At 33.5% G+C, this 116,064-nt stretch overlaps 11 protein-coding genes and 2 pseudogenes across 19 annotated transcripts; 8 read left to right on the top strand and 5 right to left on the bottom strand.

The window, feature by feature from the left end:
• Window positions 1-10,830: 10,830 nt before the first annotated feature.
• Window positions 10,831-20,539, bottom strand: LOC124836665 (T-complex protein 1 subunit theta-like). The gene is made up of 13 exons (XM_088098642.1): window positions 19,954-20,539; window positions 19,342-19,604; window positions 19,093-19,239; window positions 18,845-19,006; window positions 16,361-16,438; window positions 15,411-15,544; window positions 15,218-15,290; window positions 15,063-15,140; window positions 14,733-14,855; window positions 14,231-14,325; window positions 13,034-13,240; window positions 12,635-12,692; window positions 10,831-11,177 (listed from the first exon to the last, which is right to left on the bottom strand). The coding sequence occupies exons 1-13, from the start codon at window positions 20,099-20,101 to the stop codon at window positions 11,109-11,111; spliced, it is 1,635 nt and encodes a 544-aa protein (XP_087954768.1). The 5' UTR covers window positions 20,102-20,539; the 3' UTR covers window positions 10,831-11,108.
• A 584-nt stretch (window positions 20,540-21,123) lies between these two features.
• On the top strand, window positions 21,124-23,811 carry LOC148192628 (protein HEADING DATE REPRESSOR 1-like). Of its 4 annotated transcripts, none has more exons than XM_088098529.1 (4): window positions 21,124-21,226; window positions 21,339-21,448; window positions 22,869-23,242; window positions 23,355-23,811. In XM_088098529.1, exons 2-4 carry the CDS (start codon window positions 21,355-21,357, stop codon window positions 23,556-23,558), a joined length of 672 nt encoding a protein of 223 aa, XP_087954655.1. In that variant the 5' UTR covers window positions 21,124-21,226; window positions 21,339-21,354; the 3' UTR covers window positions 23,559-23,811. The 4 variants fall into 4 exon arrangements, with proteins under 4 accessions (XP_087954655.1, XP_087954657.1, XP_087954654.1 ...); XM_088098531.1 differs by having other exon boundaries at window positions 21,127-21,226; window positions 22,905-23,242; XM_088098528.1 differs by lacking the exon at window positions 21,124-21,226 and having other exon boundaries at window positions 21,236-21,448.
• Window positions 23,812-23,959: 148 nt separating this feature from the next.
• On the bottom strand, window positions 23,960-26,986 carry LOC124847454 (uncharacterized). Of its 2 annotated transcripts, XM_047324949.2 has the most exons (7): window positions 26,694-26,986; window positions 26,317-26,562; window positions 26,042-26,215; window positions 25,827-25,933; window positions 25,414-25,736; window positions 24,869-24,990; window positions 23,960-24,676 (listed from the first exon to the last, which is right to left on the bottom strand). In XM_047324949.2, the coding sequence occupies exons 1-7, from the start codon at window positions 26,814-26,816 to the stop codon at window positions 24,182-24,184; spliced, it is 1,590 nt and encodes a 529-aa protein (XP_047180905.2). In that variant the 5' UTR covers window positions 26,817-26,986; the 3' UTR covers window positions 23,960-24,181. The 2 variants fall into 2 exon arrangements, with proteins under 2 accessions (XP_047180905.2, XP_047180903.2); XM_047324947.2 differs by having other exon boundaries at window positions 23,960-24,990; window positions 26,694-26,985.
• A 5,274-nt stretch (window positions 26,987-32,260) lies between these two features.
• On the top strand, window positions 32,261-34,545 carry LOC124847459 (aspartyl protease family protein At5g10770-like). Its single transcript, XM_047324953.2, has 2 exons — window positions 32,261-32,598; window positions 32,927-34,545. The coding sequence occupies exons 1-2, from the start codon at window positions 32,433-32,435 to the stop codon at window positions 34,192-34,194; spliced, it is 1,434 nt and encodes a 477-aa protein (XP_047180909.1). The 5' UTR covers window positions 32,261-32,432; the 3' UTR covers window positions 34,195-34,545.
• A 1,646-nt stretch (window positions 34,546-36,191) lies between these two features.
• LOC124847456 (cell division control protein 2 homolog C) lies at window positions 36,192-39,740 on the bottom strand. The gene is made up of 5 exons (XM_047324951.2): window positions 39,551-39,740; window positions 38,797-39,451; window positions 37,635-37,704; window positions 37,362-37,500; window positions 36,192-36,646 (listed from the first exon to the last, which is right to left on the bottom strand). Exons 2-5 carry the CDS (start codon window positions 39,437-39,439, stop codon window positions 36,554-36,556), a joined length of 945 nt encoding a protein of 314 aa, XP_047180907.1. The 5' UTR covers window positions 39,440-39,451; window positions 39,551-39,740; the 3' UTR covers window positions 36,192-36,553.
• Window positions 39,741-52,703: 12,963 nt separating this feature from the next.
• Window positions 52,704-56,426, top strand: LOC124847453 (AP2-like ethylene-responsive transcription factor At1g16060). The gene is made up of 8 exons (XM_088098932.1): window positions 52,704-52,882; window positions 53,052-53,134; window positions 53,260-53,268; window positions 53,360-53,448; window positions 53,545-53,618; window positions 53,748-53,798; window positions 54,590-54,666; window positions 55,780-56,426. The coding sequence occupies exons 1-8, from the start codon at window positions 52,755-52,757 to the stop codon at window positions 56,178-56,180; spliced, it is 912 nt and encodes a 303-aa protein (XP_087955058.1). The 5' UTR covers window positions 52,704-52,754; the 3' UTR covers window positions 56,181-56,426.
• A 15,938-nt stretch (window positions 56,427-72,364) lies between these two features.
• On the bottom strand, window positions 72,365-76,154 carry LOC148192627 (uncharacterized; annotated as a pseudogene).
• Window positions 76,155-90,231: 14,077 nt separating this feature from the next.
• On the top strand, window positions 90,232-92,794 carry LOC148192626 (uncharacterized). 2 transcript variants are annotated; one of them, XM_088098040.1, is made up of 5 exons: window positions 90,232-90,681; window positions 90,753-90,970; window positions 91,298-91,426; window positions 92,288-92,425; window positions 92,517-92,794. In XM_088098040.1, the coding sequence occupies exons 1-5, from the start codon at window positions 90,381-90,383 to the stop codon at window positions 92,628-92,630; spliced, it is 900 nt and encodes a 299-aa protein (XP_087954166.1). In that variant the 5' UTR covers window positions 90,232-90,380; the 3' UTR covers window positions 92,631-92,794. The 2 variants fall into 2 exon arrangements, with proteins under 2 accessions (XP_087954166.1, XP_087954167.1); XM_088098041.1 differs by having other exon boundaries at window positions 90,241-90,681; window positions 92,294-92,425.
• A 1,682-nt stretch (window positions 92,795-94,476) lies between these two features.
• On the top strand, window positions 94,477-99,983 carry LOC148192625 (protein SHOU4-like). 4 transcript variants are annotated; one of them, XM_088098753.1, is made up of 6 exons: window positions 94,477-94,662; window positions 96,130-96,831; window positions 96,985-97,106; window positions 97,912-98,067; window positions 98,768-98,979; window positions 99,524-99,983. In XM_088098753.1, exons 2-6 carry the CDS (start codon window positions 96,216-96,218, stop codon window positions 99,714-99,716), a joined length of 1,299 nt encoding a protein of 432 aa, XP_087954879.1. In that variant the 5' UTR covers window positions 94,477-94,662; window positions 96,130-96,215; the 3' UTR covers window positions 99,717-99,983. The 4 variants fall into 4 exon arrangements, with proteins under 4 accessions (XP_087954879.1, XP_087954876.1, XP_087954877.1 ...); XM_088098750.1 differs by having other exon boundaries at window positions 96,130-97,106; XM_088098751.1 differs by lacking the exon at window positions 94,477-94,662 and adding an exon at window positions 94,776-95,031 and having other exon boundaries at window positions 96,130-97,106.
• Window positions 99,984-103,413: 3,430 nt separating this feature from the next.
• Window positions 103,414-106,051, top strand: LOC148192624 (peroxisomal and mitochondrial division factor 2-like; annotated as a pseudogene).
• Window positions 106,052-107,202: 1,151 nt separating this feature from the next.
• Window positions 107,203-108,287, top strand: LOC124820484 (GRF1-interacting factor 3-like). The gene is made up of 4 exons (XM_088099247.1): window positions 107,203-107,277; window positions 107,446-107,522; window positions 107,758-107,845; window positions 107,937-108,287. The coding sequence occupies exons 1-4, from the start codon at window positions 107,203-107,205 to the stop codon at window positions 108,285-108,287; spliced, it is 591 nt and encodes a 196-aa protein (XP_087955373.1).
• A 494-nt stretch (window positions 108,288-108,781) lies between these two features.
• LOC148192623 (kelch repeat-containing protein At3g27220-like) lies at window positions 108,782-113,351 on the top strand. The gene is made up of 6 exons (XM_088097978.1): window positions 108,782-109,212; window positions 109,304-109,533; window positions 110,654-110,824; window positions 111,474-111,579; window positions 111,809-112,015; window positions 112,907-113,351. Exons 1-6 carry the CDS (start codon window positions 108,880-108,882, stop codon window positions 113,075-113,077), a joined length of 1,218 nt encoding a protein of 405 aa, XP_087954104.1. The 5' UTR covers window positions 108,782-108,879; the 3' UTR covers window positions 113,078-113,351.
• Window positions 113,352-114,324: 973 nt separating this feature from the next.
• Window positions 114,325-115,615, bottom strand: LOC124845053 (F-box/kelch-repeat protein At1g51550-like). The gene has a single exon (XM_088098392.1). It carries the CDS (start codon window positions 115,470-115,472, stop codon window positions 114,606-114,608), a length of 867 nt encoding a protein of 288 aa, XP_087954518.1. The 5' UTR covers window positions 115,473-115,615; the 3' UTR covers window positions 114,325-114,605.
• Between the last annotated feature and the right edge of the window lie 449 nt (window positions 115,616-116,064).

Genomic DNA, 116,064 nt, shown 5'->3' with positions numbered 1-116,064 from the left:
TCACTACGCGAATCACCTTCGGTTTGTGTTCTGCGTCTGAGTTGTTACGGTAAGAGCCTGAGCTCCCATCTGCATCAGCATATAGGCCATTTCAATTTGAAGTGAACTATAGTATCCAAAAGATTTGAATCAGATGCCAATATGCTTATACTATACTCACTGTGTGGATGAATAGAAGAAGAATGAATATTATTAGCTCAAATTTCCAAGAAAAAAAAAGCACTACGCGAAAAAGATTTCTTTGACCTCAACCTGATGATGATGCCTCATTTTGGGTGGTTTTCTACACAGGCGAGTCTCCATCAACTACCAATACCCCACCAACATCATCATTAATTATCATTAGTAATTTCACATGCACTTTAGAAAATCCTAAATATTAACCTAATAATTAATAATTAATCGATAATCAAGATTACCCATCAGAGTGTTGCTTCCTCCATGTGGATTCAACTCCACCCTCATTTGCTTCAGAAGTTTAACGTCTGGAAGTAACAGAGTGCACCAGGTCAGACTGACCCCTAGAATGTTATAGTTATATATTGAACAAATTTAAAATGATTTTTTGAAACTTTTTGTCTTTTGACATATGATGTTTTTTATAATTATCGTTATGCTCCAAAAATGTAGAGAGAATACTACTTATTTTGTATCACTTTATCCAAAGGCGCAAAGGAGAAATGACTAACAAAAACCCGCGTTGCACAGAAAAGCAGAAGAGAGAGAGAAAAAATTTCACGTTGTTTGTGTGTATCCGGGACTTCGTTGAGGCAAATTTTACCAAGTGGGCACGCAATTGACACTTTTTTTAAAGAATGAACCAACTTGACATACTTGAGCAAAACTGGGGACAAAACAAGTTATTAAGCCATCTTTTTATTAGCTAAGTGATGGTAAGGTGACCTAAATGATAACATATAATTCTATAATTTTACAATTTTATAATTTTATAAATTTATAATTTTATAATTTATAATTTTATAAAATTATGAATTATGATATTAAAATATTATTAATTTATAAGATTACAAAGTTATAAAACTATAAATTATAAAATTATAAAATTTCAAAATTAGAAAAATATAAAATATAAAATTCAAAAAATTATACAATTATAAAATATTAAAAAATTATGCAATTATAAAATTATAAAGTTATAAAGAGTTAATTAACTTTTAAATACATGATAAATTGAGAAACTTTTACTTAAGTTTTAATTAAAATTTAACACTCGTCTCTATTAAATTTTTCGTGTTTATTGGCATTCTTGCTCCACTTCAATTCACATCATATTGGATAAAGTTCTATCAACCTTGTTCAATTTAAAAGAAAAAGTAATAATCAAAATCGTGTTTACGTAACAATTATTGCATTACATAAAGTCTTAGGCTTAAATTTATGGTAGTTTTTTTAAAATACTTTTTGAGTAACAATAGTTAAAAAAAACCTTAATATATAGTTAATATACATTGTTGTGAACAACTTGTTCCCTTTATTTGTGATGGCAAATCCCCTAGCCATAGTCAAACACTTTCAAGAGAGTGGAAGTCATCTATGAAAATGACATCAACTCTACCTTGTGGGCCACCCTTGGAGTCATCATGGAGCATGGATTGAAGACTAATGTAGGTTTATTTAGGCCTTGTATTTGGTCATGTAGTGTAGGTTTGCTTAAGGCTTGTATTAAGGCCTAAGTAGCATAGGATTTTCCTTAAAGTTAGAAATCCAAACAAAGTGAAAAGTGTGTGCCATGTGTCATGCTTCCATTGGAGATTATTTACTTTTTAAAAGGTAGCCACAAGGCACCTTAGGAGTGGAGAGTTTTTGCTTTTAGTAGTGGACACATGACACTCTAGGAATGGAGAAGATTGTGTTTTGTGAGTGGCCACATGTCCTACCATCATTGGAGAGGATTTGTGGACACTTGTCCACTCCTTAGAAGACCTCATTTTTTGCCAATGAGAAAAAAGGTGGGAGATCGTGCTTTTAGGATTAGAAGGAAACAACCTTTGCCTATAAATAGAGGTGTCTCCACCCTTGTATTTCATCTTGAAATTAAGTAATGTTATGCTGTCAAAATATGGTCATACTCTTCCTTGATCAAGACTAGAACAACCCTAGAGGCCCTTCTAGTCACCTTCCTCCTTGAGTTGGCCTAACCTCTCTTAGAGCCACCAAACACTACACCACCACCATATCTCCTAGAGGCTTGGAGCTTCTCCCCATCCATACTTTAGCTCATCATCCTTGGACAATTTATAACCACATTTTCGCACCATTCATCCAAGGAAACACCCCTCCATGAACATCTCCTAGCTTTGGCCCAACCTAGCCAAGGAGGTTGTCATCATTTGGTATCAAGAGCTTTGGTTCTTCAAGAGCTAAGTCTTTTGGTCTTTATCTATCCTTTATTCTTTCACGTTGTTGATGTTATTTCCCTATTTGTCTTGTTGTGTTTTTTTTTCATCTATCATTATTCTAGCAGCAAACTATGACGATTTTCAAACTTAAACTGCATCTAGCTCAGTTGTCCAACAAATACGTAAAAATATTCAAATGAAAGTTCTTTGAGTTTAGTATAAAAAAAAATCATTTCATTTAGAGTTCTGTGGAGAAAGTTATGAGTAAAACATTCAACAAAGGTCAAAACTGCAAGGATGTTGTCATTAGCGTTTTTCAAGTTCGTTTTTGGTAGTTTTGGCTACTTTTTTTGTGCCCTTTCTTTTTTTTGAGTCATTCCTTACTGTTTTTTTGGTCAATATATGTTTGTTTGAGTTATTTTAAGTTTCAAATCATTTCATGTTGTCTAGAGTTATGTTTAGTCCTTTTGATGTCTCTATTTTCTAGTTGAAACTTTGAAAATCATAAAAAATATATGTTGAGGTCATCTCATAAATCTGATTTGTATTTGTGCTTTTATTTTATATATTTGATTTCATACATGTTGGTAGATCATGAACAAGTTCATAGAGTTAGGTTTCCATTATGTCACTTTTTGTGTTTCATGTTATACTTGATTCTAGTAGGTTGTCTTTATTTTGGTGCTATAGATTTGTATGATCATCAAACTTGATGAAAAATTTCAGATTTGAGGTCTGATTTGGTTGTGTTTGTGCTAAAAATTAAAAAAAGGAGAGACAAAATGTACAAAAGAAAAGTAGACAAAAGGTACAAAAAGCAAAAGCAAAAAGGAAAAGTAAAAGCACATGCATGTACCATATGTAACCAACTTTTGTGCGAGCACTTTAATGTTGATTTGGAGCTAATTTTTATGTCCCCAAGCTAGTGTTCCAACAACCATGATGATCTAAAAAAGGTTGCCTTAGTGCACCATTTGATCTAGCTTGCCAAAGGACAAAAGCACCTTATGATTTTCTAGTAGTTTTTGGTTTTTGTGATCTATTCTAATGTCCTTCTTTAGGTAACTCCTTTTGTTATGCTAACCTATCTTTCTTACCATTTAATTGCTTGATTGTCTTCTAAACATTCATGGTTTTGTCAAAGTAAAACTCCTTTTAAAGAGCTTTTGTTCATTTTAGACATTTTCTTGCTTTTTTCTTGGACTCCTTTTGGCTTTAGTGGTGTTAACTTGTGGTGTAGGTCTTTGGATGGTTAGAAAACGTGAGGATCATGGGGATAACGGCCCAAAACAGTGAGCAACATCAAAAGGTGAAGGAGGTCTTAAAGGGAAGCTTGAAGTCTTGGTCTAAAACACAAAACAAGAGAGTATACACTTGGCGAGAAAGAGATATTTGTGTGAATTTTATTTGAATTATAAAATTGTAGTTGTTTTCCTTTTTGGACTTGTATTATTTGGCCTTGTTAGGATGTGTCATAACAAGAACATTGGACTTTGATTAATATTTCGTTTGTATGGTAAGTGTGAGGGAACCAAAGTTCCTTCTAACTTCACCATTAGGCCGCATAGATTAGCTTTAATTGCTTTCTTTAATTGTGATAGTCTAGTGTGCGTCAACTTTTATTTCAAGTTCAAATCCCTTTGAGAATTTTGGTACAAGATAACTTGAGGTAAGTTTTGGCTAGGAAAGACTTGGTTTCTAAGCAATCCATAGTGATTCACCTATCTTTCTTGGAAGTGAACTTAAGTTTGTCTTGTCTCCTTAAGTCTCTTAAGGAATTTTATTTGAAATGCTAAGTTTGTTTGCATAAGTCATTTTGAAAATCTTAAAAATGTCTAAGATTATTTGTGAAAATTGTTTTTCAAAATTCTTTTAAAACAAATGAGTTTTTATAGTAGCTTGCATTAAAGTCATGGTAAGGTTGAGCTACATTCTAAAGTTAAGTGTGACCTTCCATTCTTTGGTCAAAGTACTAGTGCATTATCATAGTTAGGCATGATAAATATCATATACTTAGTTTATGCATCTCTAGGCTTGTAGGACATGCAAGTGAATGGTGGAATCAAAGACAATCTAAGGTTCAGAAAGGTAGAAAATCTCCAATTAAATATTGGTGTGACTTGAGAGCATGCTTAAGAAGAAAATTTGTTCCTTTTTCCCTTGTAATAAACCAAGAGAAAATATGTGAGATGAGAGAACTCATTAAAAGAGGAAAATTTTTTCTAAAAAGTGTAGAAGGGTTCTTTAAAAGAGAATATGAGTTTGAAGAAAAAGTTAGAAAGCTCTTGAGTGACAAGAGAAAAAGAGAGATTCAAAGAAGAAGAGATGAACAAATAAAAGAGATAGAAAAGAAAGAAAGAGTTGAAAGAAAACAATATCTTGCTACCTTAGAAGAATAGCTTAGAATTCTAAATGAAAAAGAAGAAAAAGTCCAAAAGTATTTAAGGAAGATTAAGAGAAGAAGAGAGGAAGACAAAAGAAGGAAGAAAGAACAAAGAGAGAATGAGGAGCATGGGAAAAGAGAGAAAGAACAAAGAGAGGATGAGGAGCAAGTAAGAAGAGAGAAAAAGGAGGAGGAAAGAAGAAGAGAGTATGAAGAGAAAGAGGTAAAAGAAAGGAATGAGAAAGAAAAGATAGTAAAAGAAGAGATTGAGATAAGAGAAGAAGGGAAGAGTTACTAAAGCACCCTACCACTCCCACAGTTAAGATTGAGACTAAGATGATGAAGGGAATTTTCCAATCCTTGAACTTTTCTTAATACATCCAACCATCTTTCATAACTCCAACTTTTAGTTTTGAAAAAATTTCAACTTCTTTTTCACCTCCCACTATTTTTAACTCCTCAAAATTTTTCAAATCAAACTTTGAGTTGATGTTACCTTCTAGGATACAATTAACTCAAAGTAAACACAAACAATTTTGTGGAATCGACCTTCAAAGTTTTTAAGTAAATTCTTTTAAAATTAGCATAAGATCTTATTTAAATCTTTCATCTAGATACATGTTGTTTGTGGTTCATAAGATTATTGGTTTTGAGTTTGATGACACTTGCATATGGATCTTTGATCCTGGTGGAAAGATACACAAATTAACCAATAATAAGAAAAAGGGTTTTGTCATAAAAGTACAAGAAGATTTGAGAACAAATCATTTTCAAAAGGGAGAGTATGATGGCATAACCCTAACAAATTAACTCGTGTTGGAATGGATAGTCTTTCAAACATATACAACCAACACAAGACAAATAAAAGCTTCAAAGATGCTCCTACTCTCCAAGACCTTGATCATCATTTGATTTAAGGTGTATCATTGTTGGGAGCTATATTCTTCATTTACTCACTATTATAACATTTGTTCTAACTTATGTTATAAAATAAGTATTTGACCTTGGTGGAGAAGCACACAAAACTCCAAAAAAGATAAGGAAGTTTGCCTTGTTCCATGTTGAAGATTTGAGGGCAAATCCTTTTTAAGAGGGAGGGAATGATGACAAATCCCCTAGCCATGGTCAAGCACTTTCAAGTGGAAGTCATCCATGAAGATGACATATCAACTCTACCTTGTGGGCCACCTTTGGAGCCATCATGGAGCATGGATTGAATAGTAATGTAGGTTTATTTAGGCCTTGTATTTGGCCATGTAGTGTAGGTTTGATTAAGGCTTGTATTAAGACCTAAGTAGCATACAATTTTCCTTAAAGTTAGACATCTAAACCAAGTGAAAAGTGTGTGCCATGTGTCATGCTTCCATTGGAGAGGATTTACTTTTTAAAAGGTAGTCACAAGGCACCTTGGGAGTGGAGAGTTTTTGCTTTTAGTAGTGGCCACATGGCACTTTAGAAATGGAGATGATTGTGTTTTGTGAGTGGGCACATGTCTTCCCATCATTGGAGAGGATTTATGGACACTTGTCCACTCCTTAGAAGACCTCATTTTTGGCCAATGAGAACAAAGGTGGGAGATCGTGCTTTTAGGGTTAGAAGGAAACACCTTTTGCCTATAAATAGAGGTGTCTCCACCCTTGTATTTCATCTTGAAATTAAGTAATGTTATGGTATCAAAATATGGTCATACATGTTACACGAATAACTTGTACAACATTTAAAAAAACTGACATTCATGTGTAATCATTTTAAAAGCTAAGGATTATCTTTGTAAAACATAAAAGATATATATATGTAACAGTGTTAATTATCAAAGGTACATCATACATGTAAAATTAAATGCAAAATTAATGAAAATCAATTTAAATAAGTAATCCACAATAAATAAAAAGGATTTAATAAAGATTCAACTGAAAATGTACTTGAAACTTAATTAAACTTATAATTTATACTATCTTATTAACAGTAATAACTAAAAATAGAAATTAAGAGGTTACCTATTATTATGTACATTTAATTTTATATTTTAAAAAGTAACAACCTTTTAATAAGGTACATATACTCCTTGCTGTAAAAAAAAAGGTATATGTTCCCTTTTTACTTTCACAATTTCAAAAGTTGAAGTGCAGATCTAATCTTTATGGCAAAGTTTTGGAAGACAGTGAAAAAAGATGCACAATGTCATTTAGTGTTAGCAAGAATATGGAATAAAGTAATGTTGTTCTCCAACATTATTCTCCATCATGTTAATTCATTTCAACAGAATATAGCTAAGCCAGGAAGTGTTAATGTACATAAACTTTTCATTCAGCTTCTAGAATTCATCATAATAGAATATTAATCAGCAATGAACATTGATGAATTCAGTAAACAGTTTGTAATTCCAAAATGAAAAAGTGAAATGAATTCCATTATTTATTCCCACTTATCAGCAAAAAGCTGAGATTTTCAACCTTATCATATCGGCATCAACTTAATTATTTGTGCATGGATTACATCCATCAGACATAGTGGAAGAAGAACAATATGACAGAAGCCAAATTTACAGAAAGAATAAACGCTGAGACACAAAAATGAGGTTGTGATGTTGCAGAACTTGGACGTGGCCTGCGAGTAACATCTGAACTGCCTCCATTTCCTGGTCTTCCGCTACTTCCTGAACTTCCTCCACCTTGTGTTTTTCTTGTTGTATCAATTGCTTCTTCTTTCCTATCTTCAACTTGGTATTTCACACTAATTGACTCTTTTATGCTTCCATGCAACGTTTCTGTATATCACTTGTTAACTTAAATGTAATAGAATCAAAAGTGTAGCATATTTGTTTAAGAATTTTGTCGAAGGATAAACAGTTTAATGCAGTGATTATCAGACAATAATAAGTAATAATAGTGTCTTAATGGACGAGTTCATAACTTTGAAGATTTAAACATAATATGTAAGTCTATAAATTATAAGTGTCTAATTGATACACAATATAACAATTAAGAAGCAAATTCCGATAATTCTAAGTGTGTGTCATTTTGTTAACAGTAATCAGTAACATTAACATTAGTTTGAAGGAAAAAAATGGCTGAATCACATCAGTTTATGGTTGTTTGAAAGAGAGAAGAATAATACCAAGAAGTTGTTGTGCTTCTCCATTGCTCTGGACGAGGCCCTTATCTTCTGAAGTGTTGAAGTCTGAGGTTGATATGGCTTGAATACCTGAAATGAGTAAGAACAAAGCAAAAAATCTCACCTTCATCTTGGGATTTTTGTTGAACAATGTTCAAAGCCTATAGCACTATAGGTTTTTAGTTATGTTGCTTTGAGATGGTTAAGGTATTTATAGAAAGAGCTAGAACATCACAGATTGAGGTTTAAATTTGAATTTCTAAAGGTTGTTAATATTTAATGTCTGGTAATGTTTTGAACAAGATTCTCTTAGAGAATAATTTTGGAAAAGAGATTGAGAAGTGAGATGTAAGAAAAGAACTATTTCTGCAGACAAGAATAAGAAAAAGTCTCAATTTGAATTAAAGTGTGCATACAGATAAGGTTACTCAGTGGCTAGGATTCTCTGCAGTTGGAAAAGAATTGCAGGGTGCAGTTATAAAATTTTTATTTTTGTTTACCTTTTATTTATAAAGGAAAAAATTTAAGGTTGCAGTAGAAAATATAAGTGCTGATGATTCAAACCTAGTGCACCAGACTCATTTATATATGTTTTAGTATGAACAGGTTTCTTTTGTTTTAATGGTGAAATTAAGATGTATCTGTGGTGGGGTTTGGACAATTTATTCATAGATTTCTTAAGTTCTTGATTAGGCAAAATGCTTTACAGTAAAGTGGAAACAAGGATTTGACAAGAGAATAATAGGTACAACAAGTGTGTGATGTAGAAAATTTTTAAAAATGGTTTATTTTAAAAGTCAATTATGATTATAATTGTTTATTTTTATTAGAAATAATTATAATTATAATTAATTTTTTGCTTAAATGAATTTTAAGATTATTTTTATTTAAAAAAAAAATCATGAGAAAAAGAGTTTGATGAAGTCAAAAGAAAAAAGTGTTGAAATATAACCATAAGATATGAATTTTCAGATTTTGTTTTTGTAAAAGTTCATAGTGCAGTTAGAAATTGCAGGTGCAGGAAGAAAACAAAAGGCCCAGTACGTGATATAATGAAAGTCCCAGGCTCGTTTATAAAAAACATTGTTATATATGACAAAATTTGAAATAATGTTTCTAAGAATATTAAAAAAGAATAAAGTGGGTAGAGATGGTTAAATCATAATTAATATAATATTGTGTTAGGGAGAGGCTCTTTTACGTTTTTAAACTATCCATATAATCTAGAAAAATGTATAATATATAGTAATAAGAAAATATGTCCCTATGTAGAAAGTTCATATAAATATTTATTTTTCAGAGTTCTTGATAGGAGTTTCTCTTACGCATTTTATAGGAAGTTAGAGGATGAAACACTTAATACAAGAATAACTACTAATACTTTAAACATTAATGATCAGACGAATTATGAAATGACCAATATGTTATAAAAAAAAGGACTACGATATTAAATTAATTGAGAAAAGAAATTAAATAACTCGAATAGGAGATTTTTAGTCACTAGATACATGAGTATAAAATCATACTCCTAATAATACTAATAACAATGGTAATGTTAATTGAGAAAAGACTTAATAGGAGAGGATAAAATGGTACTTGAGTGCTATAAAATAGAATTAACACAAATGTATAATGATAAAAGAAATAATAATTGTATCTAACGTTGCTTCTAATCCTCTTAGAATCAAAATCGATGATTTTGACATATAATATGTTTTGTGATGAGTAAAAAATAAAGAATAAGATAATTATATGTATACAAACTTTTAACATTTAGACTCATAAAAAAGATTAAAAACAAAATAAACTATTTTATTTTATTATCACTTTTGTTATTTTATTTTATATTTTTTATGTTAAAATTAAAGTGTGAAAATTTTTAAAAAAATTATTTCGTCATTTATCTTTCGTACCATTAATTGAAAATATATTTTTTTCTATTTTTATATTTTTTATTTTTTAAATAAATTTATTTAACAGAACAAAACGGGTGTTGACAAAAGTTAAATTTTCGTAGAATTTTACAGCTTTAAACAAGATTACCATGTTAACTGCTATACTTTCGGTTCATTAAAATTGAAAGTACAGACATTGCCAGTACAAGAACTGATAATCAGTATTTATTTTACACTTAAATAACATAAAATATTTATTTTTCACGATAATTATTTCTTTATTTCTTGTAATTAGTTAAAAAGTATCTCTTGTAATTCGTACTCAGCATCTATGCAGAATATTCTCAGCATTCCTAGGTGGCATCGATATAAACAGAAATTATTGATGTAGTTATTTATTTTCTCTTTGATTTCTTATTTAATTCCATTTTGTTTATTTTTCACGTGTTACTTTTTCTCTCTTCGTACCTTTCTCTTAGCATACACACCTACCCAGCGTGAGCGACACGTTCAACGTAGGTATTAACATACCATATTTTTAATCAACATCAAACTTTGGATCTTCCGAAAGCTTATGCCACGCGCCACCGTCACCGTCACGTGGAATTAAAATATAAATCTTTTATTTATTTTCCATGAGTAACTTGCTTATAAAATATTCATGTTTTATAATATCACGGTTCCTCCAAGGGTTAGGGCTGGACACAGTGTCGAAGGCTTTGCCACACTCTGCCATTGCCGAACTGTTGAAGGCCCTTTCATCATCACTTCTCGCTGCCTTGGCATAGTAGCAGTGAAAGAACGAAGGAGAAGAGGGGGAGCAAAACAACGTCATTAAGGCGGGAGCTAGTCATATAATTTTGCTAATAATCTCACAATGAAGAAATAACGTACCACCATGAGATGGCAGTAATTACACACAGAAGGCCACAACAACCTTAGAGGAAGAACATAAATTTAGGCGCTGTTTGCTTTCAGTTCTACGCAATTATAGCAGGTTTCACTATGAAAAACCCAATAAGTTTTCTTTCTCAATAATGGATAAATTTCAAGTGTAACAGCTTTGATACTAAAGAACTGATACCCGAAAAACCTTACATACATGAGATCTCAAACAAAGGCCAGGGCGATAATGATCAGTAAATTAATATCGCCACTCACACAACAGGGCTACAAATACGTATATTTACATAACAAAACTCTTTGTATTTCATGGCAAAAACAAAATTCAAAATTTGGTGAAGAACACCACTACTAAAGTCTAAATAAAATAAAACATTGCCTAAGTCAAATTCGAGCCATCATGTTGAGATACAAACATGACCAAGATGATAATCAATTCGCATTTTTTTAGACTTAATCTTCATCCGCGCCTGCAGGTTGCTCTCCTCTCCTTGGACCACCAGCTGGTTTTGCCATGATAATCTGAAGAAAAAAAAATTCATAACTCCCCAACTTTACACTGAGTTAAACAATGATATATGGAAACATCCATATTAAAAACACCTATTTGAAACCTCTAATTTCTCTCTATCTTGTTACATCATATCACTTCTCATATCTACATTTCAAAATTCTAACTTCTTTTCAAGAAAAAATAGACGAAAATATTACATTGAACTTCACATAAGCTGCATATGCATGTGTCAATAATCTTCATGGCATAGGCCTTATAGGCTCATCATCATTGCCATTTATTCCTTAATTGTTTCACTTTGTAAACCTCAAGTTGTCATTACATTACATTCTTTATACTACTTAAACACAAGATACTGCCAGCCTAAAATCCTTAGTACTGCTGTTAAAACTTAACTGTGGAATTAAAAATCAATCCTTTGAATAAACGAGAGTAAATACTAGCACTCTATTTTGTTGAAATGATACCATACCCTATGGACAACTGTAAATAGCAAAGTATCGGATGCTCGTGATGTATAAATAAGCTTTTGCACTGAAAATTAATAATATTATGTTGAGCTGGATAAAGTTTTCCACAAACACATACTAAGAAAATAAGATGAATCAAAGTAAAAAGAATCAAACTTCTCCCCAAGTTAAAATCAACATCTTAGAAAGTAAAAGTCTAATTCAACCTAGTAAAATGAAGTTTGCATCCACTATAATTTGGAAAAAATGACAATCAATCTTCGTATACAGTACCTCACTTTCACTCTGGTTAAGGAAATAGGGTACCAAGGGAAAACCATGAATGTGACAGTAAAGTGTTGCATGCAGTGGGCCTAATAACTGATGAAACAATACTAAGCATTCCTGTCTTAAACGAGACACTGCTCGTTAAATGAAAATGGCGCTTGCTACGGTCATGATTGATCTGGAAGATTATGAGCTGGGTGAGAATCAGATAGTTTGATTCTGGAAATTATAGGTCAGAGACGATGGAAGAGACGGGAACTTCTAAATTAATGTGAAAAGCACAATCACCATCACAGCAGTACAAGAACAATCACAAAGAATTGAGGAAATTGTGCCGATTATATCAGTACAAGAGGGTCATGCCAGAGGATGAAATGGATGAAGATTGCAATTGTTCAAGTCAATTCTCTAATCATACAACTCCAACTGCTGAACTATTATAACTAACTATCCCTGTGTTAAAGCTTGTGCACTTATGTAAGTACCAAACCAACATTGTTTCAATCTTCATTATTAGATCCCAGGTCAGAATATGGCATCATGGTACCCTATTCTTCATTTTAGTTGCTAGTATACAAAAGCTGCATACTATTAGCACTAGTTATATTTATTAACCATAAAAAACCTGTGTTTCAAAGCTTGTTTCCGTAATTAAAATATGCTTCTGAGGTACATGTGACAGGGGAATCTGGAAATGACCGGCAAAGACATTATCATTAGTTGATTACCTGGTCCACTCGTAGTACAGTGCATGCAGCATCTACAGCATATTTAAGAGCAAAGAGCCTGAACAGAAAAAACAATAAGATGAAACTGGTCTTTCAGGTGATATGAAGATAATTTCTCATATTTAAGAGCAAAGAGCCTGAACAGAAAAAACAATAAGATGAAACTGGTCTTTCAGGTGATATGAAGATAATTTCTAATTTCATATAATTGTTTCAATCTTAGAAGTTGAAAGAATGCATAAACTCCATCAACGATAGGAGCCCTTAATGTCTACAATTTTTTATTAGACAAAGCTTATCAAGGGAATCTACAAAACAATAGTGAAGAGACAGTTCATTATTCGCTCAAATTTTGGGGTTGCCACCGTATAAAACATGCTGTGTTAGAATATAGCTTACTTAGTCACATGGAGATCCCAAATGCTCAAGGTTGAAACATCCTTACAGCCACCTTCCAAATCAATGCCAACTTTGGCATTTCCAGATGCATGTTCTGCATATAGCGAAGATATGATCTCCATTGCATTTAACCCAGCAGTCTCAGCCAAAGTTCTAGGAATCATTTCAAAACTTTCTGCAAATTTTGCTATGGCATACTGATCCAACCTACAGAGCCATTGCAAATGTTTAGTCAATTCCATTAAAATGTCAAATATCAAATAAGCAATGAACAAAATACTTGAGAAAGGAGAAAAAAAAATGTCTGAGAGATTAACTATCTTTTAGCTTATTCATTCACTTATATGGATTCTTCTATCGGTAAATTACAAAAAGATACAATGATCTCTACACATAGTGCCAGATAGGCAAATACAAAAGATGAGTTCACCTATTCAAACAAGTTAACCCCTTCACAAATGTTAAACAATACTCCTGAAGCATAAAGACATAGCAACTATACCCAGACATTGTAACTCTTTCCAAATAATACACAGTAATTGCAGTATTACAAACATTTGGGCTCAAGATAGATTTTAGAACATATTTAATTTATGTTAACCTCAATATTTCCTAATACCTCCAGTTAGAAAAGATATTGAAAAAATTGCATCATACAATATTGAAATAGAGCAAGATATATCCAAGATAACACATTAGTGGTGAATGATCCCAAAGGGCTAGTAGCCAATGAAATGCAAATATATAACAATGAACGTATGTTAAAGCATGTGGTATCTAGACGTAGACAATTTACTAAACAATTTGTCATGGATGTCGCACAAATTCTTTATAACCAGTTGCTCATGGAACTTAACATAATAAAACCTTACATTTATTTAAAACAAAAATTAGAAAAATAATAATAGTTTACAGTTCTTTTACCCACTCGTGCATCTCTTCAATATAGAACTTGTTTAGAGGTGCCTTAAAAGATACAAAGAATTCAGCAAATGATATAAAATCTTTAGAAAATAATAATAGGATATTTATAGCCCTATACGAGATAATTAATAGCATTACCAAAAGCCAAAGTCACACAAATAAATTCATCAGGTAATTAGTATGAATGGAAGAAGGATGTGTGAACAACCCACATAAATGTATCCCCAAGAATTATAATCATCGTTTGAAAGTGAAAAGGAAAATAAAAAGTACCCTGTCTCCCCGAAGGAAAAATCTTTCACCCGTTTAGCTAACTCAATTTCTGTGGCTGCAGCGCCAGGTACAATTCTGCTATCCCTGCACATGGCCTAATACATAATTGCGTGGAAAAGGATTAATCCATATTCCAATAAGCTAAAGCATTCAACTGTTTTTAAAAAAGTGCCTCCAAACAATTAATCCATATTTCAATTAGCTCAAACATTAAATTGTTTTTAAAAGAAATGCCTCCAATAAGATGTAATAAGCAATATTAATCCTGAGATTTGCAGGCATGCAGACCTGAGTTTACAAGATTGATAGAAGGTCTTAAAAAAGTGTAATTTAAGTCCAACTCAACCTCAAAAAATTAGCTTATAAGGTGACATTTGCACCCACTTGTATTGTATGCTATAATTTGGTCTTAGATCCACTTGATATGGGATTTCCATAATAGGGAAATAACAGAAAATTACTTCTTCAAGATCATGCAAAATTTCAGAACATTAGAAATTACCTTGTAAGTGTTCACTCCATCATCCACTGCTCTTTCAAGATCATCTAGTATACTTTCAGTACTTCCTCGTAGAACAACAGTGGCCACAGAATTTCCACCCTCTTCATTTTTGACAACAGTCACCTGCATATCAATATAAGAGGAAGTTGCCTGTCATACTTAGACATGGGAAGAACAAAAGAATCAAGCCAATCAATTAAGTGCACACCATAGTTGGAATAAACCAGTGTATTTTCCATTGTCAGTGCATAGCATATTTTCTCATAAACTAATATAAACAAGAAACGTGGAACAAAGAAGACATCAGAGCTCATTCAGGTTTGAACATACCCTGACACCACCAATTTCTTGAACTGAAACAGAATCCACATATCCAAGTACATCTGGATTCGGTTGGCTGAGTTTCAACTATAACAGGAAAATAAAATTGATTAGACAGAAAGTATAAAACATATTTACATAACCAAATAAGCAAAAACACAAACCATAGCAACAGAACCAGTTGTTCTGCAAAATCGTCGTAGTTCAAACTTTGAGCTGATTTTCAGAACCATAAGCCTATATGCAATAATATTTAAGTTAGAAAACAATCTAGACTTGAATACTTATAATGTTCATATTAATTCTATAGCGAGAAACAACTAAAACAATCCAAAAGGGATAAAAGACTTCACACACTTGTAACGCTCACAGAAATGCAAAGCCATCTCTCCAACTGCTCCTCCACTGACAATCACTTTGGCACCAGAATCTGCTACTGCTTTGATGAGCTCCTCTATTTTAGCCTCTTCAGTTTTTGAATAATTTTCCAGCTATATAAATAAAAAAGAGAGAAAATCCATTTATCAAAGCATCAAATAATATAGGAAAACAAAACATTAGAAAAATCAGGGTCTATAAAATCCCAAGGATCCTTTAGCTGTACAGCCTCAGGTATAATAAATAAAACCATTTCCTATTACAGAAGAAGTTGAGAATAAAAAAAAACAGATTATCTTAAAAGTTACTGCCAAATTGTCTTACAGATTTAAATTTAAAAATTAAATTGTTTCCAATAAAAACATCTAGCCACAAATCACTTCAAAACATATCAGCATGAGAAAAATGGATGAAGGAACAATTTGAGAAACTCAATGCTTTGTATGCATTAAGTAATAACAATTTGAATCAGGCATTGACCAAGTACAACAGACCTTTTAGGATTTTTATATGTTTTAAGTTATAACAATTAGGAAAATATGTAAAACCAATAAAGCATAACCAAACCCAAAAAATCATGATAAATGAACATAGAAAACTCAGCAGCAATGTGACCAAACAAAATCTACAAGACAATAATGACATGGCCCAAAATAATACCTTGTTAGAGCCTTCCAAATTATCAGCGGAGAAAACTTATACTTGGTAAAAAGAAACAATAACACAAGTTTACGGTTGTTATTACTGCATTAAGATTTAGCTATAGTACCCAACCAATATCCACTTCCAACCTTCTCATTTTGGACACAGTTAGATCTCCAGCTTATAACATTAGACACATTATATGCAAACAATTAAAAGAACATATCTACATAAAACAGTAAGTAGAAGACAGTGATCAAATCCAAATTCTAGACATTTTGACATACCTGCTCCGCTGAATGTATGAGGACAGTTCCTTTAGTCTCAGTTGCTGATGTATCAACACCACCGGCAAACACAGCAACCTTAAACAATACAGATAAAAGAACTCAGCACAAGACAGTTTGAAAATTTGCCAATATTTTTTCATTGGGAGAAAAGGATTGATATGTTGTGTATATCAAATATACTCAATGTAGAAGATTATAGAAAAAGATCTTGCTACATGATGACAGGAAAATATGCATCTCAACAAAAAGTGAGAGAACAAATAACTTCATTGAAATTAGTAGAGCTTCCATGTTGAAGCATATAATTGCAACAGGCTGACACAACCAATCATATTAGTAGGTAATACTCAGTTAAATAATCTCAAAATGAGCCACTCCATACTTACTTTAAATCACTTTTTAGAAAAGGTAAGTATGTGAAGCCTTTCAAAATTACAAACCCATATACAGTTTAAATTTTAAAGCCCGACATGATCCCAAAAGGGATATGACTATATACTATGTAGTCATAGGAGTTTGTTCAATATGCCCTAGAACACTACTAAAGAAAGTGCTTTCATAAATTCACATTAAAGACCTGCCAAAACGTTTGGACAAAGTAAAAAACCATTGGAAGCTAAAAATAGCATTGAAAACTCCACACACAAATTTTAAACAATGCAGAATATAAAAAAATATAAATCTAATTCTAAGACTTTTATAAATGCAGTAACAACTCAATAATTTAACCTCAAGTTATAGCAGTTCTTCCATCTTCTCAACTTGGCTTACTATGATGGTTTCTATTGTTGTTTCCTTTTTTAATTATTTTTAACATGTTAATAATGCTCAAGTCCTCTCACCGTATTTGTTTTCTCTTGGCCCTCTAACATTTAAACACCCAAACACTTAGTCCTTTTCATTAACAAATGCATCCAAATCCAATTCCACTAATAACTTTGTCAACACTGTCAATGACTCTGCCTTCTTGTCACTAATCTTATGGCATACAGACTTGATGTTCATAAAAATCAGGCTAATCTCAGGCAAGAGTATGCCTTGTGCTGGAATGGAGAACCGTTTTGTTTGGAGATATTGGAATGGAGTATCATTAGTAGAGGAGATTCAAAACTGATATAAACATGAAGTTGGGGTGTGATAAACAGTGGCCTTCTAAACATTGAAGTAAGTCAAGTAGAGATGAGGTTTGGAGAAGTATGGATTCATTCATAGGAGATATGGATGAAGGAGGCTTCAGGTAGACCTCAATAGTAACATAATTGCATCTAAGACAAAAATATTTTGTTAGAATGAAAGGTAGTTGGGTTAATTAGGTCCTTGTTTCTTACCATAGAAGAAGAAAAACTCGTGCAATTTGCTACTTAGCACATACAACTTCAAATGCAGTATCTGTTTTCTGCTATCAAGTTCAAATCAAATTCAATAATGCCCTCTTGTAGTGAAAATTATAAAAGAAATGTAGCGACAGCGAATGAAAACAACAAAGATGAGTAAAATAAAAAAATGGAAAGGAAGGAAAACCATGTGGAGGCATCGTAATTAGACTTTGTTTCAAGATGTCAACAATGGCCTCTTTCAAAGATAGATTAGATCATTACACTTTAGTAAAAGAGTGATTAAAATATTGTTTCAGTTGATTATTGAATTCCACCAAAATACGACAGTCACACATAACCGTATCACTGTGCAAATCTATAACTTCTATGAAAAGATTTTCTAATGGAGATTGTGTTTTGAATTGCTGCAAAGGGCTTGATTGTGTAGTTCACAGCAGTGTTGGAATGGGTTGTTTATATCTACTATATGCGAGAAATTAGTTTTTCTGGTTCAATGAAATACCAATATTTCAATGGGTTTTCTGGTTTAACCCTCGAGTGTAGCACACCCCTGTTTCAAATTCTTTTGTCGTAGAATGGACAAATTGTTGAACATTCTAAACAGGGAGATCAACATGAAACCATGTTAAGCTAAATTAGAAGACAACTTAACCTCATTAACAGAGCTATTAATTACGGGTGTTAGAATGTTGCCTGGACCTAACAGAATTAACTTGTTAAACATTTTAAACTTTAAAGCAAGGACAAAAATTAAACAAAAAACCGTTGGAGAACAAAACCAAAACAAAAAATCGAGTCAGACAATTAAGGTACTAATTTCACCTTTTTTTTCTTGCAGTCATGCATAATTATGTGAGAGAATATGTTGAAGATGATAAAAATAGACTAAAGCTAAAATGAAGTCCTCACATATTACTCAGGTCAGGCTAAAAGTATAGGCTTCCAACTAATCAAAATATCAAATTAAGGAACCAATGAAGAGCACACGCACAAGCAAACCTGAAAGCTTGGCTTAAAATCATCTAGCATAGAGTATGGAAAAATGGCAATGATAAGATAGTTTTGAAGGATCTAATTCACAACAAATGAATTTATAGGAGACTCACCGATAAAACTAAAAAAATTCAACACAGAGAAAGCTCACCTTTGCCTTCTCTGCTTGCTTTACAGTCCCAACAGCATCACTCTTCAACACCATTCCTCGAACTACTGTGCTGTTATGCAAGCCCCCTCCCAAGAGCTTTGCAACGCGAATGTTGTCCACATTAAAGTTTGCTGGGTTTTTCGGACATACTTGGATGCATGCCTATTTTCCAAACGAAGGTCAGACTGTAAACAGTATTATCCTACCAAAGCAATTTATCATAGTAAAATGGATTCGGATGCACTCACATCAGCAACAAGTGAGCATATGGTATTTTCTAGACCAAACTGCTTGCTAGCAACCGCTGCTTTCATTCGAGAAACAATTTGCTCCTTATCACGAACATCCATAGTCTCCGAACCTTCCTCAACCAGATCATCCAATATTTGAACAGTCTGAAACATGACAAGGAATTAGAGCGAGAGAAAGCAGCAAGCAGCAACATCAATACAATATTTAAAGAAGAATCACTATAGCTCCCATCAAAACCAAAAAACCTTGTTGATTGCTTTAGTGTATCCACTGATTATCTCGCTCGGATGCAAACCCATCCTGATAAGTTCCTCAGCACCCTGCAGGAGCTCCCCAGCAAATGAAATAGTTAAGTTAGCTCCATCCCCAATCTCCTCTTGTTGAGCCTTCCCAGCCAAAACCAAAATCTTGGCAGCAGGATGCTGAACTTCAAGTTCGTTCACAATTGTCGCAGCGTCATTCGTGACAAAAAGCTTGTCCAAATGATTTATAAGCATCTTATTCATACCTGAAGCAGATCAAACAAAATATTACAAATAATATAAATCTATCCAGTCAAACCCTTCCTTCAGTTAACAACAACCAGCAACAGGTTCATACACGAACAAACAAAAAACTTTCCCAGAATCCAAAATGAAAATCTCCTTAGTAAACGAAAAACAGAAACTTCTCTTTCTCAAGCCACCTCGTTACATTTACTCTTAGCACGGCATCCGTATAAACGCTAGATCCGCAACCATGAAAACGTACACATACCCACATTATAAAAATCCAAACTTTTGGAACGTGAAGGTGCAACAACCACTCGGGGTCAGTTAAAAAACGTAAAAACGAAAAAGGGTAAGCGCGATCGTTACCATTGGGACCAAGGGAAGTTCGAGTTATAGTGGATAGTTGTTTGCAGGCGTCGATGTTCTTGAGAACCGCCTCATCTAGACCAGAAAGGTGTTTGTGGCCTTCCTTGAGCATGGATTGAATCCCATAGGGTTGAATGTTAAAACCCATGTTCTTGCAATTTGAGAATACCCTAACCCTAAAACCCTAGAAATTAGGGGTGGGCAAACTGCACCTGCACTGTATTATAACCAATGATAGTTAATTATATAATAATTCAAGGAAAAACTCAGGTGCGTCCTCCTCCGGCTCCCGCCTCAATGACGTCGTTTTGCTCCCCCTCTTCTCCTTCGTTCTTCCACTGCTACTATGCCAAGGTTTTTCAATCTCTTTTGAAAGGGAAAGGGAAAAACGTTCCTCTGGGTTGCAGATTTGTTTCTCTTTTCAGCGAGAAGTGTTCTCATAACCTTCTACTAGGGTGGAAGAGCCTTCAAGTTCGGCAATGGCAGAGTGTGGCAAAGCCTTCGACAGTGAACAAAGTCTTTGACAACAGTGGCGGCAGCCTTCCACGGAGATGTGCAGCCCTAACCCTTCGAGGAGCCGTGATATTATAAGACATGAATATTTTATAAGCAAGTTACTCATGGAAAATAAATAAAGGATTTATATTTTAATTCCACGTGACGGTGACGGTGGCGCGTGGCATAAGCTTTCGGAAGATCCAAAGTTTGATGTTGATTAAAAATATGCTATGTTAATACCTACGATGAACGTGTCGCTCACGCTGGGTAGGTGTGTATGCTAAGAGAAAGGTACGAAGAGAGAAAAAATAACACGTGAAAAATAAACAAAATGGAATTAAATAAGAAATCAAAGAGAAAATAAATAACTACATCAATAATTTCTGTTTATATCGATGCCACCTAGGAATGCTGAGAATATTCTGCATAGATGCTGACTACAAATTACAAGAGATACTTTTTAACTAATTACAAGAAATAAAGAAATAATTATCGTGAAAAATAAATATTTTATGTTATTCGAAGACAACCAATTTTCCTTTAAAAAAAACAAATAAATAATAAAGACAATGAAGTGAAGAAATACACACCATAAATAAATAAAATAAATGATATAAAGGTCAAGTCTTGGACATAAAAATTTCCACCAAAACAAGAAATCTGAGCCGTTGAAAAAGCCGAATCTCATCGTGATGGTCCCATACAATTATCAGCATCTCGGTGTAAGTTGTTTGGGACAAGGAAAACGAGACTTTTAGATGGTGGGAAGATTAAGGTAAAAACCAAACAGCCCCTCTAACAAACAACACAACAACATAAAATCTTTCTCTCTATCTCTTTCTTTGCTTCTCTTTCTCTTACTATGTGTTGAAATTCTGAATTTGAAGCATATCTTGTTCTTGAATGGAAAACATGAAGATGGCCATAGATGATGCTTTGAACGCCTTCTCTCCTGTATCCACAACTACCATTTACTGGAAGTCCCGAAGAAGATCAGGTATATCTATATATTTATCTATACATACACATATATTTATTTATATAAAAACTCTTTCTTTCTCAATTAACTTCACCCATCCCTAATTTACCTTGTCTGTTACTTAGTGTTGTTCCAAACAATTTGGTAATTGCTGCACTTTACTTTCTCTTCTGTGCCATTTTCGTCTCATGTTGCTCAGATTTGGAAATAGAATTCAATGGTTTTGTTGATTTTTGCATGGGTTTTTCGATATTTAGATGCCCCTGTCAATTCTTATCTTTTTTTTCACAGAAAAGAAAATAAAGTAGGAAAATTTGTGTATTTACATGATTTGGAACTGATGGTAGTTCCTTATTTGATCATGGTTTCTGTGATTTCTGCAAAATTGGCCACTGTTTCAGATAGAGGAAGCGTAAAATGGGTTTTAACGGTTGGTATGACTTTTATGTTACGTTGTTGTTTTTTAGGGTAAAGTTCAACTTTGGTCCCCTATTGTGCTCCCTAGTTTTGCTCATCCCATTTTTAAATATCATGATAGTAATAATAATAACAATTAGTTCCTTACTTCTAAAAATAATGTTTTTTTATTAAATAAAATAATAATTTTTTATACTTAATTTATTAAATAAAAAGAACTGATTTTTGACCCCAAAAACTAAATGAGCTTGTTTGAGAATGGAATATTAAAATTATGGATTCAACAAGATGAAAGGATCAAAACTGTTATGCAACTTGTCAGGTGATTAGTACCTCATAATTGAGAACTAACTCTATAAATTTCACCTAAGTTTATGCATCTTGGTAAAAGGCTTTATCTGTGATGATATAAATACTGATGATTTATTGCATTCTGTGAAGGGTAGGGAAAAAGGGGAAATAGAAAATGTATGTGGCTGTTGAGATTATGTAGTCATCATCGTATCATTGGTTTCTCTGTATGACAGCTCACCCTCCAACCAACCCTCTACACAATAACAAAATAGCCTTAATTATGGTTTCCTATCCTTGCATATCTGAATTTCAAGTTGATGCTCCTCTTGTTACTGATGGGACGTTTAAGCTTGTCAATATTACCTTTTTGTAATTTTTCTTTTGTTCTCAATGTGTTTGTGTTAGCATTTAAGTAGGCATCTTCCTTTTGGTATACCTACTCAACTATATCAAAGCCAATCCAAAAATCTGCAGAGAAAAAAGGACTCTGTTCTTTATGCAGAAAATAGATTCATACTGTTAGTTCAATCACAAATCATTATATTATATATAGAGAGTGATAAGTTTATTATCTTCTGTAACAACTACCTAATAATTTCTTGGATAACATTCATGTAGTAATTAGTCTCGTATCATTAGATGTGTTTGTTGAGTGCAATGAACATGAGTACTTTGGCAAACGAGATTTTCCATACGTTTGACTTTGTCGTGCATTGTAAATGATGAGCTGCCAAAAACAAAAATGGTAACTTGTTGCCCACAGCTAGCGGGAGGAATTTAGAGGTATCAGAAGATACTGCTAATACACCACCCAGCAAGCAGGAAGATACTCCTACTCCTCCTCCTCCTTCTTCTTCTTCTAGTGAGGAGGTGCAGAACACAACTCCAATTTCTGAGCGTCGAAAGGCCATGTTTGAACCATTAGAACCTATAAAGAATGTTAATGGCCGACGACCCTCGGCTGAGTCTTTACTTCCTCCCCCTGACTTTGAATCTGCAAACTATCCTAAGGGCTGGTTGATTGGAAAGAAACGAAAGCTTGTCAATGTAGATGTTGTTGAAAGCATGCGAAGGATTGCCATCCAAGAAATGAACAGAAAGGTTCAAAGTTTCTTCAGCTCCCTTAATTTCCAAGCCAAGACACAATTATTAACTTATAGGCCTAAAATTCAAGCCACTTGCTCACTTTCTGCCATTGTTGTTGTTGTCACAGGACAGGGAAATTGATGGACTAAATGAACAACTGGAGGAGGACTCACGTTGCTTGGAGCACTTGCAACTTCAGCTTGTGGATGAACGAAGCAAACGTGCTCGAGTTGAAAGAGAGAATGCAATGCTTCAAGAACAAGTGAACATGCTCATGAACATGTTACAAGAGGCAGAACAAATGGGAGAGGAAGGCCCGGATGAACCTTGAAGTTTACCATAGTACATTATGTGTGCTTGTGTGTGTCAAATTCTTTTTGTAGGTTTTGTTCGTCATAATGTCTATGCAGTTATTAGAGTGCATATAGTAATGTTTGGGGGCAGATGGATCAAATCGCAATGAGCAAACTATTCGTTTATCTCAAAAAAGAAAAAAATTGTAAATCTTTGTAGTGACTGTGTGGTTGTTAATTTATAACTTGTTACTCTTTTAAACTATAAAAAAGCATTGTAATTTATTGTAATTTATTGTAATTTATATACTTGCCTAGTTCATAAAGTAGCTTAGTTAAATAAAGATCACAGTTCAATAAAGATCACAGTCATTACTTTTTCATCTGCGAGCATGTTACCATTAACATTTTACGCTACAATTTAAAAACAAAACCAAGGTGGCGACGAATTTTGTTACACGCGTAATTTCCACATATTCTATTTTGTACTTTTTTTTAGCTGAAAATACCATGTTGTGCCGTCATCTGTCAGGATTCATCATCAATGTAAATTTCTGAATCCATGCAAAAAACTGCAGATACAATATTCACACGGTTGAAAACTATATAGATAATATAGCTTTTGGGTTTCTTGCAACTAGCAAGTTCAGGTAGATGGTAATTATCTAACTTTATGAACAGAATCCTCAGACATGTGAAACAAAAACTGAGGCAGAGATGCGATCCTTGGAAGATTGAGAAGCAAATCGCCAGATGATTCCTTTCTGGACATGCCAGTCCCCCCCTGCTTGCAAGAAGCATCATCAGGTTGACTTTCCAAATCAGCCACTTTAGTTTTGCCTGGGGACAATTGGGTGGAGTTGGAGTTGCTCACACCAACTTTTCCACTGTCATCTGCATCAAGACCATTGGCATTTCTGGTCATTGTATTTGAGTCTTCTGCTGCAGCAGTATCCTTCTGCAGGAGACAGTACAGTGAGTTCACCCTAGACAGCACGTCTGCATCCCTCGGACCATTACCATTTCTGGTCATTGTGTCCTCTGCACACTGCAGAAGGGAGTATAGTGAGTTCACCCTTGACATCACATTTGCATCTCTCAGACCATTGCCATTTTTGGCCATTGTGTTCGCGTCTTCTGCTGTAGAAGGGTCCTTCTGCAGAAGACAATACAGTGAGTTCACCCTTGACATCACACGCTGTTCATCAGAGGTAGTTGCATGTTGAGAGTCATTGAACAAGTATTGAGTAAATTCTTCCAGAATAGATCTGCTATACTGGCCATCACCAGCAAAATTGGGATTGTCAGATCCCATCTGTTCTGAAATGCAATGTCCAATGTGGCTTACCAAATCGTCCATTGACATCGAAGGGTGAAGTCCAGGCAATTTGATCTGATCCAAATTACTAAGAAACTTCAAAGTTTCAGCTCCTCTACTCCTGAAATCTTTCATTGCATGGATGTTCATCACTGCACATGATACAAACGGCATTAATATAATATTTGCATGATGATAACATGAGGCATCCAGAATAAATATAAAATATGATTCACAGTTTACTAACACGTACCATATTCTTTATATCATTATAGTACTACATATGATAGGGAGGGGGCTGAACATAATATTAAAAAGAGACGTATGTTATAGCATAAAATATAACTCAGATTCTTTTGTTTCTGTGTAATGTTGAGATAAACATAGCCATTAAGTAGTGTACAGTTTGTGAGTTTTACTTTTTACCATGAGAAAAACCCTACAAGTTTGTACCCGCATTGATAAGGGTAACATATATATGGTGTAAGTTTAATGGATAGCCCAGGATAAACAAAAAAGTGCACTTACCATTATACTGAATTTAAATGGCATTGAAAATTTTGGGCAGCAATTACCTGGGCTAGGTGAGGTAATTTCTTGGGAAACATTTTCCACAGCTTTACCAAGATTAGGTTCACTTTTTGAGGAAGACGATTGGACTGCAGATCCTGACTCTACATCCTGCAGTGCAAAAATCCCACCTCTCTCCTCGCTTTTTCTATCAAAACCATCACTTGTTTCAATGTGATCGTGAATTGAACTTGTTCCGGGATCAAAATATGGAGAATCCAACACCAAATCCGGCTGCTGGCTCAGACAGTTGAGACGTGGATCACACTGAATGAGCTTCTCAAAATGCTTGCCTAGCAATCCTTGTGGACACTGTAGGAAATGTCTCCTGTAACAATAAAGAGAATTGCATCACCATCACCAAGGAGTCAACGTAACAAACCACCAAAAGAAGACCAAATACAAAATATAACAGTACCTGTTCAGGCTGGCTTGTCCACCAGTAAAGTCTGATGTTGCCTGCCACAAGGTATGCTTCCTTGGCTGTGGATTGATCTCTCTAAAAAACAGAGGTCTTCTTGCCAGCTACAACCAACAAAAGGAACACCAACTTAGTGCCACAGATAATTGTGATGCCAAGTCAAATTAACATAACAATCAAAATAAAAACAAAGGAGATCGTTTATGGTTTACCACTACTTCGAGCGTGCCTGGTCCATCCTCAGGGTAATTTGCCTTGAGAGCCATGATATCAGACCAGGGGATCTCAATTTTATTCTTCAGACAGCCATCAAGGACTTCCCATACCAGCTTATGCTTCGCAAAGTAACACTTCGCCACCAAGTCTCCTTCGTATCTAGACTTGTACTGCACGAATCACCATATGCACATCAATCACAATATCACATCATGTCTGTTTGTATTGTATTAATCATATTACATGCTATTCAACAAAATTCCAAGCATACCTCCCAGGTCCCGATTTTCAAAATGGTTCCAGGAAAATTGGAGGCTTTGAGTTTAGAATCCGCCGCAGCAGAGGCAGCAGAAACCTTGTGATCTTTCTTCTTGGACTCCTCTTGTTGGGAGAGCCTCATCTGAATCAAATCCAACAGGGAAGGACTCTTCTTGAGACGCAAACCCAAAGGGCTTGGCTCATCCAAGAGATTATACGAAGTTGGTGGAATCGAAAGGGAATCATCACTAGAATCACACTGTTTCAAACCCAAAGAAAAAATTCAATCAAGAGAAAACAAAACAGAAACAAACTACCCATAGACGAAATTGGTGATGGGCAGCAGAAAATTGGACAAAAAAAAAACTATTTAAAGGAGAAAAATTAAACCTTGGGGGGTGTTTCCAATTTGGGTCGCTTGTGGGTGTGAAGAGGGGGAATTTCATCTTGAACCTCCATCTTCACCTTTTTCAGACATTGATTATCTGTATCAGACCTCATAAGCTGAACCATGCCGCTGATTCAAACAAACAGAAGCTATGACAAACACGACGAGCAGAGTTTGACTCCGATTTTCAGAACAAGAAATGATAAATCCTTTAGCAACACTTGAGCAATGCAACGGCGGGCGCTGAGGAAAACCAATGTTTCGTCTCTTTCTTCAATGGCTGACTGTCACGTGCCGCGTACGAAACGACGCCGTATTTAAAACACGACAGCTGGGTCAAGCGGGAGACGTAATTACAAACACACCCTCGAGTTGAAAACAAAAGCATGGGCCTTTTATGTCGTGTAGCGTGGGCAGATTGAGAATTTCCGTTTGCGGTGGGAAACGGCGTGCGTGGTGCCGTCTGGAAGGCACGTGGCATCACGTGATGTTAATGGATAAAATGTGGGTCCCGGTTCATGAACCTTCTTGGTTATAGTTGCGTGGTGGAGTTGGATGGACAGGTGGAAGGATCTGGTGGGAGGGTTGAACACGTAAGCTGGAGAGATGGGTCCCACCATATATGCCTTTCTGGATAATGTAAGTAATTTGTAATTATTATTATTATTATTTATTTTTATTATTTATTATTTATTATTATGCTTTAGCTTTTGCTTTATGCTAATGGATAAACTTCAGCCTCCAAAAACTAAACCATGTTCATCTACTTGTCTTTCTGCTTTTACAAAACACTGCAATTTGCTTCATTTTAAAATTAAAATATATATATATATAAAGTTGGGTAAGTGAGTGGGAGAAAAAGTGATGTGGGAATAGTCATACCCTTTAAATGTTCTAACCTACTAATTTTGAAGGTGAAAAAATTAAGAGACAAGGTCCTTGTTTTAAGGGTAAACGTGCTTAAAATTTTGAATGGTAAAATGGAAAAGTATTAAACATGTGAGAATGAAGACAGTGTCCTAAAGAAGAATGACAAAGACTATGAAAATGGAAATTTTCCTCTTCTGATTAAAAATCATTAGTGTGTGAATTTAATTTGTTGAAAAGTTATATATTTTTTTATCGTGAACTTTTGCTTAAACTAAAAGAAGAAAAATGTGATATAAAGTCATAAAATTAAGTGAATAAATCCAAGTGGAGCAAGTTGCCGAAAGAGGTTAGCTAAAGTTTGAGAATTCCTAGCCGACTTCATATCATGCTCTTCAAGAATATTGCTAGATTCAAATTCCTAGTTTCCATATTTTATGTTTTGAAAAATATTAAAAGTACACAATTCCCCATTAATCAAAATACAACTTTACAAATATGAATGATTTTTACTTAAACTCTGACATAATGGTGTGTTAATAATATTGTATGTTTTGAATAGATCTGTTAAAAAAGTTGAAGAAATTATGAAGTGATGGATTAGAGAAGAGGATGAGAATTTTGAATGAAAGTAGTAAGAGAATGATTGAATGTGGAGATGAAAATCCATCTGCAATGTAATGATGTTAACAGAGACAAAGAAAGAGATGAATGATACAGTGTGTGATGTTTTGTGTGGAGGGACATCATCTTTCTTTCCATCATTAATCATTTACAACATAATCTAAAATATGGGAGTAGTTCTCCTGCTGTTTGTTTACAGGTTTAATAATTAAGTTAATTTTAATATCTTTCAATTGAGTTTTACTTTTATTTTAAAAGCATGTTAATAAAAAAATAGTCTTTCGAAGGAAAATGTATAAAATAAATTATTATTTTTCATGTGTTAATGAGGTCTACAGAATATATTATGAAGAAAAGTTGGAAGAAAATTTGGTGGCTTTGAGAAAATGATGTCCGAACAAGTGGGCAATTTTTCTAAGCATATCTTTTGGGCAAATAGGAGTTAATTAATCCAAATAAACAGTCACGTAGAGATGTTCTTATCAGATTCTACTTTGCAATGAACACATTTATAATATGTAAGATTATATATGTTAAGAATCTTAATGCCATACATACATATATCTACTCATACTTGTACTATAACTGTACATCATTCCACTTCATTTCAATTTAATAGTAAAATGAACCCATCAAACTTGGTTGGAATGAACCACGTTTACAGCATTACCATATATAAAAGAAAAAGAAAAAAAAAACAAAGATATTGGTTTATGTTGTTCCAATGGGTCACATCTGAAAGTCTTCCGACTCTTTATATCTTAAGTAGATGGTGATGGAAGTCCAAAGTAAGAAGAATATATGGTTGCATATATACTTGAATTTGCATTTTTCTTATGCTTTTTCCTCGATCAAAGAACTCGATAACTTTAATTACACAAGAACACTAAGGAGATATGTTTATGAGATGGAACTTGATATTTTAACCACTTTTTTAACAATTTTTTTTGATAATAAATTATATGTAACCATTTTATTCATATATATATATATATATATATATATATATATATATATATATATATATATATATATATATTTGAAATAGACCAATCACATAAATTATTATAAAAAAGTTATAAAAAGAATTGTTAAAAATATATTTATGTATAAAACAAAAAAATTAAAGAAAAAGAAAAAAATATTTTTATTGAAAAGGAAGAAGACCCTTTGGCAAGAGACAAAGGTAGGTGAAAGGCAAATGTACCACATATATGTACACTATTATTACAAAGTGAGCAAAGATGGATTGAGTTGGTTCTTGGACTTTGGTTATCTTTTATGATGTATGAAAGTATAGTATAATTAATTTAATATTGAATCTTTTGTTTACATAAAAAAAAAGTAAGAAAACATGCTTTTGTAGTTGAAAGAGATGGATCATAAAGTGTATAGCCAAATAATAATAATACTTACTCAAAGCTTACCAAATTGGATTAAAGAATTAGCCACCATTACCTAACTCAAAAGGACATTAGACCTACATAGGGAACCATGATCTATCTAAATAAATATGGATATGTGATAGATCTATCACAAGAATAATGTTTCAATCCTTCTTTCACCCATTGTTTATAAAGGAAATGGGAAAAGACAAAAGTAATTTGTATTATTTTGTATAGTAAAGGAAAGTAAATATAACTTAATATACTAGGAATCAATCTCATCTATCTAAAAAAATCGTCAATTTAATAAGGGGTAAAATATCACAATTGGATAATAAAATATTAACACAGTTAAAATGATAGGTATTTTAAAATGAAAAGTTAGAAGTTCAATTTGAACTAATTAATTTCAAAATGATAAGATCTATTACACTATTTTTTTTCCACTTGTTTTTCTTTTTAATATTTTTAACTTTGCTTATCTTTTCTATGTATTTCTCTTAAAATTTTGATACCTTATAATTTATTTTCTCTGGATGGAATGTAGTTAAATAAACACAAACACCAACAGGTTCTGGCATCACCCTTTATAGAAACACCCAATTCTCACACAAACAACAACCATTTTCTTGCAGCAAGGATTTTGTCTCCACATTTAAGCACCATCAACGATATAAGTTTTAATACATCTATTCCCCAATCACAAACGGAAACCTTATTTACTTATAATATTTAATTATTTTAATATTAATTTTTTTAATATAAATAGTATAATTATAAATAAGTTTCATTATTTTAAAATATAAATTTTTTTTTAAAAATTTTTTTTAGAGTTTCTTACTTTTTTTTAAGGATATCTAAGCTATACATCGAATAAAAATAAAAAATTTAAACACCGTATAAAAAGAAAAATTCATAAATTCATTTTCTTTAAGTTTTTGGATTAAAAATAATGTTAATTTGTTATATAAATTTGGATTCATATCTTATTATTATGGTTGAATCTCCCTCTAAATACTGATATGGAATCAGAGTGAAAAGATCCATAATCTACTAGTTTTTAAAAAAGAGTTTTCCATTAGTCATTTTCGTAACAGTTAAAACATAAGCATCAATTACAATTCAAATGTCTCCTTCTCCTTTCCATGGCAGCAATTTTTGATTGCATGTCTGATTGATACTATATAAGTTGTGACCATTTAACTACATAATTGGACTAAAAGATGTTAACAAAACTACATTACTTGAATAATATTGCCACCTATTCACTTTGGATTTAAGGCAATTCAAGAGTCTTATATTCCCTCCCTTGGTAGCAACTTTAGATTGCAAATTCTGGTTTACATGATTATCACCAATACTTACAGTTTTCACTACACTCATTATCACCACTATATATGCTAAACACTGCACTGGTATAAATCAGTAGAAAAATAAAGCATACTACTAAACAACTAACTAGTTATGCCATACTTCAATTACAGATCCAAGGAGTGCAACTTTTCTAACACTACTACAACACTTTTGCTGGGAGTTTCCATCTTTTTTTCGTTGCTGAATCTTAAAGACATGGCCTGCACCTGCTCCAATAACCAATCATATCTGTTGTGTACTGTAGATAAAAGGCTGTCAAAAAAACACTTATAGCAGAAAAAATATAATGTTTTTGCATCTAAAATATATCATATTAGATAAATAAAACTTTAAACATGTACATATTGATTAGTTCTTGGAATAGTAATATGAAAATTCTATGCGTATACACTAATTTCTATTATCAACTTCTTGTGTATGTGAAACACAGAGCCTCTCCTTATATCAATGTTAAAAGACCAACTTTCATTTCAGACAGGAAACACTACCCTTTTTCAAAAAATTAAACTTTCTGTTACTAATACTATCTGTTAGCAATTTGACCAAGTCAATTATATCTATCTATTTATGAATGTGTGTGTGTATATATATATATATATATATGTGTGTGTGTGTGTGTATGTATATTGGTACAAAAAGTGCCACAGGGTATTTTATAGGAAAATAAGAGAACCGCGCTAGAGAAATGTAAAGGTAGCAATATTAAATTGTTTTTGTTGGAATGCAGAAAACTGGAAAATTAATCTATGTCTCGGAAAAACAAAATATAAGAGGTCAATTTTTACCATAAAATCCATAAGAAATGACAGTAAGTTGATTGCTTTGAAGTGGAACTGCTTCATGTATCGTTTTCTGAAGACTGATTACAGTGTACGTTTTCAGTTTTCTCGTAGAAAAAGAATAAAGCCAGCTAGTAGACATTGGAACATGTCATGTCTTGCAGATTCAACAAAGACATATCAGTAAGAGACAATGCACAGGACGTACTAAGGCCATGTTTGAATAACTTTTATGAACAAAAACTTGTTACAGAAAAGAAGAAACTAAGTTGAGGTTTTTGATGAAGTAAAGTTCTTAAATGAGAAAACTTTTACTTACAAGTTGTGTGATTTGAGGTAACCTTGAAGGGCAGCTGGTCTTATCCAAAAGGGCTTCTTAAGAGGCCAATAAGATGATTGAAAATCCAAAGTCCCTCGACCCACTTCACCACCCACCAAACAGAACACTAGTTTTCTTTTTTGATTATCTGCACGTGAAACCCCAATAATTCCTCATGCACAAGTGGGGTCTAAAAGCCACCACTTCCTCTTTTGTTCTCATGCCAAAATACACCACTCACAAATCACATTTTCCTCCATTAGGCCTTCAACTTCAACACACACTCTCTCTCTCTCTCTCTCAATGTTTCTTCTCCCTTGCTTCCCTTAAACTTTTTCAACATTCTTTCCAAGTTTATCTTTCTTTACCATTCCCCACCATCATCCCTCATCAATGGCTATGGCAACACCAATGTTGCCATTCTTTCTTTCCCTTCTTTCTCTCTGCATCATCAATGCAAACGAAGTCTGTTCTTTGGAAGAGAAGAAGATGTTCAACGTGCAAATGTTCCAGAAGAAACAGCAACATGGTAACCAGGGTTGTCTCCTTCCTGAATCAAGTGAGTTTAGTGGGAATGAGAAGTTCATAGGTTTTGTTTTTCTGAGCTTTATGTCATGTTTCACTTTGGATCTAATAATAACACTTAACGAAAACTACCAATCTTTTTTACTGTTAGAATCTAAGTAAAAGAGAAAAGAGAAACTATCATTGGTCTCTCCCTTTCTCTGTCAAGTTTGGTCTTAAAGAGGTTTACCACCTTTGACAAAGCATACCTTGACTTTAACATCACTTTGGATTTATATTATATCATACTTTCTGTTGATAAAGTTTAAGCCTTTTTGTTATATCAGTTCAGAAATGAAACCCCTTCTAATATGAATTCTCAGGGCGGGAGAAAGGTTCTATTGTGCTGGAAATGAAGGACACAGGCCACTGCTCAAAGAAGAAAATTGATTGGAACAGAAGGCTTCAGAAGCAGTTAATATTAGATGATCTTCGAGTTCGTTCAATGCAAAACAGGATAAGAAAACTAGTCTCAAGCAAAAAGATAGAAGCTTCACAAACCCAAATTCCATTAGCTTCTGGTATAAACTTGCAAACCTTAAACTACATTGTGACAATGGGATTGGGAAGCATGAACATGACTGTGATAATTGACACCGGAAGCGACTTGACATGGGTCCAATGTCAGCCTTGCGTGTCATGTTACAATCAACAAGGACCAATGTTCAAACCTTCTACTTCCTCTTCCTACCAATCAGTTTCTTGCAATTCATCAACATGCATGTCTCTTCAAACTGCCACAGGAAACACAGGAGCATGTGGAAGTAATACATCAACTTGCAGCTATGTGGTTAACTATGGTGATGGATCATACACTAATGGAGAGCTAGGTGTTGAAAAACTTAGCATTGGAGGTGTTTCAGTGAGTGATTTTGTGTTTGGTTGTGGTAGGAACAACAAAGGTCTATTTGGAGGAGTCTCTGGCCTTATGGGGTTGGGAAGAAGTTACCTATCATTGGTTTCTCAAACCAATGCCACATTTGGAGGAGTTTTCTCATACTGTTTACCAACTATAGAAGAAGGTTCATCTGGGTCATTAGTTTTGGGCAATGAATCTTCACTTTTCAAGAATGTAACTCCCATCAGTTACACCAGAATGCTTCCAAATCCACAGCTTACCAACTTCTACATTCTCAATCTCACTGGCATAGAGATTGGTGGAGTGGCTTTGCAGGCTCCAAGCTTTGGAAGTTATGGGGTTTTGATTGATTCTGGCACAGTGATCACAAGACTGCCCCCATCAGTGTACAAGGCTTTGAAGGCAGAGTTCTTGAAACAGTTCACTGGCTTCCCTTCAGCACCAGGGTTTTCAATTTTGGATACCTGTTTCAATCTCACAGGGTATGATGAAGTGAGCACACCTACTATAAATCTTCATTTTGAGGACAATGCTGAGCTGAAGGTGGATGAAACTGGCACATTCTATGTGGTAAAAGAGGATGCTTCACAAGTTTGCTTGGCCATTGCAAGTCTTTCTGATGAATATGACACAGCTATTATTGGAAATTATCAGCAAAGAAACCAAAGGGTAATCTATGATACCAAACAATCCAGAGTGGGATTTGCTGGGGAACAATGCAGTTTCTCTTGAATAGGGAAATTTGATACCATAATAGATGTTATTATGGAGGATGCAATTCCTCAATGCAGACTTGAGCATTAGCCTCAGCATAACCTCTTTCTTTCTTAACTATATTTTCGTATAAACAAACAATCACTAGCATCAAGAGTGACATTTATGAGGGTTTACAATGATATATGATCATTGTATTTTAAACTTTAATTTATGAAACAAAGGAAAGTTTGAATTGTAAATGCATTCGTACATTCCCTTGGTATAAAGGATAACTTCATCAGGAAATGAAGCCTTGTCTCCTTTGATCATTAGATTGGTTAGAGTTCTCAAAACAAACAATGTTGTTCCAAATTAGACTGGTAAGAAGCTCTTCATTCTTCACCAAATCAGTGATTCCAAACTGGTGTTTTAGTGAAAGGAATTTTTGTTTTTTTAGGAATCTCGATCCTAAAACAAAATTCTTGGAAAGTTTTGTAAAATATTGATAAATATTACGTAATGTATAAAGAATATTAGATCTCTTTAGATATCCATGACTGCTTCCAAAAATTATTAAACACTGGTTTTTACAGCATGTTTTTGTAGAAAATCTGACTTGCTTAACTTTAATATTCTTAAGAAGAAGCAACGAACTACTAAAGATTAAAAAAATAATTAGAAATAAATTGATGGTTTCACAACTTATTGGAAAACAGCTTTTTCTAAAAGTTTTAGCGTTTTCATAATAAACAAATAACTTTCTTTTAAAATACCCAAAAAAAAAATTCTTTTATTGAACAAATAACACTTTTGTTTTGCTTGTATGAAGACGTTCCCAATTTCCCTTTGTAAATATATTACCAAATTTCCAACTTACGTAGTTACCAGAAATAGTTTATAAATACGGGTGATTTTGAATAATATATTACCAATCAAACACCATTACTTATACATATTATAATCATAACAAATTTATTATTCTAATACTAAATATTAAAATTTATTTAAAAACTATTAACTTTTTTAAGTATAAAACCCTTACAGTCTGTTTTGGTTAGGAAAAGAGAAATAAAAGATGAAAAAATAAACAAAATAGATGAGCATAAAATAAATTAAAAAAACAACTACTTAAATGAAAAAAAAAATGGAAAGAGACAGCAAGATGTAAAATAAATAAAAAGTGGGCTAAAAACATCAATTTCTCTTTATATGTACCCTACTAAACATACCCACTTAATTTTGCCAACCATTTTTCATCCCCAACCTCCAAACCAAGAATTCCATTGTAACATGAATAATGCCATAAATATTCTTTCTATTTGTCTCAATTATAGAACAGTATTTAACTATCAAGTAAAAGTACGTACAATAAAAAAAAAAGGAATATATCCATTATTTTTCCTACGCCAAAAGAACATATATAATCGCACTAACCTTTGAAATCACAAATTGTTGATTTTATGACAACCTTGTTCTTATATTAACATTTGCCCTTAACATGATTTTATTTTAATATTTTTGTGCGTAAAAAGTTAAAAAAAAAACATCAGATCTATTACTGCGATTATTTAATTAGATTTTTTTATATAAAAAAACTAAAATAAATTTTAATAAGAGATTCAAGTGAGGTATCGACAATGATATTTAAAAGCAGGGCAAGTAGACCATAAAATATTTGCGTTGACGTTCATTACCTAACCTTTAATTATGGTTTTCCATGTGGAAACTGGCAACTTCATAGCACGACAATTGCAATAAAACAATAACAACCGATTTTATATTCTAAACACTAACCTCTTTAAATAATTTATAAAATTAGGACACCGTACCAAGTAACCTCTGAAATATTCGACAGTTTAGTTTCTAACTAAATCTTATTGTTGTGCTAAAATATAATTTGAGAATTTTCTTAAAAATTTTAAAAACTACGCAACATAATTTGTCTTGGGAGCTAATTAATAAACTTTTTGACTTCAGGAACCATTTGAAGTTCAAGAATGAAACGAATGGTTATTCTTTCATAAACACACGTATACGAGTATAGTCATGGTGTATTCCTTTCAATTTCAACAGAAAATACAACCAACCCTAAGACGATTAGACATTAAGCACTGGGATAGTTAATACCACAATAATGGACTATCCTTTTCAATTTCGACAGAAACTACAACTTTTCAGGAGCATTAAGTTTTTTAAGGGTCCTACAAAGACTTTGGCAACCATGAACTGCCCTTAAGAGTGAACTGTTCATATATCACCAAGATGATGACGAAATATTACACACAAACTAAATTGGATATATATAAGCTCCATGCCATGAATACTTTTCATCGACTGCTATATAATACTGAATGAAGGGAACTTTTGCACGGAAACTTTCGACATAGAGGCAAAACTAAAATTGAGACTTGTCGAGACTGTCAAAGTAGGGATGATCAAGTGCTGCCTTGGCAGATATTCTCTCAGAAGGGTTGTACTTGAGCATTTTCTGCAGATGAGAGAAAATATATTGTTCAAAAGGGGGTGTTATATATGTATACGTAGTGCGTACAAAACTCAAGGTTAGCAACATATCACAGCTGGATCAGGTGATAGTATACAAGAAACTCCAATCAAGTGTGATAAGCCACATTAAGTGTATGATATATAACAAACTCCAGCCATGTGAGATAAGTTAAATTGACCACTCTAAAAATTAATTCAAATATACTTAATGCTTTTTTTAATAATTTTCTTGAACTCCTTCTATCCACTTTTATAGGACTTATCCACTTTTATAGGACTAGAAACCGTGCCACCCAAAATTAAAATGGAATTATGCTATTTTAAGTATTAAGGCAACCTTAATTGGCTTCAAAATTTCTTTATAGGCACCTGATATCCATGAGGAACCCACCCTGGTTTACAGCATTCTTTCCTATTGCACGTAAAATTTCTTTTTATCAATAGATACTACATCGAGATTACTTCATCACCAGGAAAAAGATACTTTGAGAAAAAAATGAAGCAGAGCACCTATGTCACAGTCTCAGACATATTTCGATTTTGTTCGGGTTGTTACGAAACAGAGAACACGTCAGAAGCATTTACGTGACTGGAAGTTATGTTGTACAAATATATACGTATATATTTATGTGAAGGACTGGATGGTTATGAATTCAGAAGCGTAGAGGATTCAAGAGAGGAAAAATACAAATACTAACCGACAACAGGTCCACTCCATCGGGTCCTAAGGTAGGTACATTCCTTGCCAAACTCTGAGGTTCCCACCGCGGGTACACATGCCAATCGCGCAGAGAAGTAACTCCTGGCCATTGCTCCTCCGTTGGAGTCCCCAACATCCTTGAGGGATCAATAATTAGTAAATAGCATAGTTGAATCAACAAACAAGGTATGAAAAGAAAAGACAGAAAAAAAGTGACTAGCTTCTAAGTTCTAATATTCCACTCAACTAAAAAATAAGTTTTCAGACATACTTGAATATGTGAATTAGCTGCTGGAACTCAGAATCCCCAGGAAAAAGCGCTTGCCTTTTCACCATTTCAGCTGCATAGAAACATACAAACAAAAAAAATGTCGAGGAATTTAGAAAGGAGTGTTGGGATTTACATTAGATAATCCGGAATCATCGTATTGAAATACTAGTTAACATAATATTAAGCAACTAATAAACATGTTTGGTTCTGCATATTTTCGGATGTGACTAATTGGAGTTCTAGTGTGAGTAAGTTTGTCTAAAAGTACCTCTTTAAGTTACATTAGCACGTTTTATTTTATATTTCTATTCCGTGAGTATACAATATGAAATTTCCATAAAAATATGAAAAGTTAGAGTCTAATGCACATTTAACTTCCATTTTCAATTCTTGTAGATTTTAGGAAATATTCCAGAGAATATTCAAATTTAACCAAACGCACTTGAAAAATACTCAATAAAAGGTTGTGTTTGTTTCAACGTATCTAGAAAGATTCTCGTAAGAGTGAACATAGGAATGCAAAATTACTATGTTTGTTACAAGTATTGAAAATAAAAACATTCCAGAAATAATTGATGTCTTACTTCCCATTTCCATTATGAAGAATGAGTATCTGCATTCACATAAAATGAATGTTATTTTCTATAATAATTACCCTTTCCAACTTTTTCCTTTTGACATTTTTTTTTGTTTCCCCATTTTTTTAATTAAATAAACTTAACATTTTTTAAAATACAAACAAACATGTTCACTAGAATAATACTTCCTCTCATAATATTAGCTATATCATTAGCATTGACAATTGATAATACAGTTTTAAATCCTACAGAGAAATTGCCTCTAACAATTTGAACCTATAATACTTCTGTAATAGTAGAATTTAAATCCAACTTAATTCAATAAAATGAAACTAACATCTAGTTATATGCTATAATTTGATCTATTTCTAGTTGTTATGGTCGATGGCGAGATCTTCAAATACAATTATTTACTAAAAAAAGTTTAGATAAAAACAACTATAATTTAGCACACTACTTCAAAAGTCAGATTTTATTGACAAAAATCCAATTCAAAATCTCTTTTGCAAGCACTCATTCATCCAAACTCAAACACAAACAAACTAGAATAAAGATAGTGAGAGAGGGAGTGGGTGTGGACTGACCAAAGATGCAGCCAACAGACCAAATATCAACCCCAGTGGAGTAATGCGTGGAGCCAAGGAGAACCTCGGGCGCTCTGTACCACAGAGTAACAATCTCATGGGTGTAGCTCTTGAGAGGGACCGTGAAGGCACGCCCGAGGCCCAGATCAGCGATCTTGAGAATCCCCTTCTGCTGGTCGAGGAGAAGGTTCTGGGGCTTGAGATCGCGATGCAGGACTCCGTGGCTGTGACAGTGCGCCACGCCCTTGCATAGCTGGAAGAGAAAGCTCTGAACAAGTTGGGGAGGGAGTGGCCTAGGGTTAGGGCCCTTACGGTGGGAATCGATGAACTTCTTGAGGTCAGTGTCAAGGTACTCGAAAACGAGGTATAGGATGGGCTTGGTGAGTGGGTTGGCGGAGGCCTTCTGGGCTTTGGGGACCTTATCCACGTGTTCTACAGATAGGAGGCGCACGATGTAGATGGATTGGGAGAGAAGTTGCAGAAGCGAAACCTCTCGGAGAGCCGTCGGAGGCACACCTTCTTCGTCCATCTCCAGACGCGTCTTCTTCAGCGCCACCACGTTGCCACTCGCTTTCTCTCGTGCCTTGTACACTTTCCCATACGTTCCTTCTCCCACCTTTTCAAGCTTCTCGTACTTCTCCATTTCGGTTACTCACTTCATCATCGATGGTGCATTTCATCAAACAGATAATCCACAGAATATGCAAAATGAAACTACGGAGACGAAATAGAGAGAGAGAGAGAGAGGACAAACCTGAGAGTGTTGTTGATGATGATAAGAGAGTGTAAGAGAGGCGCGGAGCCAGATTAGGGTAGATGATTGGGGAAAAGGCGAATTTGAATGTGAAACTGTGTAACGTAACGTTCCAGATCCAGTCTAAGAGGCGCCATTTTGATTTTCAAATATTTTTTCTTTTTTATTTTACTATATTTGTATCTTTCCATCAATATAATATAAAAAATTATAATCTTTTAAATGATAATTTTATATTTGTGTTTTAAAAATTAATTTTGATATTTTAAACATATTTTAAAAAATAAGTCAAATTTTGTGGCAACGCATTGCCATTGTGTGTGTGATAGCGTGTGTGTGATAGCGTGTGTGTGATAGCGCATAAATATGTGTACTGTATGAGTTGTGCTAACAGGAAGACTAGAAAATGCACTGCAGATTGCCTGCTCTGTAGTGTTTCTGTTTTTTCTCCACTCTTGTTCAGTACAAGGTACACACAGGTACCGACAAACTAAAAAAAAAAAATTAACTATAAAAGGAGAAATGTTTAAAATCACATGCCATTTAAAACCTTCCTAAATCCACATTTAAAATGCATTCTATTCTTTTTTTTCTTTTCTATAAAAGTTATATTATTTGTGTTTTAAAATAGAGCAAATTAAAATGAAAATTTGGTCCATGTCTTGATTTTAGAATTAGTTTCAAAACTAGTTTTCGAGACCACCTAGAATAATAAATTAGGTTAAATATGTTTTTTTTCTCTCAACTTTTTTTTATGTGAAATTGAAATTTGTTTTTTAATAAAATTTTGATATATTTTAATTTTTAAACTTTAAAAAATGCATAAATATAGTATTTTTAATCCAATTACGTATGTGTCAAACGCATTTATGTTAGATTTAAGTTATTTATACGGTTTAACATGTTCTCACTTCAATGTCAACCCCATAGAAGAAAAGGTAGGTCAGACCCATTAGCCTGTATTAACCTGGCATGTTTGGTATGTCAGTCTGTTAGGTTGTAGAACAGGTTAGCCGCAAGCTGACATATTCCATGTTTTAATATGTAAAACAGGTTGGCCTGTTATGGCCTGTATCATTAATTTATTTGTGTTATGTGGTTAATGTTCTCCTAAATTCAATAGAGAAAGAAACACAAACACCACAAAGAAAAAAAAACAACACAACACATCAATGAAACCAATAAAGCCACAACGAGGAACAAACTCAAAAAGGCTTAGAGTACCAAATATATAGTTTTACTTCAACAAAAACCATGGCAGACCACTTCCTCTTTCCCCTCCTAACTCTGTCAAATTGCAAACATAATAAAAACAGCTCAAAAATCAGCACGTCACAAACCAAGGAAAAACGTGTGAACGACGAGTTGTGACCCAGATTCGTTGTAACCTAATCGTTCATGCTTGGGGAAGAAGAATGTGAGGAGACAACGATCACACAGATTAGGGCCGCCACCACACCTGAAGACACCCTTAGTGTCACATTGCCTTCACGATCGAACCCACTCTTGCTACTAGCCTAACCAAGGGAGGAAGTTGCAGTCGTCACTCCTCTTTCTCCATGGCCATTCAACCTTTTTTCTTCACTTCTTCTCTTTTTATTTGATTCATAATATTGTGATTTTTTATTCTTCTTCATTTTTATTTGAGATGTTGATTATATATAGGACTCTCTGTTGGGATCTATTGGCCTTGTTTGATTTTTTCGAGAGTAATTTTGTGTTTGAGAGAAGAGACTAGGTCTAGAAATTCGAAATGGTGGAATAGAGGGAAATAGTGAGTTGGAGGTGTTGAAAAAATATGGACTAGATAGGCTGGCATGTTAGTCCATTAGCCCATCACGGGACAAATTGTATTTTATAATGCTGCCAAAACAGGTCATCCGACCCAACCCGACTTGACCCACCAATAGTTGGCTACTTAGTGAGCCAATCAAACCCGGTTCACTAATTAGCAAGCCGAAAAAATTTGAACCCGGCCCGACCCAACATGATTTTGTGGGTTAAACGGGTTGGCTCACTAAGTCACTTAATTTTTAAAAAAAATCCAATTAAAAAAATAACAAAAATTTAGGCAGATGACGTGTTATTTTGTAGGTATAATTATGTTGACGTGTTAGTGAATGGGTGCAGAGATGGAATTTAGGGGTGCACTTGGAATTTTTTGGGTCAGGCTCAAGCCCTATTTTCTCTAGGGTTTCTCTTTTTATTTTTCAGAAACGAAGGTCTCTTCTCCACCTTCATTAGCGGCAACTTTTCCCTCTGCATGACCAACGTCGTCATGCTTCCCTCTGGCCGGCCAAAACTGTCGCTAGCGGCATCGATCATCGCTAGAGACACCGCCAACCACTACGACGTTCCTCCCTCCGTGTGCGCTTGAGGTAGGCTCTAACATCGTGAAGCATCGTCAGTGACACCGTTGCTCGCACCTGTGTCGCTCGTCGCTGCAACGACACTGACTGATCTGGATGTCAGCGCCAACAACGATGCTCTCCCGCGCAAGTCACCGTTGCAACCAAGCCAGGGTCGTCGCTCCTCCTCACCGGCCAAAAGTGTCGTCACGGACCACCATCTTAGTCCTCTCATGCGCAGAACCAGCCACCGTGATGATCATCAAGCTTGGCCAGAGATACTGCCACCGTCCTTTGCAGCAGTTCAACCTTTTCGTTTTTCCCCTTTTGTGGGTGACAGAGGAGTTCAACTACTTCTATTCGAAGCTGAAAATCACTGTTAAGGATTTCTTTTCTTCTTTTTTCGGTGTTTCTCTATTTTGGTTGGGTTTGAATTTTCAAGTGATTAATTATATGAGGATGATGGAGATTTTCTAAGGTATGAGTGAAGGGGGTGATACTGGATGATGAATCTGAGTGTTACTGGGAGTGATGAATGAGGTTGATGAATTTGTTTGTGATGATGTTGTTGAGAGCAAGAATGAGTACTTTTTTTTGGCAGAGAAAATGAAAGAAGATGAAATTATGGAAAAATCAAGACCATGGTGCGTGAAAGGTGAATTACTTTCCACATCAGCCTCTAATTCACTAATACATGAGCACAAATACACCTACAAAATAACATGTTAACATTGTTTTCTGCCATATCATTAATTCCTTAACTATGTTTGTTTCTATTTAATAGAAGGGACTTTGTTGATGCAAAATTTACAAAGTGATGACGCATTTGACACTTTTTTTCAAAGGTTTGACCTAATTGACAAATTTGAGCAAAACAAAATAAGCTATTAAGCCTTTATAAAATGACTAACCCAACAAAAAATACTTATTAGAAAAATTAGGTGGATTGGTGAGTCAACCCTACTCACCCCGAGTCCAACTCGGATGAATCGGGTTCTTAGTGAGTCAGGTTCAAAATTAGCCTGCAGTGAAATTTCAAAAAAAAATTCAATCCAACTCAGTCTAAAACCGTGGTAGATCAATTTGACTCACGAATTCCAACCCATTTTGACAGAACTAGTATTTTATGACCCATAATATGTAAATGGTTAGTCCGTCTCGACTCACTTTTAATGGACCAAAAACGAATCGGACCAAAACAAGCCAAACTAACTTGTTTTGCTACTTTTAAGGACCATTGTCCTAATAACAAATGCATAATGATTTCTTATAGACTTATAAAACTAGTTTTGTAAAAACTTAGAAAACAGAGTATTAGAGTTCAGATCTGTTTTAAAATAATGAGTTAAATTTTTTAAGTTAAAATAATTCAATAAAATAAATAGAATTTCTTAAACTCATCTCATTACTTAAAACACAAATCATCTATCTACAACTCTTTCTCTTAACTTCCTTTCACTTCTCTCTAGATTATCTTACTTCTCGATCATCTATTTGACGATCAGGAAGTTCCTAGGAGATCATAGTTAAGTAACTCCAACATCTATCGATCAATTTCTGCTTTAAAGCAAGTAAGTTTTGGTTCCTTTTTCTCTTTTATTCTTAGTTTGAAATCACGTGAAGAGATTCTTGTTGCATGCGTTTTGTGACTTTTCCTCCTAGTTCTTTGGTAATCTGAGGTCCTAAGAACTCATTTTGTTTCCAATTCGGTGTTTTATAAGTGTTTCTAGAGTTTCTTGAGCTCTAAGCAAGGGTTTGATGTTTATAGAATTTCGTTGTTTTAGTGTAAGGTAAGGGAAACTAATCATCTAACTTTGAATTGAGTTGGTGGTGTATGTTTGGTAGTTATATGTATGTTAATTTGATTTAATTGTGATTTTAATAATTATGTTAGTGTTAATTCTTTTGATTGAGTGTATTAGACAATTGGATGATTAATTTCTGGTGTGATACAAATTTGGATGCTATTGCTGTCATGAATTGTATGTTATGGACTTGTATTGATGTTAGGAATTGGTTGCAAAGTTTATGGAGTAATGAATTGAAAATATATGGGTTTTGTAGTTAGAATGCAGGTTTTAATATGCAAGTTTGTGAAATAGTGTTTTGATTGAGAAATATAGTTTTTTCAGGACTAGTATAATGTTATTTGAGACTTGTTAGAGTGGTGAGATAACTAGAAATTGATATAGGAATATATAATAGTCTTTTCTTTACGTTTTAAGTGGTTTTACGTGCAAATTGGAGATTTGAGTAGTGAAATTTTTATGTAAGGGGTTCATACTGAATTAAGGAGTTTGGGGTTTGTGTTTAAGTTATTTAAAACTTGTCTAGACTTTTGATTTGCTAAAATTGGTGTTAGAAATGGTAGAATTGAGTTTAGGCAAGTTCAAAGTAGTCAAGTTGGGCTTTAGGTAGCTAATTTGAGTTAGAGAAATGTTTTTCAAATGTTTCTCAGTGCCTAGAAGGTCTTAGGAGTTACTTAAACTTGTATAAAGGGTAACAAAGATCAGATTAAAGGTGTATTAGGTTCTGGTGCGAGCTAAGCACCCATTGGACGCCTCCTGAATGCCCTTTATGCGTGAGCTCTAGGCTTAAGTGCCCCCTGAACGCCCCCAAGGCGCCCTTTTTCCTAGAAGAACTCACTCGAGCGCCCCCAAGCGCCCCATTTCAGTGAGTTTGGTGCTTGTGCGCCCCTTTATAGGCGTTGGGTATCCCTTTTCAGGCTCAGGGCGTCCCTTAGCCAACTTTTGGGTTTTTCAATTTTAGTTAGTCCTATGTTTTCTGATACATTGTTTTGAATCATTAATTTATGAGTAATGGTTTTATGTGTGTTTTGTGATAATATATGAGGTCGTATGTATATTTATATATTATATGGAAAGGTTGTGGAAATGAGTTCCAAGAAAGAATTTCTGATTGAAAGTATTTTAAGTATTGTAAGTATGAATTTAGGTAAATATAAATATGATTTTTTTCTTTAAATTATTATAAAAAATTGTATTTTATTTTTAAATTAAATTTTAAGTTTTTGTTTTTATTTTTTGTGAAAATAATTGTGATAATTATACTAGAAAGTTAGATTATAGTTTATTGTGAAATTTTGTTTCAGACACTACACAATTGAGAGAAAAAAATATTTCATGTTAGTTTCATAAAGTACAACAAATAAATACTTTTAAGTTTATTTTAGAGATAAAATATATATTTTTATAATAAATTAGAAAATAACATATTTAATTCTTAGAATAAATTATTTTTCACACTATCATTAAAAAATAAATTCTAAAAGTTTCATAATAACTTTTCACATTACAAGACCATTATATAGATTGGTAAGAAATATATAATGAACCATTTATTCCAAAAAGGTGCCTTGAATGTTATTGTTCTCATACACTTCCACATGCACTTGTTTCCTACCTTTGTTTTCGGTAGATAAATGGTGGTTGTGTTTATTACCTTTGGCATCACTAATGAAGCTTTTTCAAGGTTTTCATGTGATGGTATAAGAACAAATAAAATGTCGCTTTTTCTTCTATCAACAAAAATTGCAACAGCTTTAAACATGTACATAGAAATTTCTTTATGAAAATTATCTTCATCTTCTCCAAGTGTTTGAGCCAGGAAATCATGACACAATAAGAGGTAATTACCAATTTAACGGCTGTGTTTATGATACACCTTTTGAACAATGTTGAATCTTGATTACTAATTTTGATCATCAAAACAATAACTTTTAAATTAAACATAATTTTTTAATGTTTAATTTTGTAGCTAAAATTATTAAAGTATATTTTTTTACATTTTAAATTAACTCTTTTTTCTTCAACATTTACTTTAAATGTAAGAAAAAATAAATACAAAATAATTATATCCTCTTAATCAACAATAACATTGATTGTTATTTTTATTTTCAAGAAAAAAAAGTTTGAGATTTGACAAAACGAATTTATAGTATATAAATGAGTGTAAATTATTTTTTATAAACTAATTTTATAGCATTGAAAAAACTTATATTATATTTCTTAGTTTAATATCGAAGTCATGAGTTTGAGTCTATTTTATTGAGATTTGTTGTTTGTTGAATCTATCATATCATTCACTATGAAATTAATATCTGACTATCTATAATATCCAGTTTCACGCTTGAGATGTATCTTTATATGAGAATAGGTTAAAGATTTCACATTGACTAAAGATGAAACGAGTTTATACAATTGGAAGTAGAGAACATCTATTTTTTACTAAATCTCACCCTAAACATAAATAATCAAGGTATTAAACAACTTCAACCTTAATAAACTAATACACTATTTTTATTATATTCATTGTAATATCTTATCTTGAAATCGTTATAACTTAGATGTAACATATAATAATAAAGACAACTAAATATTTCTAAAAAAATATAAAATTTACACAAATGGTGGATTTTTAAAAATGTTCTATAATTATTTAATAAGTTTTCACAACAATAATAAACTTTAATAATGTTTCTTAGATAATTTTATTGTTATTTTAATTTGATATAGAGTAATTAATACAATTTTAATACACTAAGGTTTTTAGTGTGTTATTTTAGGTTTTTTTTTTTTTACGTATGAGGTTATGTAATTGTGGAGTAAAAGTCATACGTTGTATTTATAGAGTAAATTTACATATATTGACTTAATAAATGTAAATGTATTGTTGTATGTATAACAATAAATATACGAATGTTGAAGTGACAATAGATATGAAATTTTTTATTTTTTATTTCTCAAGCACCAAATTTCTTCTCCTTCTCATTTTTTTTCTTTATCTAATAGATCTAAAATTATATAAACAGTAAAACATGTAATAAATTTAAAATTAATTAAATATTTAATATAAATAAAAAAAATTATAAAACTCACATTCAATATAAAAAAACATTCATGTATAACAATGAGTTATTCCATAAATGATCGCATTCACTAATACTACAGTGAGAAAGATAAGAAACTAATTTTAATGTAAAAAATGTTTGGAGGGAACTATGTTTCCCAGTGAACTGCATACAAAAATAACCAAAAATGTAATTTTTATCACTAATAAAAGCCTTAATTTGCATAAAATGATCAATGTTGTTAAGGGAAACTTTGCACAAAAAAGAAAATGAGAAGAAATAAAAATTGTAAGTTTTTTTCAAACACATTTACATTTATCATATAATCACTAAAATAAATTTATAACTAACTTATAAACGTTAGAAGTAAACTTTTTTTATGTTTTTTATGTTTGGCGTTTCTGATGTAAACATTGATCATTTAATTAGAAAAATATTACTGCACGTTTTTTTTTTCTCAAACTTATATGATAGAGGTAAATTCGATTACATGGTAAATTTTTTTGTCTTGATGATATTAGATAATAAAATTAAATATTAATATAATATATTAAAATATTTATTATATAATATATAAGATTAATTATATTTTACTTTTAAACAATCATGATAGTAATTTATGCAATACTATACTTTTATTATGATTCAATAAATCCCAAAATAATTTACTACAAATTTTAAAATGTTAATACTAATAAGAATATAAGTATTATATAAATAAAAATCATTAAATTATTATGATAATAAGTAGTGATAGATCAAATGACACATGTGTAAGTTACATTAACACTATTATAAATTAGTCTAAAAAGTATTCATAAAATATACCACTTTGAAGAATATTTCATACAGATTAGTTATATAAAGTAAAATTAATTTTAAATAGTTTTTTTTTTCTGTAAAATGAACTTATTTTGATTTTGATCATAATGAAAAAGTTACTTATTTTTATTTTTATTTTTCTATGAAATGAAAAATTATTATTTTTATTTATTATGAATATTTTTATTGTTTTCATCTTCCAAAATTTTGAAATAGTGAGTTTTGATCCTTAACATTCATTTAAGTATAAATAAATACTCGTAAACATCACTGTATCATTTAACTTTTTAGTGAATGCATAACTAATTAACAAGTGTCACATAATACTGAAAAATAAAATAATAAATTTTAATTTTAGAGAGACTAAAATAATAAATTATAGATATCATAACTAAAATATATTCATTTTACATTGATTACAAATATATTTAAGCCAAAAAATTATATTAATCTTTGTAAATCAAAAATATGTATGTAATACATAATTTTTTAAAATATATTGAAATTATTAATAACGCAATACTGGATATAAATTACGTTCATATAATTAAGTTTTTCGTTTTATAAATATACAATAACGTGTTATTTGAATACATAAATTATTTTATTGTTGTGACATAGTATTTATTACAATTTAAAACAAATATTTAAGCTTTTATATTTTAATAGTGTGCATTTGTGTGAGAGTATGTGTAACATCTCAAAATTTATAAGTCAGCAACTATATAATAGAATATTCACATATATTAATATATCAAATCAGTCTTACAGTAAGGAAATAACGTACGCTCTTGGCCGAACGGCCTTACATAGATACATCAAATTTTACGAGAGTTCACTAGGCAATAAGAACGAACGGTTTACAAAATTATCATAAACAAAAGGGCGTTCGTTCTAAAACAACTCACTAACATAAATAAACTAACATATAACCGAACGTTCTATGGTTTGGCCTTCACTTCAATCTCCACTAAACTCTCTTCCGCCAGAATTCCTTCTTCAAGCGTTTCTTCCAGAGATGCATCTCCCTCTGCTCACATCCACACGGATGATCATTGCAAAGACAAGACGGACGTACAAATACAGACAACACAATGGAAAACGAAGGGTAAGCTTATTGAATTTAATTCAAGTAAAACATACATATACATCAAACAAATTAAATAAGTCATAACATATGCTTCAATCAATTCATTCACTCAATCAATTCCTGATACTAGACTGACTGTCCGGACTGTATGAATTCTGTGTAGCTACGACGTTCGTGCACCCAGGTGGTGTAGTAACTGGCATTTATCATCAGCTGCCACCCGAGGTTATTCCCTTCCATCCAAAGTACCCCCAAGGACTAGGACCTCCTGCCGTTCCCACACATGACATACTCCCCTCTACGTGAGGACGAGCACTCACGGAACATCAGGATGAATCGCCAGCTAAGCTTTGTCCACATTCATACTTTACCAATCTCAATTTCCATCCAAGAGTCGTTCCTCCTTGGAACGCTCGTTCAAAATCCACAACCATAATTTTACTTCTTATACCGTTCGTTCATTACAATAAGTTCTCTTAATAACATTTTCATTCTTTATTCCACTTTCATAAAATGACGAGCGTTCAGACCTCTTAAGAGTGAGGACGAACGTTGACACACTACAGAGAAATCCTCTTTCCTGAACAGAAGGAAACGAACACTTTCCAATGACGGACGTACGACCACTTGAATCAGTGAACTGAACTGATTCTAGAACAATTCGAATGATACTTAGAATAATTTAAGTACATAACTATAGATAGAATCCAAGTGGATAGAAAAACTGCAAGGTGTTTAAATATTGATACTGAGTACGATTTAATTACAGAGACTAACCGCCAGTCAATGACCGAACGCAGTAATAGTTATTTGTTTGATAATTGGACGAACGCTATTTACATACGTTTGGTAATCGAGTGTAATGACGAGCGTTCGGTATAAGACCGAGCGCCACTTGATACGTACGTTTTGGGTCGAGACCCATCACTAACTCAATATATTTGAAAATAGGATTTTTCACAAGTTATAATGATGAAGTTACATTTTTCACAATATGACTAAGTGTTTGAATATATTTTCAGGCTTCTCAAATCTCTCACACAACTCTCAAGATATTTACGTTTGGCCGAACGCTCAAACGTAAAGCTATATATAAGAGGGCGTTCGTCCTGCACGAGAATTCTTTCCAAAAGAAAGGATTCAGCTTTTTCAGAAAAGTTACAGAGAATACCGAACGGTCAAGGACCGTTCGATAACGAACGTTTGTTATCATACAAATCTCATATTCAATTTCTCACTTACAGTAAACTCATTTTCCAGTATAACTTTCATACAATTAATTAAGCATATCATAGCAAAATCTACAATTTTCATGCATCATCTCATCATACAGTTCACAATTCAGTTTAATCCAACCATAGAACATTTCATCATTTACATACAATCAATTCAAGATCATATTCATACACCAAAAATCCACTTATCATAAATCATTCTTCATTCAACACATAACGCACATGCAGTACAGAAAATCACAAGCATTAAACTGAATAAGCTTCCCTTACCTGGATTCGTGACTGAAACGTCTAATAATTGGACTCGTCCACAACGGTTTCCTACCCTCAACGATTTTCTTAAGTTCTTCACTAAATCTAACCAAAAGAAATGTAAAAGAATTTAGCTGATACCCTTGCATGCAGCTGAATTTGGGTTTTGTAGGAAATCTAGAAACGAGCGTCTAGGTTGGAAAACTTACCGGTTACAGAATCATAAGTTGTTCAGTTTAAAATGACGCTCACGGTGCAGGGGACGTTCCTACGGTGCTGAAACGTGAACGGAGAAAAGGGTGGTAAGTTACCGAAGAGAGAAGAAGGGGGTTCTAGAGAGAAGGAGGAGAAAATGGAGGTTTTGAATTTCTGAGGAAGAAGATGGTGCAATGCAGAGAGAGTGGGAAGAGGTGCTTCAGAAAATCAACTCCTTTCCCAAGTCAAACGGACACTCTCTCGCACGCTGACACCTGGCTTCCACTATAAAATTTAGAACATTCCAATTTGACACCTGGCAGACGTGAGTCAGAGAATGTGAGTGCGTTTTAATTGCACTGAGCGTGTGGCGTAGATGCATTTATGGAAGCTGACAGGTGACTCAGCAGTGCTTTTATGGTGACGTGACAATATGTCTTCAGAATAAACTAATTGGCCATCAATCTATATAATTTTATGCTAATTAAGTGTGGATTCATTAACAAAAAAAAAATATTAAGATCTATTTAGATTTCATAGGCTTTAAGATTTTGAGATTTTGTATTAAGATGTTTGAAGATTTTAGCTAGGATACAACAATTGTTTGTATTCACCCACTGATAAATTCTTTTCAAAGAAAAATATAAATTGTTCTAGGATTAATAATAATAATAATATACCGACCAAAATAAAAACAATAAAAACATGGTCGAGTTATGATTAATTTCCGGACTGCAAAAAGCAATGTCTACTCAACGATAGTGACTTATATGCACTTATATCAATTGCTGCATTTTTTTTTTAAATCTTTTGTATTTTAAATTTGAAAAATAAAATTACATTTACAATCTAAATAAACAAAGCTCCAATTCACACAAAAACAATTTAAGTGTTTTCTTTTTATAGTTTTTCCTATACTCTCTTTTTACACTAACACTTACAGCACAGTATGAGTAACCTTTGATTGTTTGAAACATAAATATAATGTTATATCCCTTAGAGATGATAAAAATTAAAAAACAAACAGAAATTTTATATAGAATTTGAAAATTTTCAAAAAGGGTTATTGCAATTTATCAAAATGATTACAATCATGAAAGTAAGAACAGTGAGACAAAAGCATAGTGGACTAGCTTAGAGACAGCCACAATAAAAAGCAACACTTTTTTTTTCGTTTTTCCGTCCAAAACTGAATTATTTAAGTTAGTCAGAAGAACAAAGAACAAAAACTTACAAAATCTACTGCAAATATAAACTTCATAATCCTTAAAAAAAAACAAAAAACAAAAGAATATATTCAAAATGTGCAAAAAAAAAAAACAAAGGTGATAAAAAAAACTTATTTGTAAGAATTTTTTTTTTTCAAATTTAAGATACATTTAGTTTTAATCTCTTAAACTTAAAAAGAAAGTAGTTTTCCAAATTAATATATATATATATATATATATATATATATATATATATATATATATATATATATATATATATATATATATATATATATATATATAATTCTTAAATTAAATTATAAAGTATTTTGTTCTTCTATCTTAAAGAAGTTTTCATCTCTACAACACCTTAATAGGTCAATAATAGATACGTGAAATCGTCTGTTTGTTAGATCGTTAGATAGATAGCTTATGTGACTTTTATAAAACGTAAGAACTAAATATTTTATTATTTAATTTAAATATCAAATATAATTTGTTTATAACAACTTAAAAACAAAAAACTAATTTAATCTAATATTTTTTAAATTTAATGGTCAAAAGAGAGTTATTTTCCAAAAATAAAAAATATAACTTTTACTTACAAATCTTCAAAAATAGTATTTTTCTTATGATATAAAAATTAATTAGAAAATATTGTTGCAATTCATTGATTATGTTAGCTAAACTAACTGCCTAGGTTTCGTGTAACCACATTGACTTTTCTTTTTTTTTTTTCATTCTTTAAAAGAGAATAGGTTACCCAACCAGAAGCAGTTTTACAGTGAAAAATATAATTACAAAAACTCAATAATATTAACTTATTAAAAAATGTAAGAATGGATGAAAAAGTTTATGAAAGCATTAATGATATGATAGAAAAGTAAAATACAGAAAAAGTATTAATGAAGTGTTAGAGATTATTACTCCTTTCCATCCTGAAGAATCTGTGTGTTCAACCACTAACCGCTACTGCATCAACAATAAAAAGGAAAATAAAATGTGAATAAATATATTATTAAATTATATAATTTATTTATGGGAGAAATAAAGAATAAACCTACTTTTTCATTCCCTCACTATTTCTATTAATTAATGCCTTTTTTATTGGATGACTTGGTCATATTTATAACCCTCTCGAACTGTATGCACTGCAGTGGTCCTCTCTTCTCTGCTGAGTTTTCATGGCCAGAAAATCGCAGAAAACCCTCAAGAACACTGACACCAACAACAACACTGCAAAACGCACACGCAAAACCGTTCCGAGAGACTCACCACCACAACGAAGTTCAATCTATAGGGGTGTCACAAGGTTATAATTATAACAACACTTCTCACTGTCTACTCATCAATCCAGATCTATGTCTCTGACATTTTTCTTTTTCGTTTTCTTTCTTAGCTCTTTCCCGTGTTTCATAATGCTGTCTTCTCCTCAAATGGCTCATGAGCTTGTTTGCATGCATGTGGTTTTTTTTTTTCAGACATCGTTGGACTGGTCGGTATGAGGCTCATCTCTGGGACAAAAACTGTTGGAATGAATCGCAGAGCAAGAAAGGAAGACAAGGTTTGCTGCTTTTTTAATTTCATCTCTTCATTATCACTTCTCTCTCTGTTTCTGATTTTCTTCACATGATTTATGTTGTCATGTTGATTGTGTTCCGGCAATGGAAAACAACTCCGTTGATGCAGTGTATCTAGGTATGATATGAATCATGGTAACTTTCATTGATGTTGTTTTTTTCTTCCTTAATTTTTGGCATTGAAAATTGATTGCGATGGACTTTGTTAGGGGCGTATGATGATGAAGAAGCCGCAGCACGTGCTTATGATTTGGCAGCATTGAAGTACTGGGGCCAAGATACCATTCTCAATTTTCCAGTATTATTTTTCTCACCTTTGATTCAAATGATGTTTCGATAAACAACTTTTGTTGTTCATACATCAGATTTGATCGATCAATGTTTTTGGTCACAGTTAACAAATTATGAGGAGAAGCTGAAGGAAATGGAGGGTCAATCGAAAGAAGAATACATTGGATCCTTGAGAAGGTTGATTTTCAGTTATTAATTCCATTAATTTCTACACATGATAATGCATTTCCGAAGCTTTTTCTCTGTCTTCTTTATTTTTGGAACTGTTGAAGTTGTTTCTTATTATATTCAATTTTCATTTTGCAGAAAAAGCAGTGGATTTTCTCGAGGAGTTTCAAAATACCGAGGTGTAGCAAGGTATTCCAACCTTGCTCTGTTTTGTTTGGAAAATGCTAGGTTTCGTGACATTTTATATATATATATATATTTTTAAAATATATAAATGTAGTAATTGTATCAGTTCTAAAAGAAATTAAAGGGAGTAGCTGAATAAAAGTCAGTCTATTGATAGACGAAAGGATAAATAGTGTAAATTATATAAAATATTATTTCTTTTGAAGTACAATAAATGAGTTAGTTTGCAGGTAGTATCCAATATTCTTGGAGGCAATTAGGAAAAATAAAATTAATAAAATATCCCATTTTAGATGGATTCCCTCGGGAGAGAAGAAAAATACAAAAAGCAAAATAAATATAAGAAAAATTAAAATGTACATTTATAATTATTGAACAATATTTTTGTGCTAAAAGAGTAGTGAGTTCTCACCATTAGTTGTGGACATTTATTAAAATTTCATATTTTAAAGATCAATTATGTAAAATACAATAAGTGTGAAATTACAATCATATATACCAAACAAGTTTTTCAATGTCTCTAACTTTTAAGTTAATTTTCATAAACATAAACTTTCTCCCTCATTCCCTTTTTCTCTTTATATAGAAAAATGATATTTCAACACACATAAATTTATACATTTGACCCTGTTTTTTAATTTTTTTATTGTATTTTTTAAATACAAAAATTTATTTTTTTATAATTATTTTATTTTTGTAACGTGTTTTAAAAGCACGTTACTGAACCATTATTTCTCTGTATATAGTTAGTTAGATTGAGAAAAATAGTCTGAATTTTTGTTTAAAATGATTAGACACCACCATAATGGAAGATGGGAAGCTCGAATTGGAAGGGTCTTCGGCAACAAATACCTATATCTTGGAACATATGGTAATTTTCTTAGACTATGATCTATATTTAGATTAGGTATGACTCATAATTGTAAAAAAGAAAAAAAAGGTGTTGTGTCTATTTTAATTAATGGTTTTTATGTGCAATTCCCATCTTTACAACGAAGCATATGGTCTTTACATTTAAATGCATCTTTAATATGAAATTTGAAATTGTATTTGACCATTGTTTGTAATTCTAACAAGAAAATACCTACTTCATTTCAAGAGGTCCCGCATAACAAATATAAAGGTCAAAATGTGCAATCAAATCACATTGGTTGCAATATAGATCACCAAACTCCAACTGCTTAATAAAGCTATTTAAGAGTGACATCATTCTTCCCTGTTCTTTTTTATTCTAAACCAAACCGAAAGAAGAAGAAATATCATAGGTTTGGTAGTGACATGGGCATATGTCTCAACACATTATGTCAAAATTGTACCTTAGGTTTTAACTGCTATTGTTCCTTACCTAATTAAATATAAAGTTTAGATATAAAATTTAGAGTAACAATATAATGACATATATTTATATTTATTTTACACCCATTATAAAGATCAAGTAGTTATAAAAAATATGAATTTTTGTATTTAAAAAAATAGTAGTATTAAATGAAGGTAAAAAAATTATATATATTAAAGTGTTATTTCTGAAAAGTTTAATATCTAATTTTTAATATATTTTCAACTTACTTTATCTTAAAGGATTTCATGTGTACTAAAGACAAAATTAATTTACAATATATAAATACATGTAAATATAATCTCAAAATGTTAAGTTTCTAAAATTAATTGGGTTAAATATGTTTTTTTTCCTTAATTTTTTTGAAATTAGAATTAATCCTTCTTAGAAACTTTGGTCCAACTTAGTCCTTTAATTTTATAAATGGGTAGATTTAGTCTTTTTAACCAAAATTTATTAAGTTCATTTGATGTTTCAAATGTATTTCATGATAACATTTGAGTTGTTTACATTTCTAAAAATGTGAGACTAAATTATACCAAACTTTTGAATAGTCACTAATTCCGATTTTTACTGAAAGTTAAAGAGCCAAAAATATATTTAACTTAAATTGATTTAGATTTTAAAATTTTCATGTTATATTTGCAGCTACACAAGAAGAGGCAGCAGCAGCATATGACATGGCAGCCATAGAATATAGAGGAGCTAATGCTGTTACAAACTTTGACGTGAGCCGTTATATCAATTGGCCAGGTCCTAAAAGCGAAGAAGAGCACAAAAATGTTGCTATAAATGAAAATGTAAACTCTAATGGCGATATTGAGCTAGGATTTGTTTCACATGAACATGGTTCAATCACTGATGAGAACACAACAGAGCATGTAGCACAATCTACAGAGTCAAATCCTTCTCGTCGCACATTCCCAGAAGACATTCAAACAATTTTTGAGAGTCAAGGACCAGACATCTATACTGAAAATGATGATATCATTTTTGGTGATTTGGGTTCATTTGGGGCACCAATTTTTCATTTCGAGCTTGATGTTTAGAAGACTGATATCATTATTGCTCTTTCCATATCTTATTTTTCAAAAGGGGATAATCAACCAAAAAAACATGATAAAGAAGTTTAGGGTAGAAGTAAACATTTTATAAATTTCAATGGAAGATTCTTTAGTAATACACAAGGGGGAATGAAATTTTATAGTTTTATTTGTGATAGAACAAGAACAATTTAGTTTTGTTATTTGTCTCCACCAACTTGTGTAGATTTCACAACATTTAGTTAGAAATAAGAATAGTAAAAATAAATCATTGATCGTTTTTTAATGGTTAAGATTAAAATGAGTATAATTATATTTTAATTAATTTTATGATTTGTTTTTAAATTCATTCAATATGTATATTTATATGATGATGGTATTACGAACACGTATTATGCACTTAGTGTTTTGATTAGTTTTATTATTCTTGATTGATTTGAATTTTCAACATCCATATATGATTTAATTACAAACACAATTTGTTTTTATGTAATTTTGTAACCAAATAATTTGTGTTTAGGGATTAAACCGAAAAAAAACTAACAGTTTCATTTTATTGGAGTTTAACTCTCTTTGAGGTGGAAATATGTACGCACAAAATAGTGGAGTATGAATTAAATTTGTTTATCTTTAACCGTTCATGTGTATCTATTTTATTTAAGAAGATACATATTCATGTTATTGAACTCTTCTTGTTTTTTTAATACATTAACTTTCTTACACATTCTTGTCTTTTTAACATCATGTTTATATGATTACAAAAACCCCAAACAAAAAATAATTAAATATAAATTTCATCTCCAATATACATTAGTTTAAATGCTTATATTAATAAATGTTATAGTTTAATTCCTATACTTTATACCATTTGTGTAAAAAGGTCTTCACGAATAGATGAAATTAATGTTTTAAGTTTTATTTTAGACTTAATTTTCTAATATTTGATTTTAATTTAAAGATTTAAGAAAGTTTGAAAGATGTATCTTCTCTAATGTGAAGGTTCTCGTTTATCTAATGTTCATATTTGATTATTTTTTTCAAACTTCTTTCTTTTGTGGAATTCATTTATTGTTGGTGTAACATTTCAAAATATTTGTTACATCAAATTCATTCATAGGTATAAAGTATTTTGTTCATTTTTTCTATTTTTAGGAAAACTTTGGACTTTTTTTTATAGATGACTTGTTAAGTAATCGTGTATTTTGTTTAGGTTTAAAACACTTTTAAATATAAATATATCTCATTCGTAACATAAAAAATTCATAACTTTTTCAATACTAGATCACAAGAAAGATTGAATATGTTATTCATGCATCAACTGAATCTTTATAGAAAACATTAGTTTGAATATGTTATTCTCGATACTAAATCACAAGAAAGATTCAATATGTTTCATGGATGAATTTAATCTTTAGGTGGTCTTAGTTTGAATATACTATTCTCGATACTAGATCACAAGAAAGATTGAATATGTTATTCATTGATGGATTGAATCTTTATAGGTGGCCTTAGTTTGAAGTATTTGAGATAATTCAGGATTTCAAGTAAACACACGAGGTAAAGATATTGGGAAAACCTAAGAATGGAAGGATGGATGAACATTTGAAACAATTGTGTCTACATAGAAATGTTATGAAATAAAATGTTCAAAGTTTATTACACAAACTTTTCGTCATAGATGTGAAGAAAATGTTTTAGATTTCACCACTACTCCTTTACATAGATTGTAAATAACAAGATTAAGAGTTCATTGCACTTTCTTTAGTTACTCCAATCTTAACCATTTTTAGAGATGAGTTGAGGACTTTACAAGAAAACAATGTAGGAGAAGAAACTAAACTTGTGATTAGGACAATAAGGCTAAAACTTACATACATTCTTTGTTGGAAGAAATATGTTTGTTTTGTCAAGAATCCAAGTGTGACTCAAAATCTCACATTGGGTAGAAATGAGAAAGTGCAATAGCATATAAAGGTGAAGACCCATTAATCCATTGCCTTAAGATTTTGGATAGAGAGTAATGTCAATCTCTTATATGGTTGAACTCAAGTGTCATTAATGTTGTATCTCCCAATGATTTGGAAAAAAAACCATAATGCAACCTAAAAAGTGTATTGAGACCCAAGACTAAACCACCACAAACAAAAATAACATATATATAATAAGAACATTGTTTACATTTCATTGTAATGTTACCTATGACATTTATATTATTATACTAATTATTTAAATTTACAATGTTATAAATACTTGCTCAAGGTTATATGAAGTTACAAGTTCAAATTTATATCCATTTATTCTTAAAAGTTTTAATTTTCTATTGTATATATTGTTTTAATTTTCTCTCCCTTTCATTGTGTATATTGTTTTAATTTTCTATTTAGCTATTTTTTGCCTTTCTTTTACTTTTTCCTTTTTCAACTTTCAATTTTCCCTTTTTTATTTAATTTATTTTTATTATTTGAATTTTCTATGTCATATTGTTTATGAAATGGATCAAAATTAATATAATGATTTTTTAATTATCACATGCAAAATTATCCATCTTGTGCTCGTAATTCTAAATATTGGCCCAATTTCTTGTGTTTTCTACACTACCAAATAACTTCACAATCAATCATATGTAAAACCATCCAACTCTATCAAGCTCAAATAATTAATTGATCTCAAAATTTCAACAGTCATGTTATAGACCTACAATGAATACTATTAAAGTAGTTCTATCTAATAAATAATCTTAATCCCTATCTTAGTCAATATATACTCAAGTTTTATAATTTTTTATACTAAACTTAGTTATACTACACTCAACAAAACATGAAATAGTGACAACAAAAGTTAATGTAGAAATGGTATTTTAAAGAGGATATTATTTTAATTCAATCATGAATCAACTCATCAATCAATCCAATTTCAAACATGAATGTGAAAAAAAAAGCATTTAGTTGAAAATTACCAACTACTATAAATACAGTATTGATTAACAACAATTATTGTCAAGATCAAAAGGGTGATAGACTATGATTCATTTTGTTGTTAGCAATTTTGTTGGGTGTCACTCACAAGCCTTATAAAAGAGGAAAAGTTGAACCTTAAATGAGGATGAATGAAAAGAGTAAAGATTCCTTTTATTAAAACTCAAATGACATTATTTGAATAATCAACCTTTTTACAAAGATTTATTAACAAAGGCAATTCAAAAAGAGTAAAGATTTATTTTATAAAGTTGTCCTAGTCATTTTCCTATCCTAATACATCAACAATTTATGATGAAGAATCAACGACAACTTTGGTATGTCAAATGAAAAAAGACAACAAAAAGAAATAATAAAAGATAAGTTGACTAAAATGCTTCTGAGAATGTATAATTCAACATAATAAACAAGCATCATAAAGACAGGATGAGTAAGAGATAAATGATATTTTGAAGGTTAGACATACAAAGAAAAATTTGCAAAAAGGAAGATCTTATTCATAGATAAATTAGGAATTACACTAACATAAATCAAAGATCCAATATCCCAAATGTTATGTAGCATGATTAACTAAAACATAACTAGTTTTATTTTAATATATTATTCAAAGTAACCTTTATACAAGTCATTATTTTATTGTAATTGTTATTCAAACTAGTTATTATTCAAATGAATTGCTAGCAAACTAGATATTGAAATGTTTATTATATATATATACTACAAATATATAAGTAAAGTTTGATCTCATTCTATTAACATTATTCTTATCCCATAACCAAATTTTACAAAGCATTTACATGGATGATGTAGAATGAGAACTCAACAAATAAAAAGAATATGAACAATGTCAAAGAAGAATACATTTTGGATCGATCAGGCCTATGCTAACACAAATTGACTCGATCCGACACAAACTGACTTGACTCAAACAACCTTACCAACTTGATTTGACTTGGGTCCATGTAGACTTGGTTCAACCTGGTTTGGACCAGGTAAGCATGGACTTGACCTAACTCAATTGAGTATGAGCTTGCCTCAACATGGGTCAAACCAACTTGACTTAACCTAAATTGGAATTGGCTCGGCTGGATCTAGGCCTGGACTAACCCGACTAGACTTTGGGATGAGCTAACTCAGTTCAACCTATGCTTGAGCCAATTTAGTTCAACCTTAACATGTGTCAACTTGATTCGATTTGAGTCCAAACTAACACAACCTAACTAAGGCCTAAACCTACTTGACTGAAGTTAGGCCTATACCGAATGACTCGACCTAGACTTCAATTGACTTGGATTAACTTGGATTCATATTGATTCAGCCCAACCTTGCATGAACTCAACCTTACTAAATTAAAATTACCTTATCCAAACAACAAAATTAAAATTTACTAAATTTAAATTACTTATCTAAACAAAAAATTTAAAAAATAAAATAATTTAAAATAAAATCAATTCAATTCAATGTTTTTAAATATAAATTTTCGTATCGAACTCAAGACTTGTTTGTGTGCACTAAAATCGGAAAATATTAATATAGTTGAGGTAATCTTGGAAACCCTTAAAATCATGCAAAATTCAATATAATATGAGAAGTTTTTCATCACACATAATAGTTCTATTGCTGTAATAGTTATATATTTTGCTGAAAAGATATTTATATCATATATTTCTCATTAACCTCTTCGAAAACATTTATATAATTTAAATATGACTATGACTATAACTATATATATATATATATATATATATATATATATATATATATATATATATATATATATATATATGGGTTTGTTACGTACACTTGTTTTTTAATTGGTACATTTTAGCAATTTGTATCGGATTTTAGTAGACAAAAATACCCTCATATATTATGGATTCTAAGATTTAAGGTCAATGATATTTGAATAATTTTATTTTCAAAACTAAAACAAAAAAACAAGAAACTCCGAAACCCTTACTCACCTCCCTTATTTCTCTCGATCCTTTCTCTTTCATCTCTCTCACTCTAACATTTTCTCTGTCATCTCTACGGTAGCCCAAGTGAAAAAATTAGAAACACTCGTCGTTAAACAATTTGTCTTTGTAAAGAGTTGAGTCATTGACATATTCACCTTCAAGCAAAGTTCATTCAAGATCTCTTGAATTTCATCATCTTCACTAATCTCTCTAATTTTATCATCTGCAGATTACTAATTCCTTTGATGTCATATGCTTATGAAGATAAGACAAAAATTATAAAATGAAAACTCATTATAAAATTATTTTTTTTGTAAAAAATTGTTTAACAATGAGTATTTCTGATTTTTTCCAAGTAAGCTACTAATTCTTTCATATGTCATTTTATGAAAATTAGATAAGACAAAAATTATAAAATAAAAACTGATTATAAAATCATTTTTGAGAAATGAAAGAGAAAGGGTTGAGAGGAATAGGGGAGATGAGTAAGGGTTTGGGGATTTCTTGTTCTTTTTAGTTTTGAAAATGAAAATTATTCAAATACCCTTGACCTTAAAACTTTGAATCCATAATATATGATGATATTTTTGTCTACTAAAATCTAGTATACATTATTAAAATATATCAATTGAAAAATAAACGTACGCGAGTTAACAAACATCTCATATATATATATATATATATATATATATATATATATATATATATATATATATATATATATATATATATATATATATATATCAATACATATAATATATATATATATATATAGTTATTAATATATTAATAAAAATATATGCTTATGTGTTTATTATTAATATAAGTAAATACAAATGATATATTTTTTAACACCAGTATCATATAAATATAAATTTATTCATATATTATGTAATTTCTTGTGTGCGTTGTGTGAGAGTGATGGGTTTAGAGAAAGTGAGTGTTGGATTTGAGCTGTGCCTGAGCTGGAAGTTGCTCAGCATAGTAAGCACTTTTTTTTTGGTTGGGACTTACTACTTTGATTAAGGATCAATAAAAATAAAATAATTATAATATAATTATATAAAATGAGAGTATTGCCAATTTATCATAATAAAAAATAATATTAAAAGAGATGTGAGAATAAAATATGAGAATGTATATAATATTAACATTTTATTATTCTGCAAAACGGTTAAAAGGTTAAATAAGAATTAATAAAAAAAGTAAAAGAAAACAATTTGTTTTTAATTTTATTTTATTTTTAACTGAATTTTAAAAAAACGTTTTTCTTTAATTTCAACAAACAAAATTGAAGAAAATACACAAGTAAAAATAAAACTAATATATATATATATATATATAATATATATATATATATATATATATATATATATATATTATTAGAAAGTAGTTCTTAAGCCTAACTCAACCTCACAAAACCGACTTGTAAGGTAAGGTTTGCATCTCACTTATATTATAATTTTGTCTTATCTCTAGTCGATGTAGGACTTCCACACATCCCCTTCACTCCTTGAAGTTAATTTCTTAATATGGTATCAGAGTCATGGTTAAAGTCTAACCTAGCGAGTTCTATGTGGGCATTTCTGTTTCCACTAGTTGTCGGACCGTTATCGAACCACTCAATTTCTACTATCACGCACGAGATGTTTATACCTCAGTGTGAAGGGGTGTATTGGAAGTCCCACATCGACTAGAGATAAGACAAAATTATAATATATAAGTAGGGTGCAAACCTCACCTTATAAGCTGATTTTATGGAAATGAGTTAGGTTTTAAACCCACTTTCATATATATATATATATATATATATATATATATATATATATAATGTTTTCAATTGATATTAAAAAATTCAATTTATTCATCTTATGCGTGCAAATAAATAATATCAAGAAATAAATTTGGATATTTATTTTTTATCAATTAATTTAGATAAATAAAAGTTTAATATCATAATAAAATATATGCAAGGATATAATATAATTTATTTTATTTAAGGACTAAAAGTAGCCCAAAAATCTCAATATAAAAGCAGAGAAGAGAAATGCTCGAAACATAAAAGGAATGGAGGCAGGTCCTTAAACATAAAAGAAATAATTCCAAGGTAAAAGGTTGGAGAGAGATATTCACCGTATAAATTCTAAATGGTTAATTATTATTTGTTACGTATATTTATATCTTTAATTTGTTTTGGATCTTATTTAAAAAAAAGGTTAAATATGTTTTTTTTTCCTTTTAAGTATCACACAATTTTGGGTTTAGTCCCTACTTAAAACTTTGATGATTTTTTTTAAAACTCTTACTATTAGTTCTTAAAATTGGACGGCATTAACTTTTAGTAGATGTGACAAATGACGAGGCCACATCTTATGCCAGCTTGCCTCTTTATTCTCTGCCTCGTTGCTTGTTCTTGAGAACTTCGTTCGTCTTCTTCGGGAGAGCCTAGCCTCCATCGGACCAGCCGCTGTGCCTGACCTTCCACTTAGTCCAAGGCGTTGTCGGCGACACCAATCGCCACCCGGGCCATTGCCGGCCACGGCGTCGATTTCTCCCTCCTTGCCTTTTCTCCACGCGAGAGAGAAGTTCTCTCGTTCCTTCGCCAATCACCGCCTGAGAGAGCCCAGCCTCCACGAGCCACAAACCAGGATGGTCATCGCCGACGCCGTCCTCGACAATCGGTCAGAGTCGTGAGGACTGGTCTCCCCTTCCTTTGATTCGGCGCGACCCAAAAGCAGGGGTTATCATCCCCATTTCGACGAAGCAAACGGCCGCCAACGTCCACTGTTTTGCACCGTCAACACCTGCTCCATGGCATTCCAGAAAACGCGAGCATCCATGGCATTCCCAAAATCACCTGAAACTCAGACAAAACCAGAAAACGCGAGCAACTCCAATTGCAAATCGAATCGTGCCGGAAGACGCACATCGAGTTCGCTCCGACCAATCGAGAACCACGACCAAACGAAATCCCAAATCGCGAGTGCTGCGACGAACCCTAAATCGCCTAAGCCTCTCCGTCATTGCGCCTTCATCTCGCAAGCTCCCCTGCAGCGACGCCATCCTCCACCAACGCCACCTTCAACGTGTAAAATCCTTGCAAGCCGCGACATCCTCCCTCGCATCATCACTGTCATCTAGAGGCGCCATCACCTGCAACAGACCTGCAAATCCAAAAACACAGCAAAAACTCCATTTGCCACCTACAAGAGAGCAACCCTTCCCTTCTCGCGTTCTTGGCTCATGACGACGTAAGATACAAGAGCAAAATCGTGGCGGAGATGTAGGGGCAAGTTTTCCCAATCTGGCAAACCCGAATTTAGGGTGGAAGGGGGCTGACATGTGTCAGATTCTTATTGCCCAGATAAAAAGAAAAGCAACGTGCAAAGAGTTAAGAGGCAAACTGACATAAGACGTGGCCTCGCCGTTTGCCACATCTACTAAAAGTTAACGTCGTCCAATTTTAAGGACTAATAGTAAGAGTTTTGAAACTAAGAGGACTAAAAGCCATCAAAGTTTCGAGTAGGGACTAAACCCAAAATCGTGTGATACTTAAGGGACGAAAAACATATTTAATCCTTAAAAAAAATCTAATTGAACTTTTATTTTTATAAAAAAAATTAAACGTGATATCTTTTGTTAAATTAACATTAATATTGTTTGAAAATGTGTGAAATTTTGAATTATACTTAAAACTTAGGTTAACTTTTATATGAAAGTGTATATATTAAAATTTTACTTAAAATATATTCTAAAATAAAAAATAACTTAAATTTTGACACTTAATAAACTTATATTTTAATAGGTAATATTTTTAAATAGTGATAATATTAATTTAATAAAAAAGTTACTTTAGTTTTTAAAAAATATTCATTAAGTTAAAAATAAATATAAAAATAAGAATTAATCAAACACATAAAATTAATCAAATTAAAAACTGTCATATAATCAAACTATTAAAATAAAAATAAAGTAACGTGCGGAGGAACTGAATAATTGGAGAGTGGGACTTGAGAAGTAGAAATTTGATATAAATTGGATAAAGAAAGCCGACATGAAATTAGTGCAGAAATTTGATGTGAAGTAAAATGAAAAAACAAATATAAAATTGAATAGATATATAGAATCTAACACTATTATTTTCCTTTATGTTGTTATTTTCTATATAATTTATATTAGTTGTATATTCTCAACTCATTGACCATAAACCAGTTTAGATCATGTTATAGTCAAAAGAAGTTTTTTGAAAAAGGTAAAAGAAAGAACAATGCACGTATGTAATAAAAGTCAAATACGAAAAACTTTTTTTTTCATTTATTAGGAATAATATATAATAATAATAATAATAATAATAATAATAATAATAATAATCCAAAACAAATAATAAAAGAAATAATTACTTGGAATGTGGAAAATTATTTGAAATTAGAAGAGAAAACCTTAATTCCTATCACTAAATATGTAAATGGGTTGAGATAATAATAGTTATATGTCTCGGTAAAATAAAACTTATCTCGTTATACATATCTAATTGAAAAATACTGATAAATCTTTTTATATTTTAGATAATCCGACATAAAATAAACCGTATATTTTAACTTTTATATTTAGATATAAAATTAAAATCTGTCATTATTTTAATATGTGATACATTTTGATTCTTAAATTTAGAAAATAAATATATGTTTTTTCTAATTCAAATGCATGAATTTGTTTTTAAGTTGATAATATCCAAGGTGTTTACATCAAATAATAATTTTAACTCAAATATTAATTTAAAATACACGTAAAAAGTTGATAATGTTGAATTAAAAAAGTCTATATTAATTCGTTTTTAAGTTTGGAGATCAAAATATATCAAAATTTAAAATAATGATAAATTCCAATATCACATTAAATTTAAAGGCTAAAAACCTATTTAACACTTTATTTTATTGTAAATTTTAAATAAAATTATTTATAAATTATTTATTAAACTATAAATTCAAATTTTTCAACAAAGCAAGATTTTGTTTCTAAGACTCAGGTTTATAAACATTTTGACATGGTTTTCTTTTATATTGTTGAATACAGTGAAAAATTATGTATAAGAATAATCTCTTCTGGGTTGAATATACGTATAGGATACTGTATTTATAGTAGAAAAAAATATAACCTAAGTCCAAAATACAAATAAAGAATAATAACAAAGTAACTAAAGATAATAGATAAAGATAAAATAAACTATATTTATTTATCTTAGATATAATATATCTTACACTCCCCTACAAAATGGTGCATACAAATCGCATGTACCAATCTTGTTACTAATATAATCAATAAAGACTTAGTGAAAATGTATGTTTCCGTACTCGAGTGACACCAAATTGTTAATGATTTGCGAGGACAATATAAAAGATGAAATATCACCCAAAAGACTCCCTTGAGCAACAAACCTAGGAGGTTGCTCCATTTAAACCTCTTATTGCAAATCATTGTTGAGGAATACATTATTGACATCCAGTTAATAAAGAGTCCGAACAGAGGTCGACAAACAACTAACAACAACTATGGAGAATAATATTGGACATGGGTGGACTGCCGCGAAACTTCAACTATGATGACTTTGACAAAGAAGATTACCATAAGTAGCGGATGACGTCCAACAGTGGCAGACAACGATAGACTGTAGGGACTAGATTTTCATTAGTAACTAATGGGGTATCCAATAGCAAACAACGACAAACTGCAGGGACTAAATTATCATCAATAACGAATTGGTGGCCTACAGTTAGGGATGGCAACAAAATCCGCGGGCACGGGTATCCGCGGGTAAAATCTGCGGCGGGTAATTACTATCCGCGGATATTTACTACTCTCGGGTAACGGGTAGCGGGTATTTTAATATCTGCTTCTAAACGGGTCGGGTATGAGTAGTATACTACCCAACCCGTGGGTATCCGTTACCCGCAAAAAATAATAAAAAAATTAATTTATATATATTTTTAATTAAAAATAAAATAAAATTATATTTTATTAGGTTAAATTTAATTAAAATTAAATTTTAGTTTATATTTTTTAATTTATACTATATTATATATATATATATATATATATATATATATATATATTTTACTTTTATTTTAAAAATGTATAAAATATTATTTTTTTTATATTTTGCGTTTATCCGCGGGTTTTAAAATACCCGTGGGTATTTTCTAAATGGGTACCCGCGCGGGTAATGGGTCGGGTAGCAGGTACAGTTTTATCTGGAAGGTCGAGTTGCGGGTAGGCACTATCCGTGCTCAACCTGATCTGTTGTCATCCCTACCTGCAGTCTGTCGCTGTTTGCCATTGTTGGTCGTCATCCACTGCTATGATAATCTTCTTTGTCAAAGTTGTCTTAATTGAAGTTTCGTGGTAGTCACTATTGTTTAATATTATTCTCCATAGTGGCTAGTTGTTTGTCGACTTTTGTTCGCACTCTTTATCAACTGGATATCAATAATGTATTCCTCAAATATAATTTACAAGAAAAAAATTATATAGAGTAACTTTCCAGATTTGTTGCTGAGAAAAAGTCTTTTGGATCGTCTTTTATATTTTTCGGGATATGACATAGACTCTCATGCTTTCTAGAAATTTAATATTAGGCTCCATGGGAATACATCAAGATTTATTTTATAATCTGTTTAATACGATTGAAAAGTGGTATTTGATACATAAATCTTTGGCTAAACAAATCACACTCTAACTCTTATAGCTGTTTGTGTTTTTTCACAAAAGCTTAATGTCATACATACACTTCAACAACATGCCCTCTAAATGTCATATACATAACTTCAATGGTTAACAAAGCTATTATTGCTTAGGAAGTGATTTTCCAATTAGCCAAATACACGATAAAAGCATAATTATTAACAAATTGTCTAACTTCAAAGTCTACAACATTATCATAACCAAATGACTCAATAACATTTGAAGATGATACCAATATGGTTAAATCGAATATTTTTCACATCGCTTTAATTGAAAATTTTACAGTTATCACGTTTGAATATTTAAAACTCAAAAAATAATTTGTTAACTATTTTTTATTTTATAAAAAATATTGATGGATATATATAAAATTCACAAACAATTTCTAAACCGTTATTTATACCAATAAAGGAATAAACGCAAAAACGAATTTTTGTATAGTAGTATTTTGAAGTCACTTGGATAACATAAAGGCGATTAGAAAAGAAGATCCACTAAAAATGATGAAATAATTTCCTACACTAATTTAGTAAAATTAAACATCATGTAATGTGGTATGTGGTTACTATCAACTTCACAGTATCTAGTAATCTACCACTACGTGTAAACACGAAATGACTATGATGAATACAACAATTTCTAGATTTTAAACAAATTTCTTGCTTCTGGAAATACCTTGGGCCCATGGCCTTATCTTTCTGTTAAATCAACTAAGAGATAACTTCAAAATCAGGATATTGCATTATATCTTTTTGTTTCCATTCATGTAAATACAAATGTAAACATCCAAATAAATCTCTCACATATCGCATGATGAGGAAATGTACGTGTAAAACCTACAATTAGAGTTTTTTCTTACTTTTCAGACAGACATATGATATATCTACTTTCAAATAAAACAACCAAGGATTTTACACATAAAACTGAAGATAAACACTAATTGTAGTGTGGAAATATTATCTTTTGGAACTTTATGTGTAATCCAAATCCAAGATTTTACTATGTTGAGGTGCTAACGTGTTATTATTCAACATGTAAATTTTGTATTGAAAACTCAAATCTTTTAGTGATACATAAACTACTTAAATTTCTATGCACCCAAAAGACTTATAAGATTGTGCTAATAATCACTGGTGAAAAATATGTTTTTTTACACTTGTTAAATAAAAACACGGGGTATAGAAAGTTCCAGACATGAGATAGATACATACCCTAATTTCTTATATTTGACTGCTTAATCAGTACCCAACAAACATCTTGAATACCTTTGCTCTCATTGTTCACAATCTCACCATCACCTCATCATTTTGGGTTAATGGTGCTTCATTTATGCTATTGCTTAAACTCATTTCTTGATGTGCATGTCATGCAATAAAACAAACATAAACGTTATAAAATAAAAAAGAAACTAGTTTCTTATATCCGACTGCTTAATCAGTCATACCCAACGAAGATTTTGAATATTTTGCTCTCATTGTTCACAATTTCACCATCTATATTGTGACTTTAGGCTAATGGTGCTTCATTTATGCCATTGCTTAAACTCATTTCTCAATGTGTCTACAATAAAACAAACATAAACGTTATAAACTAAAAAAGAAAATAACCACAATTACTGTTAGGTTTCACTTCCTTAATTGATGGCTAAGGGAACCCCTAAACAGATAAGAGAAAGAAAGAGATAATTGAATTTCCATCTCCTTTTTCATTCATACAAAAGGCTATATATAGCCATTACAAATCATAATTGGTTATAATCAAAGGGTTCTCCTGATTTGGTGGGCAAGGAAATCTACAAAATCAAAAACAATCTACCAAATCCCATAACTAAATTATTCTGGTGCAATGAAAAACATGACCTGACACTTATAGAAACATGCTGACAGAGAGAGATTCTATGGAACGTAATCCCTCAAATGGGCTGGTGTGGTAATAATCCTTTTGGGCCTTGCATTATTCAAATGACCTATGGTTTGCTTGCTAAAAATGTCCGCCTCTGGAAAAATCACCTTCTCCCCAAGGTGATAATCAGAACTGAGTTGTGTCCACTCTTCCCAACTAGTATCATCTGGTGATAGTCCAAACCATTGGACAAGGACCATTTAGGTTGGGGGATCTGTGGAGTTGTCCATGTGAGTATCCAAAATTGCCATAGGGCGAATTATTGGTTGTTGGTTGAAGGCCTCCAAAGAAAGTGGGGTGGGGTTCGGGACAAGGCCATGATGACGTTTCAACAATGAACAATGGAAGACCGGATGAATTTGGACTCATGTGGTAAATCCAATTGATAAGCAATCGTACCAATTCGGGCAAGGATTTTGTAAGGTCCATAAAACCTTTTGGAAAGTTTGTGATAAGTGGAACCAGAAAGAGACTGTTGCTGTTATGGTCTGAGTCGAACATAAACCAAATCACCTACCTCATAAGACATATCACGTCGTTTGGGATCAGCATAATGCTTCATAGTGGCCTGGGCTTTAAGTAGTTTTCTCTAAAATTGTGCTAATAGGGTTTGGCGTGATGCCAATAATGTATTGACAGCTTCTATAGATGATGAACCCAGTAAGTAATGGGGAATGGATGGAGCTGGCTTGCCGTAAATGATATGGAAAGGAGAATACCCCGTGGAAGAATGAGTAGAAGTGTTATAAGACCATTCCGCCAAAGCTAAATACTTAGACCACTAAGAGGGATTGGAGTGGACGAAAGAACGAAGGTATTGCTCCAAGAACCGGTTAAAAACCTCAGTTTGTCCGTCCATTTTTGGATGATATGATGTGCTCATTCGAAGTCGGGTACCACATAAGCGAAATCGCGCCAAAATTTACTAATAAAGATAGGGTCGCGATCGGATATAAGACTACATGGTATGCCATGATATTTGCAGATAATATCAAGGAATAAATGAGCCACCTTAGACGCAGAATATTATTGTGGAAAAGGGCCCAAGTGAACTCCCTTAAAAAAGCGGTCTACAACAACCAAAATAATTGTGAAACCTTGAGAAGATGGTAAGCCAGTTATAAAATCAAGGGATAAATCTTCCCATACAACTGTAGGGACAGGCGGAGGTTGCAAAAGGCCAGTTGGTTTGTGTGTACCAGACTTCACTTGTTGGCAGATAAAGCATTGTTGAATGAAAAGTTTGACGTCTTTATGAAGTCCATCCCAATAGAAGCATGAACAAAGAAACAACCTCCCCTAATAGACCACACTTAAACGACACAATGTCCACAGTGTGTCACAATCAGCAGAACAAACAATCAGAACAGTCATCAGATATCGACAAAGTGCAATAAAAGTGAGGAGGGAAGGAGAAAAGAAACTCCCTGAGTCAGATGAGAGGGTAGGTGGGGTGGACCAAAGACATCTCCTCCACCACTACATCCAACAAAGAAGGATTGCCGAGGAAAGGCTTCAGCCTATGCCCGTTCACCTTGAAGCTTTTAGCTGCAGATGGACCTTGGATCTCTACTGCATCATAAGGATAAACATTAGTCACAACAAAAGGTTCAGTCCACTTTGATCTCAACTTACCACCCATGAGGCCGAGTCTAGAGTTATACAACAAAACCTGTTGGCCAACCTCGAAGTTCTTTCTAACAATGGAGCTATCATGGAACCTCTTGGTCCTTTCCTTGTAGAACTTCGAGTTCTCATAGGCCTCCAATCGGATCTCATCCAATTCATTCAATTGCAACTTCCTTTCCTCTCCAGCTTGGTCATTGGAGAAGTTGCAAGTCTTCACAGCCCAATATGTCCGATGCTCAATCTCAACTGGTAAATGACATGCCTTTCCAAAGACAACCCGATAGGGAGACATCCCAATGGGTGCTTTGTAGGCAGTCCTGTGGGCCCAAAGAGCATCATCCAACCTATTACTCCAACCTTTCCTGTTGGGCTGGACAATCTTCTCCAAAATCCTCTTAATCTCCCGGTTGGAGATCTCAGCCTGCCCATTTGTTTGGGGGTGGTAAGGTGTAGAAACTCTATGCGTCACCCTATATTTCTTGAGCAAACCTTGCATGGATCTGTTGCAAAAATGGATTCCCTGATCACTAACAATTGCTCTAGGCACTCAAAACCTGCAAAAGAGGTGAGATCTAACAAAATCTACAACAACCCGAGCATCATTAGTCCTGGTGGCTCTAGCTTCCACTCATTTTGAAACATAATCCGCAACAAAGAAAATATAAGAGAAACCAAAAGAAACAGCAAAAGGACCCATGAAATCTATACCCCAAACATCAAACACCTCACAGAACAGCATGGGTTGTTGAGGCATATGTTGTTTCCATGAAAGTGATCCTCCTACTCTCTGACATGGCTCGCAGGTGCTGCAAATCCTCTCAGCATCCTTAAAGATGGAGGGCCAATAGAAACCACAATCTAACACCCTGCGAGCCGTTCTTTGAATTCCCAAAAGACCACCAGGTAAGGAAGCGTGACAAAACTGTAGGATCGAGTCAATCTCATGGTTCGGAATGCATCTTCTTGTAACCTGATCACTGCACAACTTTCATAGATATGGGTTATCCCAAATGTAATACTTAGCATCGCTCTTAATTTTAGCAATTTGAGCACGCGATGCTAAGGGAGGAAAAACAAAAGCAACCAAATAATTGACAATATTTGCAAACCAAGGGGTAGGGTAAGAAAGTGAAACCGTCCATAAGCTTTCATCAGGAATGTTATCCTGGATAGGCAAAACATTGGCTTCATCCTCAGCTCTCTCAATCCTGTTGAGGTGGTCAGCAACCAGATTCTGTGCTCCACTCCTGTCTTGGATTTGTAGATCAAACTCTTGGAGTAGAAGCATCCACCTAATCAATCTAGGCTTCGACTCAACCTTCTTCAATAGAAACTTTAGAGTTGCATGGTTAGTGAAAACAATAATGAGATTTACCTGTCAGGCGGTTCAACATCTGATCAATGAATGGTAGGGGAAAATGATCTTTCCTGGTTGCTTGATTGAGCCTCCTATAGTCAATGCAGACTCTCCAACTGTTCTGTACTCTAGTTGGGATAAGCCCATCCCTCTCATTCTTCACCATAGTGAGGCCAGTTTTCTTGGGCACAACATGGATGGGGCTCATCCACTAACTGTCTGAAATAGGGTAGATGATCCTAGCTTGCAAAAGCTTGGTCACCTCCTTCTTGATGACGTCCATGATCACGGGGTTTTGCCTTCTTTGTGGCTGTCTCACTGGCTTTGCCCTATCTTCCAAAAGAAATCTATGCATGCATGTGGATGGGATAATACCAGTTATGTCAGCCAAACTAAAACCAATGGCCTTCTTATGCTTCCTCAGCACACCAAGCAACTTCTCCTCTTGAACAGAATCAAGGGAGGTAGAAATGATCACCAATTTCTTCTCATCATCCTCCAAGTACACGTACTTGAGGTTATCTGGGAGTTGTTTCAGCTCAAGAGTGGGTGCCTGCAAGTCAGATTGAAGTGTACTTCCTACAACGTGGTAAATGCATTATGACTCTAAAGAGTGTACAGGTAAAGGCAGAGCACTCATCTCATCACAATCCAAATCAATGTCCATCACAGATATGTCAACAACATCCTCAATATCATGCATAGCATCAATATCCTGAACATCACAATCCTCATCAAAATCCACAACATTATCAACATCATTATCAAATCCTGATTCGAATCCAAATTCAATGCATGAATGCAAAGAAGATAGAAAAGAATGCTTCTTCTCATGCACAGAATGAAAGTCGTCAACAACAAATTCATCAATAATGTCATCCAATGCATCGATCCTAAACAGAGAATGGTCCTCAGCTAGAAATTTCATTGCATCAAGGATATTAAAATGAACAACAATATCAGCAAATTCGATAGACAAAGTTCCAGCATTCACATCAATCTTAGTTCGGGCAGTTTTCAAGAATGGCCTGCCTAAGATAATAGGAGCGGATCCATGAGAGAATTCCTCCTCCATTTCCAAAATATAAAAGTCAGTAGGAAAAATCAATTCACCAACCCTAACCAAGACATCCTCTATGAAACCTGTTGGGTGGGTAACACTTCTATTGGCCAATTGAATGACCACACCCGTGGTTTGCAAAGGACCAAGAGATAAAGATGCATATATAGATAAAGGCATGAAATTAACAGAAGCACCCAAATCAAGTATGACCTTCTCAAATTTATTGTTTCCAATCACGCAAGGAATGCAAAATATACCTGGGTCCTTGCACTTTTCAGGAATGTGCGGGACCGACTTACCAATAAGCGTAGATACATTTCTTCCCATGTTAATCCTGTCATTGTCCTTCATCTTCCTCTTGTGTGTGCACAACTCCTTCAAGAATTTGGCATACTTCGGTATATGCTTGATGGCATACTTCGGCATCTGCTTGATGGCATCGAGTAGAGGTATGTTCACCTCTACCTTCCTAAAGGTCTCCAGAATTTCCCTATCCACCTCTTCCATCTTTTTGTTAGGAAGTGCCCGTGAAGGGAATGAAAGAGGGATAGGTCGGTCAACCAATGGAGAAGGTGCGGCAGCGGTGGTGGTGGAAAAGGGAGAAGATCCACCTGAAGAAGAACCACCGGCTGGAGAAGAAGATTCACCCACCTCAAATGCCCTGCGTGGACCATCATGGTCGTCCTCTCTAGGACAAGTGGCAGGCACGGGTGTAGGTGTAGAAGCGAGCTCTGAAGGCACAACAATCTACTTCCCTGATCTGAGGGTTATGACACTCACATTCCTTGGATTCTGCACAGTCTGGGATGGTAACTTATCAGAATTCTGAGACTACGCCTGGTTTATATGAGTAGCCATCTAACTCATCTGGTTAGTGAGACTCTGTATGGAAGCTCTAGTCTCCTGCTGAAATTTCATGTTATCTTTCTGAAACTACAGGTTTTGCATAGTCATCTATCTCACTAACTCTTCCAATGAAGGTTCAGACGAAGTGGAAGGGTGGGCAGCTGGTTGGGCAGGTGCCTCTTGCTGCTGCTGTTGCCTCTAGTGTTGTTGCATAGGTGGAGGCACATATCTGTTAGGTGCTCTAGCATTCTGGAAAGGTGGCGCCTGCTGTTGATGTTGTGGCGCATTGTTCCATCTAAGATTGGGGTGATTCCTCCACCCTGGGTTGTACCTGGATTTGGACAAGTCAAGATTTTGCTGTTGTGGCTGCCTGTTGTTGTAGATGTTCGTAGCATAAGCCTGAGGCGCATCAGAGGCAACAGGGTGCCGCAAAGAAGGACATGCATCTGTATAGTGGTCACTAGAAGGACAAATAGCACATAGTCGTGTAACAGATGCAGATGGAGCTGCAGATCTCTGGTTGGTAGTCAATTGTGTCACCTACTTCGCAAGAGAGTCAATCTTGCCTTCCAACTTGCTTTCAACAGCTAATAAAGACTGAGCAACAACATCATGTACGCCCCTCACCACAATGGCATCATTCCTGGTGCTAAATTGCTGGGAGTTGGAGGCCATCTTCTCAATCAATTGCCTGGCCTCAGCAGGTGTGGTGTCTCCAAGAGCTCCACCACTGGCAGCATCAATCATATCGGGATCCATGTTGTTCAAACCCTCATAGAAATACTGGATAAGGAGTTATTCAGGTATCTGATGGTGGGGACAGCTAGCACAAAGTGTCTTGAATCTATCCCAATACTCATACAAGCTCTCTCCACCAAGCTGCCTAATCCCAGTTATGTCTTTTCTGATAGTTGTGGTCCGGGATGCTGGAAAAAATTTCTTCAAGAACAGCCTCTTCAGATCATCCCAGCTAGTGACGGATCTAGGCGCCAAACCATACAACTAATCCTTAGCAACACTTTCCAATGAATGAGGGAATGCCTTCAAGAAGATGTGTTATTCAGGAACATCATGTGGTTTCATAGTGGAACAGACAATGTGGAATTCCTTCAAATGCTTATGTGGACTCTCACCTACAAGACCATGAAACTTGGGCAACAAATGGATCAGTCCAGTCTTGAGAACAAATGGAACGTCCTCATCAAGATATTGGATGCACAAGCTTTCAATATCGAAATCAGGTGCAGCCATCTCCCTAAAAGTCCTCTCACGAGGTGGAGGTTGTGCCATATTGTTCTCAGTGTGAAAAATAACAGAATCAGAATCAGAATCAAGTGCAGATGCAACAGCTGCAGTAGATGCAATATGCACAAAGTATTCAGAAGTGGGATGCACAATATCTAATGGAACAGACTCTAAAGAAAAATTCCTAGAATGCCTAATTAACCTATGAAACGTCCTATCAATATCAGGATCAAAGGGTGGTATGAATCCAGAATTTCCTCTAGTCATGCACTAAATCACAACACCCTGTAATCATGAAACAATAGCACAAAAAAAATTCAAACCACATAAATCAACACAAGATAGGAAAACGACATTATCACAAACACAACACAGACACAAGACTCAAAATTGAACCGTTGGTCCCCGGCAACGACGCCAAAATTTGATGTGGGCTGTCGCGACCCATACAAATTTGATTGCATATAAGGAATGCAGTATAGCTAGGAATTGACTCCTAGATCGTCTCTCAAGGACCAATTTTGCGGTTCGAAAATCGAGTCTAACACAAAAAAAGGGAGGATTTTGAAAAGGTTTTGCAAAAATTAAAGAACTCAATAAAGACACAGATGCAAACAAACTAATTTAAGCTAGCATGGTAATTAAACTAACACTATTAAAAGCCTTAGACAACATTCAAACATCAAACACTGTTACAAACTAATTAACAAACACAGTTAAAAATAATTAAATGCAACACTAACTCAAACACATAAACTCAACCTATTAATTAAATTAATTAAAAACCAAAGAAACCAACAAGCCTAATTTAATCCTAGCAAATTACTTGTCATAATGGCAATTAGCAAATGAATTTAAAAGTCCAATTGACCAAAGAAAGAGCACATGGCCGTGAGTTACCATGCACCCAACTGAAACTTCAATTTCACCTTAAATAAGCCACAAAATGTGTTGACTTCTTCTCCCATGTGAACCATTTTTCAAAAAATTAAGCATGTGCCTTCCACACTCTCCGAGATCGTCCCCTCTCTCAGCAAAGAAATGATTTTATACACCAAAGCACACAATTTACGTGAACCACCAAGTGGAAATGCCAAAGAATGCTTCAAAGACCAATGTGCAAACGGAAGATGCCATGGGTGCTCCTACCAATGTGCCAAGTAAGCTAAATCAAATGAAAACAAACTCCAAAAGCCTCCATGTCTCATTGCAATTCACGGCTGGAACAAGCAAAGGCCAAATTTCAAAGTGGAAACATTCCTTGGGTCAAAACAAGCATCTTTTGTGTTGGTCCAAAAGTGGTAAAAATTAAATGAAGCAATTTCCTCTCTCCTACAATCACCAAACGGTTTTTCTTCAAGAATTATGCATCCAAAAGCTTTCTTCCACTCTTCAATACAGAGAATAACTTCAAGAAACCAAAGTTAAAGTTGCAAATGAACACAAGAACACAAGAACAATAAACCCAAACTTCTACTCATCAACCCATCTTCAACACTACCATTTCTTCAAGTTTCTTTGCAAAAACGAAAATAATACTTAAACCATCAATTCCAGTTCTGTCCAGCCTCCATAACATCACCAAGATCTTATCCCAACCTAGTCTTAAGCATCAAAACCGAAAAATGCAAGAAAAGAGTTAAACCCACAACACCCACACATCATCTTAAGCTCTCTTCAACCTAAAACTAACATGGAACTCCATTTTTATCATCCAACCATATAGAATGAGATAAAAACCGAGAGGAACAACGTCAAAGGGAGAGGAAAACGAAATATAAAGTTACTCAAACCCAACATCCACCATGGAAATGCAAAGACAAGCTCCAAAACTCAAACTCCAAGCATCAAGAACAAGCAAATGGAAGTGGAAATGAATAGTTTTTCACCACCAATAAGCTAAGACAACCAAGAGTAAGTTAAGAGAAGAAGAAAATCTGCATCTTGCACATTGAAATGGCCAAAATCGAGACACCCAAGTCAAGCTCTCCATAAGAGTGTTCATACAAGAAACCCTAAGAGAGGAAAGCTCAAAACATAAAAAATGAAGTGTGTAAGAGTGTCCCCCTTGTGTGGTTGGCCAAGGCTTTCTAAAATGCTGAGAGTTTTTTTTTTCAAATGGGGTCCACAATCAATTAAAAACCCTAACCAAAAAGGCACATGTCCTACAAATGGGTCTTTTTTTATAAAGGTTTAATCCTTTTTTACGTCCCTATTTGTGTAGGAATGTCTCAGATAGGTCCTCGTTTTCTAAAGTGTATCAAAATGGTCCTTAATTTTGAAAATTTATATCAATTGAGTCCTTTCCGTTAAGTTGGCTGGACGGCGTTAAAAAAATTGATGAGTGAGATGCTGAGATGACGAACGAACGCTCGTCGACCTCTTACCGCTGGACGACCGTTCGTTCCACACTGGACGAGCGTTCGTTCGGTGGTCGCCGAGCGTTCGTTCGCTGGTGGACGAGCGTTCGTTCGGTGGTGGACGAGCGTTCGTTCGTCATCTCAGCATCCCACTCATCAATTTTTTTAACGCCGTCCAGCCAACTTAACGGAAAGGACTCAATTGATATCAATTTTCAAAATTAAGGACCATTTTGATACACTTTAGAAAACGAGGACCTATCTGAGACATTCCTACACAAATAGAGATGTCAAAAAGGATTAAACCTTTTATAAAATTGCCCCTAAAAGGGTCCAAAACACCTAATTCTAATTAAGGGCGTCTAGAAAACAAAATTACAACTTTAATTAGAATCTAAATGACTAAATGTTGAGCCTTTGAGTGTGTCACGCCATATCCCAATGCTCCAGATGATGTTTCCCCAACTTCCCTACAACAAGAAATGCACTTAATCAGCTCAGAAAACCCAAATTAGCATAATTACGAATTTCTGACCAAATTAAGCAGAATTCAGAAAACGGGGAAATAACAGACAATTAAACACAATTCCATGGTTTATTTAAGTGCAATAAATTAAATATAGTTCAAGAAATAACGACTCATCAGCCACCAATTGAAGTACTATGGTATTCATCAATAAGCTTAAGGCGAAATGTATTATCAAGATTCAACCATACGCAATTTTTGAACAAGATCAACCCATTATGCAACCTATAATCAGGATGAGCAGTAGAGCTAGTTTGGATGCGAGAAAGTAATGTAGTATAAGCAGAACTAGCTTCCACCGATTGTCGCAACTGATCCATAAAAATGAAATTAGGCATGGAGAGGGTATAGCACATGCCAGAGGAAACATTTGGGAGTCTAGAGAGACCATCAGCAACAACGTTATGAGATCCTGGCTTGTACTGGACTGTGTACTCATACCCCAGTAACTTAGAGAGGTAATGTTGTTGTTCTGGAGTTTGTATAACTTGGGACAAAATCTCTTTGAGGCTCTTATGATCAGTATTAATAACAAATATGTACCCCAACAGGTATTGGCACCATTTCTTAACAACCGAAGTAATAACATTTAGTTCGCGGACATACGTGGATGAATGGATAAGTTTGGGGTTGAATGGTTTACTGAAAAACACAATTGGCTGATTGTGTTGCATTAGAACGACACTCATAGCTGTGCCAGATGCGTCTGTATCAACAGTAAAAGGGATAGAGAAGTTTGACAAGGCAAGAACTGGTGCGCGGGTCATGGCTGCCTTGAGAGCGTTAAATGCTTGTTGAGCCTCCGGAGTCCAGGAAAAGGCATCCTTACGAAGTAAAGTCGTAAGAGGGGAGGCAATATTGGCATAACCTTTGACAAATTTTCGGTAAAAACCAGTAAGGCCTAGGAAGCCATGGAGAGCCTTGACGTTGGAAGGAGGAGGCCAAGTCAGCACTGCTTGAATCTTGGACGGGTCAGGTTGAACCCCTGCAACAGAAATTATATGTCCCAGATATTCCAGTTGCCTTCGGGCAAATAAGCACTTAGAGAGTTTGAGGTAGAACTTGTTCTCCAACAAACATTGAAATACCTATTCCAAATGAGAAACATGTTGTGAGAGGGTCGAACTATAAATAAGGATGTCGTCAAAAAATACAACAACAAATCGATGAAGAAATGGGCCGAGGAGGGTATTCATGATAGCTTGGAACGTTGAAGGCGCATTACAGAGACCAAAAGGCATCACTCGGTACTCATAATGTCCTTGATGTGTACAAAATGTTGTCTTAGCAATATCATCAGGATGCATCAAGATTTGATGAAAGCCTTGTTGAAGATCGAGTTTGGAAAAGCATGTCGCACCACCAAGCTCGTCCAACAACTCATCAAAGGTAGGCATTGGGAAGCAGTCACAAACAGTGATGGCGTTAAGAGCACTATAATCGACACAACGCTAGGACCCGTTTTTTTTGCGATGAAGAAAACAGACTTCTACTTGGTTGGATCATGGATTTGTCGAGCAATTCTCTGACTTGTTTTTCAAGTTCGCATTTCTAGGAATGGGGGTAACGGTAGGGCTTGACGTTTACCGGCGTAGAATTGGGAAGGAGGTGGATACGATGGTCAGTTGGGCGAGAGGGAGGTAATGATGATGGTGATTGGAAGAGGTGGTCAAAACGGAGGAGAAATGTAGTGATGTCAGGTGGTAGGGAAGTGGTGTGGGGTAATGAGTTTGTGATGGTGGGTTCGTGTATGGGTATGATTTGTATTGTGAAAAGTTCAGATGCACTGTTAGTTTGGATGCACCGTTAGAGTTATGGGCTAGACATTGGGTCTCTGTGATTGTGTTGGATCCCCCTTAATATGATGGGTTGGCCTTGGTGGGTAAATGAGATCGTAAGTTGGGTGTAGTCCATGAGGATAGGCCCAATAGATTTGAGTCAGGGCGTGCCCAAAATAATGTCAGCACCTCTCAAAGGAAGAATGTAGAAATTAACATGGAGGGTGTGCTCCTGAATTTTTATTTCGACCTTAGGGCAAAGGCGATCACATCGCAAGAGATTGCCGCTATCAACCATAACGGTTAGGGGGTTGTATGGGATTGAAGGGAGATCTAGGAATTTGGCTACCCGATCTTGAACAAAATTGTGGTCACTACCATCGTCAACGAGAATAGAAACAGGATTGTTGCCGATTTGCCCTTGGAGACGTATGGTGGATGAACCAACACCGCCAACGAAGGCATAAAGGCTGACCTGAGAAGGGGTTTCGTCAGCATTGGGCGCTGGAGAAGGTGAATCCAGGACCAAGGTAGGGTCAGGGGTGAAATCATCCGCGATGGGGTCTTCGGTAGTGAAAAGAAAAAGTTTCCCCTTGCAACGGTGGGATGGGGTGAAGATCTTGTCGTAGTTATAGCAAAGGCCCTTTTTCCCGTCGAGCCGCCATGTCGTCTATGCTGAGATGGAGGAAATTGATGCGGGTTTGGGTTGCCGGCACAAGTGCATGTGATGCATTGGCGGTTGGGGACACTGTATTTAAATTAGGTGTCGGAATTGGGGTTTTATGGCAGAAAGAACGCCGAGGTTCCTCAATTTTGTCTTCTTGCAGCTTGGCAAGCTGGGTCGCATGATCCAGAGATGCAGGACGAAGATGAAGCAATACAGGGCAAATGGGGCAGGTAAGCCCACTATGTGATTTGTGAGGCGTTCAAACTCTTTGAGGTATTGTTGGACTGTCCCCTTTTGCTTGAGCTTGAATGAAGCACCGAAAGGTTCATCATAGAGTGATGGAGCGAAACGTGTTTCCAAGGCACGGAGAAACCGAACCAAGTCTGAATCTGATTGTTCTGGTACATCCACTGGTACCAACTGAGAGTTGGTCCGTCCATATAGAAAGAGGCGACTTGAAGGCGTTCCTGTTCCGGTGTATTGTGGTAGTCAAAAAATTGAGAAATTTTGAAGATCCAACCAATGGGGTCATTCCCATCAAACCTGGGAACTTCGAGCTTCATGTGTGGTCGGCGGAACCCGTTAAGGGACTGGAATTGTGAAGGAGAAACATGTGGTTGAGGGAAGGGTGGTCGAACCATCAAAAGAGAAAGTTGTTCCAGAATAAAATCAACTTTGAGAGTTAAATCATCCAAGCGTTCTGCGTTGGTGGGTCGGTTGGCCATGGCTGAAAAATGAGCTCAATGAAAGCACCAAATTGTTAGGTTTCACTTCCTTAATTGATGGCTAAGGGAATCCCTGAAACAGATAAGAGAAAGAAAGAGATAATTGAATTTCCAGCCCCTTTTTCATTCATACGAAAGGCTAAATATAGCCATTACAAATCATAATTGGTTACAATGAAAGGGTCCTCCTAATTTCCTGGGCAAGGAAATTTACAAAATAAAAAACAATCTACCAAATCCCATAACTAAATTATTCTGGTGCAATGAAAAACATGACTTGACACTTCTAGAAACATGCTGACAGAGAGAGATTCTATGGAATGTAATCCCTCAAATGGGCCGGTATGGTAGTAATCCTTTTGGACCTTACATTATTCAAATGGCTCATGATTTGCTTGCTAATAATTACCCATTTGACTCTAGACATGAACAACGAAAAACAAGAACAAAAATTCAATCTTTTTCATCCCCAATATCGCTCCAAGGCTTTAATGTATCGTAATGCCAAGTTAAGAAAAATGTATATGCATTGTGAGAAATCAAATGTAAAATGTATAAAAGTAATGAATTGAGATAACAATAATGTAGGTTGGACTTGAATGGAGAAAAATTTAGTTAAAAATGGAAATGGAGGAAGATAAAGCGAGATTTGAACAGTAAGAAGCATGCAAACACATGGAGAATGGTAGAAATGCCAACAACAATGAAATCTTGCAACGACAACTACGAAGGAACACGAACAACAATGACAAATGACAAGATGCTTGCAACTACCACTAGACCTCTTATACTCAACTGCAACGAACGAAAAACGAAGGAATGACCACAAGAAAAAATCATTGGACAATGTGATGAGTTAGTGGAGATAGGAAAAGGGTGAGTTCAGATGAATACAAAAAGTCTAAATTGTGAGATAGATGAAATGTGAAGTGCGGAAGCTGAAAGAAGATTCAACTTTCTATATTGATTGTAGTGAATAACTAGTATAGAAGACTTTACTTTCTATACCAACTCTATGTATAACCAGTATAAAAGTATTCTCCAATATTACAAAAATATTATTATATCATTTTCTGTATTGGTTCCAACTTTAATCAATATAAAAGATATGACATTATTTACAAAATTATCATTGTCTCTCTCTTTATGTCTCTTGGATTTAAACCAGTATATAATATTACATACGTGTAGAAAACTTATTTTGCACCACTGAATTCTAAAATCAGTTTTGATAATTATTTTTCTTTATCACTTAATTATGAAATTTAGGTAAATATCCACCTTAAAATAACATATTTGATCATAAGAATGAGATCTAAGTGAAACTATGAGAAAAGATTGTCATCTTTTCTAACTTAAAATCTAACACAATATATTTATGGATTTTTTTAATATTGTTTAACTTTTTATTTTTTACATTCAAATTTCAAAATAAATAATAATTAATGAAAAAGGAAATTGACTTAAACATTTCTTTTAAATACTTAAAATCTAAAAGAAAACATGTCTAACTTAAAATCTGAGAAGAGTAGTCTGAACAATTTTAATTTAAATGTGTAAAAAAACACAAGTGTTTCTTAGACTAATAAGTAATAAAAAAATAAAAATCAGATAAACCAAATATACACATAAAATAATATATTTTAAAATAAAAAAACAATTTATACTTTTTGATAGTGTATATCTCAATTATAACTTAATCACTTTTTTTAAATATTTTTTTACATGTTCTGAAATAATTATGTTAGATATTTCTTTCGTTAATGTTTATCTGGTTAAAATCTACTTGAAATAATAATAATAATAATAATAATAATAATAATAATAATAATAATAATAATAATAACAATAATAATAATAATAATAATAAATTAAATGATTAATTAATGCTGTGTATTAATATATTTAATTTTTAATATAATAAAAAATTATAGTCACTCTATAAATTTTAATTTTCTTAATTTTATTTAATCTTCGATAATAATTGAATTAATTGATCACATTCTCTATTAGTTGTCTCGTATGTTTATTAGAGGAAAAAAATGACGATAATTTGAAACAATATCCTTTAACTTTTACTTTGTTCTTAGTAGTTATTTTAAGGTTAATATATATTAATATCAAATTTTTTCATTAATGAACATAATGATAATTTTTAAGAACTAAAATATATTCAATTGCCTCGATCATCAATGAAATTTAAATAAAATTAGCGAAATTAAAACTTTTATAATAAAACTAACAACTTTTTGTATTTTGGTTTACTGAAAGAAAAATATGATAGTCTTGTCATATTTAACAGTCTCTTAACTCCATTAAATATATTCAGACAATGTGAGAGTCCTTTCAACTTTCACAAATTCAAACAAAAAATATATAAACATGAAAATTTAAGTTGAAAATGACTTTCAGAAATTCAAACAAAAAATATATAAACATGTTTAAGTTGAAAATGACCTAACATGTTTGGCAAATATAATTTGTCATGATGAGAAAAGTATATACATATAAACCAAAATAATAAAACCTCGCAATCACTAAAAGTGATAAAATAGAAATAAATAGCCTAATAACATCAAAGTGGGAACAAGTGAAAACAATAAGAGATAAGATGAAAAAGCCATGAAGGGCTATGAAAAAAGATAAAACGGAAAGAAATTAATCACCATAAAAATTTAATTAATACGAAGAAATATAAGAAGACGATTTTTTTTTTCTCTTTCTCTTAAATTCACCAACAAAATTTTAATCACGATCAATATTGACGACACGTTGCAGAAGTAGGTTAAAAGTTATGGAGAATATATTGGCCTAAGGACAGAATCATGTACTTGTTGCTTCATTGCAAAACTAAATCTTTAATATTTATTTTAGTCCATATTTTCGTCATTTTAATTTAACAAGGTTTTCATCTCTGTCTATATTTTGTAAAATTTATTTAATTTGATCATGATGTCTAAATAGTTAATCTAAATAGTTAATAATGTAGTGTTCATATTGGCAAATACTAAATGAGGTGTCATATTTTCATGTCACTAGTGCAATCAAGGGAAATAATACCGGTTATTTTCGCTTATAGGCACCAATTCTACAACCGAGGCATATACAGATGAGATAAAAAAGATAAACTTTTTACCTCGATTCTAAATCGAGTAAAAAAGATTCGGATTTTGCCTCGGTTCACAGACAACCGAGGCAGTATAGTGTTTTTAATTTTGGTTCCTCATTCTGTTATGCTTTTCTATGTTCTTTTGCTTTCTCTTTTCCTTCTCTTTTGTGCCTTAAACTTCTCTTTCTATTTTTTAATCTCAAGCTTATCCTACAAATGTTTTTACACAAGTGGGGGCAAAGGAAGATGTCTTGTTCAATATTTAACTCCATTACAATCATACATCTGTGCATCATTGCATCCACGAACATTATGCACAAATTGTGGTTTACATCAGTTATTTAACTCTCAAACAAGTTTCAAAGAGAAGAGATCAATTGCGAAATGAACTTAGTTTATACCTGGAGCCCAACTCTCCATGACAGACCGATTGAAGCCCATCACCATCCACTCAATGAGCGAACAGGCCGATCGGATAAGACTATTTTCCTTTACGGAGGGAGCTTATGGATGGGCCAAGCTCTTTATGACTTCTTTGACACCTGGTAGTCAGTGTATTTCCATCAGTTGGCCGGTGGGAGCGAGACCTTTCGCCATCCAAACCGCAAACACTATCCATTTTTCCATCCACCTGTAGAGAAACAAAACCAAAAACCCAAGGAAGAGAAACGCAGATCCACCGGCTACGCCCTCGCCACACCGTCGCTGCGCTCTCATCATCATCGCACCATCGTCACTGCTCTCTCTCCGCCATCGCAGCCGCCATCACAGCCGCACCATCTGAGAACTGGAGCTGAACGCGTTGTTGGAGAAGATGAGGCAGCAAAAGTAGCACACAGATCTATAAACTCTAGGTTTCGGTGTTGAAGAGGAAAAGGAACGAGCAAACCCTAGATCCGAAGGATTGTTCGGTGAAGGTTAGAGATCGAGGTTGTATGGTGGTTTAATCGGTGAAATGGTCTAATTAAACGGTGAAAAAGGCTAGAAATGAAGATTTAACCGGTGTAAATGACTAGAACCCGATTTCAATCGGTGAGAATGAAGGAAAGGTAAAATAGTGGATCCGACTTACGGTGAAGGTTTTGTGATGGTGGATTTGTGAAGCTGAGGACAACGAAGTTATGGCTGGTGCGAGTGAAGTGCGAGAGAACGAGGGAGACTCGCGTGCAGAGGAGAGGAGAAGAGGCATTTGGGGAAAAGTTTCCTAACTTGAAGGTCTCACGGTCCAATTAAAAAGACTTATATGCCTCGGTCCATCCTGACAACCGAGACAGTATCTCTGTCCTGTGAGGTTTATGCCTCGGTTCACCTGCCAACCGAGACAATATTCTCTTTAAACATCGATTTTTTAACAACTGAGGTATTATTGTTTTAAAAATTATGAAACGGTCACCGCGTTTTGATACGCTTTGGTTTAAAAAAATCGAAACAGAATGTGAGTTAAAAATACGATTTTTTACGAGTGTGAATGTACATGTTTCCTGCATAGTGTTTTTTTGACACTGGAAATTGTTATTGTATGATGTTGGAATTTTGTTTTTCCTTCGCTGGTTTGTGGTGCAACATAAGCTATGTTTAAGTGTTGAATATGTTGGACAGAACGCTGCATTATTTGGTTTGGGGCAGCCGCTAACTTATAGTATGTTTCATCATTGTTATTTCTTATGGATTGGGCAACTAACTGATCAGCTAACTTATTATTGAACAATGATATTTCTTATGGTCAACAATTAAGTCAACAATTAAATGTATTGAATAATGTTTAACTTTTATTTTAGTTTTAAATTTTTGACTGTATATTTTATTATTAAAACATTTTATGATAATTAAATAATTTTAATAGTATCAAAAAGAAAAATTAAAACGATTTTCAGTTCGTTTTAAAAGTCCTAGTAAGTAGCAGGCAATTTTAAAAGTTGCAGTAATTTGTGGCGGTTTTAAAAATCTTAGTAAGTAATGATAGTTTTGGAAATAAAATTCTTAGTAAGTAAGTAGTGATAGTTTTGAAAAAATCCTAACAAACAGTGGAGTTCCGGAAATTCAACAAATAACGACACTAAGTAGTAGCGATTCTGAAACCTACAAGTCACGTAGCGGTTAAACAAAAAATGGTCAGTAATTATTTATCAGTTTTTGTAATTGTAGGAAATATATTTACTAGAAGTTAAAATGGCTAATAATGTAAAATTAACCTGTCATAAAATTTGACATTTTTGAAGTGATTTTTAGTCTCTTTTATAAAATATCTCTCCTATACGATGAGGTTATGCGAAAGTGGGTTCCGCGAAACTTTGCACTCAAAAACCAAAATAACTCCAAATTATCAACAATCCCTAAAAAGTAAAAAAAATTAAGAACAACTTAAATCACCGAAGAAGTTGAAAGGATTAGCGAAAAGAATAACGACAAACTTCAAAAATCACATAAATGGTGGTTTTTATGTTCGTTAATGGTTTAAAACGACGGAACGCGGCAGACAATACTCCGATGAACGGTGCAAAGCCGATGAACGGTAGGTTCCTCTCGAGTGACGCTAGTGAGTGACTTCACGTTCTCTCCTAGGTTTTCTGAGGTTTTCAATTTTGAAACCCCAAAAATAATCCCGCAAAATGAATAGTCCTAAAACCTCCTTCTAACTTGTATTTCCACGTCATTTTAAAATTTTCAATTCTATTTCACATAGATCAATGAGAACACGACACGTAGACGAAGTTAAGAGTTTGTAAAAAATCAAATGACTATATAACAAAAATATTATAATATATATATATATATATATATATATATATATATATATATATATATATATTGTAATTTTCGTGTTAAAAGGATTTACTTTTTCCTATATGTGCATTTTTTTTAGCTGGACCTTTAAGAAGCAGTAGTAAACATTGGTTTGATGTTTGAATTTTACCGTTTAAGTTATAGAAATTTGACAATTGAAACCAAACACGGACATTAACCAACACACTTATTAAAAGGAAAAGTCTTAATATCTATTTTGATTCTTATTTTTGTTATTATTTTTAAAGTGGTCATTTACTTTTTTGGACAGTCAAAGTTGTCTCAATTTTTGTTCTATTTGGTTATTTTTTATAACGACATTTAAATAATTAACGACACAATATCCACGTAAGCTATCAATGAATGACATGTTTTATTTTTTCTAATGTGGCTGCCCATGACGATTATGCGATTAAGGTTTTTTAATTCACGATCTGGCTTCACATGGTGGCATGCAGGTGGATTTCTCGTTGCTTTGATTTTGTTCGAAATTTCCTGGTCCCATTTGGGGCTTGTGTTTGAAGGTGGCTAATGTGAGGGTTTCGTGGTTCTTAATGCTTCCATGGTTGATTGTGATGATGATTTACGAGTTGGGTTTCGTAGTTATGCAAATTTGTGGTGGTTGAACAAATATGGTGTCTCGTCGTGATTGATTCAATTTGTAGTGGTGGCGATGTTGGACTTCATTTGCAATTTGTGATCTCTGGCTTTCTAATTTGTAAGTTGGAACTCACAGTGGGGCTTTGTGTGGAGGAGACACAAAATGGGTCATAAGGATCGTGACTTATGTTGATGGTGCGAGGAAGTGGTGGCTAATACAGGTTTCTGTGATGGTTTATGGTTGCGCTATTGGTGGTTTTGTGTTTGGTTGGTCATGAAGGTTCTCCAATTTAGTGCACAATTTAGGGTTTTCGCAAGTTGCTCGTCAGGTTGCTTATTTACGATTTGTGGCTTGTTCAAAGAAGATGCTCACTATCTTGCAATAGTGGTACATGAAAATAACGACGTAATAACAAGGAAGGAGAGTTTGGTGACTAATAATGATGGAGTAAAGAATGTTGGAAAGAAGATGAGATTATATGACAATACATAATTTTTCGATGATTTATGTGAATATTAGTTTGAAACTAAAATAGATATTAAAGAAATGATATTTTGATGATTCATTATATATATATATATATATATATATATATATATATATATATATATATATATATATTTAAAGGGGTTTGTTAACGTGTGTAAACATGTTTTTCAGTTGATACATTTTAGCAATGTGTACTGGGTTTTATTAGATAAAAATACCCTTATATATCATGGATTCTAAGTTTTAAGGTTAAGGATATTTTAATAATTTTCATTCTCAAAACTAAAACAAAAAAAACCCAAAACCCTTACTCACCTCTCTCATTCCTCTCAACCCTTTCTCTTTCATCTCTCTCACTCCAATCTTCTCTGTCATTAGCTCCAACAATTCAAAAAGTCAGAAATACTTGTCGTTAAACAATCTTACAAAAAATGATTTTATAATGAGTTTTTATTTTATAATTTTTGTCTTATCTAATTTTATTCAATTTTCACAAGCATAAAGGAATTGGTAATTGACTTGGAAAAGATCAGACTTTGTTAAACAATTTCTTACAAAAAATGATTCTATAATGAGTTTTCATTTTATAATTTTTGTCTTATCTAATTTTCACAAGCATAATAACATCAAAGAAATTGGTAATTGGCCTAGAAACACTCGTTGTTAAACAATTTCTTACAAAAAAATGATTTTATAATGAGTTTTCATTTTATAATTTTTGTCGTATATAATTTTATTTAATTTTCACAAGCATAATGACATCCGAAGGAATTGGTAATTGGTCTAGAGGTGGTAAATTGAAGATATCTTGAATGAACCTTTGCCTGAAGCGGAATATGTCAATGACTCAACTCTTTACAAAGACAAACTGTTTAACGGCGAGTGTTTCTGATTTTCTCAATTGGGACTACAGGATGACAGAGAAAAAGTTGGAGTGAGAGAGATGAAAGGGTTGAGAGGAATAGGACAGGTGTGTAAGGGTTTGGGTTTTTTTTTAGTTTTGAGAATGAAAATTATTAAAATATCCTTAACTTTAAAATTTAGAATCCATGATACATAAAACTATTTTTATATACTAAAATCCGGTACATATTACTAAAATGTATCAATTAAAATACAGATATACGCGAGTTAACAAACTCCGTATTTAAAAATATAAAAATTTGGCTTTTTATAATTATTTTACCTTTATATTATGTTTTACTTTATGCGTTAAATAAATGTAAAAGTGGGTTAGCTTAACATTATTTCCTACTAAATACAAATCAAATCACGATCAGATAGAACCTTCTCAGAATAACGAAAGAACGATCGAACGAGTGGCTTAACTTGTGACAGAGAACGAGTGAATGAATATCGACAAACACATCACAACTTAGCTCCACAAACAGACACTGCAAAAGGAGCCATGATGTTCTTCGGTCCATCCGTCGCCACTGAATAGTCACTCCTTCATGGCCACTTCACTCTCCTTCTCCATTTCTCCCACAACCATAACCACATCTAGATTCAGACTCTCCGCCATGGCCGCCGTCCCCACCACCGTCACCACCCCTCCTACCACGGTCACTCCCGCCGTCATTGTCGGCGGCGGAAGAGTAGGAAGGGCTTTGCAAGACATGGGCACCGGCAAAGACCTCCTCGTTCGCCGAGGGGAGTCCGTGCCGCTTGATTTTGAAGGCCCCATTTTTGTGTGCACGAGGAACGATGATCTCGAGTCGGTGCTTCAATCTACACCACCATCTAGATGGAAAGGTGAGTCCTTTTGTTATGATTTCGTCATAGGGCTGGAGATTGTTATTGATGAGTTATTGATGGTGGCACAGATTTGGTGTTTTTCCAGAATGGAATGGTGGAGGCGTGGCTCGAGAGGAAAGGGTTGAAGGATGCAAACCAAGTGTTGGCTTATTTTGCTGTGTCGAAAATTGGTGAAGCCCCTGTTGATGGAAGGACTGATACCAATCCTGAAGGGCTCACTGCTGCATATGGCAACTGGGCTTCTGCTGTAGCTTCAAGATTAAAGGCTGGAGGCCTCTCTTGCAAGGTATACATAACATCATATATTTACTTTTTCTTCTTCTGCATAGTTGTATGTATCATGGACTCCAATCTTAGTAATTTTAATTTTAGAAATTTGTTTGTTTTCTTTTTTAATTCTAAGTACTGCTACGACAGCACCTCGCAAAATTGGGGCTAAAAGCAAGAAAAAAAAATATGAAGGAGCTTCTTTTAATTTTTGGGGACACGAGTGTTTTGATTCTCATGTGTTGTTTTTTGGTTTGTTTAGCATCAATATTGAAGTTGTTGGGTATCCTTATACAATGTCAAAAACAAATATCTACAAACGTCTAATGTATGTCTGAAAAGCCAGGTTCTGGAAAAGGAGGCGTTTCAAAAGCAGATGTTGGAGAAGCTTATATGGATTTGTTCCGTTATGCTTGTTGGAGCACGTCATGGAGGGGTTTCTGTAGGTGTCGTGGAAAAGGAATTCCGCACTGAAGTAAGCTTTGTAGTGGCATCTTCTCAAAATTAATCTGCTTATTCTCTTGGATCCTGTGTGAATATACTTACATGAAGAAGAGTAAGAAAGATAAACGAAATAAGTTTTTCTTCTAAGCTAAATTAGTTTATGCAGGAGTTAAAAACTAAAATCAGTATTTTTAGAGAGGTCTAATGATTTTGCTTCTTCAAAAAATTGATTTTTAACTTTATTGTGAGTTACCTTTAGTTTATCGGAAAAACTTATTCACGTGTTTTATTTTCTTTTGTTGCAAATGCTTATGGAGAAACTTATCATAACATGATGACCTTAATCAGTAACATTTTGTACATGATTAGATTAAACTGGGTAGTTAATAATAGGATGGTTGGTGATTGCAATCTGTATCCTCTCCCTCCAATTCTGAGATTTCTTCTTTTGGATCTTGAAGAGATGCTTCTCAGTGACGAATATCCAACTCATATGTGCTAATTCATCTAATATCCAAAAAAAAAACGAAAAGTAATGATTATATAGGATTTTGTTCCTTATTTTTATAATCATAATATAAATTTATGCTATATGGTTACAAGTTTATGGATTTTTAAGAAAATCATTGTATCTGTCTTTATTAACATTGTATTGAAGTCATGTCAAAATTATGTTAAAGGCAAAAAAATGTTCTGAATTAGACACTTTACCGATATGTGTCGTACAAGTGTTGTATGCATGTCTGTGTCCGATATGTGTCGTACACAGGGACACACCATTTTTGAGACGTTGTGAGCTTCCTATACAAACATTTTCATTTAACATTAAAGATGCATTTAACAAGTAATATTAAAAAATAAGACAACAATGAGAAGTGACTAATATTTCCAGTTTCAGTTGTCTAGCCTTATAACAGAACTGGCATCAGCTGCAGCAAGTGAAAAGGGGTTAACATTTGAAGAAGCCATGGAAGAGCGTTTATGTGCATATTCTAGAGCTGTAGCTCACTTTCCCACAGCAGTTAAGGAGGTAAATGTTAATATAAGTGGAAAAGAATATTGGATTCACAAGTTGACTCTAATGTGTAAAAGTTCTTATCTATGCTATATTTGCATTGCAGTTTCACTGGAGAAATGGTTGGTTTTATGCTCTCTCTGAGAAGGCTAAGGCCCAAGGCAAGCCAGACCCATGCCCTTTGCATTCCCTTTGGCTAAAAGAGTTGAGAATTGTATGAAGCTTAAACGCGAGTATTAGTGTATGTGTGTGTGATGTATTCACTAGGTAACCAGCTTGTAAGAGCTATGTAGACTTAGGGCGTAGCCACTAGCTTTTAAGTGTTATAGTTTCTGGCTTCTAAGTTTAACTGAGTCAATGAGCATCAATTTTCATTTTCTTCCATCATCACATTGCTTCAAGCAATTGTATCAACTCGTTTTTTCTTATCATTTTGAGAGTGAATAAAGAGAGTTGTAATATGCATTGACTTTGAAAGAATGATGTAAATTTTTTATCAGACACAAAGTGATTACAGTAAATCATTCTAACTATGCCGAAGTTATGTGAAATTTACATAAACACTCTTTTAATTCTTTTAAAAAGATAGTATATGAGTATGACAAGGAGAGTATATGAGTATGTCGTACGAGAGAATAGAGTGAGTATGATATACTGCATTTATACTGTATTTATAGGTTTGTTGTATCGATGGATAACATATAAAAATGTTAAATATTGTCATTGTATTATCTGTTTTGAAATTCAAAATTTTTATGTCAATTTCAGTTTTTCAAAGTAAAATAAAATAACCGAATCAAAATGCAGTCAGTTGTGAGACAACATGGTCTAACACTGGGAGGAGAATTTGTCTGTTCCCTTGTTGCTTTGCAATGGAATTTAGGTCCAAGTGAAGCAAGTTGGACAGCCGAAATACAGTGAGACAAAGGCTGTCGTGACGAGACAGTTAGACATTGCAACCTGAAAACAATGTGTGAATACAGGTTGGATTTCATTTTTATTATAAAAGATCCGCGTCCTTATATTGTGCACACTAACTTCTTTTTATATACATAAACATGATGGAGATTTGAATCTCAGCATCTCGAGATTTCAATATATACACAAACACGATAAAAACTTGTAAACCAATGATTGATTTATAGTAAAATATCATTCCTTCTAGCTTTGGTTTGCAAAAAGAAGAAACCATTAAAGTGTTTCATTTCATCTATTTCCACTTAGTTTTTAATCGAATAGCGATATAAGACCATGACACAAGAAAAAAAAATACAACACAAAATCAAGAAAAATGTTGTTTTTCAATCATATAGAAAAATCCAAAAGGCTAAATATTCAGTCTAAACGAGAGAGTCCGATGTAACGTACCAGTTTGACCTTTTTTATTTCTTGAAACGGAAAATACAAGCAAAGATTAAATTCGAAAACTTTTTATAAAATATTTGGAATTATCTTTTGGGATAACCTCATTTTTTTTATAAAATCTCCCAATCTAATCTTGAACAAAAAAAAAAACACTTTGCGGTGATATTTTTTTAACCATATTATTGGTAATCTAGCTTTCTCTTTTAACAAAATTTCCTTCTTAATTATAAAAATTGGTAAAAAGGAAGAAAACAAGATATAAGAATCCGTGATTAGATAGATAGAAAAGAAAAAGAAGGGTAGTTTGGGTGTTAGGAAAGGTAGGGTCAGTGCCCGTGGGTGATCAAAAACAGAAGATAGTTTCCCATTTCTTGCAAGTTGAAATGCCTTTTTGCATCCAACAATGTAATCATCTTAACTTAAATATAAACCAATTTTAATTAAGTTAACTGTATCAAAATATCATCTTTAATAAATGTAGTTTATAATAAACTTAATTAGCATTTTTATTCAGTGGGAAATTAGATATCTTCGTCTGTAATAAAGTTTGAAGGAATTGGAAAAGGGTTTTTCATTAGTAAAATAAAAAGCGTGAAAGTAATAGTAATTTTGTTAATATTTTGTAATTAATAATTTACCATAACATACGTTTTTGGTTTTCTTTAATTGAAAATTTTAGTCACTTTGCTAAAACCAGAGTCAGACAACACACAAATTAGTTGCGGCTCTCTTCTCAACCTCTCACAGCGCAATACAACCTTAGATTCTCCGAGCCAAAAACCTATTTTTATTTTCTCCCTTTGTTGTAACACTGAAACTCAGACTCGTTGCTATTTTGTCGTTGTTGATTGTACCCATCATGGTTCCGACTCCAGATTTCACTCCAGGTAGGTCTTTCCTTCTTCACTCTCTCTTTATAGATCCTTCTTTTCTCCCAACTGGGAATTTCGCCACTGTAATTCCTTCCTCATGTGCATGCCACAACACACCACACACAGTACATAAAGTTCTGTGCTTTGGGTTTATATTTTGTTTGTTGAGAAAATGCCCCAGAAATTCATAACAGTATTCAACTCTGACTGTTACACACATTGCTTCTACCCAAAGTTGAGATCACAACTTCATTCTCCAGATCGTTTTCCTCGTGATGTGGGTCTGCTTTCTCTCATTACTCTCGGCAGTAACATTTGACTTTCGGGACGCAATGTGTGTGGCATCGGTGCTGTGCGTGGTTTTTTTTACTCGGAAATCACAAGGTTCTCGACCGAGTTTTCTTTTTTTTTTTTTCCGTGTTTTTATTTTGTTGAGTGCTGGTTTTCTGCTTGATTGGTGGCGAAAATGGTCGGGGAAGCTTCGTTTTTTCAATAATATATTTGGTTTTTCAATCCTGGGGCATTCTTTATTCTACCAAAAAATAAATGCCAGCTTGTTATTGTGTATGACCTCGAGCAATTTCCGTTTACTTAATCGGTTTTTAATTTGGAATAATGGATCCAGGGTCTCTTTCTTCCTGGATTACAGATTGGCACAAGTTTGAAAAAAAGTGGGGCTTGACTCTTGTGGATGTTGACGTACTTTTAGCCTTTCCTCCTAGTGTAGGGTTTTTTGAGAAGAGAAAAGTTACTGCAATTCAGAAAACGTACTCCTGGCTCTGGACTCGCTCTCTTTTCTTCTTGTGCACTTTGTTCCACTTCAGGGATTTTATCTTAGAATTCTAGTGTTAGCGTTCCCTCATTCATTTATCTCAAATTAGAGTAGTTTTGGTTGGAGGATGGATGAAGCTTATGGGAGGATAGGATATAAACACTATGATTGAATGTTTGCGTGCAAAAATTTATAGACATGCCCCCCTTGTTTAGGTCAGTGATTATGTAAGAACTTTAGGTGTTTCTTCATTCCATAGATTCATTAAACTTCTGGTAATGACAATGGGGAGTTGACTTGCTCTTCTTTATCTTCATTTGGGATGTGTTCATGCAATGAAGTACACTAAGAAGTTGACTATCATATACTTTGTTTCTTCATAATTAATTCTTGTTAAAGTGGTTATATACCAGATTTGCTTACTCTTTCTCTGATTAGGGCGACCTTTTGGGATATCAAGTTCCCTTTATTGTGTTAATTATAAACATGACACGTTATGTTCCGAAGGCCATGATTGGCTATTCACACATTCTTTATTCCAACTAAAAGTGCCTAAACTTTTGTTCTCATCAATAGGTAGATATTGTGCTGTGATTTCTGTTACCTTTTGTCGTATCGCTACGCGACATGGAAATTGATTGCAAATTAGTAATTTTGATTGAACAATAATTCCAATTCGTTTGGGAATTTTCATATTTTGCATCTTTCAGGATCACTTTGACAGTTTGACTTGTCCAGCACCAACTTCTGGTATTACCATTGTCTGAGTTCTCAAGAGTTCTTCCACTGAAGGAAGATGAGTTCTAGAATCCCATCTCATCAGCTTAGCAATGGCCTCTATGTATCTGGGAGGCCAGAGCAGCCCAAAGAGAGGACTCCAACCATGACATCAACAGCTGTGCCATATACTGGTGGAGACATAAAAAAATCTGGAGAGTTGGGGAAAATGTTTGATATTCCTGTTGATGGCTCTAAATCCAGGAAATCTGGACCAATAACCGGCGCTCCTTCACGGACAGGATCTTTTGGAGGAGCTGGTTCACATTCTGGACCAATACAGGCTAATGCTGCTGCTCGAGCCGCCTATACCACTTCAGGTCCAATGACTTCTGGTGGTTCAAGTTCAATGAAGAAATCAAATTCTGGGCCACTGAATAAGCATGGGGAACCTGTTAAAAAGTCTTCTGGTCCTCAGTCTGGGGGAGTCACACCAGTTGGGCGTCAAAACTCTGGTCCTCTTACTCCTGTTCTACCTACAACAGGTCTCATTACATCTGGACCCATATCCTCTGGTCCGCTAAATTCTTCTGGGGCTCCTCGTAAAGTGTCTGGCCCTTTGGAAGCAACAGGTTCAATGAAGATGCAAGGATCTGCCGCAGTTCACAACCAAGCTGTGACTGTTCTTAGTCAAGGTGATGAATATTCCTTCAGAAGGAATTTTCCGAAGGCGGTGTTATGGTTATTAATTCTGCTTTTTGTCATGGGTTTCATTGCTGGTGCTTTTATTCTTGGAGCTGTGCACAATCCCGTTCTCCTTATTGTAGTTGTGGTTCTTTTTGGCTTAGTTGCTGCATCTTTCTCTTGGAATACTTACTGGGGAAGAAGATCTATTATGGGCTTCGTTGCTAATTATCCAGACTCTGAGCTCAGAACTGCAAAAAATGGGCAATTTGTGAAGGTCTCTGGGGTATGTTTTGGTCCTCTTGCCTATTTTATTGGCTATTCTTGGAAAGTTCATATTCACTTCTTGGGCTAATAAGTAAATTCTTTATATCTAATCGTGCTGTATTAATTTCAAATGTTTTCCTTATTCACCTGTCTCTGCATCATTCTGATTTTGCATTATGAATTATTCTTCACCAGCTTTTGAATTATTTGAAGCTTGCTTTTTAATTTACAGGAGCTTTTCAGGAATGCCTTTTTTTTCATAAAGGAAAGATTGAAAATCTTCTAGAATATCTGATGCGGACCTAAATTTTTGCCAATTACAAAAACAAATTTACTCCTAGTCAATAACCTTACCTGTATTAGGTTTGTAAACTGGTACAGCGTGGATATGTATCAAGTGTTTCCACAAACATGATTTTGGTATGGTTTAAATGAATTAGTCTGTTCAATATTGAAATTTCATTGCTCTAATTTTTTTAAAAGACATGATGTCATCATAAGCAAAGAAAAATATGAAATTAAGAGCAAATTTTTATCATGAATGTAAAGCCTGTAATCCACTCTTTTTAGCTGTTTAAAACAATGCTATTTTCATTGAATGAGCTTCGGGATACTTCGATGAGTGCATTTTGTTTCATCTTCAGGATGATACCTGTGCCTTAATATTGGTGTCTTCCCATAATAAAAATTTCCCCATAAACATCTAAATATGTGAATGAGAACTTTGCACTTGGTTGATGTTTCATGCTATGAATCCTTTTTATAACTACGTACAAGCTGAAATGACTAATCAAATCAAATATGTTTGGCTGTTGTATGTGAAGGTCGTTACCTGTGGTAATGTGCCTCTAGAGTCATCTTTCCAGAAAGTTCCCAGATGTGTATATACATCAACAGGTTTATATGAGTATCGAGGTTGGGACTCAAAAGCTGCCAATCCTAAACACCGGCGGTTTTCCTGGGGCCTTAGACTGCTCGAAGTAAGTTACCATGTTATTTTAGTGGGTTGGTTATTATGAAATTTAATATTCTACTTTGACATCTTGTGTACAATTTACTTCAATCCTTGCCGGGAAGGTATGTCACAGAAGGACGTGTTTGTTTATCTGATAAAATTTCAAGTTGAATTTATTGTTTTGAACTAATCTTACTATCATATTTAGGAGAGGAAAGGGAAGCTTTTCTTTTTGATATGATGATGTTTTCCTTCTTATTTCCAATTTACCTTGGACTAGATTTGATTTACTGAGCAAAGGATGGATTAAGATGGGGGCTCTACCCTTAAGCCAGTTACAATGCATTGAGTAGGGGTGTAAAATGGATGGAATAGACAAAATATGAGTTGGATTAAAATTGATGGTTGTTGATTCATTCCACTAAGTTTTGTTTTCATTATTTAGTGGATTTGTTAAATATATGCATGGATGGATTGCAGGGTGGATCCGCCCCCTCTGACATTTATAGTCAAGCATTTTGATGGCATTTTAGATTGAATTGACCTATTTGTGTTGTTATATATGGTTCCCTAACATTAGTATCCCCTTCATTGGCTATTGTACCTATACTGAACTTGTCTTTATGAGTGTACACCAGTAAAGAATGCCACATGAGGAGTCTGTGCTTAGAACTTCTACTTATTTTTCACTTGTTGATTTGACTGGAATATATGTGATGTGACAGAGGCGCGTTGTTGACTTCTACATCTCGGATTTCCAATCTGGTTTAAGGGCATTGGTTAAGACAGGTCATGGGTCAAGAGTCACCCCTTATGTTGATGACTCAGTTCTCATCAATGTAAATCCAACCAAAGAAGAGATTTCACCAGAGTTTCTCCGGTGGTTGGGAGAGAGGAATCTTTCAAGTGATGACCGCATCATGCGGTTGGAAGAAGGGTAAAACTTACCTCATGTTTGCTTGCATTTGATCTTTTATGCTACCATTTTGTCTCTGGATGGATCCATCTAGTGTCAGCCTTGATTTAGGGAACGTTTTGGTACAAGAAGAATCTAGTTTTCCGCAAATCTGTTTTCATGTTTGGTTTATGTTTTAAAACCAGAAAACCGTGAAGGAGGTGGTGTTTCCTAGGAATGTTTTTGGCTAAGCCACAAAATTGTTTCCATGAAGAGGTGGGAATCCATTGTCTTGAGTTAAAAATAAACTTGTAAACAATGAAAACATCTGGTAAGAAAATCATGTCATTCTTGAATTCCTGGGAAACGTTATAAGTATTTGCTGGAGTATTTATGACAAAACAGACAGATTTTGAAAAACTTAGGAATCATGATTCCCAAGACTTATCTTGTACCAAAAGCTCCATAAGGGGTATCCCAAGTAGACAAGTGTGAATGAACAACCTCTTTTGGCAACAAAGTTATGAATTTCCATTTTCAGGCAAATTGTTGAGCAGAAATAATATAACATGGTATTTGTATTCAGGTACATCAAAGAAGGAAGCACAGTAAGTGTAATGGGGGTGGTTCAGAGGAATGAGAATGTGCTTATGATTCTTCCTCCACCAGATCCTATCACTACTGGTTGCCAATGGATCAAATGTATTTTCCCAGCTAGTCTTGAGGGTATAGTGTTAAGATGTGAAGACGCATCCAAGAATGATGTGATACCGGTTTAACAGTAGGGTATGTGAAATGAGAATGCTTGTAGCATCTTCTAATTGGCCTCCTTAGATAGTGTTATTGTATTCTTTTCCCCTCTGTTATTAGTGGCGGTGGAATATCATATTGACAAATTTTTATAGATTAAGATGCCAAAGTTGTGTGTGTGTGCTCTTTATTTTTCACCTTGAATTGTTGTATAGTTCTGGTTGTCTTCATGTTCTTCTAGGCTTTGTAAACTTTGGTAATGTTTGGTGCAGTGCAAATTCTTACTTGGACAAGCATATTGTGATTATGCTAACAACATGTTAAATAGAATACAATCTTTCTTTGTGTTTGCAAATATTTTTTTCATGCACTCTTTCTCTCTAACTTCATGTACACAAGTGTTAAAAGCTTGTCTTTTAGGAGTTCACTAGAAAAAAAAATCTTAAATTTATTATGTTTAATTTATCTTTTAAAAAATAACTTTTTCCAAGAAATAATACTGTTTTCTGGTAATAATTTTTAGCAAAAATATTTTCACAAAATCATTTACATGGAAAGATGAAAATATTTTTTTTAGATAAATGAAATTTACTGCATATAAATACTATATTGTTGTAATTAATCATGTGGTGATGAACTACTTTTTCTTTTATTTTCTAAAATTAAAGCAATGATTTTTAGAATACTTGTATATAATTTTGACCAATAGTTTTCAGTATGAATTTATTTGTCTTATTATAAACAATAAAAACTGATGATATGAATTATTTTCTGAAGTCTCTAATATTGGTAGAGATATAAGTGGATTGAGTTCAATCCGTGAAGTTGGACAACTCAATCCAATTAGTGTTTTTAGTGTTCTGTTATTATATTAAGTTAAAATTTGCTTACTATGCTCACAATTGTTTTTACCCAACTCAAAATACTATTGAGTCAGGTTAATAATATTTTCATGAGTTTTAACCTCCTTAAATTTAACTCAATACGACGGTACAGTACAAAAATAATAATTATATATTTATTTCTGATTTTAGTGAATCTGAGTATTAAGAAAAATCTAACTCTGACTCTTTTCTTTGCAGCAGTTAATTTTGACCTTTTTAATTATATTTTTTATTTTAAATTTTAATATTTTATGCATATAACTTATGATTCCAATTTTAATGTCCAAAATACTAATTAAAATTAAGTTTAGTTGTTTGGGTAGTTCCATTTCAGAATAATGTGTCTACTTGTCCCGCTCTTAAAAAGTATCAACATCATCGTAATTGAGTTAATATTCCAATTTTTGAGTAATGGTGTTAATTCAACGGTGACGTGGCAAAACATATTTGTAACGTGTAACCCATACGAGTTTTTTAGTGTGAAAATTCGATATTAGGGTTTAGAAAAAAAATTATTGTGTTAGAAAGTCGTTAAGAGCCTCCTCCACCACTACGTCGGAGTCAGAGCGAAACTGGAGTTTCCGACAATCCCCAACAGCACCTGCACTTTTGACATGGGTTTCTCCATCTACAACACATAATATTTAAATTTGGTAGTTACAACTTTTCACAAATTAATTAATCTATCTAAAAAAACAAATCCATTGTTTCTCATACTTTTATAGACACATAATTACCGAGTTCATCATCATCATCTTTTACGAGTTTATAAACAATATGTAATATTTTTTCATTCTCTTTCTTTTACGGTGAAGCAACTTGAATCAAAATCCACTTTTGTAAGCACTGTTACGACCACTATGATTAACACCACCTTCACAATCTCTTCTTTGAACAATATCTAATGAGTTACGCTTATCCTTTGAACTAGATTGAGATGTTAAATAGGTGGACCTTCATGATGCTGTTTTTCTACCGTGGGGAGGATTGTGCCACCAAGATTAATACCATGATGATGAAAAAGACGATCTGAGAAATATTGCGATGTTCATTTCCTTCTTCCTTCTTCTCCCTTCCTTTTTTGGGCAAAGATAGGAAACCCTATCTTTAATTTCGTTTTTCTTCTTTTGCGTTTGAAATCCCAATTTCGCTTCTCTTCTTCTCTATTCAAAATCTCCAATTTCGCTTTATCTCTTCTTTGTTCGAAATTCCCAATTGATGTTTTCTTCTTCTATGTTCGAAACCCCGAGTTGAGTTTCTCTTTTTCTTTGCTCGAAATACCCAAATTCTTGAACTCTTCTTCTCTATCCTTAATTTCATAAACATTCAATTTTTTTTATAAACCCTAATCCCAAAATTTTCACATCACCAAGCCGTTATTAGGTTACACATCACTAAACAAATGTCATGACACTAAAATAATTCCCAATACAACATGACTAAAAGTCAACGTTAATTATTTAACTATTTAAACACCGTGAACAAAAATGAATTTGATTGAACAAAAATGAATTTGATTGATGCATAAATGCAATGAAATTGACACTTTTTTAAAAGCGAAGAACAAATAAACACAATACCTTAAAGTGGGAACCTTCCAAAACAGTTAAACCTTAAAATTATAATTATCCCATCAACTACTAATTAGAATACTAATTTCCAAAACTTTTCAAGTGATAATGACATGATAATGACAATTGATAATATATTAACCTAAATCTTATGTTATAAGTCAATTTGTTAAATTTTAATAAGACTTAAATATATTTTTTATCATTATATTAAAGTGGTAGGTTAAAGTTTATCCAATCAAATTTATTATTTATTAAATGTATTGTTTAATTCAATATTCAATTGTTATCATACCACTTATTAATTATTAGTTCTATACTCAACATAAGAAAATATATTAAAAATCTCAAATTAATAAAAAATAATAAGATCAATCCACAAAATATATAAAAGGGTTAAATAAATTTTTATTCCCTATACTATCAAGCGGTTTTGGTTTTAGTCCCTCTTTCAAAGTAAGGTACATTTTAGTCCTTCTCCTTAAAGAAACTTTAATTTTTGTCCTCCAAAACTAACACCGTTAAAAACCAGCTGATGTGGCTAACGGTGTTGTGACATATCATGAATCTTTCCCGTCGTCAATGCCGAACTGCCAACACAATGTCGCGCCGGCCAACCACCATGTCGTCGCCATCCTCCATCACACACCTCCACCATCAACATCCAGACGCGAGCAACCTCATCACGCCACCACCCAACGCGAGCAGTGTCATTACGAGTTCAATCTCTCCTCCACCACTCTCCCTTCATCATCGCGAGGCCGCCATCATCTTCCAAGAAAACACAGCAGTTCAAACCCCAGAAAACCCAGATCCTCAAATCAGAAAACACAGCAACCCAAAAAAACCCCAAATCAAACCTAGAAACTCAAAAAATTTCTTCTTAATTTCGTTTTGGATTCCCTTCTTTATTAGCAGCAAAAATCAAATCATGACCCAAATCAACAAAATCCAAAATTGTTGCAGCATCAACTGATCCTCCAAAACCTATTAAATCCAAAATAGGTGCATAAGTAATTGGCGAAGACAACATCTTTGGGAACAGGGGCGTTGGGAAAAATGGTTGTGTTTTGGGGAGGAGTAGGGACAGGTTTGGGATGATCATCGATCTCGACAAAGACGATGTCAGTGGCGGAGACAGAAGCTGTCGTGGTGGCGGAGGAAGGAGGGGAACTCACCGGAGGCGCCGTTCGGCCTGGCGATGAATTGGTGAATGATTTTGATTACTGCTTTCTTAGTTGATGAACTGACTGCGTGCTATTTTTCTTTGTTTTGCAGAATCAATCATGGCGGATGACGGTGTTGCCAACGACGGCATAGATGATCAGTACGGTGAGGAATCGACGACGAAGATCAAAGTGTTGCAACGCGAACGCGATGAATTGGTGAACGAGAATGCCACAAGGAAGGAGGAGATCAAGAAGCTGACGGCGAAGCTCGACATTTTGTGAAGAGACGACGCGATGAATAGCGAGAAGATCGAGGAGATGCAGCGAGAGGTGGCGCAGTCGCGCCGCGACGCGGCGAAGGCGGCCGAGGTTATCGCGGTGAGGGCAGCAAACCTGGAGACGGATGTGGCGAGGCTACAGCACGATTTGATATCGGAGATGGTTGCGACGGAGGAGGCGAGGGCAGATGCTTCTGAATTAAGGAAGAATTTAGGGGAGAAGAGTCGTTGGTTGAGTCTCTGGAGAAGGAACTGACGTCTTTAAAAAAGGTGAAGGCAGAGGGTGAGGTTAGGATTAGGGATTTGGAGAGGAAGATTGGAGTTCTGGAAACCAAGGAAATTGAGGAAAGGAACAAGAGGATTAGGTTCGAGGAGGAGGAGATGCGGCGGTCGGTACGGATCGAAGAAGGAGACGCTGACATTGGCGACACCCCCGATGGCTCCATATGCCACCCCCGACGAATCTGGTTGGAGTGGACCGTGATGGTGCCTCTATCATTCCTGATGAGCGTTGTAGAGATTGAAAAAGGAAGGGAAACTCCGGCGGCTTCCCCGCGGCGGTAACAAGCATCAATCACACACACGTGGCAAAAGTTAAGAAGGAAAACTGTGACCACACGTGGCCAAACGTTAGCCACATCAACTTGTTTTTAACGCTAGTTAGTTTTGGAGAACCAAAATTTAAGTTTCCTTAAGAGGAGGACTAAAATGTACGTTACTTTGAAAGAGGGACTAAAACCAAATTCGTTCGATAGTTTAGGGACTAAAAACATATTTAACCTTATATAAAATAATAACTTAATCTTACAAACGACTAATTTGATAAAATTAAATTAAACTTAAAATTAACTTTTAATATAATTAACTTAAATTAGCTTAAAAAATACATAACTATAGCATCTTTTTAACTAAGAGAGTGCATAATTTATGAGTTCAAAAGTAACGTTTTTAAAAAATTTATATTTACAAAATTATATGTATTTTACTTTTATAAATTATATTTTTATATATAATATACAGACTCACAAATTCTTTAAACATAAAACAAAATCAAAATCATTAATGCGAATCATTAACACAAATTATGATTTATAATTTTTTTTAGAATCATAAGTTGGACATCAGAATAAAAGTCAAAAGGTAATATTCCAATATTATTAAAATATCAGTTTGTTATTGTATTAAATAATTTAATAAAAGTAACATGGCTACAATTTTAATTTAAAGCGGAAAAGTTAGTATTCCACTCTTTCTCCATGCAATCCTTTTATGAAAACTTCCTGAAAAAACAATTTTTCAAAACATTATTTCTTGGAAAAATTGTTTCCCTAAATATTATTTTCTTAAAATAAACCAAATATAAGTAAAAGAGCATAATTTCCCAAGTAACTAAAATATGATATTTTCTTTAAACACATTATAACTTAAGTATATACTCGCTCTTAATTGATTTATTTAATTTTTTACTTTATTTAGCTTCTTTCTTTAATTTCAAGGAAGTTGTTAATGTATAACTTTTTTGATATATATATATACAGGGTTTGCTAACGCAGGTACATTTTAGTAATGTGTAACGGGTTTTAGTAGACAAAAATATCCTTATATAATCATGGATTCTAAGTTTTAAGATTAAGGGTATTTTAATAATTTTCATTCTCAAAACAAAAAAAACCCAAACCCTTCACCTCCCTCGTTCCTCTCAACCATTTCTCTTTCATCTCTCTCACTCTAACATTTTCTCTGTCATCCTATGGTAGCCCCAACTGAAAAAAATCAGAAACACTAGCTTTTAAACAATCTTACAAAAAATGATTTTATAATGAGTTTTCATTTTATAATTTTTTGTCTTATCTAATTTATGCAACTTTCACAGGCATAAAGAAATTGATAATTGACCTGAAAAAAATGAGAAATACTCGCTGCTAAACAATTTCTTACAAAAAATGGTTTTATAATGAGTTTTCATTTTATAATTTTTGTCTTATCTAATTTTCATAAGCATAATGACATCAAAGGAATTGGTAATTGACATGGAAAAAAATCAGAAACCCTCGTTGTTAAACAATTTCTTACAAAAAATGATTTTATAATGAGTTTTCATTTTATAATTTTTGTCGTATATAATTTTATCTAATTTTCACAAACATAATGACATCTGAAGGAATTGGTAATTGACTTGGAAGGTTTTTCTTAGAGATGATGATTCAACACATGCATATGACGAAATTAGAGAGGTTAGTGAAGATGGTGAAATTGAAGAGATCTTGAATAAACCTTTGCCTCCTGAAGGTGAATATAATTGTTTAATGCCAAGTGTTTCTTATTTTTTCAATTAGGGCTAAAGTAGGAATGACAGAGAAAAGGTTGGAGTGAGAGAGATGAAAGAGAAAATGTTGAGAGGAATGAGAGAAGTCAGTAAGGGTTTGGATTTTTTTTTTAGTTTTGAGAATCAAAATTATTAAGATACCTTAGAATCCATGATATATATATATATATATATATATATATATATATATATATATATATATATATATATATATATATATATATATATATATATATATATATATATATATATATATATATATATATGTAGTGTTGTAAAAACATGTTATTCGGTTCGATTCATCATGGATTGATCACTTAGTGAGTCAATCTAACATTAATATTTAATTAATCAACCTAATCTAAAACACTTATTAAGAAGTCAAAAAAATTCAAATTTTGTTTAGTCCATCACATATTGATAAGTTAAACGGATTGACTCACTGATTTATTTAATTACAATATATTTTAGTTAAAAAGTTATAAAAGTTTTGTAATTTAAATCTAAATAAAATGATGTTAAACTTAAAAAACAGCTCAAATTAAAAAAGAGTAAGGTGTAAATTAAATATAGGTTACAATATAATATAATAAAGATAATATAAAATAATATAATACATTATAGTATGATATAAGATAATATAATATAACATAATAATTCATATTTATTGGTAGTGATTGATAATTGTTTATACATGTTACAAGATAAAATATTTTCATAATATTGAGAATTTTAAGTTTTATAATAACTAAATTTTGGTTTGTTGGTGAAAGGTTTTCCTAAAAATATTTATCATAATCATTAATTTATTAACACATTTAATGATTTAAAAATTAACATGATATATTTTTAATAAAATTTCCATATTTATTTAGTTTCCCACCCTTTTTTATAGGATTTTTTTTTTGGTGGGAAACACCACTAAGATCATTCTTGGAAAATCTTGGTTGGTGATGATGTTATTTTTAAAAAGTTTCCATCATTAAAACTCTACCTAGTACTATGAGGAATGAATCCAAGTTACTGTGGCTTATAATCTACTCTTCCATCCTAGCTATTTGATATCTCTTTCTGCTCGTTGCTTCATCTCAGGTAACTGCTTTGTTTATATTTGTTTCCAGTAAAAGGACCATTCAAATTCTAAAATCCATGGTAAGAATATTGTAACTTAGGAGTTTTGGATTTGAAAATTATACTTCTTTTTTATCTTGTAATATTGCAAATGCAGATTTGATTATTGATTTTATTGAAAATTCAAACTAGAAATTGAAAAGAAAAAGTATGTCAATGAGCAGAAACATGAACCAGTCACAACCGAATCTGCGGGTTCCCAGAACAGTAACCACCAATGATATTCAATGGGTATGCCACTCTTTTTGATGTTTTAACTATGTATATCAAATGTTAACAGATGCCATTGTTCATTTTTTATTTCTTTTTTAGGCCTATTTTTGGATAATTGTCTTATATTTTCGGCTTCATAGCATCATCGCGTTTAATTTTAATGGCATGTTATGTCACATGATGCAGTATCTTGATGAGAACAAGAGGCTGATTATGGCAATATTTGAAAACATGAAACTCAGGAAATTTGATAACTGTGCCCAGTAAGTGATCGACCTCTTACTATGATTTTAGTTCATCCTATATTGTTTTAAAGAATTACCTGTTGTGAGACATTGCTGATCTTAGTATTTGTATTGTTCGTTGGATTTAACCCTCTTGGTGTGTTAATTCAAGCTTCTTGTAACATGAAAACAGGACAGTTTCTGCTGAAGTTTTGAGTGCTTTTCTATATATAGTTTTTGACATTGTTTGGCTGTGGATGGTTGAATGTCTTAGGTACCAAGAGCAACTTCAAAAGAATTTAATGTATTTAGCTGCACTTGCTGATTGGCAACATTCACAATCACAAGTGATGCCTCTACAGGTAAAAAATTTACACCAGTATGATAAATTTCCCTTATGACGCGCTCTTAATAACTAGCCTTTGTTTGATTACCTGATTTTGGCACCTGCAGCAAATGAGGATGCAACCAGAATACTGCATGCAACACCCTCAGGTTGCAGCAATTGATGAACAACCAAGAATTTCCCCTCTAAATATGGCATTGCAATTTGCTAATCCTCAAGAACAGCTACACCAGCAAGTAGCATTGAGAGGTGGATGCATAGGTAACGGTAGAAATCCAATGTATGGTGAGAGTGGTTTTGGAGGTGGCAAGAATGTTGCCTCAACTTCAACTGCAAGTCCAAATGATGCATGTGAGGGAAGCTTGCAAGCACCTTCTCATGGTGGAGATGGCCAGGGAAACAACTCAGTTCTTCTGCATAATCATAATAATATTACTTCATTTCGTCTTCAGAAATAAATACCGATTTATTCTATAATCAAACTTTCATATAGAAAAATCTTTTAAGTTCATTTGATATTATGTTTTCTTTTTCCTTTTTTTTACGATATTAATGTAACATTTTTTTTTTCTGTTTTTCTTCAAGTTTCGAATTTTTTTCACCAATGATATAACATCCATGTTTTATTTCTAATTTTTCTCTTATACAAGATTAAACAACCCTTTATTTTCATGTTTTATTCTAATTTATTTCTTAATAAAAGAATCTGTTAATAGTCATGAATAAATTATTCAAATACTATACGCGCAAATGTACAAAAACAAAACTATTCATTGTAATATAATATTGTAAAAGGTAAGATGGAATAACTACAACACGACCACAGATTTGATTCAAACCGTACTAACTTGGTATTAGTAAATAAAAAAATAAAAAAATATTTCTTCCATAATAAAGTTGTAAAAAAAAATGAAAAAAATTAGAAAAATGAGAGAAAATAGTATAAAACGGGAGAGTAAAGAAAGAGGCGCGTGTGAGAGGGAGAGTGGAAATGGTGTGTGTGGAGAAGAAGTTTGGTTTTGTGAAGTGGAGTTGATTTGATAGATTGCTATGGTTCGAGCGTCGGTGAAGTTGGGTTCGGCGAAGTTGGTGGTGATCTGCGTGGGCCTATTGGGTTTTGCTCTCGTCGCCGATTTTCTATGGGCCTCTACCTCTTCCACGCTTCTCACTTCCAAACCCTCCACATTCGTCGTCCCTGACAAGAAAAATCACAAAAATGTCACGGCTTCTGGAAGGTTCCTCGCCGCCGCTTACGCCGATTTGGATGCGCCCAACCTCCACTGGGAGAAGATGGCTCCGTGTCCCGTTCCTCGCCTTGACGGAGCCGCCATTCAGATTCGCGATCTCCTTTTCGTCTTCGCCGGTTACGGCACCATCGATTATGTAACCGACTGCTCTCCTTTCGCTTTTAATCTCAACTGCTGTCTTCGTTACTATTCTAATGATTGCGGTTCGTCTCTTTGTTTGGTTTCAGGTGCATTCTCACGTTGATGTGTACAATTTTAGTGATAATACTTGGGGAGGGAGATTCGACATGCCGAAAGAGATGGCGCATTCGCATTTGGGAATGGTGACCGATGGTAGATACATTTATGTCGTTACTGGACAGTATGGCCCGCAGTGCAGAGGTCCCACTGCTCGTACGTTTGTGCTCGACTCTGAAACCAGGAAATGGCAGGACCTACCTCCTTTGCCGGTACCTAGGTTTGTGTCATGCTTCAAATTAATCTTTCCCTTTGCAATTAAGTTGCTGCTGAATGAATTTCGTTATTTTCCCCCTTTTGTTCTTTGTCTTGCTCGGGTGGTGGAACAAAATACTAGTAGTAGATCTTGGCCTCCCTTAGATGTTGTTATTGACAATCATTCACAACTTTTCTGGATCCTGCACACAGTGGGAACCTTATTACATGGGGTTGGGTTGTCCTGATTAGTTACATGGGGTTGGGTTGTCATTATGTATATTTTTTTTTTCTCAAATAATGGTAATTTTTTGCAAGTTTAATCAATTAGTTTATATTCTTTCCAATATACTAAGAGTTTTGATATGTCTTACCAGTTGAGATTAGTGATAGTTTATAAACACCTTATGTCCTTAACACATTGGCGTACTTCTTCGGGCATAGAATGGTGACGGAACCACTAAACGCCAAGTGGACAATAATACTTTGGAGAGGTGACTCTAATGAAACATAAACAACAGATTCAGAGGAAAGGGGAAGGATCTGGTCAAACTCACTTTTTCCCACCTTCTTTCTTGGTTTCCTGGTTTCCGGCTGTCCTCTGTGCCTGTATTGCTTTTGGATGATGCACAAATTTTCGTCACAGTCAAGAGTTTATAGAGAACCAGGATGTGCAGGTGCAGAGGTGTGCGAAAGTTTCATCAATTTTTTTTTTCCAACTAATTAAGTTGGAGACGTGTGGAAGAAGTAACAGATGAATAAACTGTAGCACAGCAGTAGACTGAGAAAGAAGATAAAGGTGTTGGATTTGTACATTTCTAAGATGATAGGCTTGTGTTATTTTTATTTACAGTAATATTTTTATTACTATATTACATATATTATGATGGCGATTAATCATGGGCAAAGCTAATGGTACTTCAACACGAATATCATGGTTACCCAAAATATTGGTAAATTTATCAGTAAAATAACAATAACAATTTATCAACTACATTTAGAACTGAATCAAAGTAATTTTGGCAATATTACGTTGGCTTTCCCAAGTCTGGCTTTCCTTTTGGCTCTGATAAAATAATCATGTGCTTTTTCTTTCTTGTATCATGATTTTGGGTGGAAGGTTCTTATGACAATATTATTTTCAGGTATGCACCAGCAACTCAACTTTGGAGAGGTAGGCTTCACGTGATGGGTGGCAGTAAGGAGAATCGGCATACGCCTGGATTAGAACACTGGAGTCTTGCTGTGAAGGATGGAAAAGCTTTAGAAAATGAATGGAAGGCTGAGATACCCATTCCCCGTGGTGGACCTCACAGGTTTGTGAACTCACTGAACTGAATTTGTTTGATTTGGCTAATGAGTCCTAGAAAGAGTACTATTATATTGTAGAAAAGTTATAGTTGTGACGTTGAGTATGGAATTCTGTTATAGCCATAAAAATATTAATTGAAATTAATAAATTTTTTTTTTCTCAAATCAGTGTGTTTTACTACTATTGTTATCTACATGTTTTTCTAAATAATTACTTGTTTATTTTGAATTGATAGGAAAGTCACATCTTGGTAATCTTGAATCATTTTGGTCTCTTGGGTAACCTTTTTGAGATTGGAAAAACTTCATTGCTGCCTTTTCTTATCCTCCCTTCATTTGGACTTCTCAATGGGATTTTATACTCCTCATTTGGTGTCCTTTTGATCGGAGCGACAAAACAACATGGGAGTTTATTTTGTTTTCTTGTACTTTCTGACATTAACGTGTTCAATATGTTCTCTTATCCCTTTTTGATTCATTTAACCTTTATGCTGCTAAGTGATGTAAACTTTGTTGCGTTGAAAAGAATGGAATATGGTGCAGTTTCTCTATGGTGTTTAGTATTCCAAACAATATAATCTTGGTTTATTGAAATGCATTTTCCTGTGTGTTTATGTTACCTGGAATTTATTACTTAATAATATCTTCTTTTAGGGCTTGTGTTGTGGTTGATGATCGTCTTTATGTTCTCGGTGGTCAAGAAGGTGATTTTATGGCCAAACCCGGGTCACCTATTTTTAAGTGTTCACGCAGACCAGAGGTATGCAATGGATTCAATTGTTATTATTCGTGTTTTATTTGCTCAAATGAAGGACTACTTTGGTATCCTGGATATCAGTTGTCTGAGCCAGAGTTTTTGTGTGTGTGTGTGTGTTTCATCTCCTTATCTCCTTTTCAGTTGTCACCTATTTGATGCTAAATTGTGATCATCTACAATGCTATCCCATGGTTTGACACACTCTGTGTCTCACTGTTCATTTTCATGTCAGGTGGTCTATACTGATGTTTACATGCTGGATGATGAGATGAAGTGGAAAACGTTGCCTGGAATGCTAAAACCAAATTCACATATTGAATTTGCTTGGGCGGTTGTAAATAACTCCATTGTCATTACTGGAGGCACAACAGAGAAGCACCCTGTAACTAAGAAGATGGTTTTAAACGGAGAAGTAGTCCAGTTTAATTTGAATACTTTGGTAATGACTTCTCTTTTTCAAAGCACTGAGAAAATGGGTCTCCACTTTTGCATATATCTTCATATTCAATCGGCTGAATTTACATTATAATACACATATTACTCAATTACACGTGAGAATGCTAATAATGTGAGAATACTAATAAACACTCTCCGGTACTATTTTTGAAAAACCCTTTTCAAAATGTTATTTTTCTCTTTTTATAAGTCCCCTTTGTAATTATTTGATACATTCATTTTTTTTTTTTCTTAAAATACCCTTAATTTATTGACTTCTTTTAGGAAGAAGTTAAAATAGTTAATGTTAGAAACTAACAACATAAGTTTCTTTCTGATTCAAGAATAGTAGCCAGAATACTCAAGCCTTACATCTAAACTATTCTGACTTTTATGTACAATAAGCATCATTTTGAAACAACTAAACAAATTATTGTCAAAATTAGCTCTTATCTACTATGTTAACTAGTTTTCTTTAATGATGTGAATTATTTGAAAAGATCTTCTGAAAAGGGATGGAGGGTGTACTCCATTTTTGTAATTTCCTTGTTACCCTCTATTCACTTTAGCTGGGAAATTGGTATTTGACAACAAAATTTTTGGGCTGTCTTCCATTTGCCTTTGAGTTATTGTGATTTGGTATTAAGCTAAACCTCGTATCTTAGCTTCCCATGTATTAATTCCAAGTTCCCATCCTCGGCCCCTGTTGATTTTCTATAGCTTTAATATTGGGAGTTGATGAAATAAGATTGTAAAGTGTATATATATGATAAGACGAGTCCACACATGTAGTTTCATATGTATAACTGACACATGGTGACATACTGTAGCAAGTAGGGGCATCATGCTATTTTTTTGTAGCTGATTGTTTATTTCTGCTGTTATAAATTCTCAGAAGTGGTCAGTGATTGGAAAATTACCATTCCGAGTGAAAACCACTCTAGTTGGATTTTGGAATGGATGGTTGTACTTCACTTCAGGACAGCGAGACAAGGGACCTGATGATCCATCACCCAAAAAGGTTATTGGCGAGATGTGGAGAACAAAATTAAAACTCAATGACTGAGCAATTGCTGTGGAATCTTTCAGTAGCGTCTTTCTCCAATAGCAGAGGCAAAGAGGCCAAAACATAGCACATTCTTTGTCAATACAATACTCATCGTTGTTGTAATTCTGAGAATGACTGTAACTTAATTTCACATTGACTGTTGTAATCAATTTTTTACCACTCGGCTTTTGTATTCTTCCATCCTATATATTTTTTGCTTTTGTATTCAAGTAAATATTGACAGATGAATTTAGTTTATACCAATTGTAATTCGTATAGGCTTATTATTGAAGATTTTGTTTTCAAATCTTCCAAACATGGAAGAGTTCATTCTCTTGAAGTTGATCTACTCGAACCATTACAATTTCATACTTATTTACATGCTTAACTTTGTTTTTCAGGTTTAATACTTCAAGTAATTATGAACATAATCTAGTTTTAAAAGAAGGCTAAGATATTACTATGCCAAAAATGTTCAAGTTTTTAGGTGATTCCTCTTTTGCTATATATATATATATATATATATATATATATAGTTTTATGTCTGACAGATTATAATAATTAATTAAATCATTACAATTTATCTTAGATTTTATTTTCTAATTATTTATAATAAATTTTGCTACTAAATATTGTTTATAGAAACTAAAGATTTTCTTCATAAAACTTTTACATTCTTACAGATATTTAATTACTTAAGTTGACTAGCTTTAATTGAGTGAATATACACTTTTCTTTACAAATATAATTTCTTAATCAGTTTATTTTTACAATATATAATACAATTTTTATTTTCTTTTGAATATATAAAGTTGGAACAATTTCAAAACCAATAATAAAAAAAATATTTTGTACCAAACAAAACAATAAGTAAAAATAAAATTGATGATGAAGTCCCTTTGAATTTATATTGAAAAATAATTCATCTATTAATTTTGTATATGACACATGTATATATTATGTTTATTTGTTCCTTGCCGGTCTTTTGACATAAAGCATGTTTCATTTTTTCCATATTATAGGTTCAAAATATATAATGATAGTGACTTATCTATCTCAAACAAAATTTAACGAGATCTTCTCTTCCAACTATTTCTTTTTTCCCATCCACAAATTAGTATAAGATATTTACTCTGGGGTATTTATTATATATATATATATATATATATATATATATATATTATATATATATATATATATACGAATTTTCTGTATTGATGGCTTATAGAATTTGCCCATATTATTTCTCCTCCAAAAACTGAAAATATAGTAAAAATACTTTTTTTAAATTGACAATGAACAATGCAAACATTTTGGTAATCTTCACAATCATACCATTCATTGCTTTGTAATTATGCAGTGACAGTTCCTAAAAGATATTGACACTAGCTGACCCAATACATGATGCAACTGCTATATCCTTTACAAGAGCCAAACACAAGACACTACAGTGACTGTGACATGATAAGCTATGCAGTTGGAAGACAGTGCACATTACAGAATGGTCTTGGTCTCAAGAAAGAGGAGGCATTGACTATAACTAGTACTAGAGCTGCAGCACAAGCTCCACAAGAAAAAGCTCAGCATCAAACCTTAATGCAGAAGGCTCACCAGGCTGAAGAAAACCATCCACCATTCCACCAAATACATACAGATAACGCCCTGATCTGTCTGCACAAGCACGGTGGAATGATCTTGCTTTTGCCTCAAAACCACTTGATTTCCACCTTTTCCACATTCTTCTTGTCATTGACTCTTTCTTGGAGCTCACTGTGGTTGGATGCTGCAGAGTGATGTTAGGGTAAGGAATTGCACTGATATCCAACACCCAAAAATCATCTTTTCTGTGTCTATATGAATCTTCTCCTCCATAAATTAGCAACCTTCCCCCCAAAACTAATGTTGCTGTGTGACCAACTCTAGGGAGAGAAACACCATCTGTTATGCTTTGCAAATCATAAACTATCTGAACCCATTTGAAATAACCTTGATATGTATCCAATAACCAAACATCATCAAGCACCTCATAACCCAAGCCTCTGCCTCCAAATAGTATTGTTCTGCTTTTGCCAATGCATGTCAAGGTGTGTCCTGAGCGTGGTGGAGGTGAAGGGTATGACACAATCTCATGCCAAGTGCCATGGCAGGGACTATCTGACAGCTCCAGCACCCATGTGTCCCCCAAACGGAGGCCATTAAGCCCAATGCCCCCATGGATTACCATTCTCTTTTCATCAATGGAACATGCACCATGTGCTCCTCTTGGAGGTGGTGCAACATTTCCCACTTCAAGCATTTTCCATGAAAATCCTATGCCTTTGTTTTCATTCAACACAACTTGCCCCAACCATGTGTCGTTTTGACGGTTGCCACGGTCATTGATTCCTCCAAAGAGTACAAGAAAGTCACCCATTTCCACACATGTGTGCCCAAATCTCCCACTTGGAATGCCTGCATGAACTGTTTGCCATTTCAACTTTCTCCTGAAATCATTGCCAATGTATGCCACCCTCGTGTCATCAAGATGTCGTCCTAAACAACAACAATAATTATAATCATGATGATAACATCATAAGTTTACTATGATTCTAAAAACATCATTTTTCTTACATAAATGAAAAAGAAAATGCAGCATTCAGATCAGAATCCAGTGCTAAATGAAGTGTCCTTGCTCCTTTATGTCAGAACAGAATTTGGCTTTTGAAAGTGGAAAAGATAAAAAGAAAAACAAAGTAAAACATCACAATTTCACAAGGGGAGCCTCTACAGACTTGTAACTAGAAAGTAGCCCATTATCTGAATAATTTATTTAAAGATAGAATGAAACACTTTCATAATTTCTTCATCAAGCAGTCACTGGAAATGGAGGGAAACAGCAGTTCCCTTCTATAGTTTCAGATATCATGTAGGTCAGATTTTCTGGAGTCTGTTTCTTTTCAATGTCTACGTAAAAAGCAAGGCCTAAAAGGCAGTCATAAATAATTAACCAAGGAAGAGGACAGAGC

This window comes from Vigna umbellata, chromosome 9 (assembly GCF_029865625.1).
Source record: "Vigna umbellata cultivar VRB3 chromosome 9, Vumbellata_1.0, whole genome shotgun sequence".
In the NCBI taxonomy this organism is placed as follows: Eukaryota; Viridiplantae; Streptophyta; class Magnoliopsida; order Fabales; family Fabaceae; genus Vigna; species Vigna umbellata.
This window is presented reverse-complemented; position numbering and strand designations above follow the sequence as displayed.

Excerpts from the sequence above, each read along its gene's own strand:
- LOC124836665 (XM_088098642.1), bottom strand. The coding sequence starts at position 20,101 with ATGGGTTTTAACATTCAACCCTATGGGATTCAATCCATGCTCAAGGAA. Across the intron at positions 15,141-15,217 it reads CAACTGGTTCTGTTGCTATG|TTGAAACTCAGCCAACCGAA; the intron begins GTTTGTGTTTTT and ends TTCCTGTTATAG. Across the intron at positions 14,856-15,062 it reads AAGAAATTGGTGGTGTCAGG|GTGACTGTTGTCAAAAATGA; the intron begins GTATGTTCAAAC and ends ATTGATATGCAG.
- LOC148192628 (XM_088098529.1), top strand. The coding sequence starts at position 21,355 with ATGGAAAACATGAAGATGGCCATAGATGATGCTTTGAACGCCTTCTCT. Across the intron at positions 21,449-22,868 it reads GAAGTCCCGAAGAAGATCAG|CTGCCAAAAACAAAAATGGT; the intron begins GTATATCTATAT and ends GTAAATGATGAG. Across the intron at positions 23,243-23,354 it reads TCCAAGAAATGAACAGAAAG|GACAGGGAAATTGATGGACT; the intron begins GTTCAAAGTTTC and ends TTGTTGTCACAG.
- LOC124847454 (XM_047324947.2), bottom strand. The coding sequence starts at position 26,816 with ATGGTTCAGCTTATGAGGTCTGATACAGATAATCAATGTCTGAAAAAG. Across the intron at positions 25,934-26,041 it reads CAGGCACGCTCGAAGTAGTG|CTGGCAAGAAGACCTCTGTT; the intron begins GTAAACCATAAA and ends TGTTGGTTGTAG. Across the intron at positions 24,991-25,413 it reads AATTACCTCACCTAGCCCAG|TGATGAACATCCATGCAATG; the intron begins GTAATTGCTGCC and ends TATCATGTGCAG.
- LOC124847459 (XM_047324953.2), top strand. The coding sequence starts at position 32,433 with ATGGCTATGGCAACACCAATGTTGCCATTCTTTCTTTCCCTTCTTTCT. Across the intron at positions 32,599-32,926 it reads TTGTCTCCTTCCTGAATCAA|GGCGGGAGAAAGGTTCTATT; the intron begins GTGAGTTTAGTG and ends ATGAATTCTCAG.
- LOC124847456 (XM_047324951.2), bottom strand. The coding sequence starts at position 39,439 with ATGGAGAAGTACGAGAAGCTTGAAAAGGTGGGAGAAGGAACGTATGGG. Across the intron at positions 37,501-37,634 it reads CAGCTAATTCACATATTCAA|GATGTTGGGGACTCCAACGG; the intron begins GTATGTCTGAAA and ends TGATCCCTCAAG. Across the intron at positions 36,647-37,361 it reads ATGGAGTGGACCTGTTGTCG|AAAATGCTCAAGTACAACCC; the intron begins GTTAGTATTTGT and ends TCTCATCTGCAG.
- LOC124847453 (XM_088098932.1), top strand. The coding sequence starts at position 52,755 with ATGGCCAGAAAATCGCAGAAAACCCTCAAGAACACTGACACCAACAAC. Across the intron at positions 52,883-53,051 it reads ATCTATAGGGGTGTCACAAG|ACATCGTTGGACTGGTCGGT; the intron begins GTTATAATTATA and ends TTTTTTTTTCAG. Across the intron at positions 54,667-55,779 it reads CCTATATCTTGGAACATATG|CTACACAAGAAGAGGCAGCA; the intron begins GTAATTTTCTTA and ends TTATATTTGCAG.
- LOC148192626 (XM_088098040.1), top strand. The coding sequence starts at position 90,381 with ATGGCCACTTCACTCTCCTTCTCCATTTCTCCCACAACCATAACCACA. Across the intron at positions 90,682-90,752 it reads ACCACCATCTAGATGGAAAG|ATTTGGTGTTTTTCCAGAAT; the intron begins GTGAGTCCTTTT and ends ATGGTGGCACAG. Across the intron at positions 92,426-92,516 it reads TTCCCACAGCAGTTAAGGAG|TTTCACTGGAGAAATGGTTG; the intron begins GTAAATGTTAAT and ends TTTGCATTGCAG.
- LOC148192625 (XM_088098750.1), top strand. The coding sequence starts at position 96,216 with ATGAGTTCTAGAATCCCATCTCATCAGCTTAGCAATGGCCTCTATGTA. Across the intron at positions 97,107-97,911 it reads AATTTGTGAAGGTCTCTGGG|GTCGTTACCTGTGGTAATGT; the intron begins GTATGTTTTGGT and ends TTGTATGTGAAG. Across the intron at positions 98,068-98,767 it reads GGGGCCTTAGACTGCTCGAA|AGGCGCGTTGTTGACTTCTA; the intron begins GTAAGTTACCAT and ends GTGATGTGACAG.
- LOC124820484 (XM_088099247.1), top strand. The coding sequence starts at position 107,203 with ATGAGCAGAAACATGAACCAGTCACAACCGAATCTGCGGGTTCCCAGA. Across the intron at positions 107,278-107,445 it reads CCACCAATGATATTCAATGG|TATCTTGATGAGAACAAGAG; the intron begins GTATGCCACTCT and ends CACATGATGCAG. Across the intron at positions 107,846-107,936 it reads CACAAGTGATGCCTCTACAG|CAAATGAGGATGCAACCAGA; the intron begins GTAAAAAATTTA and ends TGGCACCTGCAG.
- LOC148192623 (XM_088097978.1), top strand. The coding sequence starts at position 108,880 with ATGGTTCGAGCGTCGGTGAAGTTGGGTTCGGCGAAGTTGGTGGTGATC. Across the intron at positions 110,825-111,473 it reads CCCCGTGGTGGACCTCACAG|GGCTTGTGTTGTGGTTGATG; the intron begins GTTTGTGAACTC and ends ATCTTCTTTTAG. Across the intron at positions 112,016-112,906 it reads AGTTTAATTTGAATACTTTG|AAGTGGTCAGTGATTGGAAA; the intron begins GTAATGACTTCT and ends ATAAATTCTCAG.
- LOC124845053 (XM_088098392.1), bottom strand. The coding sequence starts at position 115,472 with ATGGGTGACTTTCTTGTACTCTTTGGAGGAATCAATGACCGTGGCAAC.